This window comes from Hemibagrus wyckioides, linkage group LG05, assembly GCF_019097595.1.
Source record: "Hemibagrus wyckioides isolate EC202008001 linkage group LG05, SWU_Hwy_1.0, whole genome shotgun sequence".
NCBI classification, from domain to species: Eukaryota; Metazoa; Chordata; class Actinopteri; order Siluriformes; family Bagridae; genus Hemibagrus; species Hemibagrus wyckioides.
The window spans coordinates 13385482-13529660 of record NC_080714.1 but is presented as its reverse complement, the minus strand read 5'-3'; the positions used below and the strand labels follow the sequence as shown (position 1 = coordinate 13529660).

At 39.2% G+C, this 144179-nt stretch overlaps 5 protein-coding genes across 14 annotated transcripts in view; 1 reads left to right on the top strand and 4 right to left on the bottom strand.

The window, feature by feature from the left end:
- The window catches only part of bicdl1 (BICD family like cargo adaptor 1), a 42799-nt gene extending 5213 nt beyond the window's left edge, over positions 1–37586 (top strand). The window contains 11 exon segments of the mRNA XM_058389736.1: positions 6519–6734; positions 15302–15418; positions 15643–15654; positions 16697–16843; positions 17395–17574; positions 22531–22749; positions 23999–24142; positions 24783–24910; positions 27759–27879; positions 33335–33401; positions 33404–37586. Coding sequence (XP_058245719.1) covers positions 6519–6734; positions 15302–15418; positions 15643–15654; positions 16697–16843; positions 17395–17574; positions 22531–22749; positions 23999–24142; positions 24783–24910; positions 27759–27879; positions 33335–33401; positions 33404–33504 — 1452 coding nt within the window. The 3' untranslated portion in view covers positions 33505–37586.
- Positions 37587–37703: 117 nt separating this feature from the next.
- Positions 37704–47246, bottom strand: rab35b (RAB35, member RAS oncogene family b). The gene is made up of 6 exons (XM_058389737.1): positions 46770–47246; positions 44362–44412; positions 44117–44240; positions 43307–43431; positions 42992–43116; positions 37704–41785 (listed from the first exon to the last, which is right to left on the bottom strand). Exons 1-6 carry the CDS (start codon positions 46819–46821, stop codon positions 41657–41659), a joined length of 606 nt encoding a protein of 201 aa, XP_058245720.1. The 5' UTR covers positions 46822–47246; the 3' UTR covers positions 37704–41656.
- A 3064-nt stretch (positions 47247–50310) lies between these two features.
- gcn1 (GCN1 activator of EIF2AK4) lies at positions 50311–102328 on the bottom strand. 8 transcript variants are annotated; one of them, XM_058389769.1, is made up of 58 exons: positions 102238–102264; positions 100525–100627; positions 100366–100429; positions 100051–100182; positions 99667–99775; positions 98526–98624; positions 97504–97638; positions 97332–97400; positions 97122–97230; positions 96901–96975; positions 96685–96813; positions 95877–95927; positions 94991–95089; positions 94730–94903; positions 94287–94436; positions 94055–94147; positions 93875–93950; positions 91675–91834; positions 91395–91584; positions 90547–90671; positions 90244–90422; positions 90048–90141; positions 89839–89952; positions 86100–86298; positions 85797–85946; positions 85284–85465; positions 85077–85157; positions 84827–84970; positions 82336–82460; positions 81091–81280; positions 79323–79393; positions 79081–79246; positions 78575–78769; positions 72979–73225; positions 72560–72681; positions 72351–72465; positions 69039–69218; positions 68527–68747; positions 68263–68331; positions 67861–67999; positions 66900–67096; positions 65495–65637; positions 64090–64207; positions 62006–62221; positions 61688–61852; positions 61428–61589; positions 61149–61241; positions 60802–60945; positions 60342–60611; positions 59993–60106; positions 59688–59918; positions 58644–58837; positions 58350–58464; positions 58045–58141; positions 53570–53718; positions 52932–53042; positions 51205–51426; positions 50311–50778 (listed from the first exon to the last, which is right to left on the bottom strand). In XM_058389769.1, the coding sequence occupies exons 1-58, from the start codon at positions 102253–102255 to the stop codon at positions 50653–50655; spliced, it is 8010 nt and encodes a 2669-aa protein (XP_058245752.1). In that variant the 5' UTR covers positions 102256–102264; the 3' UTR covers positions 50311–50652. The 8 variants fall into 8 exon arrangements, 1 of the variants encoding a protein (XP_058245752.1); XR_009204586.1 differs by lacking the exons at positions 50311–50778; positions 51205–51426; positions 52932–53042; positions 53570–53718 and adding exons at positions 55987–56144; positions 56421–56436 and having other exon boundaries at positions 56607–58141; positions 102238–102327; XR_009204588.1 differs by lacking the exons at positions 50311–50778; positions 51205–51426; positions 52932–53042; positions 53570–53718 and adding exons at positions 55987–56144; positions 56421–56904 and having other exon boundaries at positions 57083–58141; positions 102238–102327.
- A 6345-nt stretch (positions 102329–108673) lies between these two features.
- On the bottom strand, positions 108674–129120 carry pxnb (paxillin b). Of its 3 annotated transcripts, XM_058389770.1 has the most exons (14): positions 128947–129120; positions 117257–117465; positions 116127–116212; positions 115905–116047; positions 115539–115725; positions 115303–115441; positions 113734–114996; positions 113009–113272; positions 112424–112840; positions 110747–110893; positions 110321–110494; positions 110048–110129; positions 109761–109909; positions 108674–109628 (listed from the first exon to the last, which is right to left on the bottom strand). In XM_058389770.1, exons 1-14 carry the CDS (start codon positions 128957–128959, stop codon positions 109362–109364), a joined length of 3540 nt encoding a protein of 1179 aa, XP_058245753.1. In that variant the 5' UTR covers positions 128960–129120; the 3' UTR covers positions 108674–109361. The 3 variants fall into 3 exon arrangements, with proteins under 3 accessions (XP_058245753.1, XP_058245756.1, XP_058245755.1); XM_058389773.1 differs by lacking the exons at positions 112424–112840; positions 113009–113272; positions 113734–114996 and having other exon boundaries at positions 115315–115441; positions 128947–129113; XM_058389772.1 differs by lacking the exons at positions 112424–112840; positions 113009–113272; positions 113734–114996 and having other exon boundaries at positions 128947–129112.
- An 854-nt stretch (positions 129121–129974) lies between these two features.
- ctu1 (cytosolic thiouridylase subunit 1 homolog (S. pombe)) lies at positions 129975–137974 on the bottom strand. The gene is made up of 2 exons (XM_058390278.1): positions 137020–137974; positions 129975–130637 (listed from the first exon to the last, which is right to left on the bottom strand). The coding sequence occupies exons 1-2, from the start codon at positions 137513–137515 to the stop codon at positions 130102–130104; spliced, it is 1032 nt and encodes a 343-aa protein (XP_058246261.1). The 5' UTR covers positions 137516–137974; the 3' UTR covers positions 129975–130101.
- Positions 137975–144179: the final 6205 nt, after the last annotated feature.

The following is a 144179-nucleotide window of genomic DNA, read 5'->3' as shown; positions in this document are numbered from 1 at the left end:
TCATGCATAGTCAGTTGCCGTTGTGTGATGCAGATACAGAATTTTATTGTGTGTATTAATTAGGAGATTGTTGTCGTCCTCAAAGTCCACATAGGGTTGGCATCATTGCTTTGAATATCCAAATCCTCATGAATCAGAATCCAAGTGTAGCCGGTCCATCTCTGGAGGAAAAACTCCCTGTGATGATAAGTGGAAGGAACCTTGAGAGGAACCAGGCTCAGAAGAGAACCCATCCTCATTTGGGTGACACTGGACAGTAAATAATGTAAATGTAACTAAATAATGTCCTTTCTATAACAGCAACCAAGGGCTTATTATTAGGTCACTGTAGTTTATGAGTTCATTATAGGCACTAATTCCTTGCTGTCACAAGCTGAAAGATGTAACAGCAGATCCGTGATGGTGTGAAAGTCCCCAAGTGGCTCTGTCCACAGCTGTCTCCTGGTCACAGGCTGTCCACACAGATCCATCCAAAGCATCAGTGAGCACCACCAAGCGACGAGACTCCGACCAGGGGTAGAGTGTCTGGATGGATCAGGCAGGACCTGAAAGAAGAAGTGGTCACACTGGAAACTCACAACACTGGGAGCTCTGGAGTGGGATGTATTGCTCTACAGAGAAAGACAGAGAGAGAGAGAGAAAGATATTAAATATGCTTGTGATCATGTGAAGTTTAAAGACAATAATGATTATGTGTAAAGTGCAGACAGGCACTCTGACAAAACTAGTTATGACAGCATAGCTAAAAGTGAGAGCCAGAAGGTGACAGACATGAAGGCTAAGTCACCAGACATTAATACTAAGAGCTAACGCTCTACCCCTTTTTGTAGACTTTGATATTCTGGGAACTACCAGAAGTTCAGAGTTTTGAGATCTCAAGGAGTGGGATGGACTGTAGCATGTTAGAAGACTGGTTAGATATGTGGGAGCTAAACCATTTAGAGCCTTGTACATAAGCAGCTAGTAGTAATAGTACATCCTTCTTGAATTGTGAAAGCTTCTGTGTACTGCTTTTTGGACCAATATGTAATATCTCTTTTCTCTTTCTCGATCTCTTATCGGGATTTAGTAATAGAAAATTACAGGTCATCCAATCTTTTATATCCTTAACACACTCAGCTAATCTAAACAATTTAGATCTGGTGTTGATGAGATATATAACTGGGTATTGTCAGCATAAAAATGGAAAATAATTCCATATCTTTTAATGATGTTACCCAAGGGAAGCATGTATATTGAGAAAAGCAGAGGTCCTAAAACTGATCCTTGTGGGACCCCATATTTCACTGGCATTACACTAGACAATTCTCCATTTGAATCTACAAAAAGGTATCGATCAGACAGGTAGGATCTAAACCTGTGTAATTTTGTAAGCGATCTAGGAGAATGTCATGATCTATAGTATTTAATGTGAACTAAGATCAAGTAAAACTAATACTGAGATGCAGCATTGGTCTGAAGCTAAAAACAAGTAATTTGTGATTTTAACTAGCGCAGTTTATATGGGGCCTGAAACCTGACTGAAATTCTTCAAGGATATTGTTTTCCTGTAAGATGGAGCATAATTGAGCCAACACCACCTTTTCTATTATTTTAGACATAAAGGAAGGTTTGAGTTTGGTCTGTAATTTGATCGTTCTGTAGGGTCTAGTTTAGGTTTCTTAAGAATGGCATGGGGCTTTCTAGGGTTGATGCTCCGGAGCACTTTCCTGACCTCAGCTGGGCTGCCAGAACATGCCAGGCTGTCAGTGGATGGTAACAGCACAGACTCAGTCTCATCCATGTTGACTTCAAAGCAAGCAAAGGAGTAATTAATTTGATCTGCCAGTGAGTTGCTGGTGCTGGTGATGTCTGAACCCATGCTGAAAGTTTTTGAGGTGCTGGATGCCTTGCCATACCTGTTGAGGAACCCCATTACTGAAGTGTCCTTCAATTTTCTGCTTGCAGGCTGCTTTTGCCTCTTTGATGCTCCTCTTCAGATTGGACCTGGCTGTACTGTACAGTTCAGCATTGCCAGAACTGAAGGCTAAAGGATAAATCGGAGCTTAACTTCTTGTGTCATCCATGGTTGTTTTTTGGATAGCACTTGATTGTTTCTAAGTTCTAACGTTTTCAATGCAGATTCAAGATTCAAGAAGCTTTATTGTGATTTCAACCACATATAGCTGGCGCAGTACATAGTGAAATGAAACAATGTTTCTCCAGGACCTGGTGCTACATAAACATACAATAACAAAGTTCAACATAAAAAAAACACCACAGAGCTAGAAGATTGTCATTAGCCACGTAAAGTGCACAGTGTGCAGATAGGTGCAAACAGCATAGACAAGACAGTGCAAAAGACAATAAATACAAGAAAGACAACACAAAAGAACACAGGACACTTAGCGCCGAAAAGAAAGAAAAGAACGTGTACTGGAACATAAGTGAAATAAGATAAGAAAGTGAAATGGGTAGCGGTTGAAGTAGTGAAGCGGTTGAGGTAGTGCAAATAGAATAAACATAAATATAACTATAGCAGCAGATGACAGGTTGAGGTAGTGCAATAAGTATGAACAATATAAATTGTGTGTGCATGTTCACACAGTCAAGAGAGAGTGTGTGTGTATCTGTGTGTGAGAGAGACAGAGAGTTGATATACAGTTCAGTCCTGAGTGAGAGTGTGTGTGTGTGTGTGTGTGTGCGTGTGTGTGTGCGTGTGTGAGAGAGTGTAGAACAGTTCAGTCCAGGGTGTTGAGGAGCCTGATGGCTTGAGGAAAGAAACTGTTAGACAGTCTGGTTGTGAGGGCCCGAATGCTCCGGTACCTCTTTCCAGATGGCAGGAGGGTGAAGAGTGTGTGTGAGGGGTGTGTGGGGTCAGCCACAATGCTGTTAGCTTTGCGGATGCAGCGTGCGGTGTAAATGTCTGTGATAGAGGGGAGAGAGACTCTGATGATCTTTTCAGCTGTCCTCACTATCCGCTGAAGGGTCTTGCAATCCGAGACGGTGCAGTTCCCAAACCAGGCAGTGATGCAGCTGCTCAGGATGCTCTCGATGGTCCCTCTGTAGAACACAGTCAGGATGGGGGAAGGGAGATGGGCTTTCCTCAGCCTCCTCAGGAAGTAGAGGCGCTGCTGGGCTTTCTTGGTGATGGAGCTGGTGTTGAGTGACCAGGTGAAGTTCTCCGCCAGATGGACACCAAGGAATTTGGTGCTCTTGACGATCTCCACCGAGGATCCGTCAATGGACAGCGGAGAGTGGTCACTCTGTGCTCTCCTGAAGTCAACAACCATCTCTTTGGTCTTGTCAACGTTCAGGGAGAGGTTGTTGGCTCTGCACCAGGCTGTTAGATGTTGCACCTCCTCTCTGTATGCTTGCTGATGAGACCCACCACGGTCGTGTCATCAGCGAACTTGACGATGTGGTTGGAGCTGTGCATTGCTGCACAGTTGTGAGTCAGCAGAGTGAACAGCAATGGACTGAGCACACAGCCCAGAGGAGCTCCAGTGTTCAGTGTGGTGGTGCTGGAGATACTGCTCCCGATCCGGACTGACTGAGGTTTCCCAGTCAGGAAATCCAGGATCCAGTTGCAGAGAGAGGTGTTCAGGCCCAGGAGACTCAGCTTCTCAATCAGCTGCTGAGGGATGATTGTGTTGAATGCTGAACTGAAATCTATGAACAGCATTCAAACGTAGGAGTCTTTACAGTCCAGGTGTGTGAGGGCCAGATGGAGGGTTGTGGTGATGGCGTCGTCCGTGGAGCGGTTAGGACGATACGCAAACTGCAAGGGGTCCAGTGAGGGTGGTAGCTGTAACTTGATGTGCCACATGACGAGCCTCTCGAAGCATTTCATCTCAATTGGTGTGAGTGCGACGGGATGGTAGTCATTGAGGCAGGAAACCGTAGACTTCTTTGGCACAGGGACGATGGTTGTTGTCTTGAGGCACGTAGGGATGATGGAGCTGCTCAGCGAGATGTTGAAGATGTCAGTGAAGACATCTGCTAGCTGCTCTGCACACTCCCTGAGAACTTTGCCAGGAATGTTGTCTGGTCCAACAGACTTCCGTGGGTTAACTCTGCATAGAGTTCTTCTCACGTCAGCCATGGTGAGAATTGTAGGTAGGACAGGACAGTAAACTTGTAGTCTTACAGCAATCTTCAATTAATTAATCTGGAATCTTATTTATTTGTACATCCATCTTCAGGAGCTGCTTTACCCTTGGCAGGGTTACAGTGGATCCAGAGTTTGTAGTAGCAACACAGGGCAGAAGGTGGCAAATACCCAGAATGAAAGCACAGGGCACTAGGCATACACATATTCACATACATACACTATGGTCCACTCGGTCCACCCTTTGCAGCTATAACAGCTTCAACTCTTCTGGGAAGGCTGTCCACAAGGTTTAGGAGTGTGTTTATGGGAATTTTTGACCATTCTTCCAGAAGCGCATTTGTGAGGTCACACACTGATGTTGGATGAGAAGGCCTGGCTCTCAGTCTCCGCTCTAATTCATCCCAAAGGTGTTCTATCGGGTTGAGGTCAGGACTCTGTGCAGGCCAGTCAAGTTCATCCACACCAGACTCTGTCATCCATGTCTTTATGGACCTTGCTTTGTGCACTGGTGCACAGTCATGTTGGAAGAGGAAGGGGCCAGCTCCAAACTGTTCCCACAAAGTTGGGAGCATGGAATTGTCCAAAATGTCTTGGTAGGCTGAAGCATTCAGAGTTCCTTTCACTGGAACTAAGGGGCCAAGCCCAGCTCCTGAAAAACAACCCCACACCATAATCCCCCCTCCACCAAACTTTACACTTGGCATAATGCAGTCAGACAAGTACCGTTCTCCTGGCAACCGCCAAACCCAGACTCGTCCATCAGATTGCCAGATGGAGAAGCGCGATTCGTCACTCCAGAGAACGCGTCTCCACTGCTCTAGAGTCCAGTGGTGGCGTGCTTTACACCACTGCATCCGACTCTTTGCATTGCACTTGGTGATGTATGGCTTGGATGTAGCTGCTCGGCCATGGAAACCCATTCCATGAAGCTCTCTGCGCACTGTTCTTGAGCTAATCTGAAGGCCACATGAAGTTTGGAGGTCTGTAGCGATTGACTGCAGAAAGTTGGCGACCTCTTCGCACTATGCGCCTCAGCATCCGCTGACCCCGCTCCGTCAGTTTACGTGGCCTACCACTTTGTGGCTGAGTTGCTGTCGTTCCCAAACACTTCCACGTTCTTATAATACAGCTGACAGTTGACTGTGGAATATTTAGGAATGAGGAAATTTCACGACTGGATTTGTTGCACAGGTGGCATCCTATCACAGTTCCACGCTGGAATTCACTGAGCTCCTGAGAGCGACCCATTCTTTCACAAATGTTTGTAAAAACAGTCTGCATGCCTAGGTGCTAGATTTTATACACCTGTGGCCATGGAAGTGATTGGAACACCTGATTCTGATTATTTGGATGGGTGAGCAAATACTTTTGGCAATATAGTGTATATTCATATTCACTGGGCATACACATATTCATACACATACACATGGATTCACACCATCCAATCATTCTTGCTGAGTGAGAAGCTGCTTAGAATGGGTGTCAGCTCATCCACCATCTCCTGGATTGTTGGCTACCTGTCAGCAACTGGGGGACTCCCTGTCTGACACAGTGGTCAGTAAAAGAGGAGCACCTCAAGGGACTGTCCTGTATCCATTTTTGTTCACTCTATACACCTCAGACTATCAGTACACACTAGGAATTACCTGCTCCTAAATGTGATGAAGACCAAAGAGATGGTGGTAGACTTTAGGAGGACTAAAACATTGATTGAGCCCATAATTATGAGCGAGAAGGTTGGCATTGTTGACAACTTCAAGTATATGGGTGAAAGACTGGACTGGAGGACCCACACTGACGCTGTATACAAGAAGGTAATGAGCAGTCTGTGGTGGCGAGTGACATTTACTGTGTTGTGGTCTGCAGGAGGGGCAGCATCAGTGCCAGGGATCCCAGCAGGATAAACAAGCTAATTCGCAAGGCTAGATCTATCATTGGACACAAACTGGAAAAATTTGAGTCAGTGAGGAACAGGAGATCACTGAACAAACTGCTCTCCATCATAGACAATCCATCTCACCCCCTCTACAATATACTACAGAGTCAGTGGTGCTCATTCGTTGTCACAGAGAACATTACAGGATGTCATTCATACTATTTGCAATAATATTGTACAATAGTTCACCTGTGTGTGACAGGTGATAACACTCTCGCATTGCACTCATCACATCTCACTACAACCATTAACACTTTTTTCTAAAATCTCTTCATACTTCATATTTATTAACTACTGCCAGTTTCCATATGTGTACTGTGATGTAAATACTTATGTAAATACGGATAAATCCGAGCCTGGAAATCCATCTGTTAATGATGAGAAAATGGCAAATTCCAAATATATAGTGACTTGAGCTCAGGGTCAAACCAGTCACTGAGGATTTGCAAGAATGTGTGGCTTAATTTTGCATTTGCATCTTGTCTGCAGAATCTGGAGCAGGAGAAGCATGAGCTGCAGCAGCGCTTGGAGAGGAGGGAAGGCGAGTGGGAAGGTCGAGTGGCTGAGTTGGAGACTGATGTGCAGCAGCTCAAGGGTGAGCTAGAGAAGCATAAGTTACAGCTGCGCGAGGCTGATCGGGACAAGACACGCACCATCACCGAGCTCTCAGAACAAAACTACAGTCTGCTTGAGCAGCTCAGCAGAGTGAGTGAAAAACTTTAGTTTGGCACATGGGACAGATTGGGTAGTTCTACATATGAACAGAAGAATGCGTAGAATGAGACTACTAGGCCCAGGACAATTAAACTGGGTTTCTGTGGAGATTTATGGTCAGCATAGAATTACAGCTGTGGGGAGGATATTGTATAATTTTATATTGTAGGATATTTTATATTATAAAGTGTTACCCAAATATTCTGAATTGTATCAGATCAATAATCTGAAATGCACTAAACACTTTAATGGTCAAATTATTTTATCAGGCCAGCACAAAATTAGAGTCAATGCAAGTGTAGCAGGTTGACTGTAAAGGTATATCCTTTGTAAGGGCCTGCATGTACTTATATTCACATTGTATGAGCAACATATAAACAGGTTCCTGGTCTTTGGTAAGTGAGGCTTCATACTGAGTCAGTCCCACAGAGGACTAGGTGTGCAATGAGAACAACTGATGTTTTACTCACATTTCCCATAACACACTGTGTTACCATATGCTTCTAGTGTTACTTCAAATAAGAAAGCAAGTTAAAAGAGCAGATGGTCCACATGTGTACTGTAGGTGATGATCCACATGTGACTATAGCTCTTCCAGGATTTGTTTATTTCTGCTTATATTTATTTCCAGGTTTTGTAGTTGTTTGGGTGAATATATTTTCCTTTTTCTGTTTTGACAGGCAGACTTTCTTTTCGGTATTCAACACACTTGTACAGACTGGTATGAAGCAACACTGTGGGCTAGGTGTAACAAACCCAGCACTGATCTATCGTGCAGCTGATCAGTGACCATTGTCAGGTGATTACACAGAGTGACATGCCCACTGGATTTGAACTCAATTTGAGATATTTTCTTTTAAACTGCTACAGTAATGCTTCTCTCCATTAGTAGTCATGTTATGGATTCATTTCGCTGGTGTAATGAAAGTGAATGGAGTGGATTATTTCTCCTAGTGAATAAAAAAGTAGACAGACTAAGCACACATTAGATAATCAAAGAACAAATTGCACTCAAAAGACAACACAAGTTTAACGTCTTTCAGTTTGAATGAAAAAGTCACAACATGGACACATGAACCCAGTCAAGCATTACTGATTTGAAGCAAAAAACAAACTATAAATCTCTAGTGCAGCATCATATCTGAAATCATAATTTAAGTTATGGTCTGTTTTTTCCTGTAAATTTGATTATAAAGGCAGTTGTTTTGGAGGCTACATGCATGTAGCACTCCATCTTTGATTCTTTTTCATGCTAATATTTCAGACGTTTTTGTTTTTTTTTCAGACATGGAGCAAATAGGATTGTGTCAACATGCACATTTGGAGACAATAAGACGGTACATTTATGTTTACAGCTAGATACTATGTGGGACTTGATACCTGGAAATTCTTAGAAAAAAAATTGTAAAAAATGAGATTATATGAAGCCTCTTTTTTGCATTTCTTAGAAATGAAAATAATATTTTGCAGTAAAATATATTGTTGTGTTGCTATTATTATTACACTATGGTTGTGTCCTTGGTGACAAATCTGATTGGCCTCCTTTCTCTTGACATACCAAGCTCTGATCGTCTCTCTCTGTAAATGTGTCCTGAGATATTCCGTGTGCTCTCTGAGAGTTAAACTTTCCATTTTTAGAACAATGTCTACAAATATAATTTGCCAGCAATTTTTACCATATTAACAGAAATATTTAGACGTGTATAGAAAATATAATATAGTTTGGAGATCAATGATATTTGAGCATTGTTGTGCAGTCTATATTCCCCACAGTAATAACAAAAATAATAACTAGATTGGACTGAGGTAGGGGATATAAAAACAGAAGCAGATGAGTGTGAAATTGTGACAAAGAGACAGCTGAAACATACAAAAAAAAAACACTGCACCAAAAAACTAAATTAAACTAAATTAACTAAACTAATTAATCATGTTAAGAGTTTTGGGGAAAAGAGTATATATCTATCTGTGTTTGTAAAATAACATAGTTGTGTCTGTAACTTTGCGGTTTTCTGTGAACAAATTACTGAGTAAAGGTCATACATAAAATATGTAAAATGTACCTCTATTTCTCTAGTTAAAAATTAATATAGTGTCCATCTCCAGACTGTTTTGAAGAAGAAAAAGTATTAATCAGAAACACTTTCTGAGGGAAACATGTAAATGCTGTCTTTGAAGAATTCTCAGGAATTCTGAAGTTTTGTCTCAGGCAGCATAGAAGAAAGAAACTGCATAGGAAGGCCAGATTTGGCATAATGGTCAGCAAAAATGTGAGACTTTGCTTAAGAGTGCAGTTTAATTAATGCAAATGATTGCATACTGGTCTCAGCACTGTAATAAGTAATAGTCTGATCCTGACTGACCAGTGGGCTTTGATAAGAATCTGTGAACATTCTGGAGATGTTCTTAATTGACAAAGATAACAAATGTGCTTGTATATGGGGGTATTGATGAGAAATTCTATATTTTTCCATGAAATCAGAGTCACAGACTGTGTATGGCACAGGTATTATTTTCTCCATCATAATTCTAGAATATAATAAAATATAAGAATGTGAGGGAGCTATGCAGTGACACTGCCTGTAAAGAACCATCTTTCCCCTTCAGATAGACAGACCTTTGACTACTTAGTCACAAATACAGTCCAAGCACACACTAGTAACTGGGCAGAAATACATAAATGTCAGCCATTCCATTCCAGTGTCTGTTGAATTCTAACACCTCATTCTGCTTAATGAAGTACTAATTAGGTGATCACCTGAACCAAATCTTATTTGCAGAGGGATACAGTGAGCATCAGGTTGCTTCCATCCTTAGAATTTCCAAAACAGCAGTTAATCAAAAACTGCAGACATTGGATAGAAAAAAGTTATAGACTGGCAGAGGGCAAAAACAACACCCCACTGACTAGGATAGCCTCCAACTCATTTGAATGTCACTCACCAACTGTAGGATGACATAAAGTGACCTGAAGTGCATGGTGAGGACGGTTTGAAACAGGCTCCTAGAGGCAGGGCTAAAGTCATTCAAAGCTACAAAAAAGCCCTTCATCAATAAGAAGCAAAGAAGAACCTGGCTGAGGTTTGCAAAAGACCATAAGGATTGGACTATAAAAGACTAGAGTAAGGTCATCTTCTCTGACGAGTCCAATTTTCAGCTTTGCCCAACACCTGTTCATGTAATGGTTAGACAGAGACCTGGAGAGGCCTACAAGCTCGCACCCACTGTGAAATTTGGTGGAGGATCGGTGATGATCTGGGGATGCTTCAGCAAGGCTGGAATTGGGCACATTCGTCTTTGTAAAGGGCACATGAATCAAGCCACCTACAAGGTTGCTCTGGAAGAAAACCTGCATCCTTCTGCTCTGACAATGTTCTCCAACTCTGAGGATTTTCCAGCAGGACACACAGCCAGGTCAATAGACATTGAGGCAGGACAATGTAGATTTTATTTGGCACAGGGATGATGGTGGTGGACTTTAGGCATGTAGGAACAACAGCACTGCTCAGGAAAATGTTGAAGATGTCAATGAAATCATCCACTAGCATTCCCTGTGCTAGGAATGATGTCTGGGAACTCTTCATAGAGTTATCCTCAGATCAGATGTGGTTAGACATAGCACCTGGTCATTGGGAGGAGGGGTGCTCTTCCTCACCAACCACATTGTTCTGCAAGTCGCTCAGCACATCTGGAAGGGAGGCATCACTGTCATAGGCAGGTAAAGTTGTCCTGTAGTTAGTGATTGCCTGGATGCCCTGCCACATGTGACGGGTGTTGCTGCTATCACAGAAGTGGCTGTGGATTCTGTGGGCATCTGCACACTTTGTCACTTTGATGGAGCAAGGACAGTTTGTTCCTTGCTGTTCTTAAAGCCGCCTTGTCACCTACTCTAAAGTCAAAGTCTCTGGACTTCCTGCTGGCCAGGTTTTTATCTGCTTCAGAACCAGTTTAGAGTGTCTGATGAGCAGTCTGTGTGCTGGAATCAACATAACAGAGATGCGGTCTGGGTAGCCAAGGTGGGAGTGGGGTTCCACGCAGCATCCGCCTGGGATGTTTTTGTAAACAAGTCCACATGCTTATTGAATTTAGGAAGCACCGATTTGAGATTTACATGGTTGAAATCTCTTGCGATAATAAACAGTCCATTGAGGTGAGCATTCTGCAGATCACTAATAGCCCCATAGATTTCACACAGATTTCGCCTCTTTAGCATTAGCACTGTGGGGAATGTACACTCCAACAATAAAAATAGTGGTGAATTCCTGTGGTAAATAAAATGGTTGGCATCTAACAGTCACAAACTCGACTAGTGATGAGCAGTAATTGGAAAGTTCTTGCGCTATTATATGTTGATGTAAACACACAAGCCATTAAGGTGAGCCTTACAACACAACGTTTCCATGTCCAGTGGGTTGTAAAATTGATTACTAATCACTGTGTTAGTGTCTAATGTATGTGGTCCAAGAATTACAGACGTCCTCCAAAAACACTAGAATAACAAGACCAATTCTTCTTTTTTTGTGACACATTGAAGACAGTTGGATTTGAGATCAAAAGATGAATATGAGACAGTTGAGAATTTCTGATTTAATTTCTTGATATTTACATCTAGATACACTATATTGCCAAAAGTATTCACTCACCTGCCTTGACTCGCATATGAACTTAAGTGACATCCCATTCCTAATCCATAGGGTTCAATATGATGTCGGTCCACCCTTTGCAGCTCTAACGGCTTCAACTCTTCTGGGAAGGCTGTCCACAAGGTTTAGGAGTGTGTTTATGGGAATTTTTGACCATTCTTAGAGAAGCACATTTGTGAGGTCACACACTGATGTTGGACGAGAAGGCCTGGCTCTCAGTCTCCACTCTAATTCATCCCAAAGGTGTTCTATCGGGTTGAGGTCAGGACTCTGTGCAGGCCAGTCAAGTTCATCCACACCAGACTCTGTCATCCATGTCTTTATGGACCTTGCTTTGTGCACTGGTGCACAGTCATGTTGGAAGTGGAAGGGGCCAGCTCCAAACTGTTCCCACAAAGTTGGGAGCATGGAATTGTCCAAAATGTCTTGGTATGCTGAAGCATTCAGAGTTCCTTTCACTGGAACTAAGGGGCCAAGCCCAGCTCCTGAAAAACAACCCCACACCATAATCCCCCCTCCACCAAACTTTACACTTGGCACAATGCAGTCAGACAAGTACCGTTCTCCTGGCAACCGCCAAACCCAGACTCATCCATCAGATTGCCAGATGGAGAAGCGCGATTCGTCACTCCAGAGAATGTGTCTCCACGTCCAGTGGCAGCGTGCTTTACACCACTGCATCCGACGCTTTGCATTGCACTTGGTGATGTATGGCTTGGATGCAGCTGCTCGGCCATGGAAACTCATTCCATGAAGCTCTCTGCGCACTGTTCTTGAGCTAATCTGAAGGCCACATGAAGTTTGGAGGTCTGTAGCGATTGACTGCAGAAAGTTGGCGACCTCTTCGCACTATGCGCCTCAGCATCCGCTGACCCCGCTCCGTCAGTTTACGTGGCCTACCACTTTGTGGCTGAGTTGCTGTCGTTCCCAAACACCTCCACGTTCTTATAATACAGCTGACAGTTGACTGTGGAATATTTAGGAGCGAGGAAATTTCACGACTGGATTTGTTGCACAGGTGGCATCCTATCACAGTTCCACACTGGAATTCACTGAGCTCCTGAGAGCGACCCATTCTTTCACAAATGTTTGTAAAAACAGTCTGCATGCCTAGGTGCTTGATTTTATACACCTGTGGCCATGGAAGTGATTGGAACACCTGATTCTGATTATTTGGATGGGTGAGCAAATACTTTTGGCAATATAGTGTATGTTAAAAAAAACATTAAACATGGCACTTTTTGTTTAAACCCACACATTTTTCAAGTGATCAAAAGATGTGACAGGTGTTTCTTGACACCCCCAAAACAAACTGCAGTTGAAAGAAGCCACAGTACAAGCCTAGAAATGAAGAATGCAACAGTTTAGTGATGTCAGTGGGTCACCAGCTTGATGCAGTTATTCCAAGCAAGGGATCAACTAAAAATTGAGTGCTTTCTTTCAAAGGTGTTCTAAGTAATTTAGATGTAAATGTGAGGAATTTATTGCTGAAATTCTGATCTCATATTCATATTCTGATCTTAAATCCAAATGGCTTTAGTATATAGCAAAAACAAAAGAAATGGCATTCCAGTATATTTATGGAATTGTATCCAAGAAAAATCAAAAAGCAATATGTTAGCAATATATAGGCCCAGCTAATAAGTAAAATAGCTCTTGGTTAGCACAAAAACTGCTATGGTTAAGGTTAGGGGAAGGTTTAGGCATATTTTGTATATGTAAGGACTGTTTCCCAGGGTCTCCGTGAAGCTGTGACAGGACTGCCCCTATCACACAGCTGGAAGCATCCACTTCTACCATGAAGGAAAGGTCAGGATCGGGGTGACTGGGGGCTGTGGTGAGAATGGGGGCTGTGGTGAAACTGTGCTTGAGTCTCTTGAATGCAGTGCTAGTTTGACTGGTCCATACCAGTTTCTTGGGTTTCCCTTTCAGTAGAGACGTTAAGGGGCTGGCGTTGGTGCTGTAGTTACATATGAAGCACCTGTAGAAATTGGCAAATAGAAAGCATTTCAGTTCCTTGGTTGTAGTGGGCTCTGGCCACTTAGTGACAGCTTGTACCTTGCTTTGATCCATTTCGACCCCTCTATGTGAAATAACATCCCAGGAATGTAACAGTGTCTCTGTGGAACTCACATTTCTCTGCCTTAATATATAACTGATGGCACCGTAGAACAGAACAAACATGATGCACATGCTCATCATAGGAGGAGGAATAAACGAGAATGTTGTTAATGTATGCAATAAGTCTTTGAAGATTTCATTAATAAACGATTGAAAAATTGCAGGGTCATTGGTTAACCCATAGGGCATTACGAAGTATTCATAGTGGCCTCTAGTGGTGTGAAAGGCTGTTTTCCATTTGTCTCCATCCCTAATTCAAATCAGATTGTATGCACTCTGAAAATCCAGTTTGGTGTAAATTCGGGCCCCTCTTAACTGTTCCAGTGCGGACGGCAGGGGATAGGGGTATCGTACAATGATGGTGTTCAAACCCCTATAATTGATGCATGGCCGAAGGCCACCATCTTTCTTCTCAACAAAGAAAAAACCGGCCACCGCTGGTGAGGTTGAGGGCCGAATGTAACCAGCTGCGAGAGCCTCCTCTATGTATTCCTCCATAGCTTTGCTCTCTGGGAATGAGAGTGGGTAAACACGACACTTGGAGGGCATGTCATTGGGTAGAAGATCAATAGTACAGTCCCAGGGGTGGTGGCGGGGGGGTTGCCTTCTCTTTACTAAACACTTCCTGGAAGTCATGGTATTCTTGTGGGATATCAGCAGCTGTAGCGGTTTGAGGACTTTCAAAGGATGTGGCGAGTTAAGGAAGTGGCTCCATGTGCAGAAGGCAGTTATCCATACTGTGGGGTGACCAGTGTTTTAGCTCCTTTTTCTTCCATGAGACCTGGGGGTTGTGGCATTGTAACCAAGGGAAGCCCAGGATGAGGATAACATAGAAGGTGTTTTTTTCATGATGAAATATTCCAATTTGGAGGGTGAGCCGATGTGTTTGGCGGGTTAGGTATCCCTTTTTAATTGGCTGGTTGTTCACGGCCGTCACTCACAGAGGGGTGGTGCAGGAGATGGTGGAAAGGTGTAGTTCCTCAACAAGGTTGATGTCAATCAAGTTGACAGCCGCTTCAGATCTACTAGTGCTGAGACAACATAGCACTCGAGCATAATGAATCTTGGCAGGCAGAGATAAGCAAGGTACAAAACAGTTCTCCCCTGACCTTAAAAGAGGAAGGTTTTGCCGGGCATGTAAGTACTTAATGACCTGGCTGCCCACAGTAGAAACATAACCGTCAAACTTGTCTGGGAGAGCCATGCGTGGTAGTTCAGTGCATGGTGCAGCTATGGCGGGAGGGGGGATGGTAACAGGAATCGGCTGCGGTTGTCTGAGTTGTTCATTGGCAGCTTGTAATGCTGCCGCTTGTTCCTGATATGTGTGGATGATTGCAACTTGGTGCAATATCACAGCCGGAATATCTGCTGGATCCACTGGGGGCGAAGTATCCTGTAAGGACTTGCCGAAGGCAGGAGGTGTAGGATCCATAAGCAGCTTTATTAATACCAAAACAGCAAACAGATTCATAGTCAGAAAGCGTAGTGAGGGTCAAAAACAAAAAACAAATGCTAGGCAAACAAAACCGATAAACGTAAGACTAGCTCGAACACAGAGAGAAACAGGCAAAGGTCATACACAATAAATCCACAGAACATAATCCAAGGCTTGGTATGTCTCTTACAAGAACGATACTTCATGTAAAATGCAGTGTGCTCGCTGCCTAAGTGTTCTTTGTGGGTGTTTCAGAATTCGGGGGAGGGCTCCCTCTGGCGCTCTGGAGTCAGACGGGACGTTACAGTATAGCTTACAAACAATAAAAATACGTGTGTGTATTTGTGTTGCTTCCACAGGCTGCTGATGTGGAAAGACAGCTGTGCACTCAGGTCCATTCATTGCAGGATGATTTCAGAGAAAAGAACCTCTCCAAAAACCAGCACTTGACACAATTAGAGAGCCTGCAAGCAGAGGTGAAGGATAATGGAATATGTATATATATTTTCTTAATTAGCTCAATAAAATAAATAAGAATTTAGCACATAGTAGCCTACAATATCTATTCTAAGAAGGGGATATCTATTCTTTTTAGTTGGAAAATATCCATTTATGTTTTTAAAAAGCTTTTGCTTAACCTAATTCTTTCTACCATTCCATTTCTAATTATTTTGCTTATATTCTCTTTTCCTGGGAGCAGCAAGGGCTAGAAGTAAGTGGACATGAACTGCAATCTTCTCTTCTGCATATCTTTCACTCATTTGATGTTTAATTTTGACTGTAAAAAAGCTGAAAAAGAGCTTCATGAATTATTAATTATTTATAATAGAGACACATCTTGAGCAATTGTTCTGTGAGGTCACAAAAAGTAGCCATCAGGTGAAAGTTCTGAAGGTGAAAGTTCATGGTATAAATTATGTGTAAAAATATAAAATGCTTACATTCAATATATACAGTATGTGTATATATACTGTATCATTGACTACTTAATTAGCAAGATTCAATAGTTCAACAGTTCATGTTTGATGCGTAGTTTATTTCTGCCTGCTTTCAACTTAGTTTCACCTGTGTTATGTAAAAAATATCTGTATCGTGATTCAGGTACAATTCTAATCATTTACATCATCACAGGTCCTCTATGTTTCTTTGCAATATTTTTATACTAAATATTTTTTGTTGTTCATAGTTAATACTATATAATACATATCACAGGGTGTCTCATAGTGTGATGTCAGTAAAATTATACATCTTAATGCTCAGCGTACTTCTGTTTATTATCTTCTCAGATTGGATTAAAAATAGCATAGCTAACTCAATTACTGATGCTATATATTTTATGCATTCTTTCTATAAGGGTGTTGAGTTATCACAGAGACAGAAATGATTTTAAATTGAATTAATGAATGATATTAACCACATAAAACACCTAAAAGTCAAAAACATCTCTACAATTTATGGGTAGTGTTGTATGTTGTTATAAAGGATTTTAGCTTACATTATTCCCTTGCTGAAATATGTAACTGTATCTCTGTTTGCATGCAAAATAGTTCAATGCTTATTTATTTCCTCTGATAAAATCAGTAAAGTCAAGTTCCTACTTGAAATAAAATAAAAGTGGTTGTATGCCGTTGTATACCATATATCTATGCAGTATTGACTGTATGGTTTATATTAAAACTAGCAGAGAGTGCACTTGCTTAGGTTGTCCGTGGCATTGTATCTGACCCAGTGCTCTGTCCATTTATCTGGCTCAGATAAAGATGCTGTCTGAGCGTAAGCAGGAACTTGAGAGATGTTTAACCACATTACATGAGGAGAATGAGCAGCTGCAGAACACCGTGGACAACCTGAAAGACCGGACACTTGTGTTGGAGAAGCTATGCCAGGAGAAAGATTTACAGGTAACTGATGATTTAAAATGAGACTGTATAAGTGATTTTCACACACTGAACAACTTTAATTATAAATATATAATGTATAATATATAAATATATATATAATATAATATATATATATATAATATATATATATATAATATAAATATAATATATAAATATATAGTACATGTGTACATGTATCGATGTACATATTTACATATTTATCTGCACTTGTTCATTTGCACAATTTCTACTATTTGCACTTCTGGTAGATGCTAAACAGCATTTTGTTGCTATGTACCTGTACTTTGCAATGACAAAGTTGTATCTATCTATCTATCTATCTATCTATCTATCTATCTATCTATCTATCTATCTATCTATCTATCTATCTGTATTCAGTGCTTTTGAGATTTGTCTATGATTTTTTATGTAAATGTTTTCATGTTAAATATTAACAGACCACAGGCTACAAGGCATGCTCAATAAAGTTTTTTGTGTGTAGCTTAGAAGTTATCTAAAAACATTTTGCTCTTCCTTGCCAAACAATTTCATTTTATGTTGTGTGTCCTCAGCTGCAGCAGAGTCGATTGGAGCTACAGGAGGTGCGTGTGTCTCATCGGCAATTAAGTTCCCGCTTAGCAGAGATGACTGAGGAGAGAAGTCTTCAGGGCTTAAGCTCTAACAGTCACTCGCTGTTATGTGAGATAGAGCAGAGCATGGAGCAGGAGGAGCTCAAGCAGGAGAGGGACCAGGTGCACGCACACACACACACACACATATATACAGTATATAGTATATAAGTTTGTGAACCCCTTGTACAGTTCAGAGTTTTCTGTTGTTTTACCACAATTTTCTTATTTTATCACCAGTCTTTTATATATTAAATGTCAGGTGTATGTTTATCAACTGCATGTGTTTGTTTAGAGGGAATAGTTTAAGTAGCCAAAAAACTATATGAAAGATAGAATTAGTGTATGTGCAAAATTAAGTGAACCCCCAGTTGCATGGGTAAAGTCAAGTGGGTAACACATTTGCATGCTTAATCAATCAGTTAAGCAGACCAATCAAATTAGACATCTTTAGGAAAGGGGTTTCTCTAAACACTGATTAGAGAACACTGAAAGAGAGTGAAAGAAGGAGGAAACCAACCAAACCACTGAAGTACCAAGGTGTACCCACAAAGACCAACAATGGCAAGAGAAATGATGATATTTGAGGACATCAGGAAATCATCTACAAATGGAGGGCATTCAACATAAGCTCAATTCTGCCTAGAAGTGGAAGCCCATCAAAACTATCATCAAGAATCACCAGAAAAATAATACATGATGTAAAGGCCAACCCATACATCACCTCTATAGAATTGCAGACCTCTCTGGCAGCTTCTGGGGAAAATGTACATGTGTCTACAATCAGATGAAAATTAAACAGACATGACATTTATGGGAGGGTTGCTAGAAGGAAGCCTCTTCTCTCAAAAAAGAAGAAAGCTACCCATTTAAATTTTGCCAGAGACTACTTGGACAAACCAAAGGCCTTTTGGAAAGTCATTCTCTATACACATGAGTCAAAAATAGATTTATTTGGTCATAATCAAAACCGCCATGTTTGGAGAAAAGCCAACACTAAATTCAAAGAAAAGACCCTCCTCCCAAAAGTGAAGCATGGTGGTGGAAATGTGAAAGTCTGGGCTGCTTTTCTGCCTCCAGGTCTGGACGACTCCATATTATCCATAGAAACTTGAATTCTCAGACCTATCAACAAATTCTTGATGACTGATCTCCTGCCATCAGTCAGGGAGCTGAAGCTGGACCACAAATGTGTGATGCAACAAGACAACAACCCAAAGCATTCAAGCAAAACCACCAAGGAACAGTTTAAAATAAAAAAGATTTATACTCTGGATTGGCCTAGTCAAAGTCCTGACCTCAATCCAATTGAAATATTGTGGCTAGACCTGAAGCAGGTGGTACATGCCAGATGTCCCTCAAACCTCTTGTTTTGCATGGAGGAGTGGGCAAATATCCCCAAAGGCAGATGTGAGAGACTGTTCAGTGGTTACAGAAGACATTTCATTGAAGTATCTGTCTGTCTCTTTCGAGCTATACATCCCACTCTCGAGCACCCTGTGTTCTGAGTTTCTGGTGTAACCACTTCTTCTTTCAGAACCTGCCTGATCCATCCAAATGCTCTAACCCTGGTTGGAGTCTCATCACTTGGAAGTGTTAACTGCTGCTGTGGATAGATCTGCGTGCACAGCCTGTGACCCAGGGGACTGCTGTGGATAGAACCACTTGGAGACTTATCACAAACTGCCATTGGCTCAGTCAGCTTTTGGCATGAAGGAATTAGTGCTAAGTCAATAATGAACTCAGAAACTACACTGACCTACTAGTTCCTCAAGATCTCTTGGTTTCACAATTCTTTGTTACTATAAACTGTTGAAGAAAGGACATTTTCAACATTTACATTATTTACTGTCCATTTTTCCCTTCTGAGCCTGTTTCCTCTCAAGGTTTCCTCCTTATATCATCTCAGGGAGTTTTTCCTTCCCACCCCATTGTCACCTCAGGCTTGCTCATTAGGGATAAATGTTTATAATTTTTTCTATGTTTCTATACTTATGTAAAGCTGCTTTGAGACACAGACTTCTGCACAATTCAGACTTTCAATTTTTGTTAAATAAACCACTTCTGTTGAATAAGTTGCAAGGTGGGGCCTCCATGGATCGGGCTTGTTTGTTCAGCACATTCAACAGATGCTTGATTGGATTGAGTTCTGGGGAGTTTGGAGGCTAACACCTCAAACTTAGTGTTGTGTTCATCAAATCATTCCTGAACCATTTTTGCTTTGTGGCACGGCGCATTATCCTGCTGAAAGATGCCACAGCCATCAGGGAATACCGTTTCCATAAAAGGGTGTACATGGTCTGCAACAATGCTTAGGTAGGTGGTACATGTCAAAGTAACATTCACGTGAATGGCAGGACCCAAGGCTTCCCAGCAGAACATTGCCCAAAGCATGACACTGCCTCCACCGGCTTGCCTTCTTCCAATAGTGCATCCTGGTGCCATGTGTTCCCCAGGTAAGTGATGCACACGCATCTGGCCATCCATGTGATTTAAAAGAAAATGTGATTCATCAGACCAGGCCACCTTCTTCCATTGCTCCAGTTCTGACCCTCACGTTGGTGGTGCTTTTGGCAGTGCACAGGGTTCAGCATGGGCACCCATTTGTCCATTTTTCCTGCTTCTTTCACATCCACATTGAGGGCAAAACTGTTCGCTTGTCTTGCTCGTCAGTTAAGTAGCAAAGGGGGTGCTAATCAGCTGCTTTGGTGTTAATGAAATTAACAACAGGTGCATTAGATGGGCAACAATGAGATGACCCCCAAAACAGGAATGACAACAAAACATTTTTTTCCTTATACAACTTTTCTGACTGTTTTTTGCATTTGGCTAGGGACAGTGTCACTACTGGTAGCATGTTGCGATACCTGGACCCTATAGAGGTTGCACAGGCAGTCCAACTCCAGGATGGCACATCAATACGTGTCATTGCCAGAAGGTTTTCTGTCTTCCAGCACAGTCTTAAGACCATGGAGGAGATTCCACGAAACAGGCAATGCCTGGCACTGTGGAGCTCGATTGGCATTTGCCACTGAACACCAGAATTGGCAGGGCCACCACTGGCGTCCTGTGCCTTTCACAGATAAGAGCGGGTTCACTCTGAGCACATGTGACAGACGTGAAAGAGTCTGGAGAAGCCTTGGAGAGTGTTATGCTGCCTGTAACATCGTTCAGCATGACCGGTTTGGTGATGGGTCAGTGTTGGTCTAGGAAGGCACATCCATGGAAGGATGCACAGACCTCTACAGGCTAGACAATGGCACCCTGACTGCCATTAGGTATCGGGATGTTTCGGTCCATCCGACACTGCCAGGTTGCACCACAAACTGTCCAGGAGCTCAGTGATGCCCTGGTCCAGATCTGGGAGGAAATGCCCCAGGACACCATCCGTCGTCTCATTAGGAGCATGCCCCGACATTGTCAGGCACGTACACTAGCACGTGGGGGCCATACAAACTACTGAGTACCATTTTGAGTTGCTGCAATGAAATTGGACTAGCCTGCTGCATATTTTTTTCACTTTGATTTTCAAGGTGTCCCCATTGAGATCTTATGTGTTTTCAAAGTGTTCTTTTAATTTTTTTGAGATGCTCCACCATTTTTCCACCAGTTTTTCACAACTTTATACCACTCATTTTTTAGAGCTGTATATACACTATATTGCCAAAAGTATTCGCTCACCCATCCAAATAATCAGAATCAGGTGTTCCAATCACTTCCATGGCCACAGGTGTATAAAATCAAGCACCTAGGCATGCAGACTGTTTTTACAAACATTTGTGAAAGAATGGGTCGCTCTCAGGAGCTCAGTGAATTCCAGCGTTGAACTGTGATAGGATGCCACCTGTGCTACAAATCCAGTCGTGAAATTTCCTCGCTCCTAAATATTCCACAGTCAACTGTCAGCTGTATTATAAGAACGTGGAAGTGTTTGGGAATGACAGCAACTCAGCCACGAAGTGGTAGGCCACGTAAACTGACGGAGCGGGGTCAGCGGATGCTGAGTGCGAAGAGGTCGCCGACTTTCTGCAGAGTCAATCGCTACAGACCTCCAAACGTCATGTGGCCTTCAGATTAGCTCAAGAACAGTGCGCAGAGAGCTTCATGGAATGGGTTTCCATGGCCGAGCAGCTGCATCCAAGCCATACATCACCAAGTGCAATGCAAAGCGTCGGATGCAGTGGTGTAAAGCACGCCGCCACTGGACTCTAGAGCAGTGGAGACGCGTTCTCTGGAGTGACAAATCACGCTTCTCCATCTGGCAATCTGATGGACGAGTCTGGGTTTGGCGGTTGCCAGGAGAACGGTACTTGTCTGACTGCATTGTGCCAAGTGTAAAGTTTGGTGGAGGGGGGATTATGGTGTGGGGTTGTTTTTCAGGAGCTGAGCTTGGCCCCTTAGTTCCAGTGAAAGGAACTCTGAATGCTTCAGCATACCAAGACATTTTGGACAATTCCATGCTCCCAACTTTGTGGGAACAATTTGGAGCTGGCCCCTTCCACTTCCAACATGACTGTGCACCAGTGCACAAAGCAAGGTCCATAAAGACATGGATGACAGAGTCTGGTGTGGATGAACTTGACTGGCCTGCACAGAGTCCTGACCTCAACCCAATAGAACACCTTTGGGATGAATTAGAGCGGAGACTGAGAGCCAGGCCTTCTCGTCCAACATCAGTGTGTGACCTCACAAATGCGCTTCTGGAAGAATGGTCAAAAATTCCCATAAACACACTCCTAAACCTTGTGGACAGCCTTCTCAGAAGAGTTGAAGCTGTTATAGCTGCAAAGGGTGGACCGACGTCATATTGAACCCTATGGATTAGGAATGGGATGTCACTTAAATTCATATGCGAGTCAAGGCAGGTGAGCGAATACTTTTGGCAATATAGTGTATATACAGCTCTAAAAAAAAGAGACCACTGCGCAATCCAGATTTGAACCCTACTGAAAATATGTATATATACAGTATATATATATATATATATATATATTCACATACACAGACATCAACACATGCCATTCTCACACTCTGAATATCAGTTCAATATCTTTTAATGTAATCTTTTTTTCTCTGTAGTTGCGTCTGCAGCTTTGGGAAGTTTATTGCCAGATTCGCTCTATCTGCTCCCAGCTGAGAGGAAATGACATCACAGACTCTGCCCTGTCCACAGATTCATCTATGGATGAATCATCTGAAACATCATCAGCTAAAGATGTTCCTATGGGCAGTATGCAATCCAGTCTGATTGAGCTGCGCAGACTTACACAAAACCTGCTGGATGGCAATGAGTCAACAGTACGCCATCTAATCACACATGCACTACATATCCAACATGCACATACACACATTAAATATGCCATACAAAATTAAAGTTAAAGTAAGTAGTCTTTTGCAAAAAACACACAAATCAATAGGTGAACAAATTATCCACAGTCTGGAGGTGAATTTAACAGATCAGTCAATCACTTAAAGAGCAAAAACAGACACAGATGGACACTATTTATAAATATCAGATGATAGATATAATCAAGTAAAGGAATATTGTTTATTTGGAAGAGCTACACTGAAAAGGGGGAATATGTTGATTTATTTATTTATTTTTTAAAAAGCTATAATGTGTCATTTACATAAAAATATGTAATGTAGGTTACATAACTGTAACCTAAATAATTTTGCAATGAAAGGTGATCTTATTGCTTACACTAAATTTTAATTAGATGAAACACCAATATAATCTACTATTTTCTATTATGTATAGTGTATTAAATCCATTGGTCAATTTAGGTCATATTAAAAAAGGTATCACAAGGATGTTGACATTATCTACCTTCAGTTTACTTTAACTGACTAATATTAAATAAAATGAATTTCATAATGTGAAGGATTGTAGTGTGTCATGTTGTGGACCTGCAGCCACAGGGTCCTGGGCTTGGGTGATGAGTGTGAAGTTTAATTTTGTTCCAGGGCTTTGGATATACATCAACTTATGTTGTCTGTTCAAAAACAAACTTTATTAATATAGAAGCAGTATACACATTTGAATAAAATAAATTCAATGTAACTTTTTTCAGTGTACAGAACAAGTATAAATTTGGAAAAGGTTCATTGAATTAACTCGATTCAAATGTGTACATCATTTCCACACAAATGAAATGTTTCTTCAAAATAAATTCATCTCTTAGGCTTGACTTATTGAAAAAAATCCAAAACTAAAGAGAGAGAGCTGAGCTGATCTCCATGTTTGTTTTTGTTTGTGTATGTGTGGGTCAGTGAATGAGAAAATGGTTAGTGCTGAATCTAATTCTCTTCCAATCATTATTACACTAAACTTGAACACAAGAAATAGTGCAGAGAAAAACTAAAACAAAAAAAAACTCAATTATTATAAAATAAACTCTTTGCAACTCTCCTGGCAATAAATAAATTATTTTAAACTAGTATACTGTAACAAGTTTTTTTTTAATTTGCTTTTTATTTTTATTGTGTAGCATTATTTAGGCACAATGAAATGTAAGAAATATTGTGTGTGTGTGTGTGGGATCAGGGATCACGTCACAGTGATGAGGATGCTTTGGAAGAGCAGGTGCGGAAACTGGGTGAGGAACTGCGAGAAATACGAGAGCTTTATAAACAGGAGCAAGAAAGAGTACGGAGCACTCAGGAAGACATGCTGCAACTCCATAATCAGGTACATATCAAATACACACACACACACTTACTGTTCCTGACTGCTTCTGCTCTTCTGACCTGCCTGATCCATCCTGAAGATACATGGGGTTGCTGTGGATAGAACCACTTGAAGACCATGGCAGTGTCTTTAAACTGATGTTGCCACAGTCGGCTTTGCACACAGGTCTCCGTCATTGAATGTTTAATGGCTTCAGCAGGAAGGAATTTTTGTTAAAACTATTTTTGTAAAATCAACTCAACTTGACTATATACAGTTGTAGAAAGGACATTATTTATAATCACACTCTCTGGTGTCACCCAGATGAGGATGGGTTACCATTTAAGTCTGGCTCCTCTCAATGCGTCTTCCCCATATTGTCTCAGGGAGTTTGTCCGTTCTATCAGTTCCCTGGCTTGCTCATTAGCAATAACTATGAATTAAAATTTTAAAATTTGTCATTTTTATTCTGAATTTTTATATTCCAGTAAAATTGCTTTGTGACAATACCCATTGTGTAAAAAAAATTGAATTGAGCTGTAAAAGAGAAGTATTGCAACATGGAAACAACTCTCAGTGTAGTTTGACATGCCTTAAAGCATGGACACTTTTAGGCTGATTATTCAGTTGATCTTGACTTCACTGTGATATTCCACCATAGATTGCACTACTTTCCATAGACGTGTGCTCATCACGGGAGGAAAACGAGAGACTAAAAGCATCAGAGATTCGAGAACCAAGTGAACTACTACAAAATGCTATCCGAGACAGAGATGATGCCATCACCAAGTAGGCCTTCATTCTGTAGGCTTCTTCATATTAAATAAATAATCCACAATGTTTAACTAATTGCTAATCACTTTAACTATAGAATACAGCATGTGCAAATCCTAGAAAGTGAACACAAGAAAACCTGTTTACTCAAAACTCAATGCAAGTCAAGGAGGAGAGTTAATATTTTTGTAAAACACTTTATAAAATATTTTTGTATGTTATGCAGAAATATTTAGGGAGTTATCCTTTTGTTTGCATTAAGAATCTTCTTCTTCTTCTTCTATAGACAAAAACTCTAGGTCATGCAGCCCTGAAACTTGCCCTAAGAGCTTTTTGCAATCTAGTCAAATATTCAAAAATTTGCTGCAAAAATTCTAAGTGGATTCTGAATCTCAAAAATTATTTCTAAAAATGATGTTAAAATGGTGAACATTATGGTCACCACATGCTAATTAATAATTGTGGGTTGTGGATTGGTTGCATGGATCTGCATAAATATCAAAGGCATTCTTAAATTTTGCTTCAGAGGATTTGTAAAATGTTAGGGGCATAGTCATACATATGGGAGTTCATGTAAGTGTTTTTACACAAGCCACAATTCTTTTTTTTTAACTTTATTATTTATAAAGCAAAAAAAAAGGCAAAAGACAAGTGTGGCTTAGGAAAACATTGAAAATGCACAGTCAGTATGATACAATAGAGTTTAACTGATGAAGAAAAACAAAAAAAGCTAGAACTAAGATTCGATCTATGTCCGACAATGAAACATGTTCCCTGACACATTACTTGAAAGGGCCCCAAGCTTTATTAAGCTGGCTAGATGAGCCTCTTATAGAATGTTTGATTTTCTCACACTTTAAGAAAAAGAGGACATCACGAATCCATTGTGTTGAAGTTGGAGGCCTTTGATCCTTCCACTCGTTTGGCTAACAGCATGATAAAAGCTATTCAATCAGACAGTATCTTTGTAAGATTATATGATACAGGAGTAATTCCAAAAATGGCTATCAATGGGCAAGGGTAAATCAATTTACCTAAAAAACAGAGACAGTTTCAAAAACACTGGACCAGAAGCCCCTAAGCTTTATACAGGACCAAAACGTGTGCATGAGAGGCTGGGATAAACCTACAGCGATCACAAGCAGGATCTATATGCTGAAAGTGCTTAGATAGTTTCAACTTTGTAAAACTCTGCACTACAGAAGTCCATGTCTTGCACAGACTAAAGACTTGTGTATTCTATGTAAGACTGATTGGGGCCAATGTTTTATAGTAAAGTGACGATATAATGCCTTTCCATCTTGTACAAGCCACAATTCTGATCAAGCTGAAATGTAACTATGCATTAATCTGTAAGCGGATTTCTGATGATAATTGGCTTAAATAAAAAATATGTTCGGATTATGCAATGAGCTTCCAGCAGGTGTTTGACAGGGCTGTCACTGAGCTATTTTGAGTCATAAACTATTTAGTCAAATAATTTATGGACACAACCATCAAACACATATGTGGTTCAATTCCCAAACTGTTACCACAAACTGAGAAGCACACAGAATGTCTTTGCATGGTTTAGCATTACAATTTACTGGAACTAAGACGCCCAGACATGTTCTGGGATGACAATGCCCCTGTGCACAAAGTGAGGCCAAGCCAATCAGAAGGCATTACAACTGAGCTACTATCACAAAACTAGTACAGTAAGTTGGCCTACACATTACACCTTCTGACTGATGATATAAAGTTGACCCTGACTTTTTCTGCCTTCCAGACCTGTTTAGCCCATTTAGATGTTCTACTACTGTGTGGTGCTTCCAATAGATAAGAACATGCTGCTGCTGAGGGTGATCTCACATGAATAGCCTTAAGATTGTGGTGAGATTTATGTGTGTGGGCCCAAGTTGAAAAACTAAAGATTACTGTGAATGGTCTCGCATCAAACCCCTAAAGATTTCAGTTCAAAAAACATTTTATACGCAGATGTCTTTCTTTCTTCAGGGGTTAATCTCACTTAGATACTGCAGACTTGCTGCTGTAATTATGAAGACTACACTTCTAATAATGAATACCATTTCAACATAATCAGTACTGTTTGATTTTATAGTATGCAGCTATGGAAGAATAATAACTTATAATCCCACTATTCAGTGTCACCTAGAAGAAAATGGGTTCATTATTGAGTCTAGTTCCTCTCTTGGTTTCTTCATGTTGTCTCAGAGACTATTTCCTTACCACTGTTGCTTCTGGTTTACTCACTAGGGATCTAAATATAAAACTACTACTCCACCTGGAGTTCTATGAAGCTGCTTTGTGACAGTCAATTCTTAAAAGCATTCAATAAGTAAATTAGAATTGAACTGGATTATGTTCTTCTATGGCCTGATTATTATTGTTCATACAAACCTGGTCAGAACTGGTCACTGGGCAAGAGTGGCTAAAAGTGCTGGAAACCCACAGATTATTTTCTCTCAACTCAAAATCAACTACCATTAGAAATATATTTCTAATAAATTTAAAAGTTATCATAAATTATAAGGTTTTAAGTAAACAGGTTTTTGGTTGTAATATCACTATACAGAGAAAAAAAAAGGCAGTGAAAATGAAAATAACTTTCATGTTATTAAGCATGTATGGCTTAAGTTGGGTAGAGATTGGAGAGTAACAGTGGTGCAAAGAGAATTGAAACAGAAAGAAACACTAGATTAATGCCCTGTAAATAGGGTTTGACAATGTAGAAACTCAATCTCTTGCAAATACATATTTTACTGAAGTCATGTGTTACCTTAATCATGACCTTTTTCTGTCAAGCATGCCATGTCCTATCATTTAACCTTTTTTCTCCACTCTCGCTCTATCTATACTTCAGAAAGAAAGCAGTGGAAATGGAGTTGGCGAAGTGTAAGGTAGACATTATGTCTCTGAACAGTCAGCTTCTTGATGCCATCCAGCAGAAGTGTAATCTGTCCCAGCAGTTAGAAGCCTGGCAGGTGGGTCAGGAATGCCACTAGCACACACTCCCTTACACATCAGGACACCATTTAAACATAGTTGGTGCTTTTTATACTGGTACAAGAGGTCTAGGGAGATTACTGTCATGAAAGAGTCCTGACACTAGCGCAAAGTGTAACACTAGCGCAGCCAGGAATCACAATGTGGGTGGGCCAGGAAAAAATGGGGTCGACCTAGCCTAAATAACCTAGCCTAAGTAACATCTCCAAACCTAACCTATCTCTCTCCCTCTGTACTTGTCCAGCAGTTCTGGGTTTCTGTAGAATTTTTCCCTGAACTTTGTCACCCTGGCCTTTGCTAAAGCTTTTTTTTTCTCACTTGCGGACTGTCTACAATGAAACAAATCAAAACATCAACATTTAGGAAATTTGAAATTAATATTAAATTCATAAGAGATATTTAAAGTTCTCTTTACCGCAACTGGCCTTAAATAGTTGCGGTGTATGAGAATGGTGTTGCAGAGGATGAGGTGCCTCAGGATGTTTTGCTAACAATAGAGAAGCCATGATGGCTTTACTAATTTTTTCTCAATGCATATAATAAGACCTCAATAAAGTACATTTTCATAAAAAAAATTGTAAATCTAAAAATTTTTGAAATGTAGAAAACTTCCTGTTTCGGTAATGAGAATCAAAAAGTCGTGTTAACATTCTGACAGTAGAAAATTTAACATTTAACTGGAAAGATATAAAAAGATGATCTTACCTGGTCACCATCTTGAAGTAACTGTCCCATGTGCTCCATCACTCATAATCAAACTTTATTTACATTCTGTATGTGTGTTTAAACAGTCCTCAAAAAGTGTTGTGGAGGATGAGAACATCAGGCATGGACACATCATTTTCCTACTTTTTTTCATTATTATTATACATGAATATTCAGTAAAAAAAAAAATTCTGTCATCTAGAATAATCTAGTAGAACATCCATTTATTTTTTTTCTGATTTTTTTTTCTAATTATGTTAATTTGTTTAAATAAAATCATAACACACATTCAGACACAGCCGGACGCGTTGCGGTAATGAGAATTTCAGCAGAAAATGCAGTAAAATAGTAAAATAATTCATTCTCATGTTGAAATTACACATTGCGCAAGGTAGAGAACAGTATTGTCTTTATTCTGATGCTTTTTTATATTACTAAATTACACATTTTATATTTAAAATCATTAGTGCCATGGGATTTCAGTGGTTTCGTGAGAATCACCCATATATATATATATATATATATATATATATATATATATATATATATATATATATGGGTGATTATATATATATTCACTATATTGCCAAAAGTATTTGCTCACCTGCCTTGACTCACATATGAACTTAAGTGACATCCCATTCCTAATCCACAGGGTTCAATATGACGTCGGTCCACCCTTTGCAGCTATAACAGCTTCAACTCTTCTGGGAAGGCTGTCCACAAGGTTTAGGAGTGTGTTTATGGGAATTTTTGACCATTCTTCCAGAAGCGCATTTGTGAGGTCACACACTGATGTTGGACGAGAAGGCCTGGCTCTCAGTCTCCGCTCTAATTCATCCCAAAGGTGTTCTATCGGGTTGAGGTCAGGACTCTGTGCAGGCCAGTCAAGTTCATCCACACCAGACTCTGTCATCCATGTCTTTATGGACCTTGCTTTATGCACTGGTGCACAGTCATGTTGGAAGAGGAAGGGGCCAGCTCCAAACTGTTCCCACAAAGTTGGGAGCATGGAATTGTCCAAAATGTCTTGGTATGCTGAAGCATTCAGAGTTCCTTTCACTGGAACTAAGGGGCCAAGCCCAGCTCCTGAAAAACAACCCCACACCATAATCCCCCCTCCACCAAACTTTACACTTGGCACAATGCAGTCAGACAAGTACCGTTCTCCTGGCAACCGCCAAACCCAGACTCGTCCATCAGATTGCCAGATGGAGAAGTGCGATTCGTCACTCCAGAGAACGCGTCTCCACTGCTCTAGAGTCCAGTGGCGGCGTGCTTTACACCACTGCATCCGACGCTTTGCATTGCACTTGGTGATGTATGGCTTGGATGCAGCTGCTCGGCCATGGAAACCCATTCCATGAAGCTCTCTGCGCACTGTTCTTGAGCTAATCTGAAGGCCACATGAAGTTTGGAGGTCTGTAGCGATTGACTCTGCAGAAAGTTGGCGACCTCTTCGCACTATGCGCCTCAGCATCCGCTGACCCCGCTCCGTCAGTTTACGTGGCCTACCACTTCGTGGCTGAGTTGCTGTCGTTCCCAAACACTTCCACGTTCTTATAATACAGCTGACAGTTGACTGTGGAATATTTAGGAGCGAGGAAATTTCACGACTGGATTTGTTGCACAGGTGGCATCCTATCACAGTTCCACGCTGGAATTCACTGAGCTCCTGAGAGCGACCCATTCTTTCACAAATGTTTGTAAAAACAGTCTGCATGCCTAGGTGCTTGATTTTATACACCTGTGGCCATGGAAGTGATTGGAACACCTGATTCTGATTATTTGGATGGGTGAGCGAATACTTTTGGCAATATACTGTACATATATATATATATATACATACACTATAAGTTAAGGATATTTGGCTCTTGGGTGAAATTTATGGAAAATGTAAAAAGTTCATGCTAGTAGTGGAAGTAGAAGCAGGCAATGGTGATTTCCTCATCTCGAAACATGCTGAGGCATGGCATTCCACTTCTTCAAATAGCGCTCTCCTTGACGTCTTCAACATCGTTGGCGGCCATCATTTCTGCTCAACATGAATCGACTTTCATCAAAGAACAGCACTGAGGCCCACTGGTCCCTCGTCCAGAGTAAATGCTCCCTGGCCTGGTGGTGTGGTCAGGTACCCTTGCAGGTTGTCTAGCACACAGACCACGCTGATGTAAACGGTTTTGAATGGTCTGACCTGACACTTGGGTGCCTCTCACCTCCCTTAAATGTGCCTGGATTTGAGTGGCATTCATCATCCGGTTCCACAGGGCACTGTTCACAATGAAGCGGTCATCAACGTGGGATGTGGCCAAAGGACGTCCACTTCTATGCCTTTCTGTGACTCTTCCAGTCTCTCTGTATTTCTTTCGCAACCTGCTGATGACACTCTGTGACACTCTAAGCTCAGTGGCCACTTCCCTCTGAGAACATCCTGTTTGAAGCTTTGCAATGGCAAGGTACCGTTGATCAATTGTTGGTCTCATGATGTGAAAATGTGAACAGCATGATGAAGAGGACTGTTTACATACCAATTCTAATTGAACCAGAAAATTTATTGGTCGATTCATGGATCAAACACCAGTTGTGAATTTTGCCGTTAAGCACCTTGTTAGAGAACAGCAAGTTATGCAAAAAGTACTGAAACACTGAACAGTTGGACATGTGCATTCAAAAGTGTACAGAAGGTCAAATTAAGTTCACCTGTAAAGGTTATAGTGCATTTTAGGTGCATCCTGAAATTTCTGAGTATCCTTAACTTTTTGTGAGTAGTGTATGTGTATATATATATTATATATATATTATATATACACTTTATTTTGCCAAATGTTTTGGGACACCCCTCCAAGTCATTGAATTCAGGTTTTGTTTTTCAGGGGTTGGGCTTGGCCCATTAGTTGATTTGAAAAGAACTCTTAATGCTTAAGCATACCAAGACATTTTGGACAATTTCATGCTCCGAACTTGTGGGAACAGTTTGGTGATGGCCGCTTCCTGTTCCAACATGACTGCGCACCAGTGCACAAAGCAAGGTTCATAAAGACATGGATGAGAGAGCTTGGTGTGGAGGAACTTGACTTTTCTGCTTGAGTCCTGACCTCAACCCGATAGAACACCTTTGGGATGAATTCTTTGGGAGACTCTGAGCCGTTCCAAAACTCAGATGTCTGCCTTTACTTGCATGAATTTAATATGAATTTGGCCTGCTCCTTGCAGCTATAACAGCTTCAACTCTTCTAGGAAGGCTTTCCACAAGGTTTAGGAGTGTGTTTAAAGGAATTTTTGACCATCCCACTAGAAGTGCATTTGTGAGGTCAGGCACTGATGCTGGAAGAGAAGGTCTGGCTCGCAGTCTCCGCTCTAATTCATCCCAAAGGTGTTCTGTCTGGTTGAGGTCAAGACTCCACACCAAACTCGCTTACCCATGTCTTTATGAAGCTTGCTTTGTGCACTGGTGCGCAGTGATGTTAGAACACGAAAGGGTTCCCACAAAGTTGGGAGCATGAAATTGTCCAAAATGTCTCAGCATGCTGAAGCATTAAGAGTTCCTTTCACAGGATCTAAGGGGCCAAGCCCAACCCCTGAAAAACAACACCTGAAATCAGTCATTTGGAGGGGTGTCCCAAAACCTTTGGCAATATAGTGTGTGTGTCTGTGTGTGTATATATATATCACTCCCCACGTGAATCAGTGAGCCTTAGCTGCCCATGACCCTACTGCCGGTTCACCACTGTTCCTTCCTTAGACCACTTTTGATAGATACTGACCACTGCAGACCGTGAACACCCCACAAGAGCTGCAGTTTTGGAGATGCTCTGATCCAGTCGTCTAACCATCACAATTTTGCCTTTGTCAAACTTGCTCAAATCCTTACACTTGCCCATTTTTGCTGCTTCTAAACACATCAACTTTGAAGACAAAATGTCGACTTGCTTGATCAGTGTGTGTATGTATGTGTGTATATATATATATATATATATATATATATATATATATATATATATATATATATATATATATATACTTTTTTGTTGTTGTTCGCTTGCTTGGTGTGTGTGTGTGTGTTCACTTACTTTCTCCTATCTGTGTAACTTCTAGCTTTCCCCTCTCTTTCTCATTGTCTGCAGTTTACCTAATATATCCCCACCCACTAACAGGTGTCATGATGAGGAGATAATAAGTGTCAGTGGTCATATATATGTATATATATATGTATATATATATATATATATATATATATATATATATATATATATATATGTATATATATATATATATATATATATATATATATATATATATATACACTTTCTCCTCTCTGTGTAACTAGCTTTCCTCTCTTTCTCCTTGTCTGCAGTTTGCCTCCTCAGGGCTGTTCACTGTGTGGCTCTTGTGGTTTCTGATCTAGTGGCCTTTCTCAGCCTCCAAACAAATTATCTCTCCCTCTGTGGTAGTCCCTACCTGCTTTAGAGGTGAGCTTTTGTATGTCTATTGAATAGATATCCAAAGTCACACTCACATTTATCCAATTCTTAATTCTTCAAACATTTACAGTATTTCCAGCTATTTTCAGTTTCCCCTATACCATTCATAATTATCTTATGAACTTTTCTTTTCTTTTGTTTATTATCTTTTATTGCACATATCTTTTAACATTCTTTTTGTTTCTTTATACACCAGTACAAATGTAATGGTAACCTTAAGTTCTTTTCTCTCTGTCATCTCTCCCAGGATGATATGTTCAGAGTGATAAATCAGCAGTTGATGGATACGTATCAGGGGAAATGGAGGGACTCTCCAAACTCCAAAGTAGTACTTATAGCTTCTCCAGAGCCTCTTGCAGGCAAGCATCTGGCCTCTTCGATGGTGATAAGCGCCTCTTCTCATTTTTTAAGAACTGAATCTGTCTAGGTGAAAAGAGAAAAGATGAAGATATATGCTAAAAATGTAAATAGGCAAAGTCATACCATGATCAACACAGCCAAAGACTAAGAGGGCAAAGTTAATGATCAATAATTTTACAAAATTTTGTTCTAAAATCCTGGAGTTATTTTTGCACTTTGTCCTTAGCACTCCTCTCCTTCAAATATTCCTAGATACAGCACAAGACATTTAGTAGAAAAACGTGCATAAATGTCTTTGTTTTTTTCCAGCTTCAATGGGATATTTGGAGGATTAACACATTAAAATAATATTGAGGCCAACTTCCCCTTCTCAAATATTCTACTCACCCCACTGCCAAAGTGTTTCAACAGAAATGTCAGATTTAGCTCCATCAAACTGATGGATTCTTTTGGCCTTTAACTCAGGATAAGCTAAACTCTGTAAGCTTCTCATTGATTTGAAGTGAGGCTGCAGGTTGTAGTTTGTGAATTAGCTTCAATCACTGCTGCATTTGTAAAGATGTTTCAGAGGTCTTTTTAGTCACCTGTTGAATCATTATAAGGTGATTCAACAAGTGCTAAAAGCTATTGCTTTGATTAAAAGGAAATATGTTATTTACAAGGATCAGTTAACATTTAAAATGAAATACAGTAGTTGGCATGCTCATTTTTAACTTAACTGCACAACTTAAATCTTTCATTACTTTACATCACTAATTCAGAAGACTACAAACTGGCTGAGAAGAATGATAAAAAAAAATGTGCTCCTACATTTGAGGATTTTTTTCCAGAGTGTCTTCAAGGGTATGAGATCTAGTTTTCTAGATATTGAATAGCCACACTTAAATGATTGAGTTGCAGGTGAACTAATCATAAACAATGTGTACTGCCCCAGCACCTGAATGTGTACACACATCATAGAAACATAAGGGCCATTATAGGTTTGGGTTATGGGCTTGCAATGGATGTGGTGGTTACACAAATTTAGGGCGTTGAATTAAGTCACCTTCCCATGGGCCTGAAAACAGCCATGTGGAGGTGAGGAAATGAGGGTTGTTTGTTTGTTTGTTTGGTGAATGTGCCATTTGGGGCCCATTTTGAGTAAAGCTATGCAGATGTCTTTTATTTTTCACTTAAGAACAGAAAGTTGAAGGTTTGGAGAAACCCAAAGAATGACTTTTTATATCAATAGGTTTAAAAATATAAGGAAAAAAATAGAATTGATATATTTGTAAATGTATAATTTTGAATGATAAAAATATTTTCTAGAGCAATCAAAGTTTTTATTTGTCTGTAAGCGAGTTTGTGATCTGTTGTTTGTGAGTAAATTCCTTGATGAGAATTTCATTGTCATAGCATGAAGGGGTCTTCGCTTTACTCTCTGCTTTCCAATACTTTCTCTAACATGGTGAGAGGGAAATGGTGAATGAAATGGGTGGCATATATTTTATTTTATATTTTATTTTAAGTGAAATTTCCCAGGATACATAGTCAACAAGAACAGGATAACTTGACCAGAATACATTGCAAACTAATCTGTTTTTAAAAATGGCAAAAAGAGTAAAAAAAATTTTATTAAACAAACAAATTAATGAATAACAGTTTTGGGGTAAAAAAATAAACTTGTTTTAAAACACAAGCAGCTGAGAAGAGGTGGTTAAGCCTTTAGAAACAGAAACTAATGAGATCATAGTCATGCTGGTGAATGAAAATAGCACAATACTATGTGTACTATGAATTTTCAGCAGCCTTAGCATGCCAACATGCAGTTCACAAATTGCCAAGGAAATCACTGCCAATGGCAGAAGCATTCCAACTTATACACCCCACTTGCTGCAAGTGGTCACTTTTGTGATAAAATTGAGTAGAGTTGGCATACAGAACATGGCACTGGGGTATATACAGCCTCTGACATGCTCATGCTGTTAACATACAAAACATTTGCATTAATTTGCTAGCCTGAATCCCAAATGTCTCCCTACATAAATGCAAGTGCAGAGGTACTGGCTTTTTACATCCAATATAACACACTATTGTACAAAAGGGAGTCATTTTACGCTTGCAGAGTTACCGAACCAGACAGTAGAGTGTGAACCTCTCCATGTTAATCTGTCTTCATTTGTTATTTATTCATAGTTTTCTTTCCTTCAATATTCTGTAAATGTCAATCATATGATTCTCATTTAAACTGTTTTTAAAAAGTCTTTTTGGTGTCTTGAATCCTTTAATTAATGCATAATTGTGTATGTTTCAAGACCTTTTCTCACATACCATACACACACATATATACACTGATCAGCCATAACATTATGACCACCGGCCTAATATTGTGTTCGTCCACCTTTTGCTGCCAAAGCAGCCCTGACCCATCGAGGTATGGACTCCACTAGATTCCTGAAGGTGTGCTGTGGTATCTGGCACCAAGATGTTAGCAGCAGATCTTTTAAGTCCCTCAAGTTGCGAGGTGGGGCTTCCATGGATCGGACTTGTTTGTTCAGCACATCCAACAGATCTGAGTCAGAATCGGAAAGATCTTTGTTGCCAAGTTTGTTTGCGCATATGAGGAATTTGTTTTAGTGTCACAAGCTCCAGCAGGATAAGTACTCAAATGGGATAAGAAATAGAAATACACATATTTAAATAGAAAATAAAATAAATTGTACGAACAGAATAGAATAGAATAAGATGAGATATAGGGATGTAGGGTGGTAACAAATAAATATAAGGTTATTGCACATATTTTTATTGCACAATTGGGGGGGACATTTATCTGTTCATAATGTAGATTGCTTGGGGGAAGAAACTGTTCTTGTGCCTGGCTGTCCTAGTATTTGGTGCTCTATAGCACTGGCCAGATGGCAAAAGTTCAAACAGTAGATGGTTTGGATGTGAGGGGTCCAGAGTAATTTTCTGAGCTCTTTCCTCACTCTGGATGAATACAGTTCTTGAAGGGTGGGCAGGGGAGCACCAATAATCCTTTCAGCAGTCCGAACTGTTCTATGTAGTCTTCTGATGTCTGATTTTTGTAGCTAAGCCAAACCAGACAGTTATAGAAGTGCACAGAACAGACTTAATGACGGCTGAGTAGAACTGTTTTAGCAGCTCCTGTGGCAGGTTGTGTGAGTCAATGTGAGTGTCCCAACTTAGGTCCTGAGAGATGGTGGTGCCCAGGAACCTGAATGACTCCACTGTTGTCACAGTGCTGTTCATGATGGTGAGTGGGGGGAGTGCAGGGGTGTTCCTCCTGAAGTCCACTATCATCTCCACTGTTTTGAGTGTGTTGAGCTCCAGCTTGTTAAGACTACACCAGACAGCCTGCTGCTCTTGTCAGCCTCTTGTCTGTAAGCAGACTCATCAATGTCCTGGATGATGATGGCTGATGACTGTAGTGTCATCCGCAAACTTCAGTAGCTTGACAGATGGATCAGTACCTCTACTGCAGTCATTGGTTTAAAGGGAGAAGAGCAGTGGAGAGAGGATGCAGCCCTGTGGGGCACCAGTGTTGGTGGTACAGCTGTTTGACGTTTATTTCCCCAGTTTCACTAGCTGTTGCCTATCTGTCAGAAAGCTGGTGATCCACTGACAGATAGAGCTAGGAACAGAGAGCTGGGTTAGGTTGGTCCAGAGGAGTGTTAGGATGATGGTGTTGAAGGCCGAACTGAAGTCCACGAACAGGGGCCTCACATAAGTCCCTGTTTTATCCAGTCATTAAGTCCTGTTATCTTGGGTTTCTTTGGGACGGGGATGATGGTGGAACATTTGAAGCAGGCAGGGACTTCGCACAGCTCCAGTGCTCTATTGAAGATCTGTGAAAAGATGAAGGCCAGCTGATCAACACAGGTTTTCATACAGGCTGGTGTGACATTGGATTGAGATCTGGGAAATTTGGAGGCGAAGCCAACACCTCAAACTGGTTGTTGTGATCATCAAACCATTCCTGAACAATTTTTGCTTTGTGGCACAGCGCATTATACTACTAATAGAGGCCACAGCCATCAGGGAATGCCAGTTCCATGAAAGGGTGTACATGGTCTGCAACATTGCTTAGGTAGGTGGTATGTAACATCTGCATGGATGGCAGGACCCAAGGTTTCCCAGCAGAAAGCAAACAAACTTAAAATCAAACTGTTAGTAATGCACTGTAAATAGCCATTTATCAGGTGATTATGTATCATTACTGTTAAGATAAAATATTGAAAATGTTACTGTTAAAGTCAACTGTGCATGCAATAAATTACTATGAGAACTATGAATCAGTGAATTTGAGTTCAATGTGGGTTTATTATCAGTAATGAAGGTAATAATTAAAAAAAAACACTGGAAAGTTGTCTAATCACAGGCCAGTGACACTATTTGAAAAGAAATTTTGCTCTCCTTTTTTCTGGCTTGCAATGAGCTTCTGGTTAAAGTCAGTCATCTCAGTCACTGGACTCTTTTCCATTGACAGCATGGCCAATGCATTCAGCCTCTCCTGGGTAATTATATTTCTAAGAAAAGTTTTCATTCTCTTCTGAAAGGGTATTCTTGTAAAGATAGAACCGAATTTTCTTTCATCTCAAGATATTTCACTTGCTTCCACATCAATCAGTACCTCTCCATTAACTGACAATCTGCTGAGTGGTAATAAGACTCGTTGAGAATGGTCCAATCACGTGAGGCCAAATAATGTAAAAACAATACTGATCTATATATATATATACTCAAAAAAAATGAAACATTTGAAATAGATGATTGGCACATGGGAATGAAATGAGTCACTTGCAGTACACATTACATGGCCACATGACCTTTTACAAAGTAGTCTATGGCAATTATATGATCAGGAAACACAAAAACACAAAAGCTTGAATGCACAAATGTAAAACAAATGAAATGTAAAGTAATGAAGAACAAACAGTATTACTGCTGTTTTCATACATTTTGACATATACACTCCCCCCGTTATTGAAATGACAAGGCAAATTTGACAGGGTGTATTTGCTACAACTTGAAGACATTTGGATATGAGCTCAGAAGAAGAATGAGATGATAGATCAGAATTTCTGCTTTCATTTTCTGATATTTACATTTAGATGTACTGTCAGGAGGCATGAAGCAGTTATCACCATTATTTAGCATTCCGTTGCTGCTGTGTTCATAATGCACGATGGATCGGCGACAGGAGGTTTCACACTGCATGACTTCACAATAGGAAGAATCGCCGACAGCTCTGTCTGGTCCACAGACTACGTTTCACAACCGGACATATGCGAGAAATTATAAGAAAATAACGCAAGATCACATGTGAGATCAGAGTTCTCGTGCGAGACTGGAAATGTTACCCCACAAAAAGTTTCAGGAGCCAAATGGTCAGTGCGCTGATTTGCAGCGAAAGGGCGAAAAAGAAAAAAAGATTATGAAGAAGGAAATGGCTGGGTAGCCGCGGGGAACAAAGATTGTGCGTTCTGCAAATGAATATTTTTGGAATGTGCTGCCGCTGATGCGGCTGGTCAAGCAAATGTTTCTGCTTTATTTCTGTTTGATGAACATAACGATAAGCACAGCATGAGCACGGCGGCCAGACCACACACACACGCGCGCGCATCTGACAGACGCGCCGCAAGACCATTATCAAATCAGCAGGACAGTCATCGGCCATATAAACCACATGAAATGAACAACAATGACTATACAACTACATAGTAGGAAAATGTAGATTGGCTTACTTTTACACTGGTGTGTAGGGGAGGTACACGCTGGAGAATAAAGTGCTGCTGGTGATGGAGTAAAAGGTGAATGAACACTAGCAGGGCTCCTTACTACTCGAGCTTGATGGCTCCTGAACATCGGAATTATCTTTCTCCTCCGGCTGCACACAACGTCTTTTTGACACAAACTTTAGTAAGTTGCTCTGTTTCATTTTAGTTTAATGTGCAACTAAACTTCGGTGACCCTCTGTGAAATCTGCTTGGTGTGGAGGGAGAGGGGCGGCATGAGCGTAGAGCCGTTTCATTCTTCCTCGTAGCCGTAGGGCGCTCTCACGCAGAAAGTACCAAAATTGATAGATGTAACGTATGACGTGCCAAAAAAAACTAATAGGGACAAAGGCATGTGTAAAGACATCCAGCAATCGCTGTAGTCAAAGCAGTCTGTTCTGTTGTAAGCAATTGATCTGGGCCCACCCATAGCTACGCGACTGGCATCGGCAACGCATCGGCGATTCTCTCGTCTTTGGTCATTCACACTGCGTGACTGTCACTCGCGTGCACGAACTCCAATTTGCCTCCGATTTCGGGCAATTGAAGGCGACTTCGCAAAATCTGTTGGCGACTGAAAATCATGGCTAAAATCGTGCAGTGTGAACTCGGCGTTAGTGTTCCAATATTTTTTGTCACCCGAAAATGGGGTAGTTTGACACCAAATGTGTTATAGTCTTAAAACACACCAATGTAATTATCAGGAAATTAAAATTATGATGTTATCTCTTATTCATCTTTTGATTGATTATGTCTTCAGTATAAAGCAACACAAAAATCAGCTGTTCCCGAAATTTCACAGTGTAGTTAGGCCATTTTCTACGCCTTTAGAACTTTAGAATAAATAATGCTTACATGTAAAAGTGTGCTTTTGAAAGTGTTACACTTTTATATGATCCAAACTTCTTATTTATCAGCACACAGTGAATGTGGAATGCACTTGGATATAATGAAATTAAAATACAGGTAAACATGCTAATACTCAAAAGACAAGGAAAAGAAGGTAGCTTGGCAATGGAAAACATTAGTAACACGGATTTAAAGATTAAGGCAAAAAAAAAAACCGATGTGCCAAATGTTTATCCACTTAAATTATTTTTAATTCATAAGAGGGAGGAGATGCAGTATATTTTCTTTACTCCAGTGTACAGCAGAACCACATGACACTGAAAGTGTTTCCTAACTGATTAAACGTTTTTCAAATTCAAATGTTTTTACAGATACATAATGGATAAAAGTCAGACAGATGTGTAGCTATGATTCCTCTACATGGTTTAATGGGTCATTGCATGGTGCTTATGGGACATCAAACCAACCTGCTGTTAATACAGTGATGATTCTGAGCATTTAGTTCTAATTATAGTGGATTAAAGTTAATAGGTTTTGAAGACAAGGCATTCAGCTGTAAATACATACTTTGTCCAAAATTAAATACTTAAATATTTTTAATACTTTTACTCTTTCCTTTACCTTTTACCTCATGAAAACTATTCTTGTGGCATTTAAACTAATGTTGGTGCCTTTATATTTAACTTGAATTCCACCAATTGCATATATGTAAATGCAATAAGAATGCACAGCATCACACCTTGACACAATGCACACATACAGAATGTCCATTTTGGGAAAAGGTGAGTTATAACACTAAACACAGCAAACAATGGCAGATGAGGTGAGTATCCTCTGTGATGAAGGTTCACCCCAAATACAGGTCTTCCAATTTGGCAGTCCCAAGTGCTTTAGCATGGCAACATTCCAGAACGACACCATGGTACTGATTAAGATCATGGCAGAAAATGTTCTTTCCACTGTTTTCCTGCAAATGTTTGGCAAATAGTAAGGTGAGCTTATGTTGTAGGTAACAGAAAAAACACTGGAGATGCAATTGGCAAAAAAGACCATGAGAAGCTTGTAATGCCATTGTCACTGGATATGCAAGTTAAAGTGATTCTTTGTTTTTGCCAGTCACTAAAGTGAAAATTCATAAGTTGTTGGCATCCAAGATTTCATGTTCGTAGAAAAACTACTTTCTTTCTCTTCTAGAAAATAAATCTATTCCATCAAACAAAAAAAAAGAAAACACATTCCTGATATGAAGACCCAAAGAGAAACAAAAAGATAAAACAGGCGTGATGGTAAGAGAAACTCGATACATATAAAAATCTGCAGTGTGGTGAGAATGTCAGTTTGCAGGTCCTTCAAGAAAGAAGGAGGATATTTTATTAAATACCACATCTATTGAATTCCCACTTAAAAATTCTGTAATTCTAAAATCTGTACATTTTCTTTAAAAAGTCTTCATGATTTATGTCCAAAAGGGACATGTTTTTCATTTTTATTATCTTTATTTAGCTTTCTCTGCTCTTAATTTAGGTGATTAAAGTCTTTCTCTATAGGGATTCTGCAGCGAGTGTTGCATTCAGGTCTGAGGTCCACTAGCAACACTTTTTCTTTCGTTTGCTGTTCTTGCTGAGCTTAATAACATCATTCTGTTGCAGCTGTTGCTGCTTGGCCACAGATTCCTTCTTTGCACGTAACACCAGCTCTGTGATGCAGTTAAACATCTATGTATGGAGACAAAAAGAGCATGTGCACACAACCAGTTAGTTCACTGTGTTGTTCCTGCCACACAGCTTAGAAATGACTGTTATATGATTTATTACTGGCATAACAACTGGCAAAAATATGCATTCTGACCATTACTGCACACAAATTTTTCAGTTGCTCAACACACAGCCTGGCCATAAGTTACACACACTAACTGTCTTTTGCTTTGATTATAACATACATTCACTGTGGCATCCTTTTAATAATGTTATCTTGTGTCACAACAATTATTTCTGTCCAGTTTTGCATTAATTGATGAAGAAACCTGTTCATGCAGTATATTCAAGTGGTCAGCTGACCTCATTTTTTGGGCAAATGATGTTGCTGAACCCAGACCTGACAAACTGAAGCAACCCCATATCATAACACTGCCCCCATAGGCTTGTACAGTGGGCACTATCCACAATAGGTGCATTATTTCATCCACCTCTTTTCTTACCCTGATACACCCATCACTCTGGAATAGGGTAAATCTGGACTCATCAGACCACATGAGCTTTTTCCAGAGTCCAATCTTTACGCTCCCTAGTAAACTGAAGACTTTTATCCAATTACCTTTGCACTGTGCATGTGGAAATGCTCTTATTTTCACTATTTAAAAGTGCAGCGAGTTCTACTGTTGTTTTTTACAATTTGATTTAACCAATCATTAAATTTTTTTCTGATCACATTTCTTTCTCGAAGATAAAGAAGCCTTACAGGTTATAAAAATGCAATGGACAGTTCTTAACCCAATTTTAGTAGTTTCCTCAATCTCCTTAGTTGTTTTCTTTGCTTGATGCAGGCCAACTTGATCCTTCTTAAACAGAGTATCATCTTTTCCACAATCACAGGATATGTCTTCCAACATTGTTGTTAAATAAATGAGAGGCTAACTCATTGATTCAGTTAGGGTTCATAGTTAACTTCATAATTTAATAATTAAAATAATTGAACTCCAGATGGTGACTTTTTGGCAAGCAGTGTATGTACAGTATTCTATATAATTATAAAAGCTCTAAAACAATCTATAAACAAACCCATTTAAAAGCTTCTTTGCATAACAATGAAGGGTTCTGAACCAGACTGCTGCTCTTCCTGAACATGCTGTGTTTTCCTATAGTACTCTGATGGTTTTATTGGGCTTTAAAATACACCATAATCCCTAAAGCCAAAGCACTTACCTCCTCCACATTAATGTTCTCTTTTGCACTGGTCTCAAACAGACGTATGGTCATCTGCTCTGCAAACTTTTGTGCATCATTTGTCTCAACAACTTTAGAGTTTGGGTCGTCATTTTTATTACCCACTAAAAACAAGAAGCAACAAATGCAGCTTAGGAAGCAAGCTTTTGATATGCATAAGTCATGCTAGTGTTCTATGTTACAGCAGGTCTGGCACTGACCAAAAGAAACTAAACATGTATTTCTATAGAAATACATGAATTTTAATATTTCTTATAATTATTTAATAAGTATATTTTGTTGGTGTAACTTTACCTAATATTCGACATACATCATCACAATTCTGATTAATTTCATGTAGCCACCGTTTAACATTGACAAAAGATTCAGCACTGGTGACATCGTACACGACTATGACCCCATGGGTTCCTCTGTAATACCTGGGATTAAACGAGAGAGAGAACGAGAGTGAGAGAGAGAGATTAATCAGTGTCATTGGGATTAACATCAGCTCTACTTAATTTCTCTAACACAACCCTGACAAAGAAAACACTTTTCCTGAAGAAGAAAGAAGGGCTTTTTATATTCACTTATATCACCATCAAAACAGGCACTTCAGATGGTCAATGACCCAAAGTATAGTCCAAAAAGCAAAACTAGAAACAAAAAAAAAAAACTAATAGGAATCATACAGCATTTACCACTCTCATGTTATTGTTGTTAAATGTTATTAAATATTTTATTGCCATATTAATGAGTAAAAAAATATTTTCACTTTTGTTTTTCAGGGTTTACCCTAATCAACTGTCAATAGACACAGCAAATGAGGAATTTTGGCACCATTTCATTCATCGAGTGCAAATGCTGCAGACCAGAGAGTCTGAAAAAAAGTAGTATTTATTTATTTATACTATTTTTAAATAGTATTGTTTCTATTGTGTTGATCAACCACAGAAGGCAAAGTAAAATCCTAATATCAAAAAACCTCACTGCAATACCACATATGAATTCTATTTTTTTAGGGTCTTAGAGACAGACAATTTTAAATTTAATCCCATAATTAAGTAAAGCAGGCCTCAGTTTTATATGATATCAAACATCACTGTGCTGGTTGTCGTTACTCACGTGGAGGTGATGGTTCTGAAACGCTCTTGGCCTGCTGTGTCCCAGATTTGTAGCTTCACCTTCTCACCATTGATCTCTACTGTTCGGATCTTGAAATCAACTCCAATAGTGGTAATATAGCTACCTGCACAGCACAACACTCAACTTTAAAGAGGAAAAACCTCAAGCATTGGCTGTAAGCCATTTTACTAATCAATCTGAATAAAATATAATATTAAACTGACTAACATGAAGTACACCGGTACCTGAAAATGTGTTGTCTGCAAAGCGCAGTAGAAGACTGCTTTTCCCCACACCTGTGGCAAAAAAAAAGTAGTTGTTTTAAAAATTGAGATATCAACTAACCAACAGAGGAGACTTCAATTCATAGCCCGTATTGACACCTAGGTACAGAATAAAATGAGCAGGTATCATGATTAACATTTGTCAAGGTTAAACTTGTTCATTTTTTCTAGTTAGGAAACCTTTGACTAGCAATCAAGAACTAGATAGTTTAACTTTACAACACTACTAAGCTACACTGCTATTCTTATTTATTTATTTTTATTTAAACTTTATATCTGTACACTTTGTACAGGTTTAACAGATAGCAACCTACATGTTGATGTATACACACATCAGAAAATAAGTTAAATCAAATGTAATAAAATGTATAATGTGAAGGATATCAGTATTGGTCCATAAGTGAACCAGGCAAAGCCTCTACAGCCAGATGCTTGTTTCCAAATCATTTAAAATCTCTTTAAAAAAAATCCAATGAGATCAGCTCCTTAGGTTTCAGCTCATTATTAATTGCAGTAAATCATAAAATTTGAAAGAAAGTTTGGATATCGAGTCCAAACCCTACAGTAAGTAACCTATGAAGATCTCTGGTCAGAGGCTACATCTCAAATGAAAACGATTTCTCTGGTGAAAACTGGGGCTTATTTGCCATATTTTTTTCATTTTCTAACAATGGATAAAATAATGATAGTCCATTGGCTGTTCTAGGTTTGAGTTTTTAAATAACAAATCCATAATACTTTCACTTCTCCTTAATCTTCATGATGCTATATGTTTTTTAAAAGCTTGAGTCAGGAACATGTGTGTGTGTGTATATATGTATATTATATAGCTTGTTGTCTGTCTTCTGTATAGTGTTTCTTGTATAGCTATAGTCAAGCAAAGAACAGCAGATATCTATTATAAACATGTATTGATATAATGATAAACACTAAAAAGGTACTAATTACTAACACCACAAAGTACCCATTTTTCCAGGCCAACTCACCAACCTATTCTATAACAGAGGACCAAAACGTTAGGGCACTTTCATCAGGTTGGATCTCATCTAAGGCCTAAATAATAGGCTACACTGGGTATGCATTTGCTGGGGCACACTGGGCTTGTCTATGAGTATAGAAGTGTACGCAGAGGGTGTCTGCTCACTATTCTGGACCCAGTGTGTAGATGGGCCAGAGCCAAAAGCAATGTAAGAACAGCAGTGTCACAAACCAAATGTGACCCAATGATAGATTCACAAGTTGAATATGCAATAAAATAATGCATTTGTGCATTGATGATACAGTTGTCACCACTGAGCTTTCTTGAATATGCTTGAATGAATGGTTCTTGCAAACCAAGGAAATCAGCTGAACTGGCAACCACAAAAATCAACAGTTGCCAGGGTTAACAGCCACAAAGAAGAAAACACTAACATAGCTCTTAATACACATTGTCAAGAAGGTTAGTCTGAATATATTGTCATTTAGAAAAAACAGGCACAGCCTGTATTATACTTAGTTCGTACTACACTATAACATGCACACCAATGGCTTTAAAAAAAAACCCACAAGTACAGTTCTACTGATCAAGTGTCAATTCAATTCTGTTTTATTTGTATTGCACGTTTAACAATTGGCATTGTCTCAAAGCAGCTTTACAGGATTATGTTAAACTTACCAGTGTAAATTTTAATTAACCTAATCAGCTGCATATGACACTTATTAGATGGAAGGACATTGTAAGGTTGGAAGATTTATAAATCTTTGGCATGGATTAACAGAAATCCTCATCTAAACACACGAGATAGATGAACATGCAATTAAAGCACACCAACCCGCTAACAGACATGATCAAGTGTTGGAGAAGATAAAGGTCTTTCCTGCACGTCTCCAAAGGTTCTGTTCTAGAGGACAAGACTTCCAACAAGCAGTTATTCTTTTAGACGCCAAACCATACATCTGTGAGGAAACAGATACGAGTCTATTTGTTTGTGTTGGTGCTGTGATTAATCATCTTACACTGTATTCTTTACACTGCCTCTGGTTCTATTACTATTTTCCAAACAAGAACATGGTTAGTTGTGTTATTTTGCTATTTTAAAATTAATGATGTTGGTAGGCAACTGTATGAAAGTATAATTTGAGAGGAAGCTTTAACTAACACATCCGGCCTGGCTGGCTGATATGCCCAATCCTGTAAAAAAGCTTCAGGCTTGTACAACGAAAATACTAAAGCAAAGATTAATTAAAAGCTGTTTAGTGATCAACACTCGTATTTCCACAGCGATTCCCGCGTTGCGTTACATGATCCTCAATTATGCAAATGATCAGGTTAACGTGAGCCCGCAGTCAAGGCCTACTTCCCGTTGTACATCAGCGGCGTTGCTTACCACTGTCGCCGATAATGAGCAGTTTGAAGAGGTAATCGTAGTCCCTGGCCATGCCGGTAAAGTCGGCTAAACTCGCCGCGCCTGCGCTGTCGTTTTACGCCTCCTGTCCCGACTCATGAACCGAATCCACGTGGAAAATAAATAAATAAATGAATAAATAAATAAAATAAAATAATTAATTCGGCAGAATAAGTCGGTAAAGAATTGAAAATGTCGATTATCTTTCCAAAAAGCGGGCGTCTTTTTTCGGCGGGGTTCAGCTCTACACGTAAGGCGGAAACTCGGGTTCCTCTCCAAATTCAATGCTAAACTACTAGCCTGTGCTGGCTAACGCTTCCCAATGTGTTCCCGAGTAACAAATAGTTGACGTTGAAAAAAGTTAACCCATTAAGCTTAAACTCGCATGCGCGGTAGTTCCATGGAATCTCGCACAAATTCGCATAAAGAACCTCTCGCGATGTGCAGCGGAGCGGAGCAGGTGAGTTCTAGTGTGCTCCTCCGCGGAAGAAGCTTTCACCAACTCTACAAGGTGGCGCACAGACCAACGAGCGTTAGAATTATAGAAATTATTCTTAATTTCTGTAATTTCTTTTAATTTTTTCACATCTTCACAGCCCACTCTTCTAGAGTATGGAACAATGAGCACATATACAAAACTAAATCTATTTCTTAATTCCATTATTTTTTGTAATTGCTTTTCTGAAAATGATGAAATATGTGAATGTAGGATGAGTATTGACTGAGGAAATGCCTTATAAATCTTATTAAGACCCAGTAGAGGTATCCGTCAGTGCCAGGAGAAATCGACCTTCTTAATAAGAGATTCAGTAATGCCTGTGTAAGAAAGAAACTGATGATCAGAACTGTACTGCTAGAGAAATGATCAAATTAAGTAGTACGGTTTTAATGTTACAGACTATGGCTGGGAGTGGGATTTAATTAAGCAGACACAGACAAGTGGAGTGATACATACACTGAACTGTACCAGTGCTGTTATACCAAATATCAGCCTGGAACCCGCCTGTCCACTCAAACAGTGGACAACAGCCTACTTGCATAAATGGAAATGGGCTTTTATACGATTGTCTAAGAACAAAAGCTGGCATGTTATTGATAAATATTTTATAACTAATAAGGTTAAAGAAACCTTATTCAGGATACTTTACAAGTTGTACCCTTGCTATGCCGAGAAGTTTAATGTTAAACTTTCAATGTACCTTTTGTCATTCAAAAACAGTCACGATTGCATCTATTTTTTTCCATCAAACTTTTGTAAGGAGGTTATGGTCAGTGACGAATTTTCAATTTTTTCATAATTCTTACTGATGAGATAATGACATTGTTCCTTAAATCAGGGGTTTTTAAACTGTGGGTCGCATAAAGTCACTTGGCTGCAGCTTAATTTACGTTACGGTGAATAAAACAAAACCAGTCCGATACTGAGCAAACGACTCTCAACAGACGATTCTTTTTTCAAAGGAATCATCTAAATAAAACGCATACATACACAAGAATCAGAGTCTGAATCAGCAGAGCATTCATTGAATGACTCACTGAATCAATCGTCTGATTCTTTTGTGTTGAAGTGTCACGTGTCTGCATCAGTAACGTACAATACACTATACTACAGTAATGAGGGACCGCGCAGTGTGTGTTAAAATGAAAAGTTTTTAAAACTAAAGGCATCACGGACCGGTGAGAAGTCTTCAGATCAAAACAACAAAATCTTGAGATCGACTGTAATTGTCTAAGTGGGTCCTGGAATGAAATAGAGTTTGGGCCGAGTCTGGCTTACAACTTAAAGCCGAAACTCAAACTCAGCCAGACTTAGCCCAGATCCAATTTGCTATCTGGGCAGGCTTAAACGAATACTGCTCTCTCATTTTCAGATAATTACATAAGGCTTGCAGGAAAGCATGAATAATCTCCCCATACCTAATTTTAAATGAATTATTGTAGATTTAAAGCTGTTTTTAAGTCCTTGCATAAAAAGTTGTGATTAGGGATTATAAAAAAATATTTTCCTTCCTGTCACTTTACTTCCATATAGATTCATTTTTTCCTCGATTATTTCTGTTTTTATTTAATTTTTTTTTATAACAATTTGACTATTTTTTATGTAAGGACAGTCATAAAAAGCATTTCACTACATGTCGTACTGAGTATGATTGTGTGACAAAATTTGAACAACAATAAACAAGCTACTTGATTAAACTGTAGCATCACCACTACCTTTTTACTGTAAACAGCTAGTTAAACTAGCGATCCTAATGTAACCAGTTTTTGCGTAGCACTTTTTTTTTAGCAGATTTTTAAATTTACATGTGAAAAGTATTTCTCTGTACGTACTATGGTCAATTATTTCGTTCATAGCGTTCATGGTTGCTATCTGTTAGGTCATGCAGAAAAACAATTCAAATGACCCTTACTAAGACGTTAAGAGAACAAGTGACGGACGCAGGTGGGCGTCAAACAGTGAATTTGAGTTTAGCTATAAACACCACGTCTACCAAGCATAAATAGTTTAGAATATGCCTAGATGTAATATCAAAAAATGAAACTGTATTTCTGATTTATATTCTTCTTCCATCAATGCTGGTCTTGTGTATAGCAAAAACAAATTGCTAATACTGCTAGAAAACTGGACATATACACACAAATCAACCATAAACCAATGACATTTACGAATAATGTTAACTATCAAGTTTAGTTTCATTAACTTTAGGTGGTCGCTAGCATCATAACAAAAAAAAAAAAGACACAAAACCTCTTACCACCACTAATATCTCCAAAGTTCAGAATCAAAAATTATTCTGAAATCCTTTGCATTAGATGGTGCAATGTATTTTCATTAAGCTGCAGAAAGTTATTGTTCATTTAAATTTTAATATTCATGAATAACTTGTTCAGTATCTTGAATCATCCTGCCTAAAAAGGAGTACATAACTACCTCATCAGCATTAATAATTAAATGGTATGTAGACATGAAAGTACACACATTCTTGTTATCCATGCTTTATCAGTGGCCCTGTGAGTCCATGTGAATCCCAGTAACTTATAAAGCTGCTCTACTTGAATATTAAACAAACACTTCTGCTAAACTGTCTTTTCATTCTGATGGCCCTTCCTAAACTGTACACTGAGCTAATTCTACATGGCTAACTGCAGATGTACAACTGATTTTGTGCAATAAATATACCCCCATATGCAGTTAATAATAAATCAGAGATACAAATGTACTTTGCATGAGCACAGGGACTTAGAAGAGGCATTTGGAAGGAGGGTGTGTGATTGAAATTTGTGGGTGGATTCTTTTGGTGGCTACATTTAGTGGAACTCAGCAGGATTGCCATTAACATTATATCCAGGCCATGATTAGTTTGTATTGTTGCAACTAACAGGTGAGAGAAGTCATCCCTCCTACCCACATAGCATAGCCAATTTTGCTCCTTTGAGCCAGCTATAGATGGCTATGGCATTGTCAGGATGGATCTTAGAAAAAGGTTTTATTTTTAGGACTCAAAAAAATGTATTAAATCAGTAAGGTTTTTCTCTTCTTTTATTTTTATAACCACTATCAATGGATACAGTGCTGATTAAAAAAATCAGTGTTTCATCCTTTATGTTGCCCCACTCTCAACATACAGACTCAGTGAATAACACTGCAGTAAAATGAATAATGGTGATCATCCAATAAAAAACAAAACTGGGCATCAGAAATATGTTAACATAAATGAGAAACAATATTTTACTTTGTAACTGCAGTAGATCAAGAAATACATTTTCTGGGGTGTTTTCTAATTTCATAATTGACAGCCATGTGAAGCAATCATATCTTCTATTAAATCAGAATGGACTATCTTATAGAGCTGCTTTGGGCAGATCACGTGAGGATGGTATCATCGATTTCTTCATTGGAGTCAGGCAGACCAGAGATCTTCTTCAGCGATCGGCGGTAACACTCGGACAACAGTTCATTACTGGCCGAGTCTAAGATGGCACTGATATTCTGAAATAGGCATGCAAAAATAGGATAAGGATGCATATTTATTGAAACAAACAATATTTTGTGTTAATGAAATTACTGTTAGAAATCATGGTCATGATCTACAACCAGTAGTCCATGAGCTTCAACTGTACACTACTGTAAAATTGCATGAAAAAACAGCTGACCATCAGGGGTGCATACTATTTAGGAAATGACAGTCGCTGGCTAGTTTAAAAAAAGTAAACCCTTATTTTAGCAGGTGAAAGGGGTGTCAAATAGTTGTAAGTGCCGTCTTATTTTGTGATACACTAGAAATTCAGAAGAGGCTGAAACTCATCAGTTTAAGCACTTTTTTGCATTTGTAAAATTTGCATCCACTGTCCTTAGGTTCAAAATATGCATTAAAAATGAATGGATTAAAATCCACTAGTCTGTTATGGAAAGTACCTGCATGACAGTGTCTCCTTGGCGGAGGCGTAGCAGGTTAACAATGGTGTGTTCACTCTGAGCACGGACACTGGTGTTCTTGTCTTTGGTGTTATCCAGCAAGGCTTTGATAACTGGTTTGATCAGACTGGGCTCCATCACTGGGGTGTCTACCTCCTTCCATACCCACCACAGCACTCGCTCGGTCACCAGACGGATATCACTCGACTGATTTTGTAGACTCTAGAGGACAAACCATAGCAGAGAGCTCATATTTATAGGTTTCTCTCTTTATCATCATAAACCTTGTACAACAGTCTGTAACTACTGATATACTGAATCAGTACTATACTGATTCTACTATTTTATTCCATTTTATCCCCAGTTGGGAGTAATCGCAATATATAGGTGTCAGAACACACACTGATGCATACCACTAGGGCTGCATGATTATGACAAAAATCATAATTGTTGATTATTCCCTTGAAATTGTAATTGCGATTATTAATTATGATTATCACAATTTACATAAATTGTATTTTGAATAGCTTTATACCATTGCTTGAAGCAACTGCATGCCATATTTTATATACAAATTTAAAAAAGCTGAATTCTTCCTGAAAAACTTCTATTACTGAAGACTCAAATGTCAACTATACATTGCTTTGCACTGCTTTGATTTCTTTAAATAAAAAAAAAATTAAAAAGGAAAAATATGCATGGTATAAATAATATACTAAAAATAAAATTCATTTATGAATCTAGACTAAGTAATTGCAGGAGGGGATGACATATCTTATCCAGTGCGTTTATGAGTATTTTAAACCCTGCGCTGGAAACTGTATTAATCGGCACCATGTCTTTTGCAAATGAAATGCATGATGGCTTCAGTTATCTTCATTTGTCTCAGAGAAGCTGCCCGATACGGAGAAGCACAAAACAACAACGTCGTGATGGGAATCTGTGTTGCAGTTCAAGCTAAAACACTGGTCGTATTGCACTCTGTGGCTGAATTTTAAATGATTGAATTAATTCGTGGTGTTGCTTGATGGTGCAGAAACACACTATAACATGCCGCTCGACATCATTGCTAGTGAATCTAAAATAATTCCACACCACAGATAAAGCATTTCTTTTTAGTTCTAATTCTTGATTCTTCTCAGCAACACTTTGCAAACTGTCTGATGTTTCTTTATCAGCGCACATGCTCTCGAAATTAGTGAAACAAGTGGATAATCGGGGCGTTGATAAGGACACGTCTACAGACTATTAGGCATATTAAAAGTCTTTATTCACCCCTCACAACACAACATGCAATAAGCACGCAGAATAATGCAAGTAGATTTTTTTTTGTAATCGCAGCTTTGAAAGATTACGTAATCGTGGCATCTGTAATCGTAATCACGATTCTAAAATCGATTAATTGTGCAGCCCTACATACCACCTATCTAAAACATTACTGTAGACAAAGTTCCCCCTATACACACACAGATTATATTATATATATATATATATATATACACACACACATACACACATATATACATATATATACATATATACATACACACACAGATATATACATACACACGCACGGATCAGTCCCCACCCTAAAAACATTATTGTGCTGATTACTCAGCATTACATTAATCAATGACCTGCGTATTATAGCAGAAGTTCTTAAGAAAGAGTATGATCCATAATGAATAGATGACTGTTTTATTTCCAATGCTGTCTGTAGAACTAACCTTGACCAACTGAGTGATAATACGAGGCTGGACAGCATATTCTCCAGCTGATCTGATCTGGTGTCTCATGAGGTAACCCATTGCCCTGATGCCACTGCAAGCTATGGGAATCTAAAGTACCACCACCACATAGGGAATGGAAAAAGGGCAAAATACAAGACAAGATACAAAATACAGGAGTCAATAAAAACTGCCACGTGTTAGTGCTCATTACACTGTCAAATACTATTTTTATAGTTTTAAAAAGTAAAAATGATTTACTGACAGCACATGCAATGATAACGAATAACAAACTATATGATTCAAATAGAGCACTTAAAATAAATTATATGGTACAATGCATCAAAACTAGAAAAAATAGAACCATTAGTTTTTGAATGAAGTCATTATTTTAAATAAACAGAGAAAATGTGTAAATTATGCTCAGATTTTTTTCTTATATTTTAATTAACGTATTATTTAATAATTATCGTCAACTGAATTAAATAAATAAAAAATGTGAAATTATATCAATAGTGGATGTTCATTAAACATATATTATTGTCAAGATAGATATTCTTTTCAGCATCATAATTTTGCATAATCATTTCTATATTTTGGCAAAGTACACCATGCAGAAGGAAATTTTAGGACATTACTCTGTCTGCAGTGGCGCTGGATAGCATTACATCCAGTACAATGGCGCTGTACTCTGGTGCACACAGCCGTTCAGGTGCAGACTTTATAGCTATAGCAAGAGCCATGCTGCGGCCATGGCGCACCATCCAGTCCACTCCTGACACATCCGCTATGGGAGATTACACATCAATCAGTACAAATGTCTAACATATAGAAAGCAGTAAAGTGATGCTTAAATTTAGCATAATTTTGCATGAACTGAAAAATTCATTCCGGCATATTCATTGAATTGGGAAAACTGGAAATCTATCTATCTATCTATCTATCTATCTATCTATCTATCTATCTATCTATCTATCTATCTATCTATCTATCTATCTATCTATCTATCTATCTATCTATCTATCTATCTATCTATCTATCTATCTATCTATCTACCTACCTACCTACCTACCTACCTACCTACCTACCTACCTACCTACCTACCTACCTACCTACCTACCTGTCCACCTACCTACCTGCCTGTCCACCTATCTACCTACCTACCTGTCTATCTATCTACCTGTCTATCTATCTATCTACCTGTCTATCTATCTATCTATCTATCTATCTATCTATCTATCTATCTATCTATCTATCTATCTATCTATCTATCTATCTATCTATCTATCTATCTATCTATCTATCTATCTATCTATCTATCTATCTATCTATCTATCTATGCCTACCCATCTGCCTGCCTACCTGCCTATCTCTCTATCTATCTACCTACCTACCTGTCCACCTACCTACCTGTCCACCTATCTACCTACCTACCTGCCTGTCCACCTATCTACCTACCTACCTGTCTATCTATCTATCTATCTATCTATCTATCTATCTATCTATCTATCTATCTATCTATCTATCTATCTATCTATCTATCTATCTATCTATCTATCTATCTATCTATCTATCTATCTATCTATCTATGCCTACCCATCTGCCTGCCTGCCTGCCTATCTCTCTATCTATCTACCTACCTACCTGTCCACCTACCTACCTGCCTGTCCACCTATCTACCTACCTACCTGTCCACCTACCTACCTGCCTGTCCATCTATCTATCTATCTATCTATCTATCTATCTATCTATCTATCTATCTATCTATCTATCTATCTATCTATCTACCTGTCCACCTACCTGCCTGCCTGTCCATCTATCTATCTATCTATCTATCTATCTATCTATCTATCTATCTATCTATCTATCTATCTATCTATCTATCTACCTGTCCACCTACCTACCTGCCTGTCCACCTACCTATCTATCTATCTATCTATCTATCTATCTATCTATCTATCTATCTATCTATCTATCTATCTATCTATCTATCTATCTATCTATCTATCTATCTATCTATCTATCTATCTATCTAATGCCTACCCATCTGCCTGCCTGCCTGCCTATCTCTCTATCTATCTACCTATCTACCTGTCCACCTACCTGCCTGCCTGTCCATCTATCTATCTATCTATCTATCTATCTATCTATCTATCTATCTATCTACCTGTCCACCTACCTACCTGCCTGTCCACCTACCTATCTATCTATCTATCTATCTATCTATCTATCTATCTATCTATCTATCTATCTATCTATCTATCTATCTATCTAATGCCTACCCATCTGCCTGCCTGCCTGCCTATCTCTCTATCTATCTACCTACCTACCTGTCCACCTACCTACCTGCCTGTCCACCTATCTACCTACCTACCTATCTACCTACCTACCTGTCCACCTACCTATCTACCTGTCCACCTACCTATCTACCTATCTATCTATCTATCTATCTATCTATCTACCTATCTACCTGTCCACCTACCTGCCTGCCTGTCCATCTATCTATCTATCTATCTATCTATCTATCTATCTATCTATCTATCTATCTATCTATCTATCTACCTGTCCACCTACCTACCTGCCTGTCCACCTATCTATCTATCTATCTATCTATCTATCTATCTATCTATCTATCTATCTATCTATCTATCTATCTATCTATCTATCTATGCCTACCCATCTGCCTGCCTGCCTGCCTATCTCTCTATCTATCTACCTACCTACCTGTCCACCTACCTACCTGCCTGTCCACCTATCTATCTATCTATCTATCTATCTATCTATCTATCTATCTATCTATCTATCTATCTATCTATCTACCTGTCCACCTACCTACCTGCCTGTCCACCTATCTATCTATCTATCTATCTATCTATCTATCTATCTATCTATCTATCTATCTATCTATCTATCTATCTATCTATCTAATGCCTACCCATCTGCCTGCCTGCCTGCCTATCTCTCTATCTATCTACCTACCTACCTGTCCACCTACCTACCTGCCTGTCCACCTATCTACCTACCTACCTATCTACCTACCTACCTGTCCACCTACCTATCTACCTATCTATCTATCTATCTATCTATCTATCTATCTATCTATCTATCTATCTATCTATCTATCTATCTATGCCTACCCATCTGCCTGCCTGCCTGCCTATCTCTCTATCTATCTACCTACCTACCTGTCCACCTACCTACCTGCCTGTCCACCTATCTACCTACCTACCTGTCCACCTACCTACCTACCTGCCTGTCTATCTATCTATCTATCTATCTATCTATCTATCTATCTATCTATCTATCTATCTATCTATCTATCTATCTATCTACCTGTCCACCTACCTGCCTGCCTATCTATCTATCTATCTATCTATCTATCTATCTATCTATCTATCTATCTATCTATCTATCTATCTATCTATCTATCTATCTATCTATCTATCTATCTATCTATCTACCTGTCCACCTACCTACCTGCCTGTCCACCTATCTATCTATCTATCTATCTATCTATCTATCTATCTATCTATCTATCTATCTATCTATCTATCTATCTATGCCTACCCATCTGCCTGCCTACCTGCCTATCTCTCTATCTCTCTATCTACCTACCTACCTGTCCACCTACCTACCTGCCTGTCCACCTATCTACCTACCTACCTGTCCACCTACCTACCTGCCTATCTATCTATCTATCTATCTATCTATCTATCTATCTATCTATCTATCTATCTATCTATCTATCTATCTGTCCACCTACCTACCTGCCTGTCCACCTATCTATCTATCTATCTATCTATCTATCTATCTATCTATCTATCTATCTATCTATCTATCTATCTATCTATCTATCTATCTATCTATCTATCTATCTATCTATCTATCTATCTATCTATGCCTACCCATCTGCCTGCCTACCTGCCTATCTCTCTATCTATCTACCTACCTGCCTGTCCACCTATCTACCTACCTGCCTGTCCACCTATCTATCTATCTATCTATCTATCTATCTATCTATCTATCTATCTATCTATCTATCTATCTATCTATCTATCTATCTATCTATCTATCTATCTATGCCTACCCATCTGCCTGCCTACCTGCCTATCTCTCTATCTATCTACCTACCTGCCTGTCCACCTATCTACCTACCTACCTGTCCACCTACCTACCTGCCTGTCCACCTATCTATCTATCTATCTATCTATCTATCTATCTATCTATCTATCTATCTATCTATCTATCTATCTATCCCTACCCATCTGCCTGTCTGTCTATCTATCTATCTATCTATCTATCTATCTATCTATGCCTACCCATCTGCCTGCCTACCTGCCTATCTCTCTATCTATCTACCTACCTGCCTGTCCACCTATCTACCTACCTACCTGTCCACCTACCTACCTGCCTGTCCACCTATCTATCTATCTATCTATCTATCTATCTATCTATCTATCTATCTATCTATCTATCTATCTATCTATCTATCTACCTGTCCACCTACCTACCTGCCTGTCCACCTATCTATCTATCTATCTATCTATCTATCTATCTATCTATCTATCTATCTATCTATCTATCTATCTATCTATCTATCTATCTATCTATCTATCTATCTATCCCTACCCATCTGCCTGTCTGTCTATCTATCTATCTATCTATCGTCTGAAAGAAGTTAAAAATGAAACTGTCTATGTAAAAGTTCGGTGCCTTTCTCCATGTTTGTTTATCCGCCGGTTCTATTTCTTCTCCGGTTACTGTGAGCGCCACAGCAGTCTTACGGTCATCCCAAATGCTCTCATTGGTTGAGACGCGTGAGGACGTTTATCCCAAGCCAATACGGATCAAGATCCCACCCCTCTCGTCGCCCATAGTTTGTCTGTATGTGTATTCAGAGCCAGTGAGCAACAGACTTTTAAAATAATTTACAAAATAATAAAAACTGCGTTAATGCGCGATAAAATAATTATCGGCGTTAATTAATTAATGAGTTAACGCGATAATAACGCGTTAACTTGCCCACCCCTAATAAAAACACTTCAAGATGTAATTATTCAACCACTAAAGTTTGGATTATACAGAGGTGTTTTCTGTGTCTGTTGGATCTTACCAAGGACATACTGTTCTAGAACATTTCTAAGCTCTTCTTCAGACAGGAAGGCACATAACACACCAACGCACCCAGCAGAGGCCATTCGTGTTGCATCCTAGACACAAACATAAACTTTCAACATTGAAACTAAAGTTAAACAATGTTGAGTGGTTTGTCACCACAAGAAGAATGCAATTAATAGAACTATATAAATTTTCATCTTCATATTACCAGGATGGGCAAACTAGGCTGATTATTTACTTGGATACAGGAGTAAAATCAGTGATAATTCCCGGACAAAGGTCTACAGCAGATTGCCATACCTCATCATGTCCTAGCATGCCTAGCAACATGGCGGTCATGGTCTTCTTGATGGCAGGGTCAACTTTAGCTCCAGCACCTTGTATGACAAACCTCAGGGCTTGCAGCATGGTCTCCCTGCATCACATACCAGAACATTAGGAAAGGAAATAGCTTCTAAGACTTTTTAAATTACTAATCCAAACGTAGCTTCATTAGCATTTTTAATTGCTAAGCTAAACCTTCTCATCTTAACAGTGGAATGTTTTAATCACGGAATTGGAGTATTCTACTAAAATCTGCAGACTGCAGTGTACCTGACGCCTGAGTCCTCAGCATTGCGAATGGCTGAGAGCTGCTCCGTAAATAGTGGGTCCACTTTTGTGTGTATAGAAACAAGTTGTCCTAGAGCCTCAGCTGCCCTGAGCCTCACAGGCCTGCTTGTGTCTTGTAGGGCCTTCAGGAATGTGGTCTGGAGCTGTGGAAGGAACGGCTTCAGAGCTATGCCCACCTACAGACAGCAACACATGAGGAAAAAGTGGTTATTCCAGCAGGTGGGGACATGCTTTGTTTCTTCTGAATAAGCTTACATTTTCTTTTCTAACTAATGCATTTTTTAAATTCTTATGTTATATTTGCATGTTTAAGTGCATGTTTTCATCAAAATTCTATAGTCCCTGTTAACATTTTCCTTGAGTTTGAATGATTGATAAACAAACAAACCATTTAAAAATCAAATACAATAGAGGAACCTACTAAAAATCTCAAACCCTAGCTTTGTCTTGATTTTATGGGGGTTCTCATAACCAATCAATTTTTCCACAACAGGTTTTGCTAATTAAAGCTTCCACAAATGGCAATATTATGCAAATGACAAGCTACATGTCTGCATACAGTAGGGCAAGATGCAAAAGCAACTGTTTATGTATCCTCATCACAAATAACACACAAAGCCAGCCTTACACTGTACAAAGAGAAAAATCATGAATTTTGACTACTGGTCACACTGCACAAAGCAGTCTGTCAATATGATCGTTCAAAATTGCATCACAGAACTGTTAAAAGTGAACAATGCCTATCAGACAATGCCAGAGAGGCCACAATTCAATTCAAATCATTAAATATATATAGTGATGTGAGACAATGGACATATTTACATCAATCCTTTTGTGCAATGGTTACCAAGTAAAAAACCCATGCTGATAACTTGAAATTCAGGCTTTAACTGACTCTGCTAACTTTTTTCTAATATATACTGAATTATGCTGTGCTTACACTTATCTGATTAAATTTTCTGACGTTAAAATTTTCTCAATGGACTGCAGGTCCATGGAACTGCAATATAAAAACAAGGCAAAAACCTTGCGAAGCAGAAGGGTCAGGGTCGCAAGTAGAGCAGTCTTCACAGTCCAGGCAAAACGATCTCCGAGTATACGAATAAGCGGCCCAGTGATATTGACTACAGAGGGCCGCAGAGCCTCAGCAGAGGTAAGCTTGATGACAGCACCTAACGCACGTGCTGCTTCTTCCTTCTGGTCTGGGCTTCCCGTCAGCACACCCTCTCTCAGAACAGGTAGAATGCAAGTCACTCCCTGAAGCACAAAAGCAAAATAGTGAGACTCCAAAAGTTAAAACCTAAAATATGACTCAAAACATAAGTTTGTACCTTTTTGGGCAGACAGAAGCCAGGCAGATGTTCACCCTTGACCTCAGCTGCTGCTGAACGTATATCTCTGTGCAAGTCATCAATCAGAGCCAGCTGACTCCCAGCATCCAATTTCTGCATCCAACAAATAAATGTGTATGTGTGTGTATGTGTATACACGTGCCCATTATGTAAACATTCTTTCCAGCCATCTATAAAAAGTGCTTAAGACTAATTATATTTATCCTGGAAAAAATTTCAAGCTAAAGAAATATATATATTTTTTTAATTTTACATTTTCCTATCTTTTGTACAACTGGTTATTATAAAAAGAAATGAAGGAACAACTGGCTGTAATTTTCTTTCACACCTTGGTGATGGAGTTGATGGTGTCCCAGCTCTGATGGAGCACCTCAGGGTTGGTGTCATTGAGCAGGCGCACAAGGCCAGAAAGCAGCGTGCGTGTGTGAGTGCTGTAGTCAAGTCTTGTTCGGGAGAAGTAGGAATTTAATATGGTAACAGATGCCTGCCTAAGACCAGCATCTACACCACGTGTTGCCTCCAGTAGATCCTCAATGATGATCCGCTGGCCCACTTCATCTTCAACGGACAAAATCACAGTCTGGCAGTTGCTTAACTCCTGTACAGGAGAGAAAAGATCAACAATTCTGCCTCAATTGCGTGATGGTTTCATTCCACTAAAATTTCTTTCATTTTAATCTAGAAAAGTAATTTAGCAATACAATAAGATAACAGTAATAGATTAGCCATCATAACAGTGAAGATTTTAATTTGTTTAATTGGTTTTAATGCTTGGATATTGAGGGTACCTGATGTCCCTCCTCAGTGCCTAGCTTTTCTTTGAGGGATGAGAGTAAAGCAGGCAGAATCACACCCAGGTGACGTGTCAGAGCATCACCCGTCACAGCAGACAGGAAGGCTAGCACACGTGTATTCACTGGTGGAGCAGTGAGCTACAAACAAGAAAAAAGAGTGAGACAAGAAAAAAATAAAATAAAATAAAAACCAAATTAAGGAGCTAAAGCTTGCAGGATAAACCACATTATTTTATTTGTGACTGTTAGGAGAAAATCAGTCTGGTTTTATGACAGATGGTGCTAAGGAACAATTATTAAAGGGGTAAGATTTTGGAATATTGTGGGGAGAGAGAGACAACCTTGGGCACCAGGTAAGGCAGCACTGATCGACTCTTCACAGCCATAACTTGCTTCAGCCCATCCAGAGCAAATTCAGCAGTCTCTGGATCCTCCTGCATACCAAAGAGCAAGATTTAATAACTCTTATCGACAAGAATATAGATGGATATTTATTTCTTAAAAAAATTATTATTCATTCATGGCATATTCTGCACACTGACAAATAAGTGACAACTGAAAGATAAAGAAAAAGATGATGAAGATATGTATAAGGTATGTAAAGTAAGTCCTTGTCTCACAAGCTGTTTAAGCAGAGCAGGGAGGATGTCGTCCAGTGCTTGGTGCCCAATTGTGGTGTGTAACTGTTCAAAGGTTTTAGCTGCAGCCTCACGCACATCTTCTAAAGGGTCACACAGAGCTTTACGCACTGTAGGCACTAGGGATTCAGAGAACACCAGCACCTGTTGGACACAGACAGATAAAATACAGCTAAGCACTATTGTTTAAAATAAGCACAATTAAATCTTAAACATCAGAATGACAGGGATAAGCAACATACAGCATCTTTGCTGGTGGACTTCATAATTTCGCTGAGACCGATGCACACACCCTGCCTCTCGTCACTCTTCTCTGAGCGCAAACCCTCCTCTAGGATGGGGATGATTTCCGGAAGGATCTTTTCCCCCAGTTTCCTTACCAAATCCCCCAGAGTACGAGCTGCAATCTGGCCAAGGATAAAGTGCATTTTTGAAGTAAGTGACAGTGAACAAAATATAATTTCTGACATTTCTGAACCAAGTCCATTAATCAACCAATTACCATCACTAAATACTATTTAACACCTTAAAAGTACATGAATTCAATTCTGTGTGTATACCGTTCTCTTGTCAGGGCAGGTAGAGGCCAGGAATCCCAGCAGCAGGGAAAACAGTGTAGGCAGGATTTCTCGAAGTGTACGCGGAGTGTTAGCCACCACAATCTTCCAGACGTGCAGGGAGGCCTGTCTGACCACAAGCTGCGTGTCTGAGCGGCCCATATAGAGGCCAGAGAGCACACGGTTCCTTCGCTCCACTCCCAGTGCACCAATAATGGCCTGAGTAACACAATTGTTTTACAAAATAATTACTGTGTAACTGTGTAAAATACTCAAATTGTGCTTGGCCAATGAAGGCATTATTTCTGAAAAACAGACCACAACATTGTAACACTAACAAGTGGCTACTTTTGCTGACATTAGTTATCAGATAATCCTAAATACATGTGTAATCTAACATTTATTATAGATTTTGGATTCAAAAGATTTATTTAGCATTTTTCAAAGGAGACTCCAGGATCAGTGCTTTGTAATAGATAAGTAGTTTTAATAAGTTAAGTAGCCTTTATATGTAGCCTATATACTTTACTGCACAGTGAAATTCTGTCTTCGCATATCCCATCCTTGGAGGGTTGGGGCCAGTGCACAGTGTCACCCATGATGCAGCACCCCTGGCTTTGCAGTGCTGGGGCTTGAACCTTGATCTTCCGATCAACAACCCAGAGCTACCACTTGAGCTTTATGGAGCAAAGCTGTTTCTTTAAGCTTTCAGATAAGGGTCTTTGAAAAAGAAGTTTCTCTGTAACAACCTGTGTCCTATGTCTTTTTAACTTGAAAAGAGCATAGAGAGACGGACCAACTCATAAGAGTTGGTAGAGAAAGCTGAAACACATGGTTTTAGACCACAATAATCAATTACTATGGTGAAGGGACTCTCTTTTGTACCCAATACAGCATCAATTCACCTTGTGAAAGTCCTGCTCAGTTGTGAGAGAGATTTTCAGTTTAAGAGCTTGATTTTGCAGAACAGTGGCTAGTTCACTATATAATAGTGGTGGAGGAAAACGTTTCCCTAGATGCTTCTACAAAACACCCCAAAGTGGCTCACTAGAATTCAGATCTGGTGACCATGGGAGATGTTCAGCTTCACATACAAGTTTGTCAAACCACTCTGTGATTAGTCTTTCTTGCTGTGTGTATATGTCATCCTGATTCATGGCACCACCCTCAGTGTAAAATGTTTGAGCCAATGGATCCACATGGTCCTCCAGAATGGTTCTTGGCAGTGACGTGAACATCTAGCACAAGTATCAACAGTCCATGGTGCTTCATGGTGGTATGCCAACATTACCTTGGATACCATGGCTCTCAATACACCAAAGACCTGCTATCCTGGTTACAGATGCACCAGTGAGACATGTACCAACAATTCTTCCTCTTTTGAACTCCATTAAAATCCTTCACACTCTGCTCTTACTTGAACGTGATATCAGTGAATATTATCCACCAGGCCACATATAAATTGGCAAGTTTCATTGTCCAAGCCAGTATAGGTGCTATAATTTATAGGTATTATAGCGTAAGTGACAACAGGGCTAACATGATTCATTGGTGTACCATGATAATTAACAATACACATTGGCTGTGCCGTTATGTTTGTAACAGTAACTCCACTTCATGTCAGCAGAATACACCAAAATGTATTATTTCTTATCTAATGACTGGCTACAAAATTTACATAATAATAATAATTGACAATTTAGATACAAAATTAAATCTAATTAATAATGATAATAATAAATTTAGAATTAGTTGCCTAAATTAAATGTACTGTGTCTTACTGGGGAAAGAAATTCACCAACTATGTCCATATTGACAGGAATATTAATTTGTAACTTTTACACAACAGTAATAAGAAAATGTATGATATTTTATAAAAATGTATTAAATTCTCTACAAAATCACTGGAGAATAACTTGAACAGTGTAGGGACAGTGACAAAACAGTGTATAAAGTGAAGCTTAATTGCTAATAAAGCTAATTTCAGACAAATTTTTGCCTTTTTTTAAAAAAAAAAACTAAAGAATGTGTTGAGAATGAGTCAGTCAAAATACAGAATTTTGATTTATCTGGCACAATGTATATACCTTGTTAGACTGTGCTGTCCCGAAGTTGTCATCCTCGGAAGCGGTCTCCGTTGTCATCTTCCCAGAAACCCCAGAAATGTGGAAGAGCAGGTCTCCTAGCAACTGCACTGAGCTGAACCTAAGAGCAGATATATTTTATTTATTTGGCATATCTGCATGTTATCTTTCATTTTAAAGCCAAGGTTTTCTGCCACAATAGTTTTAAGCTTTTGTCATTATTACAGCTGATGTTATGATATTTGCAATCCGGATGCTATAGCTGAAGATAATGGAAGCTATAGTATTAGGGTTACAACAATACCCAAAATTCAGATATGATGCAGTACAATAATGCCTCAGTTAAAAAAACAAAAAAAATGAATCTTGTCTGAATATGTCTTAGGTTTCCAATTAAAAAACATTTAACATTATAAAAGTGCAATAGCTGAACATTAATGAAACTTTCAGTTATTCATTCAGATTCTTAACAGCATACAATTACATACAAAAACCTTTTTTCAAAATGTAGCAAAATTTTAAACGGGCTAGTATTCCCTTGTGTGACTCAAAAGGTGGTGTGTCTCTTATTATTCTGCATATTATTCTGTTAGCATGTTCTGTAAGTCACACAGCCACATTTTCTGTATGTCTGTAGTATTAGCTCCAGTGTACTGTATGGATTTAGCATAATGTAACATTTTTGTCGTCCACTCACTGGCCATCTGAACTGTAATATACTGAGAAGCCAAAGTGCTCCATTATACTAGACATTAAAGAGTTGGGGAAAACCTGTCTTTTTTTTTTAAATAAATAACTGAATAATTGAATATTTAATAATATTGCGGATGACCCCCTCACCCATTTCTTAACTTTTTGCTATCTGCTATTTGGCAGAAGGTACAGGAGCATCCATGGCACCAGCACAAGACAGAAACAGTTTCTTCCCTGAGGCAGTCAGATTATTTAACAAGCTACTGCCTTCCCAATGCTCATCTCAGCTAATCAAACACCCAGTACAACCTAATACCACAGCACACCTGCACTTTATAGAGCTGCATAAGGTTTATGGAACACCCAATGCATATCTATTACTCTAACAATAGTTTACAGTTTATAACAGAATTTATTGGGCAGCGTATTTTTGCCTGGGTATTTATTTTTCAGTTCTGTGTATTTATTGTCCTGCACTCATCTCATGCTGTTATGTATTTGCTCTTTATGTAGTCTTGCATACTGTTGTGTTGCACCATGTTCCTGTAAAAACATCATTTGAGGAATGACAATAAAAACCCACTTGACTTAAAAGTATTAAGGTACTATAAATTAGTACAATATAAAATAAAATTGGTCTTATATAGTCATTATATTTCTATATTCATTAATGGATTTTCCCCAACAGTGTTACAATAGTGAGACAGTCCCCCACCTGATCCTCCAAAGGTCATCAAACAAGCCTTGCTCAAGCTCAGGCAGCAGAAGGGCAATGGCTGTCTCTGCATACATACTGATGATGCGCTGACCTGCTCTTAGTGCTGTGTCTCTTACATACTCATTCTCATCAGCCAGAGCCTGAATGCACAAAATCAGACAGGTATACATATATACATACATACACATGGATCAGGCATAACATTATAAGCACTGATAGGAAGTGAATAACCCTAATTATCTCCTCATCATGGCACCTGTTAGTGGGTGGGATATATTAGGCAGCAAGTGAACATTTTGTACTCAAAGTCGGTGTGTTAGAAGCAGGAAAAATGGGCACGCGTAAGGATTTGAGCAAGGTTGTAATCAGTGTCAGATGATCAGTGTTATTCATGGCACCTGTCAGTGGTCATAATATTATGCCTGATCGATGTATATATACACTCACACAGAGAGGGAGGGTGGGAGAGAGAGGGAGAAAGGGAGGGAGGGAAAGTCCATTCTGCTGCAACATCTACTGAAATACTGCTGTACAGGTGACATCAGTATGTTTGTTTTATGAAAATTATGCACCCTTCTATTTTAGTGGCCCCTGTTGACAGCTGCTTTAGTGCATTCATAAATAAAAGGAAATATCAGTTTATCTCTGAATATCTGTATGCCTACTAAAGAATAAAATATGTTCTAAAGCCTGTACACCTTAAAAACCTTTCATACCTCACAATACACTTGCATACAGTACATACAGTATACAAATTCATGCTAAACATGTTGGACCCGATCTGAGAGGAAAAAAATTCATTATGGTCTCCTCTGACCAATGAATGTGCTCCCAATACACATCAGGCTTATTTTCATGTTTACTCTTGTGTTTTGTGCCAAAGAAAAAAGCAAGGGATTTTTTTTTCTTAAGATACTGTCAATAGAGGTTGATGTTATGCAATGACCTTTGCACTGTATGAGCGGTCACAGAAGTGTAAATTTGTAGTGATAATCCCTGTGACAATTCTAATTCTAATTCTAATTCATGCTTCCCCTTCTTTTTTTTCAGACCCAAGTAGTGCATCTGTGGTGTTATTTTAGGAAGACATCCACTGCAGTTTAGATTTTGTTTCAATGATCACAGCTTTTATAATTTTTGTGCCTTGTGATCTAACTTATCACAGGTTTATTCACTTTTACTGCATTGAGTTTCTACTTTGGGGACTGATTTTTTATTAAAGAATCTTTGCAAAAAGACAAAAAGTCTTTGCAAAATATGTTTAGTTTTACACAATTATAAGGAAAATAATGATTTTTTTTAAAAGAAATGGTACTATAATGGTACTATAAAGTGGAGAGGAAAAATCTAAGAATGCAGATGTTTTTGTTTTCCATTGGACAGCTGAGAAAATAAAGAATACCTTCAGGATACAGGGAATAATTGGGCCTACATAGGGAGTGAATCTTTCACCAAAGGTGAGTGGAAGGTAGATGAACATCATAATGTAGCCGTCGCGGACATGAGAAGCAATGTCCACTTTGCTGGCCGTCTGGACAACATCAGGCATCAGTTTGTCCAGCTTCTCAACACCTAACCCAGCCATCACCTCTGCCAGACCTACAAGAGAGGAAACTTATCAGCTCCTTTACTAGACTCAAGATATATAATATATATCTGATATATAATAACAGATACTAATCTTTCTTATGTAAGGGCTGCATGATTATGACAAAAATCATAACTGTTGATTAGTCCCTTGAAATTGTAATTGCGATTATTAATTACGATTATCACAATTTACATTAAATAGTATTTTGAATAGCTTTATACCATTGCCAAAAACTTCTATTACTGAAGACTTAAATGTCAATTATACATTGCTTTGCATTGCTTTGATTTCTTTAAATAAAAAAAAAATTAAAAAGGAAAAATATGCATGGTATAAATAATATACTAAAAATAAAATTAATTCATGAATCTAGACCAAGTAATTGCAGGAGGGGATGACATCTCTTATCCAGTGAGTTTATGAGTATTTTAAACCCTGCGCTGTATTAATCGGCACCATGTCTTTTGCAATGAAATGCGTAATGGCTTCAGTTATCTCCATTTGAAGCACAAAATAACGATGTCATAAGTTATTTTTAAACAGACTGGATTCAAAAAGTAGCTATTTCTTGAAAGTGTAGTAGTTTCACCCAATGTGGCCTGAAACACTTATTTATGCATCAAGGTGAAGAAAACCTATGAAGCAACCTAGATTACAATGACTCGCTAAAGATTAAGAAACCAGTATTGCAAAAGAGGGAACCACAGAAAGTTTTCTCTTTTCTATACAACTTGGTGACCATATTTTGTTCAAAAGTCTTTGCTGTTCTCACCCTGTGCAGCTCCAGAACGATCCACAGAGCTCTGTTCAGAGGCTAGAGTCTCCATCAGCCAAGGCAGCAGATCATCGAAGCAGGACTCACCCATACCTTTGACCATAGCACCAAGAGCTTTTGCAGACACTGTCCGTACCTTACAGGGCAGAGAATGTACAAGCTTTAACTTGGACTAGGAACTCAGACACTCAAAAAATTAAAGCAAAATATAAAATAATAATGATAATGATAATAATAATAATAATAATAATAATAATAATAATAATAATAATAATTAGTAGTAGATTTTCAGCATAATAAATGTATGGGATTTTTTAATAATACAATGTAAAATCTTAATATACACATGATATACAGAATGCATAAGGAGTCCAGATTATTTGATATATTATGGATAACCTCTGGTACAGGATCCAGTAGGGATGTTTTGAGTCCCGGTATCACACTAGGCAGGTAGGGAGAGAGATCCTGCTCCAAACACAAGACAAATTGGTAGCAGTAGTTAGATGGGTGATGTAACAATGATGCAATAAAATGAGAAAAAAGAAAACACAACCATTTTTGCTTTGTGCATGCTTAATAAATGAACAAGAGAGGAACGAATCAGCACACGTTTTAAACAACACATAACAAATATAATGGTATCAGAGGCCATGCACCCACCTTTTGGTCGGTGAGGGAGTACATGTTGCCGATGATCTGTGCAGCCATTTTGCGTGTGTCCGTGGACCGGTCCTGGAAAGCCCTCTGAACAATGGGCATGATGAGAGCCAGTGAAGGTGCATCAATAAAGTGCACAAATTTGGTCTCAAGCAGTGTGTGCAGACAATGTTGTGTCTTGTGTGATGGGTCCGTAAGAGCATCCAGCAGAATGGGAGTGATGGCTAAGAACCCAGGGAAATTAATTAACAAAGTGCATTCACCGATTAGTTCAAATTTTTAAACTCGACTTGTTGCCCATTTTTCTGCTTTCTGTATATACACATAATTGTCATTTTTTTGTAACCATACAAAATCTGAATGAAGAAAAATGCATGTTTAGAAAACATGATAAATAAAAACCAAATCATCATAGGAAATATACTGATATATTTAGGTTAGAAGGGAAGAGCAGAAACCATCATGGGCAACTCTACCATCAGCTAGATTAAAAATCAAGTTTATTTAATTCTTACCCTGGATCTCAGGGTTGCGGATGACTGAGCCAATCTGGCGCAGTGCCTGCTGCCCAGCTTTCTGCACTTTGACATGCGAGTCAGTAAGAACCTCAGTCAGCTTGGGCACAATGCTGGGTAGACATGATGACAGCTGTTTAGGGGCACAGAATGCCATGGCACCAAGCAACTCCACAGAACCTGCAGAGCACAGAAACAAAATGATATGGGAGCTGGAAAAAAGCAACAGGAGTCTTCACTTTTTTCTTCTTCCCAAACATAAGTGAGAATTAAATCTGGGCTATTTTGAACAAGGCATAAATATAGACTAATTATTATTATTAGTTGTAGTAGTAGTATTAGAAAGGGAAACCACCAGGTGATTAATATTTAGTTGCATATTTGATTACATATCCTTACTTGCAATAACTGCATTAACCTCTCTCATGCAGCTTGATCAATTTCCTCCCAATCAGATAAGATACATTTCTCTGTTCTGTGGCGGACCAAATAATTCTGTAGAATTCTGAATTCATTCTTCTGCTGCCATCAGAAGTTACATCAACAGTAAATATCAGTGAGCAGCTGTGCAACCCCAAGCCATGACACTAACTCCACCATACTTGACTGATAAGCTTGTATTATTTACATCACTTTGGTATAGGTTAATTTTGGTTCCAGAACGTTTGTGGTTCATCTGTTTATTTCTTTGTGAATTCTAATCTGGCCTTCTGATTCTTACTGCTAATGAGCGGTTTGCAGGGTATTGTGGCCACTGTATTTCAGCTCTCAAAGTTCTTTAAATTATTTTTTTGATACCTTCACCCTACTCATTGAGCATGTTGGTGAGGTCACTATTTTTTCTAGATTTCTTTTCACAGATCTCACAATGTATCTGGCATCAGCTGCTGTTTTCTTGGTCAACCTGTTGGATGTATGGTTGTTATTACACCAGTGGCTTCTTACTTTTCCAGGTGATTTCCAAATGGCCTTGAGCTCATTTCAAAACTCAGATTAAATTTAGAAAATAGTCACATCTCGGACCATGCTCTCGTCTCATTAAAAACGTGTCTCTGACATGTTACCATGTTAAATGTACATTTATGTCTGCTACCACAGAGAGGTTCATCACTAGTTTTCCAGAGTTATTATCCATGATTGGATCTCTGTCTGACCAGAGAGAATGTGATCAAACAACTGATTACTTAAAATCAATGTTTCACTACACCCCAGATAATGTAGCTCTACAGAAAAAATAGGTTTCTGGCATAACACATGCACCTTCAAACACACCACAAGAAAATTTGAACGCAAATGGCATCAAACTGTGCTGGTATTATTTCAAGTATCAAGGAAGGACCGTGGCAGCAATGACTTCATGAATTATTTTAATGGCAAAACTGAAAAAGACAAAAATTCAGACTATGCATTTAAAACCAGATAATTTAATAGCTAACCCTGTAGATAGCAATCCTCTGTCAGCTGTCCAGCTATAGGCCAATACCAAGCTTCCCCCTTTTATCTCCAAGATCAGAGTAAATTTTGTAGTACAGCAGCTCATACAGGGGTTGGACAATGAAACTGAAACACTGGCCAATTTAGTGTTGGAGGTTTCATGGCTAAGTTTGACCAGCCTGGTGGCCAATCTTCATTGATTGCACATTCCACCAGTAAGAGCAGAGTGTGAATGTTTAATTAGCAGAGTAATAGCACAGTTTTGCTTAAAATATTGCAATGCACACAACATTATGGGTGACATATCAGAGTTCAAAAGAGGGCAAATTGTTGGTGCACGTCTTGCTGGCGCATCTGTGACTAAGACAGCAAGTCTTTGTGATGCATCAAGAGCCATGGTATCCAGGGTAATGTCAGCATACCACCAAGAAGGACGAACCACATCCAACAGGAGTAACTGTGGACGCAAGAGGAAGCTGTCTGAAAGGGATGTCCGGGTGCTAACCCGGATTGTATCCAAAAAACCACAGCTGCCCAACTCACTGCAGAATTAAATGTGCACCTCAACTCTCCTGTTTCCACCAAAACTGTCCGTCGGGAGCTCCACAGGGTCAATGTACATGGCCGGGCTGCTATAGCCAAACCTTTGGTCACTCGTGCCAATGCCAAACGTCAGTTTCAATGGTGCCAGCAGCGAAAATCTTGGGCTGTGGACAAAGTGAAACATGTATTGTTCTCTGATGAGTCCACCTTCACTGTCTTTCCCACATCCGGGAGAGTTACGGTGTGGAGAAGTCCCAAAGAAGCGTACCACCCAGACTGTTGCATGCCCAGAGTGAAGCAAGGGGGTGGATCAGTGATGGTTTGGGCTGCAATATCATGGCATTCCCTAGGCCCAATACTTGTGCTAGATGGGCGCGTCACTGCCAAGGACTACCGAACCATTCTGGAGGACCATGTGCACCCAATGGTTCAAACATTGTATCCTGAAGGCGGTGCCGTGTATCAGGATGATAATGCACCAATACACACAGCAAGACTGGTGACAGAGTGGTTTGATGAACATGAAAGTGAAGTTGAACATCTCCCATGGCCTGCACAGTCACCAGATCTAAATATTATTGAGCCACTTTGAGGTGTTTTGGAGGAGCGTGTCAGGAAACATTTTCCTCCACCAGCATCACGTAGTGACCTGGCCACTATTGGCTCAAAATCCCTCTGGCCACTGTGCAGGACTTGTATCTGTCATTCCCAAGACGAATTGATGCTGTATTGGCCGCAAAAGGAGGCCCTACACCATACTAATGAATTATTGTGGTCTAAAACCAGGCGTTTCAGTTTCATTGTCCAACCCCTGTACATAAATAACATTAATGAAATGTATGCCAGGATTTAGGCCTCATCACCTCATCAGTGCTGGTTTAAGTGGTGAATGACCTACTACTGGCTCCTGATCAGGGTCTTATATAATTTTGGCCCATCACATTTTCCAATAACTGCTATGATTAATATTCTCTCTTTTCCCAGCTCAAAATGGACTCCTTTTCTCTGATAGATGGTCAGTTTATCCTTTTTAACAACAGATGCCTGGTGTGTAAATCACGAAGTCATTTCAAGTTATTAATTTTATTTATCAACAACCTGTTTTTCCCCCACCTCAAAATGTCAGTGTTTAGCACAAATAAACGAATTGTAGATGTCAGATGTAAATATTAGGAAATTAAAGCTAAAATTCAGATCCATTGTCTCATTCATCTTTTGATGTCAAATCCAAATGTCTTCAGTGTATAGCAAAAACAAAATAATTGGCCTTGCCAATCCAGTACTTTCACAGGAGACTGCAAGTTGCTCAAGGAACATAAAAAAGTGAATGTTAACCTGCTTTTGTTCTCCAGGACTCCTCCTCTAGGGCTACAAGGAGAGAGGGTAGAACTAACTTCACCCCATGAGCACTTAAATTGCGCATTACAGCTTTGGCACAGTCATCTGCTGCCTAGAATAGATAGAAGGAAATAACAAGAACATGAAAAAGTGGACAAAAGACAGAGAAACAAAGACCAGAAGAAAAAGATAAAGTTTGTGTATACCTCTCTAACATACTGGTTCCCATCTCCAAAGCAGAGGAGAAGATGGGGCAACACATGTACCACATATGGCTCAAACAGTTTTCCCAGCATGTTGCACAGCATTTCAAAAGCAAATAGGGCACCTGAGTTAGAGAGAGAAATCACAGCTTGTGCAAATCTCTGACTCTAATATATTATACCACATTCCACATAGTGTTTAGGAGTCAGGGATGAAGGGGATGTGAGGAAAAAGACAGCCTGTTTTTTTAAAACAAACAAACAAACAAATCTATCTATATACTGGTATAAAATATGTCAGATTATCTAACAATGCACAATGTGCTTATAGCCTACTGTCACACACATTTACCAATAATGGAAAAAATAAAAGAGTTAGTTACAATATATAAAACAATCATCATAAATCTAAACACACTCACCCTCTCTCCGTCTGGCATTCTTTTTGTCCTGAATGGCATCAGTGAGCGTAGTCATGATGTCTTGCTGTTTGAGTGAGAGGATACCCAGGCCCTTTACTAAGCCGGCTAAACCATAGGCAGCACCTTTCCTCTCTGCATACTTATCACTCTCCAGCAGCAGCTGCAGCAGCTTGCGCACCATGTCACCCGCATCTTCCTTTATAGCAGGCACCAGAGGAGGCAAGCAACTGGCCACAGACTCCTGGACCTGTAGTAGAGGGACATATGCTGATGTGGCATTCTGATCTCTGATAACTTATTCTAGTTTTTGGATAAAATACTGCACCAACACTTCCCAAATACGTAGCACATAACACATTAGTTCCACTCAATACACATGGTTTACTCATCTAGAGGTCCTAATCTGAAAAATTTCGTGACCTACCGGTAATAAAATAACACTGAATGTGGTTTGTAACTAAATCAGCAACTGTAGATCATATAATATATACTCACCTTTAGGGCTGCAGCTATCGATTATATTAGTAATTGAATATTCTACCGATTATTCCATTGATTAATCAAGTAATCGGATAAGAAGTACTTTTTCGTTATTAAAGAGGAATACTAAATATGTAAGAGAAGATAAGACAGATCTCTTAAAATGAACAACTAAGTTGTTTCCTATTTAGAAAAATGAACATAAAATCTAAACCCATTTAATGCATTTAAGTGACATTCAAAATGCAAATACAAATATATAAATAAAAAAACTTTACTTCAAAATATTACAACCTAAAAAATAATAATAATAATAATAATAATAATAACAAAACATTCCATTTATGTTATGCAACTTAACTTTGACGTTTCAGTCTAACTACAGCTCAAGCAGGACATAAGCATTTACTGTCTTCCTGGAAGACTTTGTGGTTTATGTAAGAGGCAAAAATTAGGGGACAGGAAGGTAACTAGAACAAGAACAAGAGTCCATACACAAAATTTCTTAATACATTTTTCTGTAACATGAAATTAGTGAGAATAATTGGAGATTTAATAATTTGGAGAATAAACTCTCTTAAATGTCTCTCTACATACTGGTGTGTGTGTGTGACAGAGAGAGTGAGGCTATCAAAATGAATGACGCTTAGGCTTTTACAAAACTTAGCTAAATTAGGGACATCATAACTACCCACCATACTGATTTACGATCTTAAATAGTCACTACATGTAGCCATAATCTACATACATTTTTATGGGCCTTAATTTCAACTAGCCATCATATTGATTTAAGCAAAGTGCAAACGTTCATATTGTTTTAAGCTAAGCTTAAAGAGGGGACTGTGTTTTCGAATGAGATATTAACGTGGTGAAGTTAGTTTGAGGACATTAGACAGACATTTGGAAGCAGTATTTTAGGGACCGTCGACAAATTTCTGTACGACTAAAGCGTGGTACTTGTTACTAACCTGGCTACATGCCCCAGTTATTCTACTTTCTTCTTAAATATACATATGCCATGTGACCCAAAACTAGTACCAATATAATCTAATTAGAAACCCCCACGAGGTACACCTCGTTATCCCAAAATATGTTTTCCGATTTTTATTTGTCGACGGTCCCTAAAATACCGCTTCCGAATGTCTAATGTCCGAATATCAAACTAACTTCACCACGGTTGAGATATTGAAGTATGGAACTTGTACTGTTCAGTCTTACAGTAATCACACTGTACAGTTTTCTGTCTGTTTTACTTTGAAATGATCCCAAACTTTCTGCCATTTTCTTTGGCCTGAATCTTCTCTGTGTGTAGTTATAGTAAATGGACTAAACAAAGCTTCTTTTGATGATTTTTTGTATTCGAATTACTCGAGTTACTCGAGGAATCGTTTCAGCCCTACTCACCTTCCACTTTTAGGTGAACACTGTATTTGTAAACAACTTTCATGCAGTTATCTAACAGGCCAACCATATTGCAGCAGAGCAATGCTCAAAATCATGCAGAGCATCAGTTAATGTTCAGATCAAACATCAGTATGGGGGGAAAGGTGTGATCTCTGTGACCAACAGTGACAAGGTAGTTGGTAGCTGGCTCAGAAACTGCTGATGTACTGGGATTTTTATACACAAAACAAAAAACATCCTATGTGCATAGGATCTGCAGGCTAAAAAACCTTGTTGAGAGAGATCAGAAGAGAATGTCCAAACTGCTTTAAGCTCACAGGAAGTTTATAGTACTCAAATAAGCACTATTTACAACTATGGTCAGCAGAAAAGCATCTCAGATTACACATCAAACTATGAGGTGGGTGGGCAACAATGGGAAACCACATCAGTTTCCACTCATCAGTTTTCCTATCCAGACCAATAATTTGACGCTTAGAATCATGAGCACAGACTCAACCAAACTGGACAGATTGTTTTTCTAGTTTTCAACTGTCCAGTTTTGGACAGCTTGTCCACATGATGGCCTCAGATTCCTGTTTGTTTGTGTTTATCACAGTTATAAAAAGTGAAGGTTTGACATACATCATTACTGACAGGTCAAACCAATCTGGCCATTTTCCACTGTTCTCAGTCATCAACCCACATGAACAGTTGATCACTGGATGTCTTCACTTTATTGCACCTATTCTAAGTTGAAAATTTAGGGGATTCATGCAAGTGCCGCAACTACCCTCTCAGCCAGCTTGGCAGCTCTAAGTTTTCCTCCAGTTCAGAAAAACAAGGGAACTCTGAGTTATACTCAACAGTTTTCCCAAGCACACGCACTGTTTACACCAGAGGTTTCCAAGCACCTCTCAGTTCAGGGCAATTGATGCTTTGAATGAATGAATGTATTATACAATCCAGGTCACACACAGTGGGCAATATTCTTCCCTCTAGGAGTTCAGGAAAAATAAAAGCACTATTGCAGTCAGGCAAACAGCTGAGGAAAATCAATTAAAAAAAAAAACTTAAAAAAAAAAAAGAAAACCACTAGGGACACACCCACACCGATTTCAGGAACCAGTTCCTGGATCACAATGCAGTGCCAGCAGGGTGGAAATGTACAGAAGGCCTCTTTCTGCCAGCAAAGACAATAGTTAAGCATGTGCAGTTCATTTGTGGGTTATAACTATTGTTTAACAGGAATACACACTGCATTTCACCATGAAACCACCCAAATTCAATGGGGTAATGGGATGTGGTAGCTTAGTGGTTAAGGTATTAGACTACTGATCGGAAAGTTGAGCTCAGAGCCCCTGAGCAAGGCCCTGTAAAGCTTTACAGTAATAAATGGCAATCTCTGAGAAATGGAGTGGGCTGAGTCATATTGTGCTTTTTTGTGCTCAGTGACAGACATTCTCCACTTTCTCCAGGATCTGCTATATCTAGGAAATGCTTTTTCCACTATGACAGTATATTTTGCTGTGGCCCGTCATGTAGGATTTGGAGACAAACCTGCAAGCTAATAATAATATGAAAGGTGCACGTTCCATGTGGCCAATGTCCAGGCAGTTGGTCCCATTGTGGGATTTATCTTTGGTTATAGAAGCCCTTTCTCACCACCCCTTTGAGCCATTAGCAGAGATTTTAGTTGAATCTTATTTCTTACAACAGTGCTGCTTGTAGCTCCGCCAACAGCCAAAGTGATTTACAATTGTAATGTATGTATGTATGTATTAGCCAGTCTTGTTTACTATCCAGGGCTAACTAAAGTTTCTTTTAACTGTAGCCCAGCTTTAGTACATAAAGTGGAGGTCTAATTGGTGCTTGAAAACAGAAAGGACAGCTTTGCACCCTCCTTCACTGACTTCTCCTGAGCTTGAGTTTATTATGTCCAGTAAAGGCTCTTTGTGAAGAAGTTTGTTTCTAGGGCCTCTACATACAAAGAGAACACAACATCAATACACTATCTATCTACCTACCTGTGTGATAAAATTGTAAAGGAAAGCAATTACTCTATATCTGCATGTTCATTATTTGCACATGCACACATATATTTGTTATACATCACATACACTACTCACAAAAAGTTAAGGATATTCGGCTTTCGGGTGAAATTTCAGGATACACCTAAAATGCATTAAACCTTTACAGGCGAACTTAATTTGACCTTCTCTACACTTTTGAATGCTATATCCAACTGTTCAGTGTTTCAGTAGTTTTTGCATAACTTGGTCTCTAACAAGGTGCTTAACGGCAAAATTCACAACTGGTATTTGATCCATGAATCGACCAATAAATTTTCTGGTTCAATTTGAATTGGTATTTAAAGTCTTCTTCATCATGCTGTTCACATTTTGACATCATGAGACCAAGACGACACCTAACAATTGATCAAAAGTACCTTGCCATTGCGAGGCTTCAAACAGGATGTTCTTAGAGGGAAGTGGCCACTGAGCTTAGAGTGTCACAGAGTGTCATCAGCAGGTTGCGACAGAGATACAGAGAGACTGGAAGAGTCACAGAAAGGCATAGAAGTGGACGTCCTTTGGCCACATCCCATGTTGAACGTTGCCCTGCGGAACCGGATGATGAATGCCACTTAACTCCAGGCACATTTAAGGGAGGTGAGAGGCACCCAAGTGTCACGTCAGACCATTCAAAACCGTTTACATCAGCGTAGTCTGTGTGCTAGACAACCGGCAAGGGTACCTGACCACACCACCAGGCACAGGCCTCATCCTCTTGCATGGGCCAGGGAGCATTTACGCTGGAGGGACCAGTGGGCCTCAGTGCTGTTCTCTGATGAAAGTCAATTCACACTGAGCAGAAATGATGGCCGCCAACGATGCTGGAGACATCAAGGAGAGCGCTATGCATCAGCAACTGTTGTCACCAGACGAGCCTTTGGTGGTGGTGGTGGTGTTACTGTCTGGGCAGGTGTGTCTACGCAATACAGAACTGCCCTACATCTTGTGAATGGTACAGTGACAAGCCAATACTACCTGAATACCATCATTAATCCAGTCATTGTGCCCCTGCATGAACAACACAGGCCTAATTTCATCTTCATGGACGACAATGCTCCAGCTCATCGAGGTCACATCATTAGGGAACAGCTGCTGGAGGCTGGGGTACCTCAAAAGGAGTGGCCTGCACTTTCTCCAGACCTGAATCCCATAGAAAACCTATGGGATCAGCTGAGTCGCCGTGTAGAGGCTCGTAACCCTGCACCCCAGAACTTCAATGACCTGAGGGCCACCCTTCAAGAAGAGTGGAATGCCATGCCTCAGCAGACAATAAGTCGACTTGTGAGCAGCATGTCTCACTGTTGTCAAGCTGTAATTGATGGTCAAGGCCACATGACAAATTATTGAGACAATGACATTGTGGTATACCCACCACTGTTTTTGTTTCAATAAATTGTTTGAGATGAGGAAATCACCATTGCATGCTTCTACTTAAATGCCCTACTTTCATGATATAATATCACTGTAGTGTGAACTTTTTACATTTTCCATAAATTTCACCCAAAAGCCAAATATCCTTAACTTTTTGGGAGTAGTGTATGTGCCTTCTCCAGTCACCTTCCAGGCACTAACCAGAATCTTAGTTAAGCTGCCCCACCGTTTCCATATGATTTACTTGTGATTTACACCTGTAACTGGACAAAAGGGACAGCAATTACCTGCTGAGAGGGTGTGGAGAGAGCAGTGATAAGCTTAGCGACTATTGGCTTGACTTTGGGGTCACTCTTGTCCAGATGTTTGGCCAGTGAGCCCATGAGGATGACCACGCTCTGACGCACTGAGTCGTAACTGGCATCTTGAGGAGCATTCTTCAGGAACTCCTCAAACACAGGCAGCAGTGAGTTTACATTGTCCTATAATACAAAATCAAAAACATTTTTACATTTAAATTTTCTTCTTAAAATTCATTTGAAAACTAGCTACAATCTAGTAAATACATCATGTACATATAGTTTAGCTTGTATATTCACACAGCCCTCCACATTGAGAATTTAAATAACATACAGCTTTATATGCATACAATCTTAGGTATGTTTTTTTTAGTTACATAAAGGCAGCATGCATGTTCTAATTAAATCTATAACTCTTTAATACATCTAGTTTGTTGCAGGCAAATGCACATAAGCACTGGAAGGAGTAAAGCATGGATTTTAGGTGGAGATACCTTGCCATGGGTGTTGAGGACAGACAGAGCAGCATCCAGCATGCAGCGTCGCACCTCACTGTGTCTGTCATTCAGAGCTTCAGGTACGAAAAACTGAAAGATGGGAGTCACCTGATACTCCCTTAGCCACTGAGACAGTTTATTAAGAGCCAGTGCTATCCCACATCTGTAGTTAGGAAACATCACTTCAGTACAACACTTTGTATACATGAATAGTGTTACTCAAAAAGCAGGGGCTTTACCTTGCAGCCCACTGGTCAGGAGGTGCTTCTGATATTACCCGTCCCAAAGCATCCAGGACTGGAGGTGGTCTCTGCAATTTATAAATTGAATAATGTGTTAAGAAAAGATCAACATCTACACTAGAAATTCAATCAATAATTTCTATTGTTTATTTAAATATTTTTAAATAGTTAAAAAATTAATTCTAGTATTGTAATTGGTGGTGTTTGCATAGAAAAGCATCACAATTGTTCTCACATACTTATTATTATTATTGGAGAAACAAAGCATTACAACTGTTCTCAAATACGACAATTATTATGTCTGCTTATATAAAACTAATACACTGTTCTGCTATTTAAGACTATCATTATCATTTTTATTGATGATTGCAAAGCAAAGCATCACTATTGTTATCCTCACATGCTTACACACATCTTTTAACTTGCTGAGCTTTCAAAAGCTACTTCCACCAATCGAGTCCACCAGGCTGTACAGACTGATAGTGTTATATTTTCTCTTAACTAATCAGATGTACAGATGTTCCTGTTGCGGATGCCCAAATCTCGCAGACTTGATCAAATATAATAAAACATCCCAAACTACACTGGCAATGTTCAGAACCTAGCATAGAACATTCACGAATCAAACTCCAACTGTTAAATGTGTGTATTACACACCTGTGTGTACAAGGCCTCATGCCCCTCATCTCTCCCTCTCAATCTGTTCATCAATGCTACACACTCTCTCCAAACATCTCCAACTAACAGTAACCTACACACACAGTCTCTAATTTCAGTGGACCTCCCTTTCACACACATTTGCTGAGGCATTGTTTCAAATAGCCTATGTAATGTCACAAAATTTATTTCTCTCCAGAGTTGCATTTATTTCTTGCCAAGAACTTGCATTGATGACGGGAGAGTCAGACTGCTGCATAAAGTCTTCTCCAGCACATCCCAAAGATTCTCAATGGGGGTTAAGGTCTGGACTCTGTGGTGGCCATAAAAATCTGTGAAAATAATGCCTCACTAACTACTCATCTAATCTTTCACAATTTAAGCCCAATGAATCCTGGTGTTGTTATCTTGGAATATGCCTGTGCCATCAGGGAAGAAAATAATCAAGTGAAGGAAAAACCTGCTCATTCAGAATATTCAGGCAGTCAGGTGGCCTCATTTTTGGGTAAAAAAACATTGCTAAACCTAGATCTGCCCAACTGATGTAACCCCAGATCATAACACTACCCCCACAGACATATATGGTAGGCACTAGGAATGATGTGTGCCTCACTTCATCTGTCTCTCTTCTTACCCTAATGCACCCATCACTCTGGAATCATCAATGGCCCCATCAATTTGAACTCATCAGACCACATGGCCTTTTTCCATTACTCCAGAATTCAATCTTTATGCTCCCTGGCAAATTGAATCTCTCTCTTTTTTTTTTTTTAACCTCAATGGCAAGTGATTTTCTTAGGGCTACATAGATGTTTAGTCCCAATCCCTTGAATTCTCTTTGCATTGCACATGTGAAAATGCTGTTAGACTTGTTATTAAACATAGCCATAAGTTCTGCTGCTGTGTTATTTTTTTTTTTATTTAAAATTCACCAAAGGTTTGAATGATCTCTGACCATGATTATTCAGGATTTTTTTTTAAAATCACATCACATTCTTCCTCGAAGATGACGGTTCACCATTAGCCTTACAGGATTTAATAATGCATTGGACAGTTCTTAAGCCAATTTTAGTAGTTTCAACAATCTCCTTAGTTGTTTTCTACTCACATAAAGTTTCTGCTGATAGAGCTCGGTAAGCTGAGACAGAACTGCAGCTGATTCTTCCTGGTATTGACTCACGGCACAGGATAAAGCCTCAGCTGCTGCCACCCTCACTGTTTCCTCATGGTGTGTTACATCACTGATTAGCAGTGGACAAAGTTCAGGAACCAACTCTAGACACAAAGTCTGCCACAACCTAAGGAAGTAGAAATATACATCAGAAAACAGATGGAGAACCACCAGCAAAACCATTAAAATAAGAGAAAGATGGGATCTAATGGTCTAAACAGTTACTATCCAATTGATGACATCAGATGATGTTAACTTTGGAACACATTTTCCCTATATAAAATATTAAAATAGGGAGGGTATAACCGCTATCTGTCTAGTGCAAAATGATGATGCTTGAATTGTAAGCTTTTTTTTTTTACTATAAAAACTTGCATTACTGATGAGTACTGGGGACACTCAAAAAGGTCATTAATATTAAATACACACACACACAAGTTTCTGAATCACATGTTTCAAACAAGTGCTTATGAAGCTGTAAATAGTAAAACCAGTAGATCTTCCAAATGAGTATATATATAGATATTTTACCTACATTTTTTAATAATAATAATAATAATAATAAGGTCCTCTTATACAGTACTTTCCAGAATTATTATTGGAATTATTATAACCCTCATAAATTGTTAAAAAATAACATGATTTGTAAAATGAATATCTTCCACAATAATTAAAACTCAAAAAATAAGAGATATTATTTCTCTCATTAGAATTACCTCCAGTCCCTAGGGCTTTGTTGTTGCTTTTAAATATGTCCTGTATCACTATAGTATATGAAGCTGAACAGATTAAAAAGATGCTTGCTATTCATTACAAGAGGAACAACCAAAGTATATCCAATTCAAAAGAAAGTAATAGTTGTTCACCTACAAAAATCATAGATAGATAACTTGTTTATTAAAAACCCTTATTTATTTATTTTAATTTTTTTCTTTACAAAAATACAAATACCTATGCAGTTAAAAGCACCATTAAGCACATAGCGTGAGATCTGATCACTTAATGAACCATGTAATAACTAAGACCACAGTATCAGTTCTTCTGACCCAATTAATTTCTGAATGGAAGGCATCATGATTGTGATTAAGGAATTGCGAATATAGAATAACTATTCAGGAATTTATTAATTTCTTGCAACAGATATGCTGTAAAATAGTGCATTGTGATCAAGTCTTGACTCACTTGTTAGCTAGTGCTCTGCCTTCCTCCTCCACATCAAATTTGGCCACCCACAGTCTCCTGAGCACATTGAGCCCACTGGGTTCAGCACTATCTGTGGGCAAAGCCAGCTTCAACTCCAAAAGGCCCTGCGGGTTACACAAACATGTATTTATGTATGTATATGTACCGTATTGTCCCGAATATAAGACGTCCCTGATTATAAGACGACCCTCCCTTTTCAAAGTGTACCTTTTGGAAAAATGCATTTTGAAGACCAACTCTTGTCTTTTATAAAGAAAATGCTTTAATTTGAAAATAATTTTCATCTGGCATAACATATAACCTTCAGTCCATGTGGATTTAAGTTAGGCTATGCATCTGATTGTGAAAAAATACATAGCCTACCAATATTTTATTAAGTCATGATGTTCAGACTGTAATGTCTTAGTGCTTTAACAGTTTATAGTTTATTTAGATCTATCTTTAGGCTTATTTAATTTAATGCATTTGTACGTCTTGGGTATGGAATAATATTCAAAAGGGTCCTTAAGTCAAGGGTTTTCAGAACCAAAGACAGTGGGCCTCCTTTGACACAACATACATTTGTTAGCCTACTTTTATCAACTGTGTTAACATTAAAAATTCAAAGTTAGGCTATTATCTGAATAATAACATTGTTGTGTTTTCTGACCGTTTTTTTTTATTTTTTTGTTGCTGTCGCTCTCAAGGGCTGTAAGGTATTTTAGTCACGTGGTTATCTGAATAATAACATTGTTGTGTTTTCTGACAGTTTTTTTAAAAAAAATTTTATTGCTGTCGCTCTCAAGGGCTGTAAGGTATTTTAGTCAAGCGGTGCTGAGCAGAACGATAGGTGTAGGACATTAAAGCATCCTGAGAGCGGTTCTAGAGCATATTCCAGCGCACACTCACTGTATTTTGGCTGGTGTGTGCGTGCGTGTGTGAGTGCACAGAGAGATGTCAGTTAAAAGTCATGTCTTTTCGGTTCTAATTCTTGATTCTTCTCAGCAACACTTTGCAAACTATCTGATGTTATACATATATATATATACACTATATTGCCAAAAGTATTCGCTCACCTGCCTTGACTTGCATATGAACTTAAGTGACATCCCATTCCTAATCCATAGGGTTCAATATGACGTCGGTCCACCCTTTGCAGCTATAACAGCTTCAACTCTTCTGGGAAGGCTGTCCACAAGGTTTAGGTGTGTTTATGGGAATTTTTGACCATTCTTCCAGAAGCGCATTTGTGAGGTCACACACTGATGTTGGACGAGAAGGCCTGGCTCTCAGTCTCCGCTCTAATTCATCCCAAAGGTGTTCTATCGGGTTGAGGTCAGGACTCTGTGCAGGCCAGTCAAGTTCATCCATACCAGACTCTGTCATCCATGTCTTTATGGACCTTGCTTTGTGCACTGGTGCACAGTCATGTTGGAAGAGGAAGGGGCCAGCTCCAAACTGTTCCCACAAAGTTGGGAGCATGGAATTGTCCAAAATGTCTTGGTATGCTGAAGCATTCAGAGTTCCTTTCACTGGAACTAAGGGGCCAAGCCCAGCTCCTGAGAAACAACCCCACACCATAATCCCCCCTCCACCAAACTTTACACTTGGCACAATGCAGTCAGACAAGTACCGTTCTCCTGGCAACCGCCAAACCCAGACTCGTCCATCAGATTGCCAGATGGAGAAGCGCGATTCGTCACTCCAGAGAACGCGTCTCCACTGCTCTAGAGTCCAGTGGCAGCGTGCTTTACACCACTGCATCCAACGCTTTGCATTGCACTTGGTGATGTATGGCTTGGATGCAGCTGCTCGGCCATGGAAACCCATTCCATGAAGCTCTCTGCGCACTGTTCTTGAGCTAATCTGAAGGCCACATGAAGTTTGGAGGTCTGTAGCGATTGACTCTGCAGAAAGTTGGTGACCTCTTCGCACTATGCGCCTCAGCATCTGCTGACCCCGCTCCGTCAGTTTACGTGGTCTACCACTTCGTGGCTGAGTTGCTGTCGTTCCCAAACACTTCCACGTTCTTATAATACAGCTGACAGTTGACTGTGGAATATTTAGGAGCGAGGAAATTTCACGACTGGATTTGTTGCACAGGTGGCATCCTATCACAGTTCCACGCTGGAATTCACTGAGCTCCTGAGAGCGACCCATTCTTTCACAAATGTTTGTAAAAACAGTCTGCATGCCTAGGTGCTTGATTTTATACACCTTTGGCCATGGAAGTGATTGGAACACCTGATTCTGACTATTTGGTTGGGTGAGCGAATACTTTTGGCAATATAGTGTATACATTACATATATATATATATATATATATATATATATATATATATATATATATGTATGAGACAGAGTGTATGTATGGATATAAATTACATATAAAGCTTGAACATTATTTTGTTTGATTGGAGAGAAGTGCAGGCCATTTTTACTTCCAGAGCAGAAAAATGAAAATAGAAAGAAAATAACAGAGCAAACATACCCGGAGGGTTGCATCCCTAACAGAAAAACATGGAGAAAGCAGGGCTTCTAGAAGCACGTCAATCTCAGCTTGTTCAGCCAATGCACAGCCCTCCTGCCCTCCAGCACTCACACAAAGAGTGGTAAGACAACTTGATGCAAGCACCTATAAGACATTCAAATAAAAACACATTAACACACTACAACAATTAAGTCCACTACCAAGAACATGCTACTAAATATATCCATATACCACCAAAACCACTTCATACCTGCAGTCGTGGTGTAGAGGTACCAATCACTTTGGTGAGCAGTAACAGCATGTTCACACGGGGGAGAAGCTCTGGACCATTCTGTAAAATCAGCGAAACATTTATAGCTAGATTTATATTCAAAATCTTCAGTAGAGGCAGAACAGAAAATGTACACATTATTACACATTACCATTTCATTATCTAAAAAGTATTGTAATTCTCTACCTCATCAATGAGTACATCAGTGGCATCACTGCTGGAGCGCAACTGAGAGTGTGTGTGGATAATCTGTAGTGCATGTGTCAGCATGAGTTCTGTCTCCTCAGATATCCCACTATTTATGCTGAGGACGGCCTGCAGCAGTGGGAAACAGAAAGAAAAAGCCGGTGCAGACAGGGGACGCACATCTGCAAGAAAAAATAACTTGAGCAGTCTTTTTTTTGGGTCACATTTGCCATATAGTGCACATCATACACTAAATTTTGAGCAATTTGGACAGTGTTCCAAATAACTAATTATTTTTAAAACATGAACAGTATAAAAACATTCAGCATACAAAATATATAACCCATATTATACAGTTGTAGATAATTTTATGACTAAACTAATGCACTTAGCTTTGTTGACTAATAGTCCAAAAGGCCTATGTGAGTGAGTGTTGGTATGATGCAGCACTACAAACACTGAGGCACTTCACTGGAAAGACTCTTCATTTCTAATTAGTGTGTGTGGTCTCACCAGATTTACCCTCTCTATATGGCACTGTCTGTGTGTACAACAGTTGGATGGTCCGACGTGCAGCTGTGTTCAGGTCCTCCTGAGACCAAGCTAGATCCAGTTCACATTCCGGCTTCAAAAGACGCAAGGTCACATGACCCACATGAAGTGCTAGACAGTGACAAAACAGCCATAAAAGGGATCACATAACTTTACAAACAAGGTATATCTTTGAAGACTGAATAGAACTTAAAAGGAACCAAACTGCACAACAAAAATGGCAACGCTATAATAAACTACAGCAGACTAGAATGGCGCTCTTACCCAGGAAGTGCAAGTGATTTTGCAGGACACATGTGCCAATATGGAGGAAGGTTTGGTGCACATGAGAAGCAGCTAATGGTGAGTGCAGTAGGGGCAGGAGCACTTGGAGGATTCTAGGAATGTGGTGAGAAATCTGAGGAGGGTGACAAGCCATAATGGCCTCCAAAAGCCCCACTGTGCATTGCAGTTCCATATCCAACTGAAGAAGAGATAAAGGAGTTCAGAATCTAGCTTATAATCACTGATGGTTAGGAACACCTGTATATTCATGCAATTATCTAATCAGGCAATCATGTAGCAACAGCGCAATGCAAAACAGATACAGGTCAAGAGCTTCAGTTGACAAGTTTTCACAGCGTGGTGTGAAAAACAACATTAAGCGAGTGAACTATCTGTGGGTGGAAATGCCTTGTTAAGAGGTAGGATATGTTGCTATAGTAATATAATCACTCCTTACAACCAGAAAAGCATGCACAAAATATCAAACCTTGAAGTGAATAGGCTACAACAGCAGAAGACCACATCAGGTTTCAATCAAATCAGACAAGAACAAACATCTGAGGCTACAGTGGGCACAGGTGCACAAAAATTGAAAAGATGAACATTAGGGGAAAAAACCCACATGGTCTTTTACCAGGCTCCTTTGCCCATATCGTTCCAATTCCTGTTTCAGCTAACTGGAATGGAACCCTCCTGTTGTAGCCCATCCACCCCAAGGTTGGATGTATTGTGTGTTTTGAGATGGGCGTTTTGCTCATATACTATATCCTTTTACCCTATTTTTAATTTTTTTTAATTTTAACACTCTTTGAAAACCGTAAAGACATCTTGAAATATTTCCTACGACGTAGGTAACTAAATTATCCATAAATATTTGTCCTGAAAATCAGCTGGCTAGCTAATGCTGATCTGACTTATTCATATCCTTGGAAACCTGTGAATATGTGATTAATTAGACGTCTTGTATTAATAGCGTCACTCCCCACATATAACTATAGATCATATTTAGATTTTTCTTTACTCCAGCAAGCAAATCTACAAGAAAGGATTTAGAAAAACCTCCAATTAATACAAAATATCTATTGATATCTGAATAAATTCCTATTAGTACACACACATACCATATATACAAACACTACCAGTCAAAAGCTCGGACACATCTTCTAATTCCATGGTCTTTCCTGATGTTTATTTCTTTCTACATTGTAAAACAATGCTGAAGGTGGCCGAAATACACAATGTCCTTTGAACAGTTGATATTGAGATATGTCTGCTACTGATGCTCTGTAAAGCCTTCATAATGGCTCTAATCTGAGGTGCTGTTAATTGGTGATTTCTGAGGCTGGTAACTCTAAATGAACTTCTCAGCAGCAGAGGTAAATTTTGGTCTTGCTTTCCTGGGATGGTCTTCATGTGAGCCAGTTTCTTCATGGTGCTTGATGGGTTTTGCAAATGCACTTGACAATACAAGAACTATTCCAGAACACCTGACCTTCGTGTCTTAAAATAACAACTATTTTTTGTTGTCATTACATATGGATTACTTAGGTCCATGTGTGTTATTTCATAGTTTTGAAATCTCCAGTATTGTTCTAGAATGTAGAAAATAAATCCCTAAACAAAAAACATTGAATTTGACTGGTAGTGTATATAAGTATTCACAGCCTTTGCTCAGTACTTTGATGCAGCAACTTTGGCACCAATTACAGCCACAAGTCTTTTTGAGTATGATGCTACAAGCTTCAGGTGCCTTTTGGCAAACTCCAGACGGGCAGTCAGGTGCCTTTTACTGAGGAGTGGCTTCTGTCTGGTCACTCTACCATACAGGCCTGATTGGTGGAGTGCTGCAGAGATGGTTGTTCTTCTGGAAGGTACTCCTCTCTCCACAGAGAAACGCTGGAGCTGTTTGAGCATGACCATCGGGTTCTTGGTCACCTCCCTGACCAAGGCCCTTCTCCATTGATCACTCGGTTTGGCCAGGCGGCCAACTCTAGAAAGAGTCCTGGTGGTTACAAAATTCTTGCATTTACGGATGGAGGCCCCTGTGCTCATTCGGACCTTCAATGCTGCAAAATATTTTCTGTACCCTTCCCCAGATACCATCCTGTCTCGGAGGTCTACAGACAATTGCTTGGACTTCATGGCTTGGTTTATGCTCTGACATAACTGTGGGACCTTATATAGACATGTGCGTGTGCCTTTCCAAATCATGTCCAATCAACTGGATTTACCACAGTTGGACTCCATTCAAGTTGTAGAAACAACTGAGCTCAAGTTTGAGTGTCATGGCAAAGGCTGTGAATACATATGTAGAAGAGATTTTTCCGTTTTGTTATTTTTAACAATTTGCAAAGATTTCAAACAAACTTCTTTCACATTGTCATCATGGGTGATTGTAGAATTTTGAGGAAAATAATGAATTTAATCCATTTTTGAATAAGCCTGTAATATAACAAAATGTGGAAAATGTGTCGCCGTGAGTGAGTTTGATAAAGGCCAAATTGTGATGGCTAGGCGACTGGATCAGAGCATCTCCAAAATTGCAGCTCTTGTGGGGTGTTCACGGTCTGCAGTTGTCAGTATCTATCAAAATGGGCCAAGAAAGGAACAGTGGTGAACTGGCAACAGGGTCATGGGCAGTCAAGTTATTAGTGTGGTGAAGCCACAACAAAATTCCTTCAAATGTTGAGCAATGAAGATTACATTATTCCTGAAAAAAATCAAGTGTTCATAAATTGTTCTTTTTTGATCGCCACTGTATATCCACTGTATGTGTGTATATATATATATATATATATATATATATATATATATATATATATATACATATACACATATACACATATACACACACACTTGTATATATATATATATATATATATATATATATATATATATATATATATATATATATATATATATATATATACACACACACACACACATTATGATAAGATTATGTGCACTGACAGGTGAAGTGAATAACAGTGATTATCTCCTCATCATGGCACCTGTTAGTGGGTGGGATATAACAGGCAGCAAGTAAACATTTTGTCCCCAAAGTTGATGCGTCAGTAGCAGGAAAAATGGGCAAGCGTAAGGATTTGAGCGAGTTTAACAAGGGCCAAATTGTGATGGCTAGACGACTGGATCAGAGCATCTACAAAACTGCAGCTCTTGTGGGGTGTTCCTGGTTTGCAGTGGTCAGTATCTATCAAGGAAAGAACAGTGCCAAAAGCAAGGCCCTCAATGCATAATGACCAAACCTGCACCCTGACCCCAAACTCAAGTGTATATGAATATCTTACAATTAAAAGCTGTGGTAGCTCAGTGGTGAAGGTGTTGGACTACTGACTGGAAGGTTGTGAGTTCAAATCCCAGGTCCACCAAACTGCCACTGCTTAACCCTCAATTGCTCAGTCATATTAAATGTACGTTGCTCTTGATAAGGGTGTCTGCCAAATGCCTGAAATGTAAATGTATTGATGCGTCTCTAAAATAGATACTGTTATTGTGGAGTGTGGTTAAGGTGTTGGGCTACTGATCAGAAAGTTGAGAGTTTGAATCCCAGGTCCACCAAGCCACCACTGCTGGTCCCCTGAGGAAGGCCCTTAACCCTCAATTGCTCAGTTGTATAAACTGAGATAAAAATGTAAGTCACTCTGTATAAGGGCGTCTGCCAAATGCCAGAAATGCAACTGTAATTATTATTATGAAATGAAATATTGCCCCTTAACACCTCTTGCAGTTTCTTCCGGATAGAGCACTCCTTCTCCAGCTGGTTCTGCATCATCTCCCTTTGTTTGCTGGTAAGCTGCACCTCATCTTTAATTCCTTTTTTCTTTTTAATTTCCTGAAGCAGATGCAATGGAAAAATTATTAAAAGTTAACAAAAAAGAGGAAAATGAAAAAACCGATGGTAGTGATATTAAGTCCAAAACAGCTTACCTCTTTTAGCTCAAGCTCAATTATCTGTTCTTTGAAAGAGTATGCCTTATTCTCTCTCTTTATATTGCCCTTTTTGGTGCTCTCTTGCTGGGCACTGAATGAGCATAATGGGACACGTAGGGTAAATACAAGAAGAAATCAATATTGCACCGAGCACACAAGGGACAAATATTAAAATTCTGTCCTCATCTCTTACCTCATGATGATGCTCTTGTCATACAGCTCTCCCTCTGGGGTCTTCATGATGGCATATTCCTGAGGTGTTACCTGCTTCAGTGCTGGATTAGACAGTCTCTGGATTACATGATCCATTACACAAGGGAGCAGTTTCCCAGGAGAAAGGTTCGACAACTCCCCAATGGCATTTCTCACAGCCTAGAGAGGGAGACTGACTTAATTGGACAATTTTGTAATTTCTTTCACAGACATATTAGTATATTATTTACAAGCAGCAGCAAAACATTTGTTTGTTTGATTATAACATAAATGGATGTCACACCTGGTTGTCAGCATTTCCCTCCAACAGTAGCGGGAGGATTGTCTGTAAATGCTGGTCAATAAACATAGTAGCATCTATATTCATGCTGGACAACAGCAAAGGCCATAGTTCTGATTTGGCAGCCACTTTGTAAAAGAGAAAAGAAAAAATATATCACAATGTGATCTTAGTATTACAATGTAAACAGGATTCATAGTAATAATAAAAAAAAAAAAAAATTAAATTTTACAATGTTACTTTAGCAGTATATAATTTTTAGGATCTTCAAGTAGTCAGACCCCTTAATTTTTTGTACACATTACTGTTATAAAGATTTAACTTCATTTAATTAACTGTTTTGTCACCTTTAAACACAACACAAAATACAAAACATGTTTGTACATTTAGTAAAATTCAAACATCTGAAATGAAATCTCTCCATCCATCTGCTTCGTACTGGCACTGAAAACACGGTTCTCAAAGTTGGTTTATAAACCAACTTTTACTTTACTCTCAAGTCAAGCTCAATCTCTCTCTGCCAAGTTGCCACTGTTGGGCCCTTGAGCAAGGTCCTTAACCCTCTCTGCTCCATGGGCACTGTTGACCCTGTGCACTGACCCCAACCTCCAAGGATGGGATATGCTAAGAAAGAATTTCACTGTGCTGTAATGTATATGTGACAAATAAAGGCTATTTCTTTCTATTTCTCCAAGGTAACCCAGAATTAGTAAATCTGGCAACAACTATTGAGATCAAAGTCTCAAACACATGTATGGGAAAAAGAAAGTACACATTATTTCTAAACAGTATGTGTGTATATTAAAACAAAATCAACAAGCAAAAGTAATGTACAAAAAAAATGAACAAACCAATGGATGGGTGGTGGGCCACAAGGATAATAACTAGGGCCAGTTTCTCAGTCTCACTTGAATCATTCCACTGGCCTGCAGCTGCACACAGAGCCCTTAGAGCCTCTAAGAGGATCCATGGGGGGATATATAAGCGGCCAAGCTCAGTCCACTCTCCTGCCTCAGTCTGAAGAGCTTCTGGGGGCAAAACCTAAAACAGAGAGATTAACAATAACAAAAGTAAATATAAAATATAAGAAAGCAAAAGTACTTTCTCTTCTGTTAAAGAAAAAACTCTGACCTTATGTTTGTTGATGACAGCACACAGTTCTCTCAGAAGGCCGTGGGCAAGATTAGAGCCACCCAGTGAGGAAAAAAGTTTCTTTACACACTGATGGGCACGCTTCCGCACATGATATACTCGACAAAGGAGCACAGCCACTATTGCCCGATGGTACATCCTGGAGAGAGTGTGTAGAGAGAGTGTATGGAGCCTGCCATTCAAATGGCATTGATATTCTCTTCAGTGGCTTACTGCCTTTACATATACAGTGAGGGAAAAAATTATTTGATCCCCTGCTGATTTTGTACGTTTGCCCACTGACAAAGAACAGTGAGAGACAGAATAACAACAAAAAAATCCAGAAAAACACATTTCAAAAAAGTTATATATTGATTTGCATTTTATTGAGTGAAATAAGTATTTGACCCCTTTGCAAAACATGACTTAGTACTTGGTGGCAAACCCTTGTTGGCAATCACAGACGTCAGACATTTCTTGTAGTTGGCCACCAGGTTTGCACACATCTCAGATCTCAAGGAATTTGGGCCCACTCCTCTTTGCAGATCCTCTCCAAGTCATTAAGGTTTTGTGGCTGACCCTTCAGCTCCCTCCACAGATTTTCTATGGGATTAAGGTCTGGAGACTACAGGACCTTAATGTGCTTCTTTTTGAACCACTCCTTTGTTGCCTTGGCCATGTGTTTTGGGTCATTGTCAGGCTGGAATATCCAACCATGACCCATTTTCAATGCCCTGGGTGAGGGAAGGAGGTTCTCATCCAAGATTTAACGGTACATGGCCCCATCCATCGTCCCTTTGATTCGGTGCAGTTGTCCTGTCACCTGGGGATGGTGTACTTGGGGTCATAGGCAGCATTCCTCCTCCTCCAAATACGGCGAGTTGAGTTGATGCCAAAGAGCTGGATTTTGGTCTCATTTGACCACAACACTTTCACCCAGTTCTCCTCTGAATCATTCAGATGTTCACTGGCAAACTTCAGATGAGCCTGTACATGTGCTTTCTTTAGCAGGGGGACCTTGCGGGCGCTACTGGATTTCAGTCTTTCACGGCGTAGTGTGTTACCAATTGTGTTCTTGGTGACTATGGTCCCAGCTGCCTTGAGATCATTGACAAAATCCTCCAGTGTAATTCTGGGCTGATTCCTCGCCGTTCTCATGCTCACTGAAACTCCATGAGGTGAGATCTTGCATGGAGCCCCAGAATGAGGAAGATTGACAGTCCTTTTGTGTTTCTTCCATTTGGGAATAATCGCACCAACTATTGTCACCTTCTCACCAAGCTGCTTGGCGATGGTCTTGTAGCTCATTCCAGCCTTGTGTAGGTCTACAATCTTGTCCCTGACATCCATGGACAGCTCTTTGGTCTTGGCCATGATGGAGAGTTTGGAATCTGATTGATTGCTTCCTTCTGTGGACAGGTGTCTTTCATACAGTTAATGAGCTGAGATTAAGAGCACTCCCCGAGAGTGCTCCTACTGTAATCTCAGCTCATTACCTGTATAAAAAGACACCTGGGAGCCAGAAATCTTTCTGATTGATAGGGGATCAAATACTTATTTCACTCATTGAAATGCAAATCAATGTATAACTTTTCTGAAATGCGTTTTTCTGGATTTTTTGTTGTTATTCTGCCTCTCACTGTTCAAATACACCTACCATTAAAATTACAGACTGATCATTTCTTTGTCAGTGGACAAACGTACAAAATCAGTAGGGGATCAAATCATTTTTTCCCTCACTGTAGATAACAAGAAAGATGTAAAGGCAGTATGCCACTGAAGAGAATATCAATGCCATTTGAATGGCAGGCTCTATATGCAACGCAGAGGAAGATTCTATGTTCAAGTAAGCAAAAATACAAATGGTGTAAGTCTACGTGACTTACATTTTCATTTGAACTGTCATCATTTATGCAATAAAACTATTTCTTATGTCCGGAAAAACTTCCATATTTCATCTTAGTCACAATAAAACTAAAATAACTACATTTTTTTTTTAATATTCAGGCCTTAAAGATTTTCTATCACCACCATTCAAGTGCTAATTCTTAAAACCTGATGGATGAATACATAAAACCAGATGGATGGAAAGCCCACTAGAGACAGAGAGATCGCAAGTCAAGGGAATGCTGAAAATACTGATGGCCTATTCATCAAGACATGTGGCATCATTTTATGTATATAACGGGGTAGAACTGACTGAGCCTTGATGTTGTTGAGCCTCTGCGGGTGGTCCAGGAACAGTCTCTCACACAGCTGTAGTACAGTGCACAGTGCTGAGGAGTAAAAGAAAAAAAAAGAAGAAAAAAAACACATCTAAGTTTGACCATCCCAGAGTGGCAGTCAAAATTACCAGTTGGTAACTATGACAGACACCAACCTTCCTCGCTGGTCTGCCCGAGAAATTTTTCTGTGGTAAAGAGAGGTTTTTTCTCATCCAAAATCAGGTTCCAAAGAGAGGTCAGTTTAGATTCTACAGAAACATCAAAAGATAAATATACAAAGCCAGGAAGGATCAAATAAAAGTGAGAAGTGAGACCACAGGTATACCTTCATCAAAAAGATCAAACAAAATTGTTATGATTTGAATTTCCAAACTCATAATGCCTCACCAGGAACTGAGTCCAGCATGGACAGATGACATAGAAGCAGTGAAGCTGCCACGGCCTCAGAGAGGGCCTGCTGGGAGTTCTGAGAAGCTGCTTTCTCTACAGTCTGAATGAGGAAAGGAACAAAATCCACAGCCTGGCTCAATGTGTCCCCTATTAACAGACAAATACAGAAATAAAAAGAAGGCAAAGTGTCCAAAATTAAAAGCAAAAATCTAGAACATGGACAAAGTGAGTTCAGAAATCCAAAAGGGGAAGGGAAAAAAATAAAAAATATGCAGGCACATAAAATCATTATGCCCAGCATAGCAAACACAAATTTATGAACAATTAGCGAACTAGCCTAGAATAAGTAATATAAATAAAAAGAAATAAAATTAATAAATTGAAAAAAATGCTTACAAAAAATAAATAAAAAAAACACACCACAAAATACAACTGCTGACCTTTGAAGGCCCTGAGCATGGCCTGCAGATAGGCGTGGCGCACAGCAGAGGTGGAGGACTTCAGTGTGAAGGCTTTCTTAAGCCAGTCTCTCAAAGCAGCTGGAACCTCCACATTCAGACGTGCCATCCATTGAGACATCACAGACACAGCATGCACCAGTGTTCCCTCATGTACTATTGCAAAATGAAAATGATATTCACAATCATGTAATTACTCATGCTTAGCTACTCCTGAGGCCCAGTGAAGGAGAACTTGCTTACCTTCCTGCTGCAGAAATGGGATAAACTGCAAAACCACACTGGAGCTGAGTGACTGGTTGGAAGAGCCAGAGACTGCATGACAGCTACAGCTTTTAATCCCTAAACACAGATAGACAAACACTGAAATCAATAAAGTCAGTAAAAGGAAAAAGCAGAGGGTGAAGGAAAACCCGTACAAATTTAATTTGGCTGCAACTTTCAAATAGTTTCAAATAACTCCACAAGCAAATTATAAAAATATTAATTATCAAACTGAAAAACATATTGTAAATGCAAATAATGAGGAAAAAAATCAAAACAGATTTTTCAAAAAGACTAATTCTGATTCATACTCTGTTTTTTTTTTTTTTGCTGGAATGGGACTTGCTTTTAGATTGCTGTGAAAGTTAGCCATGGCCACCCCATTAAAGGTGGAATGTCCTCTGACATCGCAGAAGAAACAGAGCCAAACACTCAACAGAAGGGAAACTATATTGTAATTGCGTTAAAAAGCTGAGAAAAATAATCTGAGTAGCTACTGAACTGTTTGTAGTCGCATTCACACATTTTTCCTTATCATACGTGTCCTCATTCCATCCAGATAAGTAGCAGTTCAAAAAATAACTGTGACTAGGTTGAAGCTAGCATCTAAATTGCCTCTTTAGACTTTTTTGTTTCCATTCCATCTCCTCATTACAATAATGCAGTACAGTGTATCTGCTGCTAAAGACTCAAAGCAAAAAAAAGTTTCCAGAAGCAAAAATGAGATTAATAAATTTACAAATAGAAAAAAAAATGCCAGAAAAACAAGAGTATGAATCCATAATCCTTTTAAAGATTTGAATCTCGTAATTTAGTTATTAAATTTTAATCTTTAGGCACAAGATTAAGTCCATACAATCAATACCTGAAAGCACATTCATTTTTTGGGCCACTACAGTGAGTTTCCCCTCTGAACCTGCAAGCAACAAGAGAAATCATATCACATAATTTATTTTAGAAAGCATACATGATTGTGAATCAGTTTCACCTGCTTCAGTGCAAATTAAAGTGACAGCAGTTGCACTGGAGAGGCAAGACAGCAAAACAACCCCCAAAAATGGAATGGTTTTGCAAGTGGTCTCTTCTTATCCTCCCTGACTGATTTGTCTCTAGTTTTGTGTTTGATAGAGTCCTACAACCAGTACATGCAACCCAATTAGGCTGCACAGGTAGCCTAGATCCTCCAGGATGGTACATGCATACATATCATCACAAGGTGCTTCTGTGTCTCTCAGTACAGCTTCAGAAGCATGGAGGAGACACCAGGAGATGTAACATGAGGAAGGCTAGACAGGGCCATAGAAGGGCAACATACCAAAAACAGGACCAGGATCTGCTGCTTTTGCAAGGAAAAACAGGAAAGGCACTGCCAGAATCCAGAATCTTTTTATGGATAAGAGCAGGTTCACAGTAAGCACCTATGACCAACGTAAAAGAGTCTGGGGATGCCATGGGAAGCAATATGCTGCCTACATCAACCAACATGACTGGTCTGGCAGTGGGTCAGTGATAATCTGGAAATATCCTTGGAGTGTCACAGACATCCACATGCTAGCCATTGGAACCCTTACTGCTTGTAGGAACCTGGATGAAATGGTGACGTTTACTGTTGATTCACCCACCCCTGCAATATGTCTTATGCAGCCCACCACAAATACTAAAATTTCTCTCACCTCCAAGAATCCTAAAGAGGTGTGTTACAAGATCCTGGATGGCAGCTGGGTCACTACACTGCTGGGCTAAATTTTGCATAGCCTGAACTGCATGCTCCATTAATTCCACATTACTTGCCTTTAGCTGGCCTGAAAAACACAAGCGCACACAGTCAAAATATAGACAAACAATCAAACATTTCTATTTAATTAAATAAGTAGTAGTATTACACTTACTGGCAAGGCCTTTCCCAATGTCCAAAGCATACTGGCTGAGATCAAGAGTAAGTGAAGCCAGCATGGAGGAGATGGCTAAACATGTGTGTGTGTATGTGAGAGAGAGAGAGAGAGAGAGAGCACACAAGTGAGGGAAGAGGATGCAAAAAAAGTAGTAGCATTTTAGCATGAGCCAAACAATATTAGTTCCAGTGTAGAATGTGTATTAGTGTGTATCTTACTCTGCATGGAGTTCTCAGGGCTACGCAGCAGGGCTTTCTGTAGAGCGGGCAAGAGTTGTTCCTTGAACTCAGCGTGAGAAACATGGTGAAGCAAAGAACCACTTTTAGCCTGAAAACAAACAGATTTTTTTTTCCCCAGATAATGCAAAATGCTCAAAAAAAAGAAAAAAAAGAATGAGCACTTGTTCAAAAAGTTCTGGTCCCACTAACCATAATGTGCTGGAATGGTCTGGTTTTGCTCATCAGCACAGTCTTCAAGTAGAGATCTAAGATAGCTGCCTAAAAGAACACATGTAACAGATGAGTTTGAAAACAAGCCTGAAAAATAATTTGTGTGTAAGAAGCTGTTAAGAAGAAGTTGTGTGTTAGGGAAGACCCCTACCTTGTGCTTGTTGATGGTGGCCATGTCTTTCTGAGAAGTGCAGAAGTCCACACATGCAGCCAACATAGGCAGAGAGGAAGGACTCTGGTCTAAGCTCAAAAGGGTGCTCATGTACTGATCAACCAACCCTGGAATCTGGAGATAAATATAACAAATAAAATAGAAAAAATAAATAAATAATAACTGAAGCTGTAAAGCTTTTGTTTTAGGCTCTCAGACAAAATGCATAAAGGCACCCAGGAGCCCCATTTATAAGCATATAATAGTTCTTTTACACAAGCTGTACTTTAGTACCTGTGCTGTATTTAGTTACCATTCTTGCCCAGGTCCCCATGAGGGACAAGTTCAGCCATACAGATGGAACTAAAAAAAAATAGTGATCTTTGATTGACCAAATGCATTCTTTGTGGATTCACCCTGAGAATAATAAAGTCACCTTTCTACCCCACAAAAATTTTGCTTCTCTGTCTTTCTTATTAATGAATGTGGTCCTTTGCCTGATTGTGTCCAGGTATACAGGAAACTGTTCAAATGCACCTGCTGTGTCCTGTGTCTTCTTGCCAGCACCAAAAATATACTGTCAAATGTAACAGTAAATGTGTATTTTTTTTTTCATGCTTCTTCCTAGTCACAGAATGATTTCTGGAGAACTACTTTCATGACTAGCTTTAAGTGATGCATTTGTTACTACTGTTCAATAGAATGTAGAAGAAATTTTAAAAAATCATGACAGGAGAATTGAAACACGAATAACTTTACCTATGGCTACCACAGGTAATATTTTAACATATTTTAATTTTGATCCCAAATTTTTGCCCCTTCAGTCACTTAAAGTTAACTCTAAGCTGTTATGCAAATGTTTTTATTCACTATTGTGAATTAAACCCCAAGCTGCTTCATGTTTCATACAATTTGACTGTATGTCAAGCACAAAGTTTTCCAGTGAATAGGGTTTTATAATTGAGATCCCGGGCTTAAAAAGAAATATGACAAATATGTAATTCTGCTGCTGATGGTCTCACATCTTTCCACAACTTGTTAAGCTGCTTGGTGACAGACTTGATAGCATTTTTGGGGGCTCCACCCATGGCCTCAGCAAGGAGCAGACTCTGCACCTCCACCTGTTCTCACACAGACACATACAAGCAGATTTTAGAGAACATTCAAACACAGCATTATATTCAAATATAAAAACATATTTGAAACCTTCACTTTCTATCTTAGAGCGAATTGACTGAAACCACATGAATGACAGAAATACTTTCCCTGTTTTACAAGAAACTACTGGCTGGATCAAAGGATAACTCCCGGTTATATCTTTTAGCATGGAAAAGAGATCTCTGTGGAAATCACTGTAGAGGAATGTCTTGTCTTTTGGCTCAAACTTAATCTATCAATACTAGGTGTCAAATACTACAATACAAATGGATGCTTAGAACATATATTACCCAAGTTAAATTGCCTAAGATTAATCCTTAAATCCCAGATAATTACATAAAATGTAAAGAGGAAATTGACACACTGTTTTACTGTATGTTGGAATGTTGTGGGTGGAAAGTGGTTCTTAATGTGATCTGAGAAATGAGTGGAGGAAATATTCCTTTGGAACCTACATTATGTCTATTGCATATATGTCCTGTAAGGCCTGTTGTAAATGCAAGTAAATGGAAGCTCATATACAGTATTTCAGTTTAATACAAACCAAAAGAGTTATTGCTTTACCTTGGAAAAGCATTTAAAGACCTACTTCTACACAATGTTTCAAAGAGATGTCTGATAACATAGCTCTTGAAAAACTGGCACATATATAGTTAGAAATGAAGCAGTTAAAAAAAATATGGTCCCCCTTTACACAGTTAGTTAACAGATAAATTGGAATGTTATATAAAGATGACTGTAAATTGGAATCTGAAGTGAACTGTATCAATGAATGACATCATTCTGATAACTGTTAATGTAATAATATATGAGTAATTATATTTTTAATTTATTTATTTTATTCATTCATTTAATAAGTGTTGGAAATTGTATTATATAATTGTATACACTTTGCATTCTGTACTATTCTCAGGGGTTCTATTAAAAAAATTAATAAAAACAGTGTGTGTGGGGGGGGGTTTGGGGGCTTCGGACATTTCCAGAAAAAAGACAAAATAAGCTAACCATTTTTTTCCAGTGGGGTGCCCCTCTGTTCTCTAACATGGGGAAGACTACACGAACTATTAGGTAAATCCAGGGAAGGGCACAACAAGAAGCCGATGCTGTGCTCCTCCTGCATCAAGAGACAAGAATCAATCCATCAACAAAAGAGTCAGGATCAAACTTAACATGGCAATGAGTTTGAGGCCAGTGAAAGTGGAAATAAGATGTATGAATTGTTTACAACATGTAAAGTCATTTACAATCAAATGTGTGCAATATAAATTGTAAAAAGACATAAAAAAGATTAACAAAAAGAATATATAGCATGTATTACAAGATGGATGCTTGATATAGTGATTTTCACAATATAAAAGAGTAAGAGAGAAAGGAATTTGTTAATCGTACCCTGGCATTATGCCCTTACTGACAACTCCACAGGTGAGCAGGCCAGATGGTAGGTGAGAAGCAATGGCATCAGGCTGTGCTTTGGCCAGTAGGTCAATAACAGAAATGACAGCACGGCGAGAAGCTGCATCCCTGAAGCAACGTCAAAAATTACATTCAGCTTTGATAAGATATAGAACCTGGACACAATTCATCATCAAAACTGAAATTCAAACTAATGAACTTCTAGTAACATAGTAAACAATATTTTTCTTTTGTTCCAATTGTGAGTCCTTCCATCTTTACATTTACATGGACATTTTATTTCCCCTTTACCTGTATCGATGAAGGGTAAGACAAAAGAGCTTGCATAGGCCTTTGATAGCTGGTTCAGGCAGATCTAAGATAACATGGGAACATAAAACTCTTAAATCAAGAGATGGGGGGCATAAAGAATACTTGACAGATGCTATGTATTGTCAATTCAAAACTCACTCTTGCCATTTATGCATTCTTTCAGTTCTTCTAAAATTTCTTTGCGCTCTTTAACACTCGATGTAGTCACTTTCACTGCAAACTTCTTCAGTGTGTCAGAAACCTGCCATGATAAGTAAGAAATTTATACAGTCCAAGATGTAGTTTAAAACAAACACAGAAAAGGCCTTTTGGTCATCGCATGAACACTGCTGTTGCTTACCTTATAGACTGAAAGTTATTGTATTGTATGATTTATTAACGAAAGATCTTCCGTGAATGAATATAGGAACATGCTGACCAATGAAGAAACCACACTGAGGACAAGCAATGGGGAATGCTCTATAAAATTCTATGAGAAATGTTGTTACATGTTTTCATAAATAAATTTTGAAATAATGTTGCCTTCACAAGCTTAGCACCAGTTAGAGCTTTCAGAGATAACAGATGAATGTTGAAAGATATGACTATGACAAATACAGTCCTGTAGACTCCTGAATTTATTCTGCTGCTACCATCTTGGGTTATATTAAGTAACGATTAGTGATCCTAGTGAAGTAGCCATCCCAACCAATAACACTACCTCCATCCTTGACCAATATACTCATGTTTTGAATCATGAGCAGATCTGTTTTTTTTCTCCACGCTGTGGTCTTTGGTAGAGGTTAATCTTAGTTACAGAACTTTTGTGGTTCATCTCTGTATTTCTTTGTAAATTCCAATTTGGTCTACTGATAAATGGTTTGCATCTTTTGGTATGGTCACTATATTTCTGCTCTCGATGTCTTCACTGAAGGGTGGATTGTGATACCGTCACCGTGGAAGTTGTTGGTAATGTCACTGACCATTGTTTTTTTATTTTTCTTCACAGCTCTCACTTTTTTTTTTTTTTTTACCATTAACTGCTGTTGTTGTTGCCGCCAAGGGCCAACTGGTTCAGTGTCATGTTGTTAGTACACCAGTAGTTTCTTTCTTTTTCAAGACATTACATTTGTTTGTTGTAATGCTTGTGCCACTTCCCCTTAGAATTTTCAGCTTCAAAATGTCATTCATTCAAAGATATCAATTGTTTACAAAAAAAAATCAATCTAACAGAACACACCTGAGCAGCAAAAAGTACTTTTGCCCACCAGAAACGCAGGTGGACTGCCACCATACTGTTTAACACATCTAGATGAAATGTGTGCAGTTGTGAAAAATCTGACCGAATATTTATAGCCAAGTATGTCTCAATAATAACGACAAGCAATTTTTTTGTTTATGTGCACAAATTTACATGAAAGTGTATTGTTGCTATCATTGCCAAGGACAAGACACTAATAAATACTAAACTTGGTGTTCTTAATTTAGAGAAAAACAACTATATGACGACTAGCTGAATTATGGCAAAATTCGCAACATTTCAGGACACATTTTCAGTGTATCTATTCAGCTGTGCACTCGGTGTGTTCCCACTAAACTTCTTTGTGATCCTAGCAGTGATGTGGCTTTAACAGTGATAGCAGTTAAATTAGCTTAGCCATCGGCTGGGCTCTTCGTTCTGTGAAATCTCTTCGCACTAGTAACTTTGGCGTGATGTATCTATAAAAATGTGTCATAACAATCACAAAAAAAACTCCATATCACTGTCCTTCTTTAAAATATGTGTGGTTAAGAGTGCTATATCTAAAACAAAATGATTATGAAAACACTCAAAAATAAAGCATGAATTCATGCCACGATTAGCTCACAAACCTGCGTGTCCGCAGCCATCTTGCCGGTGTCGAGATAAAAAAAAAAAAAAAATGTCTTCACTTCCGTCTCATTACGTCGTTGTCTTTGCTAGATGATTTAACAGGCTGACCCCTATGGGACACATTTGGTATGACTAAAACTGTACTCTGAATATGATGTCATGCTGCACCGTTATCACCATTTTGGCGTGAGTTATCAGTTAGATTCAGTTAACCAGCCTGGTTATGTAAGTTTTCATGCGAACTGAGTGTTCGAGTCTTTATGATGGGCAAGACCGGACTGGGATACAATTTTAGGCCAGGAAACACTCACACTTACTCAGGCTATACTATAATATAGAAACTGACTGGATTTTTCTTGTTTTAACTTAAAATCAAACTGTTAGTAATGCAGGACTGTAAATAACCATTTATCATGTGATTATGTATCATTACTGATAAGATAAAACAATCAGAGCTCAGCCTCAAGTCACATGCTTTTCAAAAGTTTACGTAACCACATACACACTCGTTTGTCCGGCGCCCCGCACGCGCGCGCGCGCACACACACACAAATGAGCGAAATACAGACTTTTTTATTTTAAATAAATGATAATATGACTAACAGAGGAATAGTACGACTAAATGATTTTATTTCGTTATTAAAAATAGAATTATTGTTAACGTGTTAAAGTAGCATTCTTCCCTGGCTAACTTTAAGGGGGCGGCGCCTCAGCACCCCCGATTGACCGGCCGCCACTGACGTATACACACCAACCAGGCACAACATTATGACCACCTACCTAATATCGTATTGGTCCCCCTTTCGCTGCCAAAACACCCCTGACCCGTCACTTCACTACCTAGGAGAGCATCCGCTCCATCCAGGACCACAGTGCTCTGCAGACGGTGGTGCATTCAGCAGAACATTCAACTAGTACACCCCCCTACAGGGCACATACAGCAGGAGAGTCAAGTTGCTGGCTCAGATTATCAGGAATATATAAATTCAGGATATAAATTACAATTTCATAACATTCTAAATGCCGTGTTGAGGCTATCAACTGTAAACTAATGGAGACTAGCCTCCAAGTGGCCTTCAATACATTTTCCCCTTCTTCTTGTTTATTCAGGTCACTATTTTGTTACATAATTTTATTGCATATTGTATATATAATATATAAATCATATATTGTGACAAAAAAATGTTTTTCTCATTCTAATTCCTTGGATGACACCTCAAACAATTACTCCTGCCTAATCATATTAAAACAGGATTTACAGAGTATCTTTGGGTGCTGGAACTCAAATTTGGGTGCCATAGTACTTAGTACAGTGTAACTTATAATTATTATAAATATGTTATTTGTAAACAATTTGGCCACCACAAGAGGAACTTAGTTTACACAAACAGCTGTAACATAATTTGGTCAAATGCATGCCCACAAAACTTTAAAAGAATGTTCAGGAAAAAATGTGAGGCGTTCAAAGTTTGGGGCTTCGTCTTCTACACAGGCAGGGCAAAATTTCAATTATAACTTTTAGGCACCATAATTCTGATGAAATGAAATATGGTATACTGCAGCTTTACACTAATCTGACAATAGAACTGACACCATCAGTCAAACGTTTGGATTCTGACAGTGGCGGACCGTGCATTTCACACCTAGGCCTTCACTGGTGTCCTTCCTGAATTAATCCACCTCTATACAATCATTATGACTAGGGGCGAATCTAGGATTTGAAAACATCAGGGGCTGAGCCCAAAACATCAAGGGCTACTTAGGGAGAGGGGGTAAGCAAGAATAACACGTTTTGTAAGAGCATTTTTATGTAATATTAATAATAATAAACACAACGATGAGACAAACTACAGGGAAGAGGTAAAGCACTTGGCCGAGTGGTGTGCCGACAATAACCTGCTCCTGAACACCAGTAAAACCAAGGAGCTCGTTGTGGACTTTAGGAGGAGAAGGGGTAACACACACTCCCCTGTGTACATCAATGGGACGATGGTTGAATGTGTTACCAGCTTCAAGTTCCTGGGGGTCCACATCTCTGAGGACTTAACTTGGTTCTCCAACACCTCCAGTCTGCTTAAGAAAGCATCCCAGCGTCTCTTCTTCCTGAGATTACTGAGGAAGAATCACCTCTCTACGGACATAATGAACAATTTCTACCGTTGTGCAGTAGAGAGCATCCTAACCAGCTGTATTACAGTCTGGTACGGGAACTGCTCTGTCTCGGACCGTAAATCGATTCAAAGGGTGGCGAAAACCGCCCAACGTATCATTGGGACTCCACTCCCTGCCGTTGAGGAAGTCTATAAGAAACGATGTCTGCGTAAGGCTCGCAGCATCGTGAAGGACTCCTCTCACCCTGCACATAAACTGTTTTCTCTCCTTCCCTCTGGAAAAAGGTTCAGATGCCTAAAAGCCAAAAGCAGCAGGCTAAGGAACAATTTTTATCCCACAGTGGTTACCTTAGTGAACTAAGCTTCACTAACCCCCTTACAGGGACAGTAACCTCCCCCCACACACTGATAAACCCAGCAGTGATGTAATATATCTCTGTAAATACTCTGTACATTCGTTTGTATAGTCTGCACATAGATATGTATATTCATATAGGTATATAGGTGTGTGTGTATATGTATACTCCCTGCATATCCATCCAGCTGTAAAGTTATTCATATTTATTCATATGTATATTTCATACTATTGCATACACTGTAAATTCATCTATATATAATTTCTGTATATTTCTTATACCGCACATTCATATATATCTGTCAATTTACAATTATTCTGTACATTAATTTATATATTCTATGCACAATATCCATCCTTGCTCACTTTATACTGTATATTCATATATATATATTTGTAAATCCAATTTATATATAGCTTTTATTCATATATATCTGTATATATGTTCATATTGCACTGCTAACTTGCACTTCTTGTTAGATGCTAACTGCATTTCGTTGCCTTGTAACTATGTGCAATGACAATAAAGTTGAATCTAATCTAATCTAAATTAACACAAACAGTATGCAACTTTAGAAAACTTCATTCAATCTTTTTTCTGACTCCTCCCATCATTTCAGAGTCTTGCTACTAAAAAAGGAGTTCATTAAATTCATTACATTTTCTCTCACAGGTATGCCATGCAATATTATCCTTGTTACAGCTTGAGTGTGAAGCGGTGCTGTGCAGATCCTTTATTATTACTATTATTTTACAATAATCTATATTATCCGTGCACCTATTATTTAACTCCTGATTTATGCTGCCACTACTGTATGAATTATTCTTTGTTTATTTTTTACAGCTTCTCTTCTCTTATTGTTCTCTCATCTCTTATTGTCTCATCTGTCTTGCTGCTTGTATCTTGTCTACTTCATGCTCTTGTTGACTTTTCTATCCTATTTCTTTGAGGGTGGAATCATCAGAGAGTATCTCCGAGCCTTGAGCAAAATGGTCAATTACCATACTAGTAATTATAGTGCTGAGAATTCCCGTTTCTATTAACAGAACAGCCGAATGATGGAGTCTGTTCGGGCCCATTGTTCACCTAAACCATGTTTGTATTTTAGCTTAAATATTGCATTAGTTGTATAATAGAAAGTCATGATGTTCAGACTGTAATGTCTTAGTGATTTAACAGTTAATATTTTATTTAGATCTATCTTTAGGATTATTTAATGAAAGGCTTTTGTACGTCTTGGGTATGGAATAATATTCAAAAGGGTCCTTATGTCAGGGGTTTTCATAATCAGAGACAGTGGGCCTCCTTTTTTAGCCGACTTTTATCAACTGTGTTAACATTAAAAATGAAAAGTTAGGCTATAATCTCAATAATAAGATGTTTTCTGACCGTTTTTATTGCTGTCCCGCTCAAGGGCTGTAAGGTGTTTTAGTCACGTGGTGTGAACGCGACGCTGTCTCGTGACATTAAAGTGTCACGAGAGCGGTTCTAGAGCCTATTCCAGCGCACACTCTCGCGGTATTTTGTTGTGTGCGCGCGCGCGTGCGGAGAGAGATGTCAGTCAAAATCGTGTACAGTGAACGGTAACAGTGCTCAACTAAAACGATCAACATTTATTAATTCCTCTACATTCCGGTGGCAAAATTCGGGATAAATCATCCGGGGCTCGAGCCCCGAATGAATAGCGACGCCCCTGATTATGACCCCCTGATATTTTCTACTCAGCCCTCCTAAAATTCTGCGATTCTCCATAAACTATACACAAATTCGTCATCGCCTCAGTCCCCTTTAAATTTCATATGAAACGGTGGCAGACTTCGGCTCTTCCCGTCTTTCAGCGCGTTCTTCAATCCGCAGACCGCGGAATCGCAGAGCGAGGATCAGAGGACAAGTGTGTGTGTGTGTGTGTGATCAGGAAGCCTCGTATTTGGCTTGTTCAGTACTCAAATGTTATACACATCTATGCAATACAGTTGAATGCTGCAATAAGTTTACTACCTTACACTGTTAGTCAAACCTTTATTTTTATTTCATTTATTTATTTTTTTTACTATTATACCCTCATTGGGGGCTGAGCCCCCCTTAAATAAAAATTCTAGAATCGCTCCTGGGAAGCCACGGCAATACATACTAATCAACCGTTAAATAGCAAAGTAAAAAAGAAATTAGTCTACAGTATTTCACACCTCACAAGGAATAGTCCATTTTATTACCGAAATGAGACGCAGAGAATATAGAAACAATGTATATGGGCGGGTCGCTGCCTCGGACTACTCCAACTATCCAATCAAAGGACGGGAAATTGCTGACGTAATCGCATGCCTGCTAGATGGCCCCAGTGATGCCTACTTGAAATCTGATTGGTTAATGTAACAATTCCATTGCCACTTATTTTAAGCTACGGGCGCCTGCACTATTAATTCTGAGGGCTTTACGGCAGATTTTCACTCTAGGAACACTGATGTCAGCCACTAGCTGAAATATGATTGGATAAATACTCCTATCATAAATATACATTACTGGAATCAGCGCGGAAGAGAAAAGCTATGACATGTAGAGAATAGACTATTGGGAATAGTTTAATACACATTCATGGAAAAATATATTAAATATATTAAAATGCAAGTCAGTGATTCAGATCACTGCTGTTTAGGCCAGCAGAGAAGGCTTTGCTGGCCCTGACGGTCCGCCACTGGATTCTGAGGATGACTGCATTTATTGGGAAGTGATCATGCACAGACAAACGGGTTAAATTCAGAATTTCTAACAAGTTTGAGTTGAAAATTTGTGCAAAGTATATTCATCTTAGTGTGTGAAAAGTGTGTAAAAGAATGATTGCTTGAAATACATGAATATCACCAGAGAATCAGTTTTCAGAAGGTTGGGATTTGTTCTATGATTAAATTTAACTGAAAACTGAATTGGATCATTTAAAAACCCTCAATATATTATATGATCCACTGCCTACACCCGTACCCCCACCCCCAATTTCTGAAAAATGGAGTGAAATGCATGAAAACATCAAGGCATTTTATTGATAACTATGTATTCAGCCAGTTAGTACGACTCGGAACAAAATGGCAGAGTTATTGAAAATAATATATCTGCAGTTTCACATTCGGTAAATAAGAGACAGTAAATAAAGGCCCAATAAAATAAACTGTAACAGTAAAAAACAAAGTGGGAAAAATTAAGCCCTTTTTGTGTAAGAAAAATCACATGCTAAAACAAAAAGGCAAAAAAAAAAAAATTAAAAAAATTAAAACCAGTGTCAAATAGGCTCTGAGGCATAAGAACTATTGAGTTACATTGGCACCTAGCTCTCAGAAGTACAAGACGAATGAGATAGAAAAGATCTCCGAATTATCACAGCATACCAATTAATAATGATTATATATAAGAAAAAGAAGGCCATATGTTTGAACTGCATCCTCATACCAGTGATGAAAATATGTATTACAAGAGGACAATGCATACAGATAAAAGATTATTAGCTACTGGTAATTTCATACATGCATTCTGACCTTTAAAATACACAAGATTTTTCTGGCAAGCAGTCACTGCTCTACTTCTGAAAATATAAGAAAATACCCACTTTTATTTTGGAGGAATATTAAAACTGTTGTTACATGTCTAATGTTTCAACATTTTATAACCCATAACCCATTCTTTTAAATGTCTGAATGACATTTAAGACTTTCAGGCAAAAAAATAGAAAAACAGAATAGAACATCATAAAACATTACAGCAGTTAACATTGCCCAGAGTTGTCCCTTAGAAAGAAAGACTGACATACTTATCTTTAATCCAATCATATACTGTGTTAAAAGGGATAGAAATTACACTACATTGTCACAGCTATTCAGTTAACAACCCAAGATTTGCTTGAAGAAATCAAAGATAATAAGTGGTTATTGAAATCGAAAAAGAGAAGTTACCCAAATACAGCACAGTATTTTTGAGATGTATTTAGTGATGTCAAAAATATGACTGCAAGGATAAATAGTTCAGTATGCTCCCCTGAAGAAAAGCCTTGGCTTCTCTCTGAAAAAGAGTAGAATAATTCTATTTCTACAGGGGTGAGTGACTATGAAATCCACAATACTCATCACCACACAACTCATATTCAATATAAATGTAAGTGATCATGGCTGACTTGCTATGGGCTGGTAATTGTTGGCATGCCAAGATCATCATAGTCTCTGAAGAAATGTGCATATGAGGTGCTAAAATATTATTTTTGGTATAATTCATGTATTATAATTTCTGATAGAAAACAAGGCACTGAGCTCAGTAATATAAATTGTTTCTTGCAAATGCTAAATACGTTGCTGACCCCACCTGTTGACCCCACATCCAGCTATTACAAACAGTGATCACATTTTGCCACTGTGGCACCACAAAGCATTATTTCATAGTGAAAAGAATTTCACAGGTCAACTGATTGAAACTGGATCCAAAGCAACATTCCTAAAACTAATTCTTTCACACTCAACCAGTGAGCAGATATGTGCACACAATTCCCAAAAAACAAATTCAAACCTCTGTATCATTTTAACTCTTTCTTTACCTATTATGTAAGGCTTTTGCACCTCAGATTTTTTTCTGCATATCCGACACACTCAGAAAGGAAAGCACACACTATGTCGATTCGGTCTAACTGAAGAGTTTGATGAAGCAAGCATGGCAGTATGGTTTGTCGTTCTGCTCCTTGAAGGTGCCCTTGTTGAGCTGCTTGAGGCAGAAGGCACAGACAAAATGCTCAGGGTGGAATTTCTTTCCCATGGCTGTGATGCACCGGCCTGTTATGGGCTTCTGGCAGCCAGAGCAAAGAGAGCCACGCCGTTCATGGTAGTGAACCTCACAGTATGGCTGCCCATCATGCTCAAAGAAACTGCCATTCACAAAAGGGGTAAAACACTCCTACAGTACACACAGGAAATCAACATCTAATAAGAATTTGTCACCTCTATTCCACATTTACAACATACTATGGAGTGGAAAGTATATCAGTCATGCAGAAAATATACTTAATTTAAGAGCAAACACACATACCCTACAAACAAAGCACTCAGGGTGCCAGAGGCTGTTCAGGGCAGATATGTAATTTTCCAGGATGGCACGGGCACAGCCACCACACTTGGGGGCAAATAGGTCAAAGTAATCTTTACGGCAGTATGCTTTCCCATCTTTCTCATGAAAACCTTTTTTTAAATAAATAAATAAATAAATAAATAAATAAATACATACATACACAAAAAAATAACACACACAAAGATTTGAGTCAGCACTGTCAGCAAACACAGGTGAGTGCAGTTATTGAAACAGCAGCAGTTACTTACCCTCAGGCCCGAAGAAGGCCCCACACTGAGCGCAGAAAAAGTGTTCTGGATGCCATGTCCTATCTAGAGCAGTCACTACTTTCTGCAGATAGAAAAGGCAAACATTCTCTGTATCTCTTTTTTACAAATCACTCATACAATCTGTATCTCACATTCCACATTAAGCGTTTGCTACCAATTATAAGTGAATGCTTCTAAATGCATCTGTTGGACAACAATACATCTGATAAATATTTGAGTTCAATGTAGTAGTTTGCAAGAGAGTGTTCTCACATCCAGAATGGGACCATTGCAGTAGTAGCAGCGAGGAGAGAAGAGGTGATGGTAGTCCCTCTCACAATATGGCTGTCCATCACGCTCAAAGAAGTTTCTAGAACCAATCTCTTCCTGGCAGTGAGAGCACACAAAATGCTCTGGGTGCCATGTGCGGCCCATGGCAGTTACTACCTATGGAAGCAACATTTTACACTCATCCAGCTGCTCTGGTTATAACCGGTGATAATCTTTTTTCACACTGCTGATAAACAAGCAATGATATGATCTATTAAGTGACAATATTTGAAGAATACATTTTAGTCATAATTGGGTCCTAATTTCCCTATTTATGGGGAATTAAGAGAACTGACCATTAACTGTCTAATCATGAATATGTATAGCATTTACAGTCAGAGTAAAGGAGCACCACTATACACTCCTCACCTGGCCAACAATAGGTTTACAGCATGCTCCACACACTCCTTTGGCCACAGTCTTTACACCCAGTTTATGTAAGTCAGACTGCAGGCTACCCAGCATGTTGTCTAGTTTATTGACTTGTGTGTTTGGACCCTTTCCCTGAGCCATGATCTAAAGAGATAGGAAAGAAAAAAGATCAGGTCAGTCCACAAACAAGCTGGCATATTAAAATTAAATAGACTTAATAATAAACAGACACAGAGGAAAAAAACCTAAGACACACATGGGAGGATTTATGTCTACATATGAACTTTCTTTAAAAGCTTCATTGTATTCAGCAATGTCAATAAGCCATTAAAGATCCTACAATGAACCTGTTTGTGTCCTAACCTGTGAAAACCTTTTACATAGCAAAATTCTTACATTGACAAATGCAGGCTTTCCTGAATTGAGGTAAATATGTTTTGCATGTATCTTAACCACAGGTAAAGGTTTAAAGTCTGGTCACCACAAAAGTGAAAAATGATTGCACTTACTGTTTTTATTTAAGTTCTAGTAAAAGACAACATACAAATGACTGTGAGAACTGTATCTATCTTTATACCAGCTTTTATTCATAGACTACAAGATATTCAGCCTGCCTTTGAGCATTGCATCATGTGTAGTATTATCCAATATTTAATATAAAAAGGGCAAACATTAATATATGTTTATTTAAAGATATTATGAGAAATTTATATTTACATGATTAATTCAGTGAATTTTGTTGAAATATTTTATCAGGTCATTCAAAAATTTTGAATTTGATTTTCATCTCATGCATAGTGTAAATGTGTTTTGCTCTAGCTATCCATCAACTTGATCAAAGTCTGGCAATCATCATGTAATAAAAGTACACATAGCTAGCAAGGTTTTAGACATCTTTAGGCAGACTAACTGAATTTACTACTACATTTGCTAAACTGACTCCTTACCCAACATGATCTCATGGTAGGCTGCAAAGGTTATTATTGCAAGTACAAACATTTCCTTTTTTGGGGGGAAAGTATTTTGTGTTTAAGTTTCAAACCATGTTTTAGGCAGAAAAAGTATGTAATTCTGGTAACCTTTTTTTTGCTGGTATTCCAAGACTAGCACACATTTAATTTTGCCCGGAAATACACCAAAACTGGTGTAGCAAAGCTGTTCATGCACTCTGGAATGTGAAGACCCTGTACTGGTGTATAACACAATTCTGCCAGTTTTGTGTCTGTCACCTGCCTTAGGTGGTAAAAAATGACTGCAATTATGTAGTAAAAACAATAAAATGAAAAATGAATGTCTAGCAACTACAGGTACAGGTCAAAGCTTATACAAACCCAAACCTCCTGTCCCTAAAAAAAAAAAGGAAAAATGAAAGAAAAAAAAACTTCGTCATGTCAGAGAGTGCAAAATCCTCTCTCCTGAAGATCTGAGTCTCATGGACAATCAGCAACATTAAATAGAATTACAAGCAGTGAATGAATTAAATGAATGAAAAGCTGTAATTGATGGCAAATCACTATGGCATATGAGAATCTGACATACAAACTCAAAACCTACTCAAAATACAAAATCTAAAATGCAGTTGCAACTCTATTTTAGTTAAAGTAATATTGAAAGTCAGGGGTGCAAGCTCATGTGCTAGCCCCCGTCCTTGCAATGGGAGCTCCATGCGTGCACCTGCATTGGAGGGAAGAAGAGATCATACTCCGTCTGACAGCCCACAGACACCAGCATTTTGGGATGGACAACAGAGGCAGGTGGGAGTGACTGAGTTTGAGGTGGTGTTGCAGCAGGCTTTGCCAGGAGTGAAGGAGGTGCTACTGGGCCAAGAGTAGGAGGGTTCATTGGGACTGGAAGAGGTTTGCATTCTACAGGGAGTTGGGGTGGAGGTGTGGGTTCCCTAGGAATTTGAGAGGGGGGAGGAATAGGTGGAGACTGGTTGGGAAGAGGGGGAGGTGGAACTGGTACAGCTATTACTGTAGGCCGGGGCTTTGGTTCCATGGTTGGGGGTGGGAGGCGGGGGGCTGGGGAGCTGGCCTGGGGAGCTGGTATCACCTTTCTCTGTGGAATAGGAGACTCAGGGGGAATAATAATCTAAAGAGAAAGAGACAGAAAAAGAATACAGGGGGGAAAAGACAAAACGTTAAAAAAGAAAGACTGATGTAAAAGCAGTGACGGGTCAATAGAGAGGTCAAAGCAGAGTACTCAAAAAGTATGAAAATGTGTGTACTCTGCATTGCCTGAATCTTTGCGCACATCTACCTTATCCACCTCCCTGGTGTTGTTGTCTCGCAAGCGTTTAGGATTCGACATGACAATGACCCCTTCCGTCAGCCAATCATCTGGTTGTTTCTTGGGGCGTTCCTTGCGAGCAATTCCCAGTTTGCCTTGAAGCTCTTCTATAAGACGATCTTGAGAGTTGCTTTTGTGGAAAATTACTGGGCCCATCTTCCTGCGAATAATGCCATCCCGGTACATGGGATGGACGTTGGGTGTCTCCTTGGTACGTCTGATCACAGACTTGATCTGAGCCAGGGGTAAAGACCCTGTCAGATGATTTATACTCAAATGAAAAAAAGCATGCAACAATCAGTGGTCAGCAGAAGTGGGTTCCCCCACAGATGAGATGAGATGCTGTTCTGGATGAGAGAGGACCTTCAAACAACTTTAGGCAGGTGTCATCACCACAGAAAACACAATAAAAGCATAAAAGCTTTTGGCGTATAGTTCTGTAATTAGGCAAATAAGTGTATGGTAGAATATGTTAAACTATGATTAATTTCATGCTGTCAAATACAGAACATGAAACCATTGGGTATAAGTGCTAAATAGAGCAGTGATACTCATGCTAATGTTCATGCTTCATTCTCATGCCAACATGCCAGACCTTGACACATAGTGCACTGGCACACAGGATTTAATTAACAGCAACATTCCATGACACTATCTTCCATGGCTGTACTGAAACACGCCAATTTCTTCCATACATGTCCAGATGCTGAAATCCTATCCATGGTGTTGAAAGGATGTAATGTGGGCAGGTCCATCTGGGCATCTGGGGTTCCAGGGCAGGAGGAAGGGGTAAGGGAGTCGTCCATCCAGCTAGTCTCAGTCATGGGAGTCATGGAACCATCAGCTCTGTCATATGATAGCTTTAGCTCCATATCAGCCCAGTCCAGAAGTTCACTCCGGCACTCAGACTGGTCCTCGAGAAGGCCATCACCTTCCTCACTCTCTGTGTGCATGTCTGGCTGAACCACCCTACAGTCCACTGAAGCATATGGCCTCTCAAACACTTCTGTGTGTTCTGCTGAATTCATCTTACAAACTGATGTAGCCACATTTTGTGACTCTGCCTCAGGCTTGCTGAAGTTCATTGTGAGGAGATTATCCAAAGCAACATCAAGAGAAGGCTCCAGAGCTGGAGCCTCAGGCTTCATAGGGGGACGTGGTCTTGTGGTAACAGTAACTGACTCAGGCAGAACTACTGAAACACTTAAGGTCTTGGGCACTGATAGAAAAGAGACAGGAGGTGTGGGAGAAGTAGGTTTTGTAGATGATAGGGAATGTATGATGGGTGATTCAGATAAAAATGTAAAGATGGGAGATGCAGCAGCAGTTTTAGGCTCTGGACTGGTCACAAGACAGACATTAGATAAAAAATTATCTTTTTGTGAGGTCTTCAGATTTTCAGGTTGACTCACTGTGCTTTCAGATTTAGCAATAGGCACAGGAAACACTAGAGTTGATTTAGTCTCACTGCTGGAAAACAGACTCTCAGGATTGGCAGGTATATGCTGTTGATTGCCAGGGCTGGTGGTAGACACTTTTGTGGTAGTGGTGGTAGTAGTAGTAGTAGTATTGATTTTCTGGGACAAAACCACATGCTTCTCCAGTTCAGTGCTCAGCATGGAGACAGAATCACTGATACCTGGGTCTGGAGATGGATTTGAAGTAGAGAATGGAGAACTGGAAAGGGTTGAAGTGGTAGAGTGGAGGGCTGAAAGGGCAGATTTTTGGCCACTGGACTGCAGAACAGTTTCATTAGAATCTTCCACTATATGTAACTCTACAGGGACTGGAGGGGAGGGCAGTGGAAAATAGCAGTTTGGTTTAGAAGGAAGGCTTGGTGCTGGGGAACCTATAGTAGGGTCTGCGATGGCAGAAGGAGAATGAATTTCAGCAATGGCAGAGCAGCTGTTGGACTGATCAAATAGTGGCTCAGAGTTTAGGGAGCCCAAAGAGCTTGGCTGGAGGACAACAACAGAGAGAAAGGAAAGAGCGGGAAAGAAAACAGACAAATTAAAAAAATAATGTATAAAGAAATATTACAAACAGCCGTATGAAGACTGCATGAATTGACTAGCTGACAAATGTAACCATGTGATCTAGGAGTATGAGACCTTTGTCAAAGGGGTGGGTGTGTGGGGTGACTAGATATATTGTTCAGCAATCAGAGTGCCTCTTGAAAATATGCACCGCAAGGAACTTTCTTTCATTCACATTTAATCCCTGACCTTCCACCAAAGAACCTGTATACACAAATATGAACTCACATTGCTTTGCACCTTGAAATCAGATAAGCAGGCCATGAGTTCATCCAGCTCTCGTGTGGCAGAGGTGGCTGACATTCGACCCTGTTGCTCAGAGGGTACATCCAAGTGCCCCTCTGTTTGAAGTCCAGATGGAGTAGGCCTGCATTTATAGTTTAGAATGTAGCAATTAGAATATAAAATAGTAATATTTTGCAGCATTCAAGAAAGGCAGAAGCCAAAGACTGGGAAAATCTTACATTGGGGCAGGTATAGAGCTCTCCAGTTCATTCAGTAGGCTCTCCACAGTGGGGCGCCCTTCTTCCGGCCCTTTATTTCCATTTCTAAGAGCTTTGTCTGTCACAGCAGGGGTAATACCTGAGTAGGCTCCATTTTCCTGGATATAGTGTGCAGAACTGGACGGAGGAACTGGGGGAGCTGCATCTTCTAAAAAATCAACAAATTACAACACATTACACGTTTGACCTACATGTTCTTATTCATTAGCATGTTTGTGAGAACATTATTCTAAGTCAATAAGTATAACATGCCATATAAAGAAAGCTAATCCTAGGCTTTGAAGGTCGTAATCTATGTATCTGCACTCCATGTATGGGTGAAAGTACCTGTGCTGGTGCAGGATGGAGTGTTCTGCTGAACAGCATTGAGTTCCAGTAACAGACGGTCTAGCTCAGACAAGTTGCTGCCCAGTGCAGAGCTCATGGCTGCTGCAGAAGAGTCTGATGGTGTTTTCTGTTTGTTGGGGAAACTAGAATAACAGTTAGAGTAAAGCTTCAGCACTGTATAGAAGCTGGCAATATAGTAGTTTCTGTGGTCATTTAACTGACCTGTAGACGTGGTCCTCTTCTGTATGAGGTAGTGGGGGACTACTGCAGTCTTGAGACAATGTACTTTTTTGTGCTGAGCCAAGAGACTGAAGAGAGTACAAGAAATACGAGACAAAAAACTTTATTCCAAAAAACTTTGACCATTATCGCTGATAATGATTCAACTTTTTTTTGGATAAGTGACTCTCTAGATGGTTAGTAGAAAAGGATATTATGTTGCAGAGATATGTGATAAAAAGTGCTAAGGTAAAAAAGTATGTTTCATGCCTCTGCATGTATCTCACTTCTGCAAAATATGCAAAAGGTATGAGGGCAGAAAAAAATGGGTACAGGTTTTTATCTCATTTAAAGATTTTTTTCCTAATTCAGGCCATTTAGACAAGGGTCTTCAATCTTATCTGTAAACATCCGGTATGGCTACAGGCTTTCATTCTAGCCAAATAGGCTTGGTTGGAATGAAAGCCTGCAGCCACATTTGTTGATGGACTATGAAATGAAACTGTTCATACAAGAAAATAATTCAGCAGACATTAGTTGTACAAACCTGTCAGTAATTCAAGTACCTCTGCTCTCAGTGGTGGAAGACATGCATTGCTGAGCCTTATCAGAATTTTCATTCTTTCATAGCAGAAAAATATGCCACTGGACACAGTGCACCAGTTCAACTGAGGTTTTATATCTTGGATTGAGGGTGAGACAAATAATCTTCCTCTAAGACATGTGCAATTCTGCCACTGAATCCTTTTGACCTACTGATAATATCACAAACAGGGCAGTACATTGCAAAAGTGGTAACTGCCATATTCTGCATACATAATCTCACAGACACCCAAAACTGTATAGTGCCGCTCTAATCAACATATTAACAATTATGCTCTCTTGGACACCATGTCATGGAAAGGTGTGACACTGCAATCTCCAAACAAGATGCTTTTCTATTGCTATACAGCCCTAAGAAAAATATTTTGATGTTTTAATGTAAAGCACATTTTTGGGAGACAAAAATAAAAGTTGGTTACCCTGGAGAGATGCAAACAGCTGTATATTTTTTAACCAGTACATTCATTCTGGGTGTTCAATAAAACAGGCAGTTAGCAAATACATTCATGGCTTCTTTTTGTACACTTAACCTGTTGTGAGGAGTGGTGGGAGTCAGCCTGTTTTTGGATAGTCCCATTCAAAGCCTCTGAAGATGGAGGAGGGGGCACAGGAGGAGGGGAAGTGTCATCCTGGTGCCGGCTTCCACTACTGGGAAAAGAGTAGGGCGTCTCATCTGGGAGAAACACTGGACACTTTGAGATGTTAGCAGTGGATGACTCCAGGTCTGCCAGCAATGCGTCTGCATTAAAAAAGATCGATGAATATGATCATTTGATCAGTTTAAAGGAAAGAAAATCTGTGGAATCATCACTGTAACTAAAAACCTTCTGCAGAGAAGGAGCTGCAGAACCTGGAGAAAACGATGCAGAAATGGGAAAAACAAGGGTAACCTAAGTTCACGGAAACTCACCAGGACTTGAGATGGCAAGGCTGGTTTCTGTGCCACCATAATCAATACATTTTTTTAGACATTAGAAATTCTCTCGACTTTTTATTGTTGATTTTTCGTCTTTACCAGGTGGAGGGACTGTTACATCTGTCATTGGTGAAGGCTGGCTAAACTGGCTAAAAGAGTTCCACATTATGAATAATAGTATTGCTCTCCATAAATCCAGACTGTGGTCACATTGAGGAGAACGCTCACAGAACAAGCCAGCACTTCTCTTTTCTAAAACAAATAATTAAATAAATATAGAAACACTGGGGAATTGTCAATGTTCTGGGGATGCAACCAGACACACCTCCCGACCTCATCCAATCTTTGCTTGACTGAAGGCTGGTTTATGAGCACTTTAAGACTGGAACAGCAATACAGAAAGAAATCCTTTAACTTAACTCATACTTGCTTTGTATGTTGTCTAATGAAATACCAAGAGAAACTGCATTATTACATGAAACACAAAGCTATTTATTATAGCCGAGATACAAACCAGAGAGACAGTCAGTATGCTAGAGGTATTATGTGCTTTAGTGAACACACATTTATATGTGAAGCCTAGGTTAAATGGCCTTGTCATGTAACCTAATCCCCTCGGAAGTCCCTGTTAGCAAACATACAGATATTATATTACCGGGCCATGTCAAAGACATTAGTCATCTTATTTAGAGTGGTGAAGTGGTTTGGGACAGACACTAAATTGTCTTAGAACATACTTTACTTGCCCTAACAGACTTTAGACTAATACCTGCAGTGAGACAGAGCACATGATTTACATAATGGCTCATCAAAACATCATTCTTCTACCAGAGAACACTATTCCAAAGTATTACATTGTGTACATTTTTTGCTATCAAGTTCTAAACAACCTTACATAAGAATCTAAGACAGGCAGGGGAAAAAGAGACAGATCTATTTACTGCTAAGCTTACTTGTAGTTCCATTATTTCTTCAGTTCTAACTGATAATTATCAAATGGACAGAAATAAAATGTAATCAAGATCTTTTTTTTTAACAATCAATAATTCTTTATCAGCTTAATTTTCACACCTCTTGGCTTAGTAATTTATATATTTATAAAATATGTTTACAACACGTATATGTTTATAAAAATGCACAGAGTGATATTAACTGGTCATACAAGAAAGTAAAATACCAGTTATATAAGAAAAACATGTGATATAAGAAAGTAAAATAACCATACAGACAAACAGAGCTTAAAACAATCTAATGGAAAGAGCAGGGCATTATTTCTCTTTCTGCACTAGAGATTATATCTCTTAAAATGTGTTTATGTCTGTTAAAATGAGTTATTATGCAAGTGAGTAGTGTATAATTAAGTGGATAAAGTACAGTACTCATGGAAAATGTACCTGGGGCAAAAAAGGCAGTTTTCATTCTTCTATTTTTAAGCACGTTTTGAGGCTTTTTGATTTAATCTGCTCAACACTAATAGGACATTTAAGCTCAAACTCTAATTTAAAATTTGTTCAATCTCAAGGTGTTGAACAATGTTGGGTTTCCAGTGAACAAATAGCTTTGTGTTAAGACCAGAAATTCAGATTTTGGTATAATTCAATTTGGCTTTCCTGAGACTCCTCCATGCCACAGGGCATGCTCATTTCCTTTTATCCCTTTTCATAAAGCCATGTTTAGTGGCATGTCCAAATTATGATTGTCCTCCCACCTGATCAATTAAACTATCCGGGTCTCGACTGCTTTTCTGACTATTGCCCTTTTTGCCCTGTCACAGTCTACTGACAGTCTACTCTTGGCAGGGTAGGTTATGGTTGCCTCATACTCTTTCCATTTTAATAATGGATTTAATGGCTTTCTGTAGGGTCTACAATGTTGGGGACATTTTTTTAAAAATAATCAAAGCATGAAAGCTTTTCCAGGACCTTATCTGGACTTGTTGTAATAAAGAATTGTGCTTCATCATGCTTTATGGGTGGGTATGTTTTTTTAAACAAACTTTGGGCTCTTTCAGAAACAGTATTAATACAGAGATCACTAACATTAATTAAACATAGTCAACTAATTACGTGGCTTCTGTCAGTAAATGAATGTGCAGTGCAATGCACATTCAGTCAGTAAATGAATGTGCAGTGCTGATAACATGTGTGTATAAAGGGTTGGGCTACATAGTATAAAACAAAGCAACAACCGTGTTAGAATTTTTGTATTAAAACAAAGACTAAAATATTTATAGTTTGATAGTTAATTCTGTGACAGTGTTAGCATGTCTCAGCCTGTCAGGCTGAGAGAGAGAGAGAGAGAGAGAGAGAGAAAGAGAGAGAGAATAAAGTTGGTATCACTACTTACCAAACATTTCCATTTGCCCCACCATGAACTCTGCCATGGGGACTCAATAATAGCTTATTAATAAAAGTAGTGACACCAGCTTTATTCTTTCTCTCCCTCTCTCTGACATACCAAACTGGGAGAAAAAGACTGACAACATGGGTGGCTAAAGACTGCAGGAGTGAAGATTTATATCACAGCTATATGCTAACATGGGCCTCAGACAATGTTACTCAGAGTTTATAAGTGTAAATACCAAAGGAACAGATATGAAATCCCAGGCCATATCTGGAGGTAAAGTGGTGGAGATTACTGATGAGTAAGTTTGAAGAGCAAGTCATTACATGGAAGAACAAATAAGCTGTGTAGTGTTGCTCTTTAAAACTGCGCTATTCATAAAACTGCAGAGATAAAGTGCCTATTCAGATCAGCAGTAAAGGCTGAGCTCTTATTACAGAGGTCAAAATAGCAGTTAAAAAATAGAGACTATATACGACTTAATAATATCTGCTACACTGAAGTTTGTTCAAGGGGAATATCATAATTAAAAAGAGGATCTGTCTTTCTTTCCATGAAAAGCAGTCTACAACTGAGAACTGTTAGTGGCCTTGTCTAGTAGCAGCCCAATGAGTGAGACATGTCATGAGAAAACATTATCTAGATATCACAAAACATTTACTATAACTTCTAAAGAGGCAAAAAAAAATGTACTCACATTTTTTTTCCTCGTGTATGGCTCAAAAGTTCCAATCTTATTTTATCCACACCTGTGTGTCTGTAAATGGAGTGTAAAAAAGAATGGTATGTGTGTTTGTGAGTGAGTGAGTGAGTGAGTGACAGAGAGAGAGAGAGAGAGAGAGAGAGAGAGAGAGAGAGAGAGAGAGAGAGAAAGAGAGAGATACCATACATGTGTATGAGAGGGAATGTAATGCAGTAGGCGGGACAATGAATACAGGGAACATTAACCCACTCTTGACCCAAACCTGTCTACTTATGTTTCTTTTTATGTTTCAGTTGTTATATTTTTTTTCTTTCATTAATAACACTTAAAACATGGTAATAGACCATTTCAACACATTAAGCAGGTTTTCATACACTCAAAATGAGGTTTAAAAAAAGGGCAATCTAGTGAATTCTGCAGTAATTTAAATATAGACATTAGACAGTAGGTGGATAAAAATAATAACATACACATGCTCCAAGGCTAGTTATGTTTAACCCTTGACATAGAACCACATGTGAACATATAGCTTTGCTATTTTAAGTATAAGGATCAACATGCATGTTAGCGTAAATGTGCTGAAACTAAACAGTGGTAGGCATGCTCAGTCCTGCTGTTAAAATGCTAGAGATGTACTGGTTTCATGCTTTCTTTCAGATATTTTCTTTCCTTTATATTGGTGCCCTTAGGGGGTAATTAACAATTACATGGTTCAACGAAGTTTCCATAGTAACAAAATACAGATAAAAATAAACACCTAACCATAACTGGCAGCACAGGAAAAATCTCAAATATGGACATCAGGTTAAAGCTATATATTCATTGTATTTTAAATGAGAATGAAAAACAGCAAGAATAATTTGTTTCTATCCACTTATACAATCCATATGAGGAGCATCACCTTTATTACAGTGCAGAGTTCAATTTTAACTTATAGTTGCCAGATTTTATAAGTACATCCATTGTGTTGGGATAAAACAATAAATTCAAAAGCCTGAAGTATAAAACATTTACTGAGTTACTGATTTCTCACAATGTTGTATCCAAATCAATTACCACACCACCAAAAATGTACAACACAGGACTTCCTGTTTAGCTCATACTTTTCCTGCCAGTGGTGAGTCAGTATTATATTAGAGTGATATTGGCATTAACAGAATGTGGATCGATGAAGATATATATTAGTTAAGTAAGTGAAAGACTGATTCTGAAAGCCTTTACAGCGTTACACTTAGAACAGAACAGGAGGAGGCAGCAGTATTTTTCAAATTAACATAAAAGTCGGTAAGACATGCAAGGCTGCTGTTTACGAAGAACCAAACTGTGTAGCTGTTAGTCTGAAAAATGAGTGTTCACACAATCCTTGATAATAGCAAATTATGATAATAATGAGAAGAGAAGATTGAGCACACATTACTCTCTCACATCTATCAAAGTGTAAGACCTGAAAGAACTGAGAAAAATTATATTTCCTCTTATGAAGAACTTTATCTGCATAACATTAAGCCAAAACAAGTAGATGAAGATCTGCAACAATCAAAGGAAACATGAATATAAAAAAGCACTACAAATAAGTTCATTAAAAAGGTTGGGAAAAACTTTAAAATGTAGGTTTTCTTTTAAAGACACCCCCAAAATGAATTCCATACATTCCACTGAAGAACCACCAAAGAAAGGAGAAACAGTGGTGAAACGCAGAACTGTGGACCAAGCTGTATTACAAATTCCATCTTACAAAAGACACTTCATCTGTGTCAGTTTGCAACCATGACTTTCGCCCACCTAATTATAGAAAAACAGTCAACACATTGACTGCAACCTTATACAGAAACCCTGCTTGTGTCTGAATACAGAATAAATTTATTGTAATTAATTTAGAAATGCTTAATATGCATTGTACATATTTATTATGAAGTCTCACCGAATATTTAAATCTTCTATTTTATTGTGATTGCAACTACTCTATTTCAACTCATTCGAATATTAACTGCACTGATTAAATATGGACGAGTACAGAGGAAAAAGTACAGAACTATATTCAGATTTTATCACTTTGCAAAAAATGTTCCTCAGATAGCATGCGCATATCCAATTTATAGCATGCACATGTATTAAGTTGCAGCTTAGAAATCCTCTCTGTACAGGTTCAAGAGGCTCTATACTCTTTTCTTTAATTAATGAAATAACTGTTCGTGTTAACCTAATTAATCTAAGAGTAACTGCCAAGATGTTTTAGTGTTTGATTTTGTGTAATAACCTTGCAATTAATTTACATTTATAAAGGAAACCCAGAGTGTCATGAGGGCAGTCAACCTTACTTATGACTTTTGCAAACAGCTGGATAACAAATCCCTGCTTGCTAACAACTGCAAGTATTTGAAACTGCAAAGAACAAGAACATTACTTTGAACCAGTAGCAAGCTCTTCCAATCATGTGCAGTGGACATGTAGTTACAAGTCAGTGATGACTGCCCTGTTTACTGGTACAGACCAGAATTCCCTGCATGAGAAATACTATACCGCCTATATTTATACCTGTGAGAGCAAGTGAACTTGAGAATGACAGGGAATTTTAGATCACACTTGATAGCTCACAACAGAGCTATCACCAGAACAGTAGGAGTCAGTTAATGATATGTATCTGTATATCTAAGAGGGAGGCAAAGAATGAAGGAATTAATTCAAGGTGGAAGGAAGACATTTAGCTTTTATCAGTAGCTTATGACATTAGGAGTTGTGGTAAATGGCAATAGACTCTTGCCTGAAGTCTTTTCAAGACACTGAGGACACTCTCCAAGTCATGTCTTCTACAAGCCCAGCAGAAAGTCAACACTTCCCTGAAGATAAATCAGAGCCCAAAATAAAAGCTCTCCCACATGGACCTAGGCCAAACTTACAGAGGGAAGAAGGGAGGACTATTACACACACCTACTATAAGTATGTGTTGACTGACACATTGGTTAAGTTCATTTTGTTAAATATGGACATGATCCAGGCAGATGCCACAAACACTGTTGTATCTGGCTTTTTCAGTTTAACTTGCACACAGCTCTTACTACATAGGAACATTTGATACACATAACGCCTTGGGGTGGGGGGTCTTCTTGTTTCAGTCATGTGGTAAGAATTCAGTTCAAACCCTGTCTAGTACTGGATCATCCAAGGCCATCAGGAAAACAATAAGCACTGTGTCCTAGCCAAGACACATGGTCAAGAAGAGGGGAAGAGTGTGTTCAGAAAGGATCGGAGAGAAGCCAGCAAGGGAAGAGAGAGGATAGACTACAATGTAGACTCTACTTCACTGTCTACTTTAATCACCACACAAACCACACTCCATGTTTGTAATGTAATTTAAGAACTTTTGAGTTTCAAAAATAGAACATACACCTAACTTATATTTTATGCTAGTCGGATTACAATTAGGCTCTAGGCATCAAAATTTCCAAGATTTCCTCAAGCAATTCAAACACATTTCATAATAAGACCCATGTAAAAGTCTGGCAACATAAGAGTTGTATGGGAAAACAAATATAGAAAGTGTACCACAGAAAAGTTCCATTCTTTCGGTTCTTAAAATGCCCCCTAGCAGAGTATTAGAGTCAATATTTGTGTCTGCCTGCTAAGAAAACTTTGTGGTCATTGTATTGACAAAAGGCAACTTCCTCTTTCTGCAGTTTCATGAAGTGACACTGAGTATCTAACCTCAAGACAGGAGCAAAAAAGAAGTCGTGTTTAGCATGAATAGTATAACTTTGGTCGCTGAGGATACAGTGAATGCAGTTGTCAGACACATACAATAGCGCCAATAGCTACAATAAATAGTAATACCAAAAACTGATTATTTTGATATAACTGATTTATATATATATATAAAATTTTATATATATATATATAAATTTATGGAAAATGTAAAAAGTTCATGCTACAGTGATATTATATCATGAAAGTAGGGCATTTAAGTAGAAGCATGCAATGGTGATTTCCTCATCTCAAACAATTTATTGAAACAAAAGCCAACAACAGTGGTGGGTATACCACAACAAAAAATGTCAATGTCTCAATAAGTTCACGAGTCGATTTATTGTCTGCTGAGGCATGGCATTCCACTCTTCTTGAAGGGGGGCCCTCAGGTCATTGAGGTTCTGGGGTGCAGGGTTACGAGCCTCTACACGGCGACTCAGCTGATCCCATAGGTTTCCTATGGGATTCAGGTCTGGAGAAAGTGCAGGCCACTCCATTTGAGGTACCCCAGCCTCCAGCAGCTGTTCCCTAATGATGTGACCTCAATGAGCTGGAGCATTGAAGTAGTCCATGAAGATGAAATTAGGCCTGTGTTGTTCATGCAGGGGCACAATGACTGGATTAATGATGGTATTCAGGTAGTATTGGCTTGTCACTGTACCATTCACAAGATGTAGGGCAGTTCTGTATTGAGTAGACACACCTGCCCAGACAGTAACACCACCACCACCAGTAGCTGATGCATAGCGCTCTCCTTGACGTCTCCAACATCATTGGCGGCCATCATTTCTGCTCAATGTGAATTGACCTTCACCAGAGAACAGCACTGAGGCCCACTGGTCCCTCGTCCAGCATAAATGCTCCCTGGCCCATGCAAAAGGATGACGCCTGTGCCTGGTGGTGTGGTCATCTAGCACACAGATCACGCTGATGTAAATGGTTTTGAATGGTCTGACGTGACACTTGGGTGCCTCTCACCTCCCTTATATGTGCCTGGAGTTGAGTGGCATTCATCATCCGGTTCCACAGGGCACTGTTCACAATGAAGCGGTCATCAACGTGGGATTTGGCCAAAGGACATCCACTTCTATACCTTTCTGTGACTCTTCCAGTCTCTCTGTATCTCTGTCGCAACCTGCTGATGACACTAAGCTCAACTTACATTAAGTTCACCTGTAAAGGTTATAGTGCAATTTAGGTGCATCCTGAAATTTCACCTGAAAGCCGAATATCCTTAACTTTTTGTGAGTAGTGTATATATATGTGGGATGTTTGTCCAGCACATCCCACAGATGCTCGACTGGATTGAGATCAGGGGAAATTGGAGGCCAAGTCAACACCTCAAATTCATTTATGTACTCATCAAACCATTCTTGAACCATTTTGCTTTGTGGCACGGTGCATTATCCTGCTGAAAGAGGCCACAGCCATCAGGGAATGCTGTTTCCATAAAAGGGTGTACATGGTCTGCAACAATGCTTAGGTAGGTGGTACGTCAAAGTAACAGCCACATGCATGGCAGGACCCAAGGTTTCCCATCAGAAAATTGTCCAAAGCATGACACTGCTTCTGATGGTGAGTAATGCACACACACACGGCCATCCATGTGATGTTAAAGAAAACGTGATTCATCAGACCAGGCCACCTGCTTCCATTGCTCTGTGGTCCAGTTCTGATGCTCACATGTCCACTGTTGGTGTTTTCGGCGGTGCACATGGGTCAGCACAGACACCCTGATTTGAATGGGGCTATGCAGCTGACCACTGCAGACCGGGAACACCTCAGAAGAGATGCCTTATTCCAGTCGTTTAGCCTTCACAATTTGGCCCTTGTCAAACTCACTCAAATCCTTATGCTTGCCCATTTTTCCTGCTTCTAACACATCAAGTTTGAGGACAAAATGTTCACTTGCAGTCTAATAATATATCCCACCCACTAACAGGTGCCATGATGATGATTCTCATCACCTGTCAGTGCTCATAATCTTATGCCTGATCTGTGTGTGTGTGTGTATGTGTATGTGTATGTGTGTATATATATATATATATATATATATATATATATATATATATATATATATATATATATATATATATATATATATATCCATACACAGGGTGAACATCTGACAACAAGACAGGTAAATTTGTTATTTAAATGTTCCATAGGTGAAGTAATTACCTTGAGGTTGAGAAATTAAGTTTAAACATAAAATGTGATGTTGTACAAGCTTTATCAGGATTAAAATGTGTGTTGTACTGCACACACTGTAGCAGATAACAGCTTAATGTTTTATGCTGAGCTAATGTAAGCTGTTCACTGCACCACTATAGTTCCACATGCCCATAACAGTGGAGCACATTACAGCAAAGTACATATAAAATATAATCATATACAATTATATAATCAAGGTTTATCCTGTAAATGTCTGCTAAACATTTATTTTTAAAACTACCGTATTACATACTAAATTAAATGCAGAGGAATATATATTTAGCTCAGTCGGATTCAAAATAAAAGAACACCTTTGACACAATGTAATAAATGCTTGCTATATTGTATTTTTACCCACAACATTAAATAAAACAAAAGAAAAACAATAGTATATACATTTTCAATAGTATATGTTTTTACTATAGAGTAATAGGTTTCATTAATCTGTACAGAGCTTAGAAATTCCTTGTCAGGAGGCTACAAGGTACAGACAAATGTAGCATAACTGTTTCAGACTACCTTATTATCATATAATAGTCAAATATGCATTAGTACCCATACCCATGATATTTGGAACAGTCTGGTAAGCTGCGTCAACAATGCAGTGAGAGGTTTTAAATAAACATGAAAAAAGATTGCTGGTTGCTGATATTTCTATGCATGTCTATGCTTTTCAGTTACTGTTTACATGTTTCTCTTGTAAGTATGGCAGGATAAAGGGGATGGAATTACTTGGTGTTCAGAAAGACTCCAGCTTAAACATGCATTGGCCCAATGCAAAGTGTGAAGGCATGAACAAATAAACAGCCTGAGAAAAACATTTTTGCTTACAGCAATAATAAATAAAAAAAAAGAAAAACTAGACTATAGCACATGTAGCAAAATGTCTAAGAGTGTCTTTCAGCAGGAAAATCAACAAGCCATACTGGACTTCAACCTGTGTTCTATGGTGTCTTGATATATCTCATGGTTTCTTAAGCTTCATTCACACATACAGCAATTTTATGAGTTCAAGTCAACAGTTGATGTAATATGAACTGGTTGCTATAATAATAAAGTTTATCAGTTTTATTACCTCTCAAACATTTTGGAGAGAGAGAGCGCGTTTGTATATAAAATTAAAGTATTTGTATGCATATCACTTCATACATGATAAAGGAGAATGAATATATGTGCTTTAAAATGGATTTGCATAAAGTTAACTTTTTCTCAACTTTGTTAGTTTGCTGGATATGCTCACATTGAGTCGCAATTGGCTTCTAGAAGTCAAAAGCTCTTACCGAAACTTAACGGCCTCTGACTGCTTCGTCACTGTATGTGTGAATGTAGCATTAGAAGAAAGCACAGGCAGTACAGCTATTGTTAAACCTGAAGTAGTCATGGAACAAAAATTAGTGTGACAAAAAATGAGAGAGAGAGAGAGATTTACTTAATGTTTTGTTCTTATACAGGTCATTCTGTTGTGTTCCCTGCACCATTCCCTCATGCCCATAACAGTAAACTGAAGTTCAGTGTGGGGCAAAGACATGGACAAGACAAAACTTGAGCTCAGATAAAAATAATTATAATCAAAGGAAATATACGACAGACAACCTTAGTTGGTAGAAATGTAAACCGGCTGTTTTTTTTATATTTAGTGTAATGTATTTTCTTACACAAAGTTTAGATGCTAGGGGTTATAGTGAAAAGAAAATGAAAATATCTATTTGTAATTAATGAATTTGTTTTTTTTTAAACTCCATTTGAGGATCGACATTTTCACTGATATTTGAGCCTGTTACTGGTGTTGGACTGGTGAGTTTTGTCTTTCACACTTATTAAGATAACAAATAGGAAGAACGTCGGGATTTGATTTCGAAAACTATGGGAGCAGGAAACAAGATAGTAACAGTAACTGAGGGAGCAAAGGTTGAATGTTTTAACCAAGTGGACATCCAAATCTGGCTAATCTGACGAAGAAACGTTGCATTTGTATCTGAATAATTATATTTTTGAATGATTCTTAGAGCAGACGTCTAACGCGCTGTCATTCCTAAACTTAGCTAAGCTAGCCAAATGAGTGGTAATGCAAACGAGTTTCTGCTTTCAGAAAAGCTCAAAAAGAAAAGTTCACCACTTTGGTAAAACATTAAATAGAAATCCACACTCTAGCGAAAAAAGCTAGTTCACTTTAAAAATACTGTTTGTTAGCTACATACGAAGTAGCACGCTAGCTTTTCCCATTCCACCCATACTTTTCCGCTATATTCTTCCTCCCCACCCAACAGGAAAAATAAAGGTATGGAGAAGGAAATTCGTCTTACCTAAATCGTCCATGCTGCGCTAAACTGTTTTCTTACTCGAGTCCACGTACCAAAAGAATGTGGCGAACCGTGACCTTTATTTATTTATTTTTTCTAAAACAAGTTGTGAAGTTGTGTGCTTCCTCAAACGCGCAGGTCCGGCACCGACATCAAAGAGGGGAAAGTCGCTGGGCACGCGCGCCCTCTAATGCACACGCGCAAATTCTACGACCAGCCTGAAACACAGAATACAGATTAATCAAATATTAATACACAATCGATATCCTCTGCCAAACCTGCTGGTTTTGTGTAAACCAATGCATCTTCACGGAGATTATCACGCTGTACTCTCCGCAGCGGAGACTACTGTACTTTACAACCTCAATGCTTCCACACTCTTAGGCCTTAACATTTAACATGTTTAAAAGCATATGTTTGAAATGGACCAGGGAGCAGGATGATTCAAGTAAAGATAAACTAACTGAAAATCAGTCAGGTCCTCTTGCTCGTGTACTGTGTTAAGTATTATGCATTTTCTACAGCTTCGGTTTTCTAAAATGTTTGCAAATTATTTACCTCTACATTAAATTCCACAAAATTATTTTGTGAACATAACCCATCTATTCTAATATTAGGTTCATTAATCATATGTGTAACAAGTATTCTGGCTAGCTATTGGATCTTTTTATTCCTGGACATAACATATTAGGTCCAAATTCACATTATTTTAAGGCCATACTTGGAGAATTATCACAGTTAGAATTAAACCCATTTGATTCAAGTGACCAAACAAATATACTATAAACTCTAAGACTTCAATAATACGTACTTCTTCAGTAATGATGACAGTATTATAGGTACAATTCTGGGAGAAGCTATTAAAAAAAAATCACACTGGTGCATGCAGAGTAACCTTATTGTTATGTAATATTTTGTTATGATATATATGCAAGTGTAGCCTCAGTTCATAAGAGCAAGAATGTCCAAAAAGGGTTTTTTTGCAATATCTATTTTTCCCAAATAAACACACAAGCCATAGTAGTTAAATGCAATAGTCTGGTTTATTGTAGAATACCAAAGAAAGATCAACAACAAATTATTGCAAATCCATAATTTAATAACAATAACACAGTTTGTCACACCCACTGACTATATTATTTATGTAGAAACAGCTTTTCAAAATTCAATTGCCTTTAACTTATTCTGCTCCTTTTCTGTTAAAGCCTGCTGGGCCAAGATCTTGTCATGCAGCCGGTGGTGTTTGCCTATCCCGAGTTTTGGCAAGCCTCGGTTTAGGCCCTCCAGCAGCACACAGGACTTGCAGAGTGACTGGCTGGAGATGTAACCACATCGTGAGCATGTTCCTTGCACAGGCATCTTCACTCCTTCCTTCACAGAGAGGTTCTCACCTGAGTGGATGATGTCCATGATGGCACTAGGCCTGACTGCCTCAAGGTCTTTGATGAAGGTGCGTGCATGGCCACGGTAAGCATTGGGTGAGTAAACACACTCAGTAGAGAAGTAGTCAAGTTTCTTGAAGTATGCATAGAGGACAATTTCTTTTTCATAGGCATATTTGAGAGGTTTGCAGCGCGGTATTGCTCCCTCACCATCACTGGCTGTGCTGATCACTGTGCAGCGATGCAAACGAGCAATATCACCTCGCAGCACATTCATTATCACTGTCTCCGCCACATCGTCTGCGTTGTGACCTTAAAATGTAACAGAAGAAAGCTGATATGAATGATATTTTCAGTATAAAAAAAAGTAACCCATGACCAACCCAATAACTACTATTTAGTGTAAAAATTTGCATTTAACTTAAAGCTCTTATTAATCTGTGTATCGAACAATATTCTTATATATCAATATTCGAACAATAAATTAGGCAATTTGCCAAAAGATGACACTTATTTTATATGAGATATAAAAATAAACATTTCAACTTGATGAGGACCACACTCCCACCTCTGAAAAAGTAGTTTCTTCTTCTAGTTTTCTTCATTTTTTTGTGAACTGCTGACAATGTCTCTTAAATTCAAAATATAACTATTGTTATTTAGAGTGTATATTTAAAGGATCATGTAAACTAATCATTTTCAATTACTGTACTTTTATAATGTTGAATGTTTTAATTAATTGCAATTAAAAGACACCACCATATATCGCATTTTAATTTTGTGCATCATTACACCACTGTTAAACAGTGTATCATAATACACTACTGATAGTGAAAAAACAAAATAGTTGCATTTCCAGTTCTGAATGTGATTAAGAATGATATTTTTGAATGGCATCCAAGATTAGTTTTATTAGTTGAAATTCTTTAGTTAAATTCTTTAGGTGAAAACCATAACCTGTATTTGCAGTTTTTTTGAAGTGGTTTGAACATTGGTGAAAATTTAAGCCAGCGATTACTTAGTACAGACTCTGGATCCAGAGCATGTGTTGTAGATAGGGCTTGTCAGACAGTGCCTCCACTTCTTTCTCACATATGCTGGTCATGGACACACCCCTTCATCATGCTGGGGTGAGCCCACGGTAACTGGCATAAATGCATGCTACATTCAGTGGCAAGTACGGTATTATAAATAAATATGCAAAACACATTGGTAAATTGTACTCATATATAGTCCCCTTTGGAAATTTTGAAACAGCAAGACTAATTCAACTGTCTTTGCTGTAGACTGAAGGCATCTGGGTTTGAGATCAAAAGAAGAAATGTTTTTTTTCAGCTTTTATTTTCTGTTATTTGTTTCTAGATGTGTTAAACAACATAGATCATAGCACAGTTTGTATAGACCACCCAATTTTTGTGACTGATTTGTGTTTCTTGTCACCCAAGTGTGTCCTTTTAGAATGATTGTTTAAACAAGCTCTGAAATTCTCTGGGTTTTCAACTTAAGCTGCAGCTCTGAAAACTGCATTTTTTAAACGATCAGAGTACAATGTATAGGAGAAAGGCAAGCCATTTTTCAAGCTCAGAAAAGATGGAATATCAATTTATACACATATTATGCACTGAAGTTCCTAAACAATGGGCACTACTAATACAACAATTCTGAATGTTATGAAACACACACCAAACATGGTCTGCCAAGGAAAACAACAGATCCACAGAATCTGTGGAAAAAATCCATGAAGACAAGACATTAAAAAAACAAGAGTCAGTGAAACTGCCAACAACCTCCACAGGGCAGTTTGAAGGTATCACAATCTACCAAACATTAGAAACTGACTAAATTGTGGCTCTAAAGGGATGCACATGCTTGGCTGCATGGATTCATGCTATTTGCACCAAATTCTGACCGTACCCTATGTGTGTGCAGAAATCCAGGTTTATCCGAGCAGGAAATGTTTTAAATGTTTAATCATTTGTTGGTGAGCCTGTGCCCACTGAAGCATCAGCTTTCTGTTCTTTGCTGACAACAGTTGAACATGAGATTTTCCTCTGCAGACCTTAACCCCACAGAGATGCTGTGGAATGATCTCAAGAGAGCTATTCACAGCAGACACCCTAAGAATACGGCTGAAGAAGTTCTGTGAAGAAATAGGGGTCACAGATTCCTCCTGAGCATTGTGCAGGCCTAATCTACAGCTACAGGAAATGCTTGGTTGAGGTAATTGCTGCCAAAGGAGGATCAACTACCTGTTAAATCCAAGTGTTCACTTTTTCCAAAGCACTGTGACTGTTTTATGTCTTTCGGCAAACACATACCGTTAAAGTTATAATAAGCAAGCTATAATTGCTTATGTGTTGTTGGCTAATACACATTTTGTTTTGTCTATACTTGTGACTTTGATGAAGAGGAGATGGCATTTTCTGATTAATTAATGGAATTAATTAATTCCAAAGAGTTCTGAGAGATGAGATTAGGGCTAGGGGACAGAGCGTCCATTAATATCTGAGAGTTAAAGAACACCCACAGAAATTGCTCGTTTCACGTCAATTGGCTATTCTGTTTTTCTGGGTGTTAAAAAGACCTGTTGCAGCCTTCAGAGCTCCAGTTAGCACACTGCTAGGACACTCCAAGGTCATTTCCATATGTTCTGGTCTTATCCCTTCACACTGATGAGTCATAGAACAGAGTGAATAAATAATTACTCTTTACAATAATAAATAATTACTCTTTACAATAATAGATAATTACTCTTTACAACTATGGTGACTGAAATTGGGAGTTTCTAATAAAGTAGACACTACATCTACTTTTCTACATTTGTGCAATATAAAATCGTGTAGCTATAGATCTGATAACTGCTGATCTCCTTTAATTCTCACACACCACAGTACTAGAGTTTACTCAGAATGGTGCAATAAATATAAAAACATCCAGTTTGTTGCAGTTCTGCAGACTGCAGAAATGCCATGCTGATGAGGCAGATGGTGAGCAGAAAAGCATCTCAGAATGCACAACATGTCAAACCTTGAGGAAGATAAGCTACAACAGCAGAAGACCACATTGGGCTTGACTTTTGTCAGCCAAGAACAGAAAGCTGAGACTGTAGTGGGCACCCATACTGGACAGGCACACAGATGGTAGGGTCAGAATTTGGTGTCAGCAGAATGAATTCATGTACCCCATAAAGGTGGTGTGTAGGTGGTGTAATGGCATGGGCAGTGTTTTCTTGTCACCCTTCTTTTCATAATCGAATAATCAGGCGATTATTGTTTCGATTAATCGATGAATCGGATAAACACACCACTTTTTTTCAAATTCGGACATGTTTAAGGGTTAGTTATCACTAATAACAGAGAGAAGTAATATTACAGAGATAGTTTAACTATAGTAGGTAAGCTCTCAGGGATCACAGTACCTTTTGTGGAAAATATAATATTCATTGTGATTATAAGCAATATAATAGGGTATTGAAGTGTATTCCATAGGCCTTTGTACTGTTGGTTAGTAATACAGTGCCCAATATAACTCAAGCTCTTCATTTACCTTCTTTAATAATAAAAGGGCAAGATTTTATTAGGTGTAGCCTGCCAAATAAATTAATAAGCACTTTACTGACCCAAGATAAATTTCCAAATCAAGCTAGTCGAAATAACGTGACTCAACATTTTCCCCAAGGACTCTATTTTTAAATTAAGAACCATGTATCTCTCCTTTCCCATACCCCCAAAGCCAAGAAAGTACACTTTAAAAATTTTAATGATATCTATCCATCTTTAGAGTTTCTTAGATATAGATTTAATATTGATCAGATAATTGTACCTTTTGTGATGTTGATATTGAAACGACTGTACATTTATTCTTTGACTGTTCATTCAGTAGAGCCTTTTGGTCTGATACATTTGAGTGGCTTAAAGCTTCAATCAAGCTGTTTTCTCAATTTTCTAAAAATGATATAATTTATGGTTTATTAATGGAAGATGTACATACTCAATTTGTACTGAACATTGTTTTCATTTTCAATTTTATATTCATAAATGTAAGTGCCTTAAAACAAAGCCATTGTATTCTGTTTTTCAAAAGGAATTTTGGATATACTGTAAATTTGTAAGATTGTTAAAATGTAAAACTGGAAGTTTAATTTATTGCAGAAATGTAAACTATTAGAAGACCCTACTGTGTAATTCTTTTTCTTTTTTTCTTAGTTTATTTTCATTTGGATAGGTGCTCGGTTCTTAAGGATCTTATGATCTTGTATTGCCTTACTGTATTTGAAAAATAAAAAAAGATTAGCTCTCAGGGCGCCAGTGGTTTAAAACATCGCACTTCATGGGCGTAATTTCGCATGTCCTGCGTATAACAGAGCTGTTGTGAAAACAAGCGTTGTGTCTGTAAACTGTCATAGTCGTACATTTTAGATGTGTACTCTAACAAACACACAAAATCTCGTATCTGTAAACTGATGTGGCCATAGATTTTGGGATCCAACTTTGACAAAACACAGAATTATATACAATAGTTTTAAAATTACACACAAATGTTTTGAATTACGTACGACTATTTTTGACAGTGATTTTATTCCATAAAATGCTCCCTTGCCTTAGAGGACTTGGGTCGCACACTTTTATCCAATGTGCTTGTACCATTTTTCCCATGTATGCCTGTAACAACGCTATGAATGAATGCATGGTGGTGTGTGCCAGTCAACTAATCAATAATGTCATTCATTGACAACGATTTTCATTATCATTTATTATCGATTTGATCGATTCGTTGTTTCAGCCCTAACATGAATGACACTGATTATTCATGGCACCTGTTAGTGGGTGGGATATATTAGGCAGTAAGTGAACATTTTGTCCTCAATGTTGATGTGTTGGGCAAACGTTAGGATTTGAGCGAGTTTGACAAAGGGCCAAATTGTGTTGGCTAGATGACTGGATCAGAGCATCTCCTAAACTGCAGCTCTTCTGGGGTGTTCCTGGACTGCAGTGGTCAGTATTTATCAAAAGTTGTCCAAGGAAGGAACAATGATGAACCAGCAACAGGGTCATGGGCAGCCAAGGCTCACTGATGCATGTGGGAAGCAAAGCCTGGCCCATGTGGGCCGAGCCAACAGACAAGACACTGTTGCTTAAATTGCTGAAGACTTTAATGCTGGTTCTGATAGAAAGGTGTCAGAATACATGGTGCATTGCAGTTAGTTGCATATGGGGCTGCACAGCTGGACCACTAAGCAATGGAAGAAGGTGTCCTGGTCTAATAAATCAAATTTTCTTTTGCATCACATGTATGGCCGGCTTCGTGTGCGTCACTTACCTGGGGAACACTTGGCACCAGGATGCACTATGGGAAGAAGGCAAGCGTCATGCTTTGGGCAATGTTCTGCTGGGAAACCTTGGGTCCTGCCATCCATGTGGATGTTACTTTGACACATACCACCTACCTAAGCATTGTTGCAGACCATATACACCCTTTCATGGAAATGGTATTCCCTGATGGCTGTGGCCTCTTTCAGCAGGATAATACACCATGCCACAAAGCAAAAATGGTTCAAATATGGTTTGATGAGCACAACAACGAATTTGAGGTGCAACTTAGAGACCTTAAAGGATATGCTGCTAACATCTTGGTGCCAAATACCACAGCACACCTTCAGGGATCTAGTGGAGTCCATGCCTCGATGGGTCAGGGCTGTTTTGCCAGCAAAAGGGCACAATATTAGGCAGGTGGTCATAAAGTTATGCTTGATCAGTGTATAAACAAACTCTTTTAAATCAAATATTTTATTTAAATTCATATCCTATACCATTTGACTACCTAATACATCTTGCTGCATCAGAGGGTAGTGGCCTCTTAAATCCTGGAGCAGATAGGGTTAAGGGCCTTGCACAGGGGCCCAGGATTGGCAGCTTAGCAGTGTTGGGGCTTGAAACCTCAGTCTCCAGCTCAGTAACCCAGAGCCTTTAATCACTGAGCTACCACTGCCATCACTGCATGGGGAAGTGGTAGCTTAGTGGTTAAAGCATTGGACTACTGCTCGAAAGGTTGTGTTTTTGTGTCCCCCAAGCTGCAACTACTGGGCCCCTGAGCAAGGCCGTTAACCCCCAAATGCTCAGTTGTATGAAAAAATAAGATGAAAATGTAAGTCGCTCTGGATAAGGGCGTCTGCTAAATGCCAGAAATGTAAATGAAACAGATATGGTTTCCAAAGGTTCCATTTACATACTAATTTCACCCATGTTGCTCATTAGCAAAGCCAAGTTGGTTGCATTATATATGGCTGTGTTGCACTGAACAAGCTGAAGTCCTACATTTGCTGTCTTCAATCCCTCTATACTGGAATTCTCCTTTTCAAAGACGTTACACAGGAATAACAAAAACACAGCACCAAGAAACAAATTACCACCAGAATATAACAAATATAATCACTGTCAATATATTTAATGTATTTGAAGGACCTTTAACTTCATTAATAACTTTTCATTAATATTTTTTTCAGTCTTATTGCACATCCTTTGATCAGAATCCTCTCAGATATAATACTCACTCCATCCTACAGCCACACTTGTGGTAATCATCTACTATCTTCAGGTTTATTCTGATCATATGTAAAATATAGGTACAAAACTCATTGGGAATGCAAACATTTGCACTCAATTGTATTCTGCCTCAATTTTCAAGTGGAAACTACCTGTACATATCTTGTCCACGTTCAACATCATGGCTCCCCGATCAAGCGCCTGCCTCCGAAACACGCCGCAAAAAGTGCAGTTGTTCCTCAGGCCCACTTGTTTGACGATGGCGTCCATGGTCCAGCCATAGAGCTCTTCATAGGACACGATGGTGAGAGGCAGATCGTACTGCTGTTGGTTTCTCCTCACCGTTTCTAGAGAATCGTTGCGGTATCCGGTGATGCCCTCGTCCACGGAGAGCAGAAGCAGCTTGAGGCCGTAATCATAGCGCTCATTCAGGACTTTTAGAACATAAGCCAGTACAGTGGAGTCTTTTCCCCCTGATGCGCCGATCCCAACAGTTTCCCCACGATTAAACAACCGAGCTGAAACGATGGTTTGGTGAATCTCTTCCTCAAAAGCCCAGAAGAAGCAGTGCTTACATAACGAATGGCCAGTCTTCGGTCGCCTGAGCACCGCCCTGTTTTTTGCACAACTGCTGCACTGGATAGGCATAACGATCAAACCTGAAGCTAAACTTACAACTAGAAGTAAACCCACAAAACAGTCCGCTTTAGACGAGAGATAGACTACAATGTATTGCTATATATCGCTAGCTAACTCATTATCCAACTCATAAAATGGTGTTCGCTTGGGTTTAAGGAAGCAAATGTAACTCAAAATATTTACCACGTAACTTACAGCCTCGTGTCTGCGAAAATACACGATAATTGCTTCTTTACGAATAGCTCGTTCACAGCAGGGCAGGCTTACCTAAACTGAAAACGAGAAACATCGGGTACAAAGCAGCTGAGAATGTTAAATAACACAAGCTTATGTACTGTTATTTTATTAAAGCAATGGTTGCTATAAGTAATCGATTACTTAATTAGTGCAATAATATACGAATTTGTCGAGGTTAACGTAACCTAACCGGATAATGCTCATGCTGTATTTTCTGCTTCGTCTTAAACCTGGAAGGCTCAGATGAAAAGAACAGCCCTCTAGCGCCCCGGAGTTCAGTGTACTACGAATGAGAGTACAGTACATTGAGGCGTACTTGAAGTCTATCTGTTTATTTGTCTGTGATCGGTCGATCATAACAATATCAATCTTTTTCTTTATGTTTCGTTTCTGATATAGACGTGAAAGTATTTATCAGAATTAGGATTTATCGCTGGTGTGGGTAGCGTATTGCAAAGTCTCCATATAGTGGATTATGTTCATAAACAAGGTAAAATAGGGCTTATTTCAAGTCAGTAAACATTTATGGATATGACACTTACAAATAATAGAAAAATATGACTTATGTTACAATACCTCCCTTCCTGTTCCTTATTATAGTCACTTATAAGCAAACACAGCAAAGAAAGCATTCCTAAAACAGAATGCCATATTTTGAAAAAGCGATTTAAAAAAGATCAAATATCTGAACAGTTGCATAAATGGACGATTCCATATATAGCAATATAATTAAGGATGCCATTCCAGGGGTCTAATTGTAATTCTGGGAATTTAGTTTTTTCAGTTAAGTAATGAAATTTTCGTATGAGAATAATAATTGTTAAGGTACCAGGGACAGTAAATAGAGTGTGTAACTGATACTTTCAAGGCCATTGTTAAGGGAGCGTGGTCTGAAACAACTCTTGCTCAATGCTCAAATTAATGGAAGAAGATTCTTGTCCAGTGTTTTGGTGAATAACATTTGTGAACTCATGAAAAGAATTATGGTTGTAGTTTAAAGGAGGAATCTCATGCTTACAATTTACTAATTTGTGTATTTTCTGACAAAAAATGCACAGAAAACTCCACAGATTGCATTGCAGACTATAATGTGTTAATGGGTGTGTGGGGGGTATGTGAATATGTGATTATGTGCTACAGTGGACTATCATTCTGTTCAGGGTGTCCCCTGGGATAGGCTCCAGGCTCCCTGCATAGCATAAGCGATACAAAAGATCAGAGTTGAGAAGCTATAAAACTATATGGGGAGACTGGACAAAAAGGGTGAGATTAAGCAAAATCCAGAATATGTCAAACTGTGATTACTATACAAGGTTCTAACAGTCTTACAGAATTAATTTAAAAATCCATATTTTTTACAAGGGCTTTCAAAAGAAAATCATGTTCCAATTAATCAAAACAGATTTACAGAAATCAAGAAGCAGAATCAATGTTGAAGGCTAAATTTTGTAACTTTTTTGTTGGTTTGAAAGAGCCCAACATGCTAAAAGAGTAAAATGATATTACAATGTTTTGTTGTCATTGATTTTAAAATGTTAAAACATTTTGCAGCTTAGCATGTAGAGTTTAAAAGGCTAAAAAATTTAAAAGGTTTCTAATATGTAAAAGGTAAAAATGTTAAAGTGCTGAAATATGTTTAATGGTTATGATAAAATGCTGCTATGATAGGTGCTAGGACAACTAGGTGGTTGTTATACTAATCCAGCAGGGTGTGGTTACTTGGTTGCTATGAACAGCATGTTCAAGATTCAAGAAGCTTTTATTGTCATTTCAACCACATACAGCTGGCGCAGTACATAGTGAAATGAAACAACGTTTCTCCAGGACCTGGTGCTACATAAACATACAACAACAAGTTCAATACAAAACAACAAACAACACCACAGAGCTAGGACAGAAGTTTGTCTTAGCCACGTAAAGTGCACAGTGTGCAGCTAGGTGCAAACAGAGCATAGACAAGACAGTGCAAAAAAGACAATAAATACAAAAGACAACACAAAAGAACACAGGACACTTAGCGCTGAAAAGAAATAAAAGAACGTGTACTGGAATGTAAGTGAAATAAAATAGATAAAGTGAAATGATGTAAAAAAAAAAAAAAGTATTGTGCAAAAATATTGTGCAAAAATACACAGCAGCGGTTGAGGTAGTGCAAATAGAATAAACATAAATATAACTATAGCAGCAGATGACAGGTAGAGGTAGTGCAGTAAGTAATGAACAGTATAAATTATGTGTGTGTGTGTGTGTGTGTGTGTGTCCACACAGTCAAGAGAGAGTGTGTGTGTGTGTGTGTGTATCTGTGTGTGAGAGAGACAGAGAGTTAGTATACAGTTCAGTCCTGAGTGAGAGTGTGTGTGTGTGAGAGAGTGTAGAACAGTTCAGTCCTGAGTGAGAGTGTGTGTGAGAGTGTAGAACAGTTCAGTCCCGGGTGTTGAGGAGCCTAATGGCTTGAGGAAAGAAACTGTTACACAGTCTGGTTGTGAGGGCCCGAATGCTCCGGTACCTCTTTTCAGATGGCAGGAGGGTGAAGAGTGTGTGTGAGGGGTGTGTGGGGTCAGCCACAATGCTGTTGGCTTTGCGGATGCAGCGTGCGGTGTAAATGTCTGTGATAGAGGGGAGAGAGACTCTGATGATCTTTTCAGCTGTCCTCACTATCCGCTGAAGGGTCTTGCAATCCGAGACGGTGCAGTTCCCAAACCAGGCAGTGATGCAGCTGCTCAGGATGCTCTCGATGGTCCCTCTGTAGAACACAGTCAGGATGGGGGAAGGGAGATGGGCTTTCCTCAGCCTCCTCAGGAAGTAGAGGCGCTGCTGGGCTTTCTTGGTGATGGAGCTGGTGTTGAGTGACCAGGTGAAGTTCTCCGCCAGATGGACACCAAGGAATTTGATGCTCTTGACGATCTCCACAGAGGAGCCATTGATGGACAGCGGAGAGTGGTCACACTGTGCTCTCCTGAAGTCAACAACCATCTCTTTGGTCTTGTCGACGTTCAGGGAGAGGTTGTTGGCTCTGCACCAGGCTGTTAGATGTTGCACCTCCTCTCTGTATGTTGACTCGTCGTTCTTGCTGATGAGACCCACCACGGTCGTGTCATCAGCGAACTTGACGATGTGGTTGGAGCTGTGCATTGCTGCACAGTCGTGAGTCAGCAGAGTGAAGAGCAATGGACTGAGCACACAGCCTTGAGGTGCTCCAGTGCTCAGTGTGGTGGTGCTGGAGATACTGCTCCCGATCCGGACTGACTGAGGTCTCCCAGTCAGGAAATCCAGGATCCAGTTGCAGAGAGAGGTGTTCAGGCCCAGGAGACTCAGCTTCTTAATCAGCTGCTGAGGGATGATTGTGTTGAATGCTGAACTGAAATCTATGAACAGCATTCGAACGTAGGAGTCTTTGCAGTCCAGGTGTGTGAGGGCCAGATGCAGGGTTGTGGTGATGGCGTCTTCCGTGGAACGGTTAGGACGATACGCAAACTGCAAGGCGTCCAGCAAGGGTGGTAGCTGTGACTTGATGTGCCTCATGACGAGCCTCTCGAAGCATTTCATCACGATTGGTGTGAGTGCAACGGGACGGTAGTCATTGAGGCAGGAAACCGTGGACTTCTTTGGCACAGGGACGATGGTCGTTGTCTTGAGGCACGTAGGGATGATGGAGCTGCTCAGCGAGATGTTGAAGATGTCAGTGAAGACATCTGCTAGCTGCTCCGCACACTCCCTGAGAACTCTGCCAGGAATGTTGTCTGGTCCAGCGGACTTCCGTGGGTTAACTCTGTATAGAGTTCTCTTCACGTCAGCCGTGGTGAGACAAAGCACTGGGTCATTAGGAGGAGGGATGGTCTTCCTCGCTGTTGTGTTGTTCTGTGCCTCAAACCGAGCGTAGAAGTCGTTCAGCGCATCTGGAAGGGAGGCGTCACTGTCACAGGCAGGTGAAGTTGTCCTGTAGTTGGTGATCGCCTGAATGCCCTGCCACATGCGCCGGGAGTCTCTGCTGTTCTGGAAGTGGCCGTGGATTCTCTGGGCGTGTGCACGCTTCGCCTCTCTGATGGCTCGGGACAGTTTGGCCCTTGCTGTTTTTAAGGCCGCCCTGTCCCCTGATCTGAAGGCAGAGTCTCTCGATTTCAGGAGCGCACGCACTTTCGCAGTCATCCACGGCTTCTGGTTGGAGCGTGTTGTGATGGTCTTGGAGACGGTCACGTCATCGATGCATTTCCCGATGTAGCTGGTCACTGATGCCGTGTATTCCTCCAAGTCAATAGAGTCGCCGTTGGTTGCAGCCTCCCTAAACATATCCCAGTCAGTGCACTCAAAACAGTCCTGAAGAGCAGAGATGGCTCCTGCTGGCCAGGTTTTAACCTGTTTCAGAACCGGTTTAGAGCGTCTGACGAGAGGTCTGTATGCTGGAATCAACATAACAGAGATGTGGTCTGAGTAGCCGAGGTGGGGGCGGGGCTCCGCACGATACGCGCCGGGAATGTTTGAATAAACAACATCTAGCGTGTTCGCTCCTCTCGTAGCAAAGTCCACATGCTGATGGAATTTAGGGAGCACTGTTCTGAGATTTGCATGATTGAAATCTCCGGCGATGATAAACAGTCCGTCGGGGTGAGCATTTTGCAGCTCGCTAATAGCTCCGTACAGCTCACACAGAGCCTCCTTAGCATTAGCGCTGGGTGGAATGTACACTCCGATAATGAGTAGTGGTGAATTCCCGGGGTAAATAAAAAGGTCTGCATCTAACAGTTACAAACTCCACTACCGATGAGCAGTAGTTAGACACAAGCACAGAGTCCTTACACCATGCCGTGTTGATGTAAACACACACACCGCCACCGCGAGTCTTACCGCACAGAGCTGCATTCCTGTCGGCACGAAACACGGTTAGTCCGGCTAGCTGAATGGCGGCGTCCGGAACTCTGTCGCTGAGCCACGTCTCCGTGAAAACAAAGACGCAGCAGTCTCTGAACTCACGCCGTGTAGTTTGCATGTGAAGGGTAAAAGGCTAAAGTATATGTTAAAATATTGCCAGCATATTTACATTAGTTACTATGGTGCTGCTAGGTTGTTCCTGTGTGTGTGTGTGTGTGTGTGTGAGAGAGAGAGAGAGAGAGAGAGAGAGAGAGAGTGTGTGTGTGTCCAGAACTCTATCAACAGGGAATGCCTAATTACACATGTTGTCACCATACAAACCGAACATTTTTTAAAACTCCTGCCAGGGTGAAGTTTTTTAAAAACTCCGGTTGCAGTGTGACCGTGTAGGCAGCGAAACCAGAGATTTTTGGCTTGTGAACAGGGTTGGACAACTACATCTTAAATCCCGCCCATTTAAAAAAAAACGAGCCCAAAATGCATACTATTATAACTAATACAATAACAAACAGTTATAACAATGAATAATTTTGTGATATCGGTTTAACGAGTAGAACGATTACAACAACCCGCTAATCAAGACTGAAGTCTGACTGGACAGGACTCTCCTGAACCTTATTGGCTAATAAAATATCATATTTATAGTCAAAAATAAAAACCCGCCAGTTGCATCAAAAACCAGCCCAGATTTTATCAACCCGTCCAATGCACTTTATCCCGTGACCAAAAGAAGCCTAATTGGGCGGGAACCCGCCCAATCTGGCAACACTGCTTGTGAAGTCGGCGTCTCAGGTTTCTGATTGGCCAACCTGGCTTTACGGTTGAGATTATATCGCCACCTGTTGGTTGTGCATGCTCTTGACAGCGCTTCAGACCGCGTTTTTGCGTTTTCATGTGGACGAGATTTTTTTTAAAAACGAAGGCGGAAAAACTGATTGGCTGCTGTTATGGGGGTCCAGGTGGTTTCAATATGATCCCAATTTGTTTGGGTATATTCAGGTTTCAAGCAAAATCAATTTATATGTGTATTTTTTTTTTAGGATTTTGGGCCAAAAATATAAGGAGGGTACATTTATTCTTCATGGCATTTAGCAGGCACAGTTGTATTTATGCTTGTGAATAAATAGACAGAAGTAGATAGAGGATTACTTTTGGGTAGGTACGTGCAACACTGCAGACTACTTTTAGTTTGAGTATTATTGATGGTCTGTTACCAATTCCTTGTACCATGTGATTTTTGTCACTACAAACAAATGTTCAAAACTTGCAAAAAAAAAGTTTTGGGAGATGCAACGTGTGGACTAATTGTTTGATTTATGGATGTTAAAAAATACAAACATTCAAAGTTTTTAGACAATTAGATATTTGGAGTTTTTTTTAAAGTGAGAAAAACTCTACAATTTAACACTTGAATGTAATTTATAAGTAAAAATATGAGGATTTTAGATGAAAAATTATGTGTTGAGAAAGTAAATTCAGACAATTTACACTCAAAGCTAAAGTTGTAATGACCTTGCACACTCTAGCTTTTCTCCACTAAATTAAATGGGGAAAAGAAAACGGGTCAATA

What these genes read in the sequence shown, in the direction of transcription:
- pxnb (XM_058389770.1), bottom strand. An exon ending in TCTTCTTCCCTCCAATGCAG is followed by an intron (nt 110,894 to 112,423) that starts GTGCACGCATGG and finishes CTATCTCTTTAG; the next exon opens with ATCATGGCTCAGGGAAAGGG. An exon ending in GTAAACCTATTGTTGGCCAG is followed by an intron (nt 110,495 to 110,746) that starts GTGAGGAGTGTA and finishes TTGCTTCCATAG; the next exon opens with GTAGTAACTGCCATGGGCCG.
- ctu1 (XM_058390278.1), bottom strand. Translation starts at nt 137,515, where the DNA reads ATGCCTATCCAGTGCAGCAGTTGTGCAAAAAACAGGGCGGTGCTCAGG. An exon ending in CGTGGACAAGATATGTACAG is followed by an intron (nt 130,638 to 137,019) that starts GTAGTTTCCACT and finishes TTACATTTTAAG; the next exon opens with GTCACAACGCAGACGATGTG.
- gcn1 (XM_058389769.1), bottom strand. An exon ending in TACTGGATCCTGTACCAGAG is followed by an intron (nt 68,000 to 68,262) that starts GTTATCCATAAT and finishes CTGCCCTGTAAG; the next exon opens with GTACGGACAGTGTCTGCAAA. An exon ending in GCTGAGGACTCAGGCGTCAG is followed by an intron (nt 58,465 to 58,643) that starts GTACACTGCAGT and finishes TATGTGATGCAG; the next exon opens with GGAGACCATGCTGCAAGCCC.
- rab35b (XM_058389737.1), bottom strand. Translation starts at nt 46,821, where the DNA reads ATGGCCAGGGACTACGATTACCTCTTCAAACTGCTCATTATCGGCGAC. An exon ending in TGCAGACAACACATTTTCAG is followed by an intron (nt 44,241 to 44,361) that starts GTACCGGTGTAC and finishes TGTGCTGTGCAG; the next exon opens with GTAGCTATATTACCACTATT. An exon ending in AGAACATTAATGTGGAGGAG is followed by an intron (nt 41,786 to 42,991) that starts GTAAGTGCTTTG and finishes CTCCATACATAG; the next exon opens with ATGTTTAACTGCATCACAGA.